Source organism: Notothenia rossii, assembly GCF_949606895.1.
Source record: "Notothenia rossii genome assembly, chromosome: 4".
Taxonomy (NCBI): domain Eukaryota; kingdom Metazoa; phylum Chordata; class Actinopteri; order Perciformes; family Nototheniidae; genus Notothenia; species Notothenia rossii.
The window spans coordinates 8272471-8394366 of NC_136902.1; the positions used below are offsets into that span (position 1 = coordinate 8272471).

At 40.5% G+C, this 121896-nt stretch overlaps 11 protein-coding genes across 20 annotated transcripts in view; 9 read left to right on the forward strand and 2 right to left on the reverse strand.

The window, feature by feature from the left end:
- The window catches only part of LOC307036224 (uncharacterized protein), a 4156-nt gene extending 2700 nt beyond the window's left edge, over nt 1-1456 (forward strand). For all 3 annotated transcript variants that reach the window (XM_079676328.1, XM_079676329.1, XM_079676327.1), the window contains exon 4: nt 1-1456. This exon is cut by the window's left edge and continues 21 nt beyond it. In XM_079676328.1, coding sequence (XP_079532454.1) covers nt 1-150 — 150 coding nt within the window. In that variant the 3' untranslated portion in view covers nt 151-1456.
- Nucleotides 1457-8193: 6737 nt separating this feature from the next.
- Nucleotides 8194-38215, forward strand: LOC307036220 (epidermal retinol dehydrogenase 2-like). Its single transcript, XM_079676319.1, has 8 exons — nt 8194-8351; nt 9886-10213; nt 17879-18010; nt 18549-18648; nt 25612-25756; nt 27183-27308; nt 35189-35461; nt 36916-38215. Exons 2-7 carry the CDS (start codon nt 9893-9895, stop codon nt 35286-35288), a joined length of 924 nt encoding a protein of 307 aa, XP_079532445.1. The 5' UTR covers nt 8194-8351; nt 9886-9892; the 3' UTR covers nt 35289-35461; nt 36916-38215.
- A 3850-nt stretch (nt 38216-42065) lies between these two features.
- Nucleotides 42066-60201, forward strand: LOC307036215 (polymeric immunoglobulin receptor-like). Of its 4 annotated transcripts, none has more exons than XM_079676309.1 (8): nt 42066-42158; nt 43258-43587; nt 44169-44478; nt 57167-57189; nt 57355-57480; nt 57753-57863; nt 58376-58401; nt 58842-60201. In XM_079676309.1, exons 1-8 carry the CDS (start codon nt 42116-42118, stop codon nt 58965-58967), a joined length of 1095 nt encoding a protein of 364 aa, XP_079532435.1. In that variant the 5' UTR covers nt 42066-42115; the 3' UTR covers nt 58968-60201. The 4 variants fall into 4 exon arrangements, with proteins under 4 accessions (XP_079532435.1, XP_079532437.1, XP_079532436.1 ...); XM_079676311.1 differs by having other exon boundaries at nt 57753-57851; XM_079676310.1 differs by lacking the exons at nt 57167-57189; nt 57355-57480; nt 57753-57863 and adding exons at nt 44672-44803; nt 45156-45254 and having other exon boundaries at nt 44169-44501.
- A 4320-nt stretch (nt 60202-64521) lies between these two features.
- On the forward strand, nt 64522-69686 carry LOC307036213 (polymeric immunoglobulin receptor-like). Of its 3 annotated transcripts, XM_079676307.1 has the most exons (8): nt 64522-64591; nt 65364-65696; nt 66278-66601; nt 66780-66911; nt 67264-67374; nt 68032-68069; nt 68243-68331; nt 69626-69686. In XM_079676307.1, exons 1-8 carry the CDS (start codon nt 64549-64551, stop codon nt 69639-69641), a joined length of 1086 nt encoding a protein of 361 aa, XP_079532433.1. In that variant the 5' UTR covers nt 64522-64548; the 3' UTR covers nt 69642-69686. The 3 variants fall into 3 exon arrangements, with proteins under 3 accessions (XP_079532433.1, XP_079532431.1, XP_079532432.1); XM_079676305.1 differs by lacking the exon at nt 69626-69686 and having other exon boundaries at nt 68243-69101; XM_079676306.1 differs by lacking the exon at nt 69626-69686 and having other exon boundaries at nt 67264-67362; nt 68243-69101.
- Nucleotides 69687-73744: 4058 nt separating this feature from the next.
- LOC307036175 (uncharacterized protein) lies at nt 73745-74882 on the forward strand (the record flags this gene model as incomplete). Its single annotated transcript, XM_079676253.1, has 2 exons — nt 73745-73874; nt 74192-74882. The coding sequence occupies 2 exons, from the start codon at nt 73745-73747 to the stop codon at nt 74782-74784; spliced, it is 723 nt and encodes a 240-aa protein (XP_079532379.1). The 3' UTR covers nt 74785-74882.
- A 137-nt stretch (nt 74883-75019) lies between these two features.
- On the reverse strand, nt 75020-76893 carry LOC307036174 (uncharacterized protein). The gene is made up of 2 exons (XM_079676252.1): nt 76445-76893; nt 75020-76135 (listed from the first exon to the last, which is right to left on the reverse strand). The coding sequence occupies exons 1-2, from the start codon at nt 76738-76740 to the stop codon at nt 75220-75222; spliced, it is 1212 nt and encodes a 403-aa protein (XP_079532378.1). The 5' UTR covers nt 76741-76893; the 3' UTR covers nt 75020-75219.
- An 8880-nt stretch (nt 76894-85773) lies between these two features.
- On the forward strand, nt 85774-88400 carry LOC307036226 (uncharacterized protein). The gene is made up of 3 exons (XM_079676331.1): nt 85774-86021; nt 86766-86803; nt 86977-88400. Exons 1-3 carry the CDS (start codon nt 85847-85849, stop codon nt 87145-87147), a joined length of 384 nt encoding a protein of 127 aa, XP_079532457.1. The 5' UTR covers nt 85774-85846; the 3' UTR covers nt 87148-88400.
- Nucleotides 88401-92571: 4171 nt separating this feature from the next.
- Nucleotides 92572-97343, forward strand: LOC307036209 (polymeric immunoglobulin receptor-like). The gene is made up of 7 exons (XM_079676298.1): nt 92572-92765; nt 93109-93432; nt 94087-94410; nt 94573-94698; nt 94922-95032; nt 95522-95547; nt 95991-97343. Exons 1-7 carry the CDS (start codon nt 92723-92725, stop codon nt 96159-96161), a joined length of 1125 nt encoding a protein of 374 aa, XP_079532424.1. The 5' UTR covers nt 92572-92722; the 3' UTR covers nt 96162-97343.
- Nucleotides 97344-101577: 4234 nt separating this feature from the next.
- Nucleotides 101578-106288, forward strand: LOC307038050 (polymeric immunoglobulin receptor-like). Its single transcript, XM_079679350.1, has 7 exons — nt 101578-101724; nt 102068-102391; nt 103011-103334; nt 103496-103621; nt 103902-104012; nt 104539-104564; nt 105008-106288. The coding sequence occupies exons 1-7, from the start codon at nt 101682-101684 to the stop codon at nt 105176-105178; spliced, it is 1125 nt and encodes a 374-aa protein (XP_079535476.1). The 5' UTR covers nt 101578-101681; the 3' UTR covers nt 105179-106288.
- Nucleotides 106289-109237: 2949 nt separating this feature from the next.
- LOC307036855 (zinc finger MYM-type protein 1-like) lies at nt 109238-113164 on the reverse strand. Of its 3 annotated transcripts, XR_013807491.1 has the most exons (3): nt 112452-113164; nt 109442-109573; nt 109238-109355 (listed from the first exon to the last, which is right to left on the reverse strand). XR_013807491.1 is itself a non-coding variant. In XM_079677475.1 (2 exons), exons 1-2 carry the CDS (start codon nt 112668-112670, stop codon nt 111409-111411), a joined length of 489 nt encoding a protein of 162 aa, XP_079533601.1. In that variant the 5' UTR covers nt 112671-113164; the 3' UTR covers nt 109859-111408. The 3 variants fall into 3 exon arrangements, 2 of the variants coding, with proteins under 2 accessions (XP_079533601.1, XP_079533600.1); XM_079677475.1 differs by lacking the exons at nt 109238-109355; nt 109442-109573 and adding an exon at nt 109859-111678; XM_079677474.1 differs by lacking the exons at nt 109238-109355; nt 109442-109573 and adding an exon at nt 109864-111678.
- Nucleotides 113165-115800: 2636 nt separating this feature from the next.
- Nucleotides 115801-121417, forward strand: LOC307036211 (polymeric immunoglobulin receptor-like). Its single transcript, XM_079676302.1, has 7 exons — nt 115801-115905; nt 116249-116572; nt 117227-117550; nt 117711-117836; nt 118109-118219; nt 119533-119558; nt 120002-121417. Exons 1-7 carry the CDS (start codon nt 115863-115865, stop codon nt 120167-120169), a joined length of 1122 nt encoding a protein of 373 aa, XP_079532428.1. The 5' UTR covers nt 115801-115862; the 3' UTR covers nt 120170-121417.
- The last annotated feature ends 479 nt before the right edge of the window (nt 121418-121896 follow it).

Below are 121896 nucleotides of genomic sequence, written 5' to 3' on the forward strand. Positions count from 1 at the left end.
CCCTCCTACTCTGAGATCAAATTTGTCAGCGTTGGCTCGTCCCACAACGGTTTCCACGGTGACGCCGAGCGTGTTATCTACTCTGTTCCTCGGGTGGAAGCTAGCTCTGATGAGCCCCCTCTGTACTCTACTGTTAACAACCCCCAATAACTCTCACAGTCTGGCAGAAGAAGCTGGTGTGAATTAAGCAGCCGCGTAAATATTCTGAAACAGAGAGATGTTTGTGGGAATATGTACGATTATTTAACCATTTACTTATTTCACAATTGCTCTGAATGACCTGCTCATGTGATGATCAGTCCAGCTCTGCTCTAGTTCACAAACGTGCTGCTTCAGTTTGCTTCAGGTCAAAGCTGGTTGCACTTATTGTAAGTCACTTTGGATAAAAGCGTCAGCTAAATTATATTTAATGTAAAAAGCTATTTTATGGCTTCAATTTATTTATAAAGTTCATTTTATTAAACTTGATATTGTTACGGTTGAGTTAAGGAAGCAGGACCCAAATGCAGATAACTCTGATTAACCTTTATTTCAAGGATAATGAAAATAACTCGGACAAAACAGAACACTCACCGGTGAACTCAGTCACCAACAAAAGACGAACCAGCACTGAACACAGGAAGAGACAAGACTAAATACAGGGAGGGGTAACCACGAGACGAGAAACAACCGGGCAGGGGAGGAAAAACACAAGGGCAACAGGTGAACACAATCAGACAATTAGACACACCAGGGAAACTAAAAACAGGGAGGAAAAACACAGAGAGAGGGACCAGACGATACACAAGGGAGAAAGGGAGAACCGAACAGCAAAATAAACCCAAACCTAGACATACAAAACTAAAAACGTGACATAACATGAGAATCGTGACAGATATGGTATTAGTTATCTCTGTAAGGTAAACTGTTCTAGTCAAGTTAGCAGATTAGCATAAGATATGTTGCTTCCAATTAGCTTTGACTATTAAATTGACTATTTTGGTTAAACGCTTAATTTACAGAAATGTTTAATTATAGCAGAATATAAATAAATAGTTATGAAACTATAGATGTGGTCAGTACGGGTTACAAAATGCCACTCCTCATACTGTTACGTAATGTGTCAGACTTTTAACCTGTTAGTATTGTTTTTATGTATATAATTAATGATATAATTGGATTTGAACTTTTTTTTTATAGTTTTATATTTTATATTGTATTTTATATTAACACTCTTCCTGCTCTGTACTGTATCTGCTGCACAACACACTTCCTCGGGATGAAAATAAAAGTTTTCTTAAATGATTTATGAAATGTGTTCGACAATAATATGTATTTTCGACTTAAAACAAAGTACACTTTTCCACAGACTTAACATTAAATAATGTAAATGTTAAAAGTCAAAGATATTATTTTGCTGCATTAAGTTGCAGAGTTTTAAAGTGAAACCATACGTGATACACATGCAGGTGTTAGAGGAGAGTCAAGCTGTGAGTGTTTTATTGGGACTCCATGGTTTAGAGAAGTGAAAACATGTTGGTTTGCCGGTGAAGAAGAAAGACCATCAGAGACTGGAACATGGACGTCTGCCACAGTTTGATCTTCTTCGTCCTCAGTGAGTACACTTTGTAGTTCTGTCATTTCTCTATAACGTCATCTTCCTTTCTGTATTTAATGTTAAACTCCCCCAGCTGTGTGACCATCAGGTGTTTGTTTGTTTGTGTGGGTAAAGGTGTGACCAGCCCTGAGTATAGAAAAACAAGAGCATATTCCTAATGTATTTTTAATCCACAAATTTGTTTTATATTTTACCTTCATCCAAAGGTTTTTACAATATAATTGGAATCAACCATGAGGATACAAATTCAGCAACAATCCTGCAAACACATAAGCTTTCAAATACATTTCTAATAGCCAGGTTAGTTTTTATAGTCTCACTTTGTAGTATTCACATTGGTGCTGCTGACACTTCACACAGGAAACTACCTCTATAACACAATTAGCAAAAAGCATTCACGGAGAAACCTGCTCGAGGCTCACAAAATAAATCTTTCTCAGGAAGTCTCTGCAAATGCATGCTTTTGTTGACTTCAGGGTTGATTAATCGGTCAATATGCCCTCTTAGATTTAGAACTCCAGGGTTCATTCACTTGCTTTTTCTGGAGATTTCAACATTTAACCATTTTATGGTTTGTTTGGTTGTAATGGAGAAAGGGGGTTTAAAATTAATCCAGCAAATGTAACTGCATTGACTTAAAAATGTGATCAACTAATACTTGTGTTTATTTTACGACAGAAAACTCAAATCTAACACCTGTAACAGCTTCTAGTTTGACTGAATGTATGAACAGTTCAACTCTCTGTTCTACTTAATATATTCGTATACTTAACAGTGTACACACATTGACTGTTTATGGGTACATATGTAGGCCTAAGTGTATTTATAATCTCTGAAATACAACTTTGCCGTGGCTGATGTTTTATTTTAATGTCATATTAACTTTATATATTACAGAAAACGTTTTAATGCGTAATGGAGCTGCTATGTTGTATGCCATTCAATAGGTTTATTGCGTCTTATATGTAAAAAACAAAGTTAAAGAGGATTTTCCAATAATGTCATACTTGCTTTTGTGAAACTGTTTCATGTGATGACAATATACACAGATACAGATCCAATGCCTATTATCCAAATACTCAAGCATCTCGCGGTCACGCGACAGCGGGGGCAGGGGCCTTCTCCGCTCTGCCCAGCCGGCTGCCTGCGGAAGCAGATGGGCCGCTAGGCTTTCATCCAGTGGGTGCACACCGGGACACTCCGTGTCCGAGTGGCCCTGCATTCTGAGGATTCCAGCCCATGTCGCCTTGCCACCGGAGCCTTCGTTCTCAGAGGCTGTCGCCACGTGGCCTCCACACACCGCCAGATGTCTGGCAGGGGGGGTGAAGTCTAGTAGTTAATAAAAAACAATATCAAAACAAATTATTACAACTAACTTTATTGTGAAATTAAAACAGAACGGTAAAAGAATAGTCTATTCTGAGGCCCGATTTCTGTATATAAATAAAGAACTACGACAGATGTAATATTTAATGCAGCCAAACCATTTATTACAATGCATTCATGTGATGACTTTCAAAGAGTAAAGCAAGCATTGCTGAATAAAGTATGATTTTATCTTTTACGAAACGTTTTTTTTCATACAGTATGGAATGCAGTTGGAGGTCAACCAATCACAGAGCTTGAAGACTAATCACGGGAGTTTGTTGAGCAAAACCGGAATGATAGCTGAGGATTCTGGGTAGTGTTGTGTCTTCTGCCATCCTAAACTCTGAACAAATATTTGTTTCTCCTTATCGAAGGGGAAAAATACAAAAGCATTGTACTGTGGTGACCACTGTATTACATAATTCAATCTAGGAAGTATAGGCTGGGGGTATTGTTCTGCACGGACACTATTGCTTACTGTACCTCCGGGGTATATACTGCGTCCTCCTTCCTTTAGCTTTCTCTTGTCTTCCGGGGCTGCGACCAGACAACATGCCCTTTTCTGCTCTTGAATAAAGACAACTTTGCACCTTCGATGCACCGCCTCCGACTCCTGTCTCTCTGCACTACATTGGTGACCCTGACATAGTCTCACGAAGTATCAGAGACTGTACCGAACACGGCAAAAAAACTCAGTTTTTTCTCGAAATGCCGGGGATCTTTGGAGACGTCCGTGGCTGCCACCGACACACGGACTGAGGCTCGGTGCGCCCCCCGCAGAATGGCTGAGGACATCGCTCGCCATTCCCACATCGTCTCGGCACTGGAAGACAGCAGGCCTTCCGACTACACAGAGACACGACCTGCTAGGTATGGGAGAACCCGACTTCTACCTGATGGGGCTGTTTCTTCAGGACGTGCGGCTGCGGACGGCGCCCCGTCTGACCCCGTCTGGTCTCTCCCCTGTCCACGGCTCCTTCCTCCCGGGGATGCTGCTCCTGCCCCCCGGGGACACGGCTCCTTCCTCCCGAGGACTTCGTGCCCCCCGCCGCTGTGCCCTCGCCTGCGGCCGGGCAGCTCTCCTTCCTGCTGGGGACCACCGGGATGTTTACGCCCATCCCCACGTCGCAGCACAGCGACCCTGCTTTCTACGTCTGGCGGATGTTGTCTTCATTCTGCGGCCCCCTTACGACGGCCCGTTCCGGCCCGCCCCCGGGGGGGATGCCCTCGCCCTCGTTAGGGCCCCTACCCTTCCCTGCGGCCCCCTTCCGACGGCCAGTTCCATGGCCTGGCCCTCATATGCGACCCCGCCCTCCTCTGCCCCTGTGGTGCTTCCTCCCGGACACGGGGGTTGTGTCCATGGTTGAATTGGGGGGGCTTGTGTGGTGACCACTGTATTACATAATTCAATCTAGGAACTACAGGCTGGGGATATTGTTCTGCACGGACACTATTGCTTACTGTACCTCCGGGGTATATACTGTGTCCTCCTTCCTTTCGCTTTCTCTTGTCGTCCCGGGCTGCGACCCGACAACATCTGCATTTTTTGCTGCTCATTAAAGCCAGCTTTGTACCTCCATTGCACCGCCTCCGACTCCCTATCTCTCGGCGCTACAGTACACAATTTAAACCAATCAATGTTGTGTAATTAACAAGGATAATCTGGTGTTTTTGAGTTGATGAGTAGTGCAGATATCACTGTAAAATCAATCGTCAGTAAGGAGAATACTTACTTCCGGGTGTAAAATCCTCCATTATCCAATGGGAATGGACGCTCACATTGCCTTTAACTGCCGCCGACATGGACCGATGCGGTGCTTCCCTGAGCGTCAAATGATGGGAATACATTGCAATCCGTTTATGAAGCTGAAGGAGACTCGGCGCGTCACAACTACGCCAAAGGACCCTGACCAAGCGTAGCTCCTGGACGTGCAGGGAGTGAGACAGCTGTGACAAAAATTCTCCTGGGTTCCAATAAAGTTTGATCTTATCCAAAGTTTTTGGGACATGTTGTAAAGAATGTATTTTTGGGTCGCAGTTTACCACGGTTTGATCTTCTTGGTTTTTTAGTGAGTACACCTTTATTTCTGTCATTTTCTATATAACGTAATTTCCCTTTTTATATTTACAGATATACTCCCGCAGATGTGTGCTCATCAGATGTTGCCTATTTTAAAATGAGTCTGTCTTTTTTGTTCCTGTGGTTAGAAGTGTGATCAGCTAGTATGAGTCACTTCTATTTTATTATTAGATTTCCTGAATTGTTGTACCTTTTTCTAATGTGTCTCCGATCAACATTGGCTTTTCTGTACTTTTTAAGGTCTTATAATATATATAATACATCTGTAGTCTTTAGAGTGGTTCAGCCAGACTGTAGCTGAGCACGTTGTTCCTTCACAACACAGGAAACTACCTCTAACGCAATTTGAAAAAAGTTGTCTTCCTTACAGAGAGATCTGTATCCCAAAATAAATGCTTCCCAGGAAGTCCCTGCAAATGCATGCTTTTGTTCACTTGCTAAGAGCTCAATAAGTCCATTAACATCTTACAATATAAGAGAGAAACAATTCGTTTTTCAGAGGAAATACAACAGAGCAGGAGTAAAATGCTTCTAGCTGTGTAGTGAAGTACAATGTATAATATAGCAGTAAGGGATTTTATATGCTTTAGATCCTCTGGAGCAGAGAGAGGAGCTGTGAATTATTGTTATTGATTAATGCATCAGTGTTTCTTAGGGTCAAAAACACTAAACTCACAACTTAAAATGAAAGTGTTTAGTTTATTCAATAAAAGAGCACATGTTCAATGTGAAAAGTGACAGTAGATATAGATTAGTTGCAATTTGGTGCTATATATACAACCTGGTATCACGGCAAGACGTGAACATGTGACGATTTCATCCCTTCAAACGTGACAGTTACACGGTATTGTTAACATGACCCAACCAGTGGAGAAATACCCGGAAATGCCAAGCAAATGCTACCCCGACGGTCGGTTGTTATTGTCAATATTAATCTAATAATGATTTATTTTTTAATAGTTACTCGATTTTGCCGATGTTCTTGTTGCCCCAGCTGGTCGACACCTCTTTTAGCAGAAACAAAGGCTACATGAATGTATAAATTCAATGTTAATCCATGTGTGTGTTTGTGGAATTAACGGACGTGACGTTGTGCAATTGCGTTGCCATGCAACAGCTTCGGTTCATGTTAATTTACAAACTCTTCATCTAGAACCGTAGTTATATTTAAAAACATTTTTAGAAGGCCTCACGAAATACTTTAATGTAAATAAAAAATGTAACGTGAGTGCGAGTCACAATAGTCTGATATATAAGCATGAAGAACAAACAAACACGGCCGGGGTCAAGTTGTGTTCCCTGGATGAACTAAGCAGGCAGAGTGCCTGTAGCTTCACGGAGCAGCTAGCAGAGAGGTAAGAAGGTAACAGCAGCAGTCACTTGACAGAGCCGTCACTCAATGCGACCACGCCCTAATATATACAAAATATTTAAGACCTAATATAAATAAAAGGGCAGTGTTAAAAAAACAATTCACTCACAGATCCATAATCATGAAGGTGGAATCTAACTATATTCATAATAATATTTATTGCATCCATGGGTAGAAACATGTTTTTTTCTGCTGTAAATTTGGCATTTTAACATGGGGGTATATGGAAATTGCTCCTTTCTGCAGTCAGTCCCTATCGGCCAAGATATGAACTGCAGTGTGTGGCACTTCCGTATTGGCGTCCCGGCTCTTCCCCAGAGTTTGCCGCTTGGTTGGGACATGTTGGGCTGTCGGGTGCTGACCAATCACGAAGCGTCATTTCTTGACTGGCAGCAAAAACAACTAATCACAGCAGTGCTTCTCTGGCTGGCTCTGTCCAATCACAAACAAGAAGTGTTCTCCCTGAAGGTATAGAGAACCGCAGCCCTAAAACCTGGAAGTAAAGTTAGCATTTTTACCAAGTCTGGTTCCTTCGATAAAAAGCAATGCAATTTCTCCATAGGATCTTGGAAAATAGCTCCAAATAAGGTCTGTGTTTGACACAAATTGAAGAGACAGATCATATTTTGTTCTACGACATTAAATACATCAGCAGTGACCCCGCTGGTGATTTCTGAAGAGTTTACGTGTCTGAAAAACGATGGTTGTTAATGTGGCTGAATCGGACTACAGAAGTTGTCCAGGCCGTTTTACATCATTACACCGAACACGTAAAACACTCCCGCTAAGTTTGTTTGCTTGAAAGCAAGTTCCTGCCTCCTGCAAACTGTTCAAACAAACACTTCAACTTGTACCATTTACAATCTGTATGTTTGAATATGGATCCACTTTGAAGCAGCAACCCTGCTGTAGTTCGTTTATAGCGTAACGTTAGCATTTTGCTTCTGGCGACTAGATTATTATTATTATAAAGTAGGGTAGACATGTGGATATTATCCGGTGATCCGTCTCTTAAATGACCTTATTTCGAGCTATTTTCTAAAATCCTATGGAGAAATTGCTTTGCGTTTTTGACGAAGGAACCGGAAGGAGTTTACTTCCGGGTTTTAGGGCGCGTCACTGCGGTTGTCTATACCCTTTCCGTCCATTGTGAAATGATGTGGTGTTTTCTGAAATGCTGTAGTGTTTTGTGAAATGCTGTGGTGTTTTCTGAAATGCTGTAGTGTTTTGTGAAATGCTGTGGTGTTTTCTGAAATGCTGTAGTGTTTTCTGAAATGCTGTGGCGTTTTGTGAAATGCTGCGGCGTTTTCTGAAATGCTGTTGTGTCTTGCACTTCAGGGCCACCGTATAAAGATGATGCTTATAAACTACTTTGGTTGACTGCAAACGTGGAGACTTCTGCTGAATATAATGTCTCAAGCAACAATGGGAAAGCTGATACACCAGCAAGGTCTCATGATGTTATAGCTGGTGAAGAACACAATTAAAGATGTTTTTGGAGTTTTATTTTTTTAGTCATTGATTTAATTTTTTTGTCAAAGAGATGCTGATTTGAAACCGTTGTTACATACAATTACGGCATTTCCTGTTTCTGCCGGAGAGAGGGGAGTTTGTCCCAAAGCTTGCCGCTGTATTTACTCCCTGCATCTGACAGGAGGGAGCCTCATGTGTCACTCCCATAGACTGTATATTATATAAAGGTCACTCCACGGAGTTCACTCCGTCACGGAGAGGGAGTGTATAGGGGTAGGGTGTAGGGCGTGGTTTGGGATTGGGCATTGGGATTGGACTGTGACAGACAGAGAGGGCGGGACAAGGAGGAACTGTGAGACAGCAGTGGTTGTGTAACGGACGCCTGTGTGGTGAGAAAAGTCGCTCTTACTTACCTCCCGTGGAGCCCTGCACAACTCTCGTTGGGACCTCACAGCATAACGGTAAATGAGACGCTCCTGTCGATTACATGCTTTATCAAGCTCTGTCCTATCTGCTCTTTTCCGCTTTCTTTACAAAAACTCGCTTTTTGTCTTTAGTGTATTGCTCAGTGATAACTATGTATTTGAAAGGAAACGGTACTATCCGGGTTAGGCAACCCTTCAGAACACACAGCGCATGATGTTGACAATCCAGCGTCTTAATTCGCACGCGATATTATTCCACAAAAAACCACAACATGCAAATAGCTAAAGCTTGTGCTGAAGTCATTTATTGATAACCAGGTTGCACTTTACTCGAGTATTTCAAATATTTGCTACTTTGTACTTTTACTCCACTACATTTATTTGATACCTTTAGTTACTTTTCAGATTTGGATTAATGATGTGAAATATAATCAAGTGTTAAATCAGACTTTAGTTCCACCTGGAGTAAATTCACAAACTACCCTGCAGCATACACAGTCATTCAAACTAGCTGCACCTTTACCAGCTTTGATAACTCTTTAATGATACATAATTATAAAACATATCATGTATTCATCTGAAATGGACCAATCTGCACAATCAATGCTTTTACTTTTGGTACTTTAACTATATTTTGATCCTAATACTTTTGTACTTTTACTTGAGTAACATTTTGAATACAGGACTTTTACTTGTAGGCGAGTATTCCTACACTTTGGTACTTCTACTTGTACTCAAGTTCAAGATCTGAGTACTTCTTCCACCGCTGAAAGTTACAATACTTAATTATAAAGTAAATGTCATTTTAAATAATAGCTGTCCTCATTGACCATTAGAGACACACATAGACCCTTTTTTGTACCTTACATTCGACAGTTTAAAGTGTATAAGTGCTTAAAACAGGATGGTTATAAATGAGGGCCATTCCCAGGCTCTATTTTGTGTCATTCCGATTGATATTTAAGTGAAAAACATGCCGGTTTCTAGTGTTTCTCTTCATCTACAGTATGTAAATATGGGTTCAGGTAATCATAATCAACAGCAATGTTTGGATTTTTTTTCAGATTTGGTGCCACATTTAAGCATTGTTGAATTCATTTAAATTGTAAAAAATCCCTCCAAAATGCCCCTTTAGGACACACAAGGACACAGTTTCCCATGTGAGACCCACATGTGGCCGATCTATTGATCCATTCAGGGTGAGCGCACTCACAGGTTCTGGCAAGTGGGGTAAAATATGTGGGCTCGTGTTTCTACAATGCTCAGATAATGTCAGCTTTTGGAAACTAACCGTTTTAATTATTCTAATTTTACTTGAAATGTTGCCAAATTTGGTGTAGTTCACACACGCTTGCCTACCTCAAACTTCCTGTGAAAACCACACAGACCAGAGATCTTTGTCTATATGTGCCATAACTCACAACAGGGCCGTTTCTCTGCTGCAAAACAGTCGAAAAGAAACCCTTTGACATATTGATCTCTAACAAAAAAGCAAATATCTAAACCTTGGACTTGGGTTTAGCCTGCTATCTCATTATGTAATTTATGTTCTCTGTATTTTCCTTCTTAGATCCATCATGAATTTCCTCGTGGAAACCCTCCAAGTCCTCCTGATGTCCATCTGGTACAATCTGGAGTCCTTCGTCCACCTGTTTGTGCCCAGGAAGAGGAAGAACATAGAAGGAGAGGTGGTCCTGATCTCTGGGGCGGGCAGTGGGATCGGTCGCCTCATGGCTCAGGAGTTTGCGGCTCTCAACACTGTGCTAGTGTTGTGGGATATTAACCAGGAGGGGATGAAGGAAACGGCAAGACTGGCTAAAGAGAGCGGGGCCAGCAGAGTGCACTACTATCTGTGTGACTGCAGCGACAAGAGCGAGGTTTACAGAGTGGCAGACCAGGTAAGGTTCCTGAAACCTATTGCATGTACACTGGAAGTCGGGGTCGGAACTGGGAATAAGTCACACCCTAGTTCCAGTAGCGGTCATATCGGGTTACCCATTGTTAGCAATACCGGTTGATAACTACTTTATTTTGTGAATACAAACGTATAGCAACATATCCTCGGATAAAAGATGAGCAGAACCATTATGTACAGTTGATTTCATGTGAAACAAATAACACAGAAGAGCTATACATGGCATATCATCAAAGGGTTCTCTTCGTGTTCATACAGTATGCAAAGAATCAATTTTAAATAATGATCTCGGGTAAGGCGAGCTATCTCCAGGTTTCCAAGTTGGAGTCCCACCTCAGAGGGCGTGGCAGTTGGCATTTCTGACTGGGAACTCGGATACTCCCACTTCCCAGTACAACTGGAACACAGCATATCTCCATTGTACAATCTGACCAAGCTGGCTAGTTACAGCCTGTTAGCCTTTTAGCTTATTGTAGCCTGTTTGGGTATGCTAGCTGACAGAAACATTTATAGACCAATATTTAGTATCAGTTACAAAAACAGTTGTACTCACATCAAGTCTGATGCTGCAAAAAAAACATTGAAATCAGAAGATCAAGTTAGCTAGATTACCTAAACAGCTTTTAGGGATACTGACATTGATATTATGGATACTGAAATCTAGGGTTTTGTTTTTTTAGGCTAAATGGCGATATGATTTCAAATTTAAAAAGAATCCCTGTGAATGCTCCTTCAGTTGTTTTCAACTCATGCTAAACTAAATACACCAATATGCAAAAGTAAGAACTGGCTGAGCTGGTTTGAAAATAAACAGCCGCAGATTATCTCAACATGGAAATGAACATAACTAGCTTGAAACCCAACAGGTGTCTGGTCTGAGGGGATCCATTTTCACACAGCTACGCTCACTAGAAGCTTAAGGGATACTGATTTTAAAGAGGAAATATTCTGCTCATTTTCAAATTCTTTGCAGATCATTTACATGCAAACAAATCTACCGAACACACAAAGGAAAGGGGAAACCCCCACGAGCAGAATGGGGCCTCTTTTAATTAGACGACAAGTTGTTAAAAAGGGAGGACATACTAGGTAACAATAAATATTCTAATGATGAAGCAGAAAGTATACTCTGCTAAATACAGATATGAACCTGAAAATAGGCTTAATCGGTCCTCTTTAAGTAACTTAACATGAATACAGTGACATAACCTTTCTTTCCTAATCTTTCAATCTGTCATGACAACATAAATATTAAACAGAGCTCTTTCACTTGCATCAGAAGGAGGTTTACCACACACACACACACACACACACACACACACACACACACACACACACACACACACACACACACACACACACACACACACACACACACACACACACACACACACACACACACACACACACACACACACACACACACACACACACACACATACACACACACACACACACACACACACACACACACACACACACACACACACAAACTAGCTTTGCAGCTGCGTTACACAGTTTCTGCCCTAGTTGTCAAAAAATGTATTGTAAGCACATGTATGTATGTATGTATGTATGTATGTATGTATGTATGTATGTATGTATGTATGTATGTATGTATGTATGTATGTATGTATGTATGTATGTACTGTATGTACTGTATGTATGTATTGTTTTTGTGACGTCCATGCTGGTAGCTTTTGTAAAACCTGGCTAGACAAGTAGACAGGGGAATATTCGCTTATTACATGCTAACCACTGCAGTGGGTTTAAATGTGGGAATGTGTCTGGGAGTAATCCTGCAGCTCAACTGCAATGTTGACGCATCTCTCTTATTTAATGATTTCGTAATGATTTCCAAGCAGCTGTTCGAAGTGACTCTGTAGTCTGGCATTCTCACCATTATTTATTATTAAACCTTTATTCAACCAGGTGGTCCCATTGAGATCATCGATCTATTTTTCAAGGGAGACCTGTCCAACATGGCAGCAAGTAGGTTACAACATGAACATGCACTCCGCTCTGCATCAGCCAAACAGCTCGCTGCACCCGCACTGCGAGGGGGACCCAAGTTCCCGTCAGCAAAAACACGTGGGTTTGCTATCCTGGCTCCAAAATGGTGGAATGAGCTCCCCATTGAAATCAGGACAGCAGAAAGCTTACACATCTTCCGGCGACGACTGAACACTCATATCTTTAGACTCCACTTCGAGCGATTGAATTACTAACAAAGCACTTATAATAAAGGACTGGCTTATCTAAAGCCAGTTGAGTAGCACTTGAAATGTTTGGCTCTATGAAACCTGATGTACTTATATGATTCTGTTTTCTTCAAGGTTGTATCTTCCTGGTCGAATGCACTTATTGTAAGTCGCTTTGGATAGAAGCGTCAGCTAAATGCAATGTAATGTAACATAAAACAATAGATAACACAAAAGAGTATCAAGTATCATTGCACCTATCCGAGCTTTGAAAACAGGCAGTGGAACCAATTTGCTCATTTTCAAATATTTTTGAAGACTGTTCCATGTAAGAGGAGCTGCACACATAGAAGCTGTCTTACCTAAGTCAGTCCTTGCACTTGGCACATGTAACAAAACCACATCATGTGATCTCAGGCAATAGCTACCTGCAACTCTCTGTGTGATCAGAGAGCAGATGTAAGATGGGAGTTTACCCAACATGGCTTTATAAATGAACATGTACCAATGACTGAGCCTCCGTAAAGTTAGTGAAGGCCAACCTGCCTTGCCATACAGGGTACAGTGATGAGTAAGTGCTTTACAATTTGTAACAAATCTCAGAGCACTGTGATAGGCGGCATCTAACTTGTGCAGGTAATGGGCAGGTGCATTCATATAAAGCAGATCACCATAGTCCAGCACAGGTAAAAAGGTCACAGAGCCTTTTCCTGGCCTCAAGTGAGAAACAGGACTTGTTTTTGAAAAAGAAACCTAGCTTCAACCTCAGCTTTTTACGCAGATTATCAACCTGAAGTTTAAAAGAGAGGCAATCGTCAAGGTACCAGGTACCAAGGTATTTATAACAGGAAACCACTTCAACTACTTTTCCTTGCGCAGTAACAATATCCAAAGTGGTCTCTGGTGTCTTTTTAGATTTTGAAAATAGCACTACCTTAGTTTATCAACATTTAAAATAAGCTTTAGTTCAGAGAGCTGCGTCTGGATAATATTAAAACAGCTTGCAATTTCACAACAGCCTCCTTAGTAGGGATGGGTATTGTTAAGGTTTTAACGGTACTACTACTTTTATCGATACCGCTTATCGGTCCGGTCTTTTAACGGTACTTTTATCGGTTTTTAACTAAACAAATTGTGAACAAAACTAACATTGCTTTTTATTTAAATTAAATACATAATATTTCACATCAAAAGAAACAACAACGTTTTAACAAATCGTATTAAATAATCTGATGACAGAACTGTAAACAGAATAGCTGAAACTTTAACAAAATTAATAACTCAAGTTAGATTAGCTACCTCTAATCATTAACCCATGTTTGTACAATGTGTGTTGCTGATAGCACACATAATACCTGACGTGGAAACGTTACTCGTGGATGGGGCTACAGAGCTGCTAGAAAGACAGTCAAAAACGGTGCATTTCTCCGTCTGGATGTGGTGCACTTTTGCAAGATGTATAGACAAATTGTTCGTGTTACCGCCCTTACATGCTAAACTCTTATTGCACTTTAGGCAACGAGCATCGAGACGGGTAAAGTTTAACCATTCCTCGGAGCGCGTTCTCTCCGCCATCTTCTCCTCCGTGTGTGTGTGTGTGTGTGTGTGTGTGTGTGTGTGTGTGTGTGTGTGTGTGCGTGTGCGTGTGCGTGTGCGTGTGCGTGTGCGTGTGCGTGTGTGTGTGTGTTGCTGCATCTAGCAGCTGCCTTTGTGTACCTGCCCCGCCCCCTCGCAAGCAGGCGGGGGAGGGAGATCGAAAATACAAAAAATAATCATGGACGCATTTTGCAGTCTTTTTGCATGTTAGAAACGGAGTTGGCGACACTAAAACTGCAAAATAATATTTGTGTAGCAATAATACACGTGACATATCTTTTTTACATGTCTCCAGTACCGATAAAAAGACCGCTAACGTCGGAGCTTAACGGTACCATGCACGGTCTTTAATAATTTAAGTTTAATACCGGGGCTCGGTACCTATTCCTACTCGTCTCCTTATTGGAGGGACCTGCACAATACATCACGGTACCGTCCGCATACAAATTTAAAATGGCTCCATCCACATTTTGACCTAAGCTGTTGATGTAGATGGAGAATAATAGTGGACCTAAAACAGAACCTTGTGGTACACCATTTGTAATGTTTAACCACTCAGAAGTGAGCCCATCAAATTGAACACATTGGGACCTTTCAGAGAGTAGTTCACAAACCACCCCACTCTGCATGGTTGGATATGATAGTGACTAGCCTCTGCTTCAGGATATGATGGTTGACGCCTTGGAAAGATCAATAAACAGAGCTGCACAACTCTGCTTATTGTCTAAGTGTGTCTATACCCGCAATATCATTCACCACTTTCATTGTCGCAGTGATGGTGCTATGTTGCTTTCTGAAACCTGACTGATGTATATAAAAACCCCTTTACCTGTTCACTCACCAGGCTTTCAAGAACCTTAACCAGAACTGACAATTTAGAGATGGGCCTATACTTATTTAATAAAGTAGCCTCCCCTCCTTTTAGTAAAGGCAGGACATAAGCTGACTTTCATACTTTTGTCTTCGTGCTGAGGGAGAGGTTAAAAAGAGTAGTGAGAGGTGGAGCAATACAATCTGCAGCTATCTTTAAAAAGAAAGGTTCTACGTTGTCTGGACCAGCCAGTTTCTTAGGATCTAACTTGGTTAAGGCTTCATGAACAACATCAACAGTAAAAGGAGAAAAACTTAAGGGGTTTTCCAAACCACATTGTTCAGAGTCACAGACTGTGGTGTTCACAGAAACAGAGTTCGAAACAGAATCAAACAGAGAGCCACATATCAATTTAATGGCTTTCCAAAATTTTCTAGGATTGTTCAAGTTTTTAGTAGTAACTAACAGATACTATTTAGACTTAGCTATTTTGATTTTACCCTTTTGGACCTTTGTGTCCCTAATTGTTGCAACTACACAGTGGTCACTCACATCATTAGCAAATACTCCCACAGATGAGGATTTATGGGGAACATTAGTTAAAATTAGATAAATTAAGGAGGATTGACTAGGGGACTTAATATTAGGACGAGTAGGACTGTCTACAATCTGAGTAACATTTAATTAAATAGACAGAGACTCCTTAACTGCTGAGGGAGGTCTCTAATAGCCCACCACCATGACCTGTTGGCCCTTTGCCACTTCAATATTCAAGGCTAAAACTTATTTTTCACATAAATGGCAACGCCACCACCTTTCGTAGGTCGGTCGGTACGATATACATTGTAACCATTTAAGGAGATGTCAGAGGCCGAAATAGATTTTTTTTATCCACGTCTCTGATAAAACAATGACATCAGTGTCAGTCGAGTTTGCCAGGATGCGGACAAAATCTAGTTTAGATTTAGATAAAAGACTGCGCACATTCAAATGGATGAAACCAAACCCAGACCTAGATTTAAAATCAGCAGGAGTAGCGATCTGACTACCTCTACTGGGAAGTCCAGGGTTTGGTTGGACATTTCCTGATAGCAATAATAACAAGAAAACCAGGCATCTTTTCCTCTTAATCGACACACATACATTGTCACCTACTTTAAAATCACCAGCAAAGTCTGCGAAAGTGTGGTTAGAGCTCAAGAAGCAATCCTGAAGAACCATCATGGAAGACAAGCTAAAAAGACAATCATAGTTTGCCGAACTGATGGGCTGAGACAAGGCGACTAGAAATCGTTCGCGAAACACACCCGATCCTTTGCAGGGGATGCCCACTGCGGGCGGCAGAACAGACCGGAATCCAATCGACTTCTCAGGATGACGAGAGAACTTCTCACTGTCCAAGACAGCCAACAGGCACAGCAGAATCACGACAGAGGCCATTTTCCCACGCCAGCACAGCAGCGCAGGGCAGATGGAAGCAGGTCACCCCTGAAAACGAGATCTTTTGATCTCAAGGGGCTTTCACCTGTTTAAATAGAGGCCACAAACAAACAAGGTCTATTCATTTATCAGTTATTCCCCACATGCTGCTTTCTCTCTGAGACCGGACCGACCGTTTCTTTGTTTCCTCGTCACCGACGCGCATATGCCATATGGCCCCTCCACCTCATCATTGTCCTCCACTATGCTTTCCACATCATGTTACCTAGATGAATGGCAAAAACTGAGATTAACTACTTGGCTACTATTAGCAACCCAATCCAATTAGCAACAAGGCTATGGAATATTCATTTTTGTTGTTGCTCCAAGTTAGCTAAAACCTGTTAGTTATAATAAACCCATGTTAACCTCTGGCGTCAGGCTCCCCTGTTGTTTTCTCACATGTGTGTGAGTGTGTGTGTCTTTAAAGCAGGGCAGGGATGAGTGTTGTGTAAACATTCAGTGTTTTCACTAAATGCAGGGAGTGGTGAGTCATGTACATGATTATTTAGCGTAAATGTAAAATGAATATGTCTTATATGGAAACGCTGTAAAAAAAAAAAATCCAACTCCACAAACCTCCTTCTGATGCAAGTGAAAGAGCTCTGTTTAATATGTATGTTGTCATGACAGATTGAAAGATTAGGAAAGAAAGGTTATGTCACTGTTTACTATTCTTTGTATTCATGTTAAGTTATTTAAAGAGTCCTCTCCTGCTGATGTTCAGGTGTATATCAGTATGTTGTGTCTCTACTGGAACGTGTCTCCATGCTTTAATGTTCAAAAAGCTCTTTATTGTTCTCATACTGCCTGTGCTGCAGCACCTCTTTTCACCCTCTGTCTGAAACCAGAGCCCAGTCTGCTCTTATTGGTTAGCTGGCCGGCTCTGTTGTGATTGGTCAACCGCTTAGAGATGACCCGCCCCTTAGCCTATCACGTACAATGTGTTGGAGCGCTAGCCAATAGAAGTGCAAGTGTTCCTTAGGGATGTCATTTACGGAAGTAAACAAAGAAGTCCAATGGACGCTTTCAGGCATTACATGCACATAAACCTATTCAGGTGCATCTCAATACATTTGAATATTGTGGAAAAGTTAATTTACTGTTACTCATATATTATATGGATTCATTACACACAAAGTGAAATATTTCAAGCCTTTATTTGTTTTAATCTTGATGATTACAGCTAATAAAAACCCAAACCCAGTATCTCAGAAAATTTGAATATTACATAAGACCAAGAAACTTTTCCACGATATTCTAATTTATTGAGATGCACCTAGTAGTATAACACCCTACATAGGAAAGGAAAACACAAAGAGCATAATAGGGCTCTTTAAAGTATTGTTGTAACATAGTAACTTGGTAATGGACCTGGAAATATGTATTTGGAAGGAAATATCTACTAAGTAGCCCAGGAAATTCATATCTGGAATTTCTTCATGCATGGAACTGAATTTCCCCTCTGGGATTAATACAAATGAATTATATTTTTAATCCTAATCTTGAAAGTATATTTGTACAAAATTGGATCACTGACCTTTTTCTGTGCTGAATGCAGGTGAAGCGGGAGGTGGGAGACGTCAGCATTCTGGTGAACAATGCTGGTATTGTGACGGGGAAGAAGTTCATGGAGGCTCCTGATTCCCTGATTGAGAAGACGATGGAGGTCAACACCATGGCTCACTTCTGGGTCAGTCAGACACAACATACCCACACACCTTACCTCTGGGTCCAAATGATTTCTTACAGAGACTTAACCTGATTGATGATGAAGAGACAGATCAGCAATATTGTAGAGATATGTTCATTTTTTTAATCATTTAGCATTTCTTTCTAATAAAGTTCAAAATGTAGGCAGGGCAAGGAACTCCAACATAATTTACTATACAATTACATTTGATTGAATCATCAATACATTCCAGAAAGATTCAATCCAGTTAAGCGTTAAAGTTTGGTCCACTAATTTGTTTCTTCCACGACTGCATATCAGATAACTTAAATTCGGTCATGTGACTTCTATAAGCACATTTCCTCTCTTCATGAAGAACCAAAGATCTAGTTAAAAGTTCAACGTTGAAGCCTTGAATTTAATTTTGATTTATCAAAGAATAATCCTGTATTTAAGTGATGTACTGTGAAAGTCAATTGTCCTCTGAGCTCTACAATTAAATCCCTGTTCAGGTCCCTATATTAAATATCATGCTTAATTTGTGTGTCTCTCTACTCAGACCTACAAGGCCTTCCTTCCCGCCATGATTGCCAACAATCACGGCCATCTTGTCAGCATTGCTAGTTCTGCTGGACTCATATCCTGCAATGGATTGGCAGGTATGGATGTTTCTGATTTCCCCATTGTTACATTTAAATGATCCATCCTTAACATTTTCCAGTTCCACTCTTTCTTTGTCTAGTGGGCGGGGTGTTTTGGCTCGACCCTTTTCAACTCAAATGTTCTCATTTTACAACTCAAAGGTTTATTAGAAACATTTTCTGACAAAATGTGACGGCTTAAAAGTTCACAGTATTTGATCAGTGCTGATCAAATACGAATCAAGTGAACTTTTTAGTGCTGAAACAATCTCACTATTTGATGGGACTTGAGAATAGTTGTATCTAGAACAGTGCCCCCTAGTGGTCCATGAGTATATTGGTAAAATGTCACCTTTGAAATAAGTTTTCCTCACTCTCGCGGGAATATCTCTGCAATGGAGCGAGCTTAAGTTTCGATTGCATGATGTAGCCCAGCGCAACACCTTCGTCACACATCTTGCCACTTGTTTGAACCATTTTCAGGCGATTTGTAATCCTTCTAGAAAAACGATGTGTATTTATTTTTATTTCAAGAAGCGTATAAAACAAACGATGGATGTCTTTTATGAACATTTATCCATGCTGGAAGTAGATTAAATGTGTCAGACAGAGATTATTATCTAATATATGCATCCAATGAAGCATTGCATGAAGTCTGTTGATGATCAGAGGCTGTTTTTTTATTTTTATTTTGTAGGCAGTCCATGCAGGCCAGCCCAATGGTCACCAAGGTTCATGTTTTAATAGCATTTTTACAAAAAAAGCCCACGCGAGCCTAAGATGTGAAAAAATGGCTTAGACCTCAGAGACTTAAACTTGGGCCTGCGACCATAGTTTTACTGTATTTTGTTTTGAAAATCCACAGCGGGGGTTTGTGTCAAACTATATGCGGTGTATTTTGCATATCTCTCAGGAGCCAACGATCTGTGAGTCTGTCGGCTCGGAAATAAACTCCGTAATAAATGTAGTCTAAATTTCATAAGAGGTGTAAAACCTGAACATTTTAAATCGCATTTGAACAAAATGCTTATATAATCCGTAGTTGTATTTGTATTTTTGATTTAATGTGTGAACGAGCAGACACAGAGAAGGTTAAGCTGTCATTATTAGGCTGTCATTTGTTATATACTGTTGGAGTGGTAAGCAGGCCTATTGTTTTGGGATATTTGTGAAGTTAGGTGGTCCGCGAGTGTTTTTTTAGTGGTTAAGTGGTCCTTGGTATGAACAAGTTTGAGAAACACTGATCTAAAACCAGATAAATACTTGGGACTGGGTGAGAAAGCTTCAGATGTGGCCAGGCAGGAGCTGTGTCACTTTTGTTGCTGCGACGAATGTCCAATAAATATTCAGTGTCTGACTTCCAGTTGCCTCTCAATGAAACGTCAAACCTATTTACCTATTTTGTGCTGCATCCTGTAATTAAAGTGTAGACAGTATGATGTTTTTAAGTTAATGTTCCAGATCTGTACAAATGTTACTCCTAGAGTGAACCGTCCATCCACATCTTTTCAATGACTTTACATGTAAAGCGACGAGCGAAAAATTGCATCACGTCCAGTAGTGGTTTTAACAAGCACACATTTCATCTGTTATCTTTTTATTATAGTTCTAGTACTAGTCACCATGAACTTTGTCTGAGTCTAAATAGATAAATAGGTGATTGTCCAAACTCCAGGGCTGTGTTGGAAGTAATACAATTATCATAAATGATAAAACAGTAATTAAGTTCCATTCAGGTTACTCAATCTGCTCATAGTTTAAAAAGGTTATTCACAGTGTGTCATGAAGTCAATGTGAACATATTACGACATGAATATTGTTCTGGGCCCTAGCAGTGCTTAACTCCCGTTTTTTTCTTCTTCACGAAACTGTGTCTCAGGGCTTCTTAACATTTAACAACCTATTAATGTGTCATACCCACTTAACGGGAAGAAACTCAGCTAACTGACGATTTGAACAATTTTTATCGAAACAAAACACAAGTCTCACAAGAATCGTCTAATGGCGCATTTCCAATGAAGCGCGTAGCATGGTTTAAGCGTGCCGTGCCAAACCCGGCCCGTTTTTTGTTGCGTTTCCACTAGGGATAGTTCCGGCTAACGGGTACTGTTTCATAGTTTTTCTGGCCCTCCAAAATCCAGTTTCTTTCCGGGCCAACAACCAGGCTGAGTCGGGCTGAGTATGCTAAACTAGAGAGAGAATCACTGGCAAGGGGGCTACAACTACAACACAATGAACATATTTGACCGTGATTTAATTGTAATACACGTTTCAAAATGATGCCGAAGTAACAACATATTGATATCGGATAGTAAAAACCATGAATTAATGCTTTGACAAGTCTGCAGACAGACGGCAGGCGAAACACCTTTTAAAATGCGTGTTTTCTAATGGAGATTTGCTAAGCTAACGCAGTATATGCTCCGACCTTCCATACTCACAACAGCGGCCTATAGACATAAATAAACCAGCGACTGTACTCACCATGACACAGACAGTCTGTGGTTTGTACTTGTTTAACTGTTGTCTAGTTTCTGAACAGATATGAGGAGCTGTGAGCTCTGAGGGCTAACAGATAACGGCTGATGTTGGTTTTCTGTGTTTCACATTGAAGATGACGTCACGGCTCCGCCTACACTGCGTTACTATAGTTACTGCCCCAGTTCCTAAACAGTAATGGAAACGCAGCATAAAGTGATCCTGGCCTACCAAGGCCTAACTATAGGCCTACCGTACTAAGCCGTGCGAGGCCCTGCAGTGGAAATGCGCCATTAATGAGCCCGGTAAAATAAAAATAAATCTATATTTATTCTGACTTTTCTACATCCATTGCTTTGGGAACAAAGATTATTAATTTACCCCTTTTAGAAGTGAAGTTATAGTCATTTGTTCTGGGCATGTCATTTCCGAGGCTGAGACCTGAAAAACAGGCTCAGGGCTTAACAGGTTAAGTCTTTTTTTAAATGTATTTTCTTTAAGCCAGAATAACTGTTATAGAAGAAACGACCACACGATAGAGTGTGCGACAACTCTTTTATAAAATAACTGAGTGTATATTTGTATTGCATGGACTGGGTCAAATTCTGCCCCTTATATTTGTATCATGTGGCCATGTGTCACACATTGCACCTTTTATTTTAATCATGGCTGCGTGAAAGTGTCACATTTTCTTTTAATTACCGATAATCTGTGATATTTTGTATAAATTCAACATCAGGGAGTTTATATCTAAATGCTCAGAACAGACCCCGAGCATTGGTGGTGTTTAAACACATTTGATTATCAGATTAGTTTCAGTGCAGCTGTATGGCCATGTTAAGGCTGAACTAATCACAAATCACAGTAGAACATTGGAAACCAATTCCGATTGTCGTTCGCAATTTTAGTAATTCTTTTCTTGAAATGGACCCAAAATGTTTCAATCAGTAACTTTTTTATGAAAGGTTGATTTTACAATAGTCATCTGCAAACCTAGCTATTTTAGTAATTGTGGAAGTGGAGACATGCAACTACATATTTTTGTTTTGTTTTCAGTACAGATCAGTCCTAGTCTTGTTTCCTCTTTTTTTCTTTGAGGATATGGGTTTTGGTTGAACTTTGTTTGTGGCTGCCATCTGCTGACTTCATTAAGCGACCAGATAAAAATTCCTTTAATAATACTTCTCTAAGATAATCACTCGTTGCCCTCTCACCCATATTCAGCAGAAAGATTAGAGTGCCTTATCAATATTGACTCAGCCTGGGTTATATAAATCAAAAGATGTAGCCGTGGCACAAGATAATAACTGGTGTTGCAAACAATGTCACATGACTGCTTTGAATGTGCTTGATTTACTGTGCTCACTTCCTCTGAATGAAACCAGAGACACTGAGAGGATGTGGTGTGAAGATACGCTGCACTGATTTTCAGATACATTGTATTCTAAATGTTGAACAGCCTTAGGCCTGAAATCAACCATTTGTCCATCTCCTCTACAATCTGACTGCTATCAGCTCAGTAAAACATGACTTGTGGATATTCTGCATATTCGAACACTTGCGACACAATTCTGCCTGTGTGAAAATGAGGACCTTTAAGTCACCGCTTTGAAATGGAGTTGAAAGCAACACAAAGGAGTTGGCTTTAGTCTTAGAAAAGTTGTTGGAAGTATTCACCGTCAAATGAAATGCACACACACACCAGATTGTTCACAGATTAAACAGTTCTACTTTTTTCATACTGTCAATCACACACAAACAAACACTCGCAAACACACTCCTTTCCTATCTCCATGTCAACTGCACTTGGTGGGGTTACATCAAGCTCCCAGGAAGTGGGCCAAGCAAGCAAATTATCAACAGTGGCCAAACGGTGGTACTATTGGTCCCTTAAAGACTTTTCCCATTTGCTTGCATCGGGAGAAAGACATCTGTAAATCAGTGTCATGGTTTTGTTTGGTAAGCCAACTTCACAGTCTTGCATTTGAATAGCCTTTTAACATTTTAATAATTATAAAATACTCTGATAGCAGATTCCAGGGATATTTTGCCTCTCACTAAGCCGAGCCCAGACATGACATATACCTCATTCACACTGTGAGACTGACCGTTGAGCGGCCCGACCAAGCAAGGAGGCGGAGGTAGCACGTCCCAAATATAACCCGGTGTGGGCATTTATTACGGCATGAACACAATACACACAGCCTCAATCTTGCTGCTGCTGTTCACGTGGGCACAGCCTGGAGCCACCAGGATCTCACACACACTCCCAGCCTCTACACAGACAGGGAAAACAGAGCCTAAATACCTACACACTAATTAGTACAACAAGACACAGGTGGGGGGGGGGGAGCAATTAGACACAGGTGAGGGGGGAGGAGACAACACAGGGCACCAGGTGCACACAATCAGCAACAACATACATGGGGAACAGGGAAGTTGTCGTCAAACACAGTACAATGACTACATAAACAAGTTAGCAAGAGCTCCAGTAACGGCGTCTCGTTACATTCCCCCCCTTTTCTCCTAAAGCGTACAGTACCTCAATTTTCATGTACCGGGATAGACAGTCTGCCCCCAAGTTGGCTTTCTTCAAGTCCTTGAGTGTCTAGAACGGACATAATATACCCTCCCCTGAGGCTATGGACACACTAGATCCCTCCCCTGAGGCTATGGACAGAATAGATCCCTCCCCTGAGGCTATGGACAGAATAGATCCCTCCCCTGAGGCTATGGACAGAATAGATCCCTCCCCTGAGGCTATGGACAGAATAGATCCCTCCCCTGAGGCTATGGACACACTAAATCCCTCCCCTGAGGCTATGGACACATTTTCAAACATTGTCATAAAGTTCTCTTCCTCCAATTGCTGATCTCTGGATGTATTGAAACAGACAAGAGACTTCACCATGTTTGTCAATTCCTCCCGTTGCTCAGGAGTTTTGTCTGCCGTCGCCCCCTGCTGGACAGCCGGTGCACTGTCATCTGGCTCCATCTGTTGCGCTGGCTTCTTTGTTCCTCCTCAAAGTGTTTGTTAGGCCTTTACTTCTGAAACCACTTGTGAAGCTGTTTTGGCCTGTTGTAAGGCGTTGGTCTGCCTCTAGCATGACCCAGGTGCTGTAGACTCCTCGTGGGTCCGGGTGCGCCTCCTCGGCCTGCAAACGCTGCTCCTCCTGCTTGTGTCTCGTCTCCTCCTGCTTGTGTCTCGTCTCCTGCTGCTTGTGTCTCGTCTCCTGCTGCTTGTGTCTCGTCTCCTCCTGCTTGTGTCTCGTCTCCTGCTGCTTCAGCAGCCGTGGCCCCCTGGTCAGTTACAGGCATTATCCAGTTTGTACACAACGATGGAGAAACTTAACAAGCATCAGTGGTCCACTGAAGAGACCAGCTACCTACTGGGAATCTGGTCTTCCGAAGAGGTACAGAGGAAGCTGGAGCACAATCGGCCATTGTTGTGGTTGTCGGTGTCAGCTGTGAGGGGTTTCCGAGCGGTTTGGCTTTATGAAGCAGGCACGCAAACGGTTACGTCATGACGCAAACGATGACGCAATGACGCAACACCAGTCGGACTCTGTGCAGTGTGAAAAGAGCCGGAGATAAACCGAAGAACCGGTTCTGAACCTGAAAAGCTCTAGCACGGAGCTTGAACCGGAGTTGCGTTGGTGTGAATGTGGTAATAGTGGATTGGAGGCGGGGCTTAGGGAGAACACTAGTGTGTGCATGCTCTATGGCCCAATGGATGCGTTAGTTCGCTGGAAGAACCAGGTGCCATTTGTTCTGGAGTTAGACCACTTTGGCTTCATTCTCCACTGAGCAACTTAGGACTGAACGGGGACCCGCCTCCAATGCTGTATCTAGTTCTTTTTATACCTCCATGGGTTACACACACATAACCTGTTCATAAAGTCTTAAGAGGTTTGCTACTTGTAAAACACAGTACTGTTGTGCACCAAGGTGCAGAGCCTCACACACATGGAGAGGTGACTCATTTGATGTCATTCAGAGCCTTCAGGCTATTCAAAACAGTGAGAATATTTCTCCATAATCGAAACAGGCTGGCTTAATGTGGTGTGTTTGTCAAAGTTGATGACACATGACGTCATCTGGATTTGTTCACTGTTATATTGAATTGGCATGGAGAATTGTGAGATTTCACTAAACATTGACTACTACATTTCTACAAGAAAAATGACTAAACTACTTTTCATTTCTACATTTAATTTGTGAAGATATTCTACCTCAGTGTGCTTTTTATTTAAACCAAAGAAAGAATATTCCGGTCACCCATTCCCCTATGTTCTGAGGGTTCAGTGTGGAAGATCTTTATGAGTATGATATAAAACATTAGTATAAATGCACAGTGTTCTTACATTTTTACCTGAGCTTGTTTTTTTTCTTAATGACTTTAAAGGGAACATGCGATTGGGTTGAGTGAGTGTGAATTAGCAGACTTCTGGGTTTTACGGTTGCTTTTAAAATGCTCATGCTTTCCTCCTCTTCTCTCTGCAGACTACTGTGCCAGTAAGTTTGCAGCAGTAGGTTTTGCGGAGTCCGTGGGTCTGGAGCTGTTGGCCACTGGGAAAGATGGCGTGAAGACAACCATTGTGTGCCCATACTTCATCAACACAGGAATGTTCGATGGATGTCAAACTAAGTAGGTCTCTTTACAGGATTTCTTTTTTTGTCTGTTCATTTAATGTCTACAGACCTGCAAGGGGTGTATAACAGACAGCAAGGACTTTGGCCATATTAGCTATTATTTGTTCAGGTTGCCCGGGAGGAGCCTACATCAATTTGTTAGTGTTAGTGAGTAGATACTATGCTTGCTCTCGCCTCCGCTTACTTTCTTCTGCTGATTTTCCTATTGTTCTTATTTACAAAACTTTGAGCAGCGGCTCCGGGACATTTATTAATCACTGGGACTGTTATTCTATGTAGATGGACAGAGGACTCTTGTCATATTTTAAAATGTTAACAACAACCTCAGTCCTGCAGTAGCATGGCCTACCTACAGCTAAAGCCTAGACTGCATGCTACTTAGCTAAAGCTAGTTAGCAACAAAAGGCCTCTTCATCTCTACTGATGACCTCCATAAATTTCTTCTGAAGATTGCTGTGTTGGAAACTAAAATGGACCGGTTGGAAGTTAAATGTCCCATGTTTTGGCCATTTCTACTGATCATAATTCCATTGTTGAGTTCTACTAGAATAGATTTACATTGTTCAATATTCCAAAATCAAATTGGTTTCTCATACAGCGTCTCTGTATAGTATGTGTATTCACTCTCTGTCCTACACACCTTGTTTGAGCTCCTGCCCCCCCTCCCTATGAGCCCAGTGTGCTCTGATACACACACACACACACACACACACACACACGCACACACACACACACACACACACACACACACACACACACACACACACACACACACACACACACACTCTTAGAAGTCCTGGGGTCAGGTTTTGAATGTGCTTGTGTAACCGGTGTGGTTAAGCGGTCTCTGCGTTGTGTTGTTAATGGACGAGACCTGAGCCAGCGTAGAGTTGAGACGATCTCTGTTTAATTACTGACAACAGATACACACATGAACACATGAATTTCCCTCACAGTGACTCCTCTCACGTGGAACGTTTACAAAAAGGGCAGAGTAAACGTGAGGGACACGATATATAGAGGGGAAAGTCCTCACAACAATAAACTCCTGAGCACAGCGACCACACTTCAGAGGTTCCGCCCACTGATCTCCGACCTTGCCAGGTAACACAGAATAAAATAATATAAAACACAGAATTTGTGTGATTATACAAAGTTAAATTAAATAAACCCCACTGCATATTTACATCTGTTACACTTGCAGACTAGTGTCCATCTGTATTTCTGTCTCTCTGCATTCACCCATCGAACAGCCCCTGAAGGCACAAGGACACATGCTTCACGCCTGACCTGTCACTTCCTACTTCTCACACACTTTTAAAACAGCATCTAAAAAAGGACCTGCTCAAAGGACTAACATTTTGTGGTATCCATTAATTGCTTTATTATTTTGTCTAAATCCTTTTTCTTGTTTTCACCAGGTGGCCAACACTGCTGCCAATCCTGGATCCAAACTATGTAGCCAAGAAGATCATCACGGCTGTGCTCACAGACCAGGTGTTCCTGCTCATGCCCAGGACCATGTACCTCATCACTGCTTTCAAGACGTGAGTGTCTACCTTTTTATTTCCCTTCACTGAAACCCTTTCTCCATACACCTTTCACTATACACATCTACAGAGTCAATAGCGGACCTAAAGTCAACTCAAGGCCCGGGGGCCAAATCCGGCCCGCAACTTCCTTTTATGTTGTCCGCAAGAGCTTGCAAAGAATATAATACGTTTATTATACGGTTACATATACTTTACAGTATATCTATATGTGTTCATTTTAATTAATTTCTTATTTTATAGTTATTTATCTTTTTTTTTTTATCTTTGATTTATCCTTAATTTTATTAATCTGTATGAATCTGTGCTGTCCTGTTTTTCAATCTTACCGTGTTACTGTTAAACTACTGCATTTCCCCACGGGGATTAATAAAGGTCCATCTTAGCTTATCTTATTTTGCAGAAGCATGTTGCCCATAAACTACATGTCCCACAATGCATCTCATTTTGTGACATGCCGCTGAAGAGACTTGCAATTATTTGCCCTAGACTTCTTCTTTCAGACGTAGTTTATTATAAAGTTATTACCCTATCCAATAAAAATCCAATGCAGAGGCAATAATATAATATAATACATTATTTCATACATGTATATATGTATATGTATATAGTTACAACCGGCCCTTTGAGTGCAACCATAATGCTAATGTGGCCCCCGATGAAATTGAGTTTGACACCCCTGTGCTAAGCCTTGAAGTGAACCGCCTGTTATTTTCACTAGGCCATGCTCATACAAATGTAGATTTATTCAGAAAGGATGCTAACATGTCTAACGTGGCTGCACCACATTACTGTTGTCAGATTCTAAAAGCTTAAAGAGGCCCTATTATACTTTGTGGGTGTTTTCCCTTCCCTGTAGTTTGTTCTATAGGTTTTAGTGTATGTAAATGGTCTGCAGAGGCTATAATCACTTTGTTCTCTCCAGAAGGAATTTCTCTCCTACGCTCCCCCCCTTGCCTAAAACGCCTCCATTGGACTCCTTTGTTTACTTCCCGAACATAATGACATCACCATGTCACACTTGTGCTCCTATTGGTTGGCGCTCCTAAACATTGTATGTGATAGGCTATGGGGTGGGACATCTCTAAGCAGTTGACTAATCACAACAGAGCTGGCGAGCTAACCAATCAAAGCAGACTGGGCTCTGGTTTCAGACAGAGGGTGAAAAGAGGCGCTGCAATCTCAAGGGCCACGCTCTATGGTTCCAGATAAGGGTACTTTTGCTCTCGAGAGGCTGGCCATTTTTGCTTCATGCTCCACTGAGAAACGTTCATAGGAATGTATAAGGTCCCGCCTCCAATGCTGTATCCAGTTCTCTTTATACATCCAATCTGTAGCACAGGTTGTATGAGAAAAATAGATAATGTCACAGGAGAAGCAAAATACAATAGGAAACTGAATCCCCTGACTGATCTCAGCCTGCTTATAATTGCTCTTTCAAAAATAGTCAGAAATACAATACAGTTGATGTCACTGACTCATCAGTTTTTGTTTCAGACTAGAGACAATAGTTTGTGGATTGAAGGTCATAATTGCTACCTGTCATCCAAAGGTATCAGTGTTCACTGAGCTGGCAGTCAAATCACTCTGTACCACAAAAATGATTAGGGGTGTCACGATTTCAATTTAAATAAAAACATTAGATCAAATGAACTCTCCATTTCACGCATTTCATTCTGCCGTCTGGTTGCTCTTTTGTTTTGTGTTGGTCACTATTTGTTATCTGTTGAAAAAACACATGTTATTACTTTTTAAAGAAGTATTTTTAATTTGACCATATCTCCTTGGTGTGGTACATTTCCCCAAAAACATACAGCGGATATATCAATCAATCTTCCCATCTTGGCTTTGCTTAAGAATATATTAGACACTAATGCTATTGGCTATAAATCCTTTTGGCTTTGGAGTCTGTCATGAGAACAATAGTGTGTTAGGTGTTGCCAGCACATCTGACAGTCTGACGTGTTAGTCTGTGGAGCATGTAGATGTTGGCATCATCTACACTGGTGATAATGTGTGAATGCAAACTGCAGGGGGTCCAGGGAGTTGCACACAAGGGGCTTGAGATGCTGCAGGATGAGTCTTACAGACCCCCTTTTCCACAGAAGCATGTCCAGGGCCGGTTCAGAGTTTGGGGCAGAGGCATGCTTAAAACGTTAAAGATACAAATAGAAATTACATAAATTACAATTTGCAAAAATACACAGCATTTGAAAAAGCAAATGATGCATGTATAAAGTAGTGGCAACATCCTGAGTATATATTGCACAGTTATTTACAGATTTATTACAGTAGTTGAATTGTCAACTAAGAGATAGCAGCCAGTAATAATTAAGCAATAGCTCACGACAGGCCGTGGTATATGCTCATTATATCACAGCTAAGGGGCGTGGTTCGGCCCGACGCGAAGCGGAGGGTCGACAACCCCCTTAGCTGTGATATAATGAGCATATATCACGGCCTGAAGTGAGCTATTGCTTTTATAAAACGGTTACCAAGTGTGGCAATATGAAATAAAAATACACACTCTAATTTAAATAGTTTTTATTTGTAAATAATGATGTTCAAAATAAAATAGTCCCTCCGTTGCCTTCTGCACAAAACATAGTGCAAGGTGGTTGCTATGCAACAACACTAACAGCAAGCGAACATATTAGACAGAGAGCGTTGATCCATTATTTGGCTGTTTATTTACATTAATGTGTATGTTGCTGTTTATTGTGCATCCACTGAAAAACTGTCCAGCATCAGTAGCATGGCTTACGTGGTCACTTGTATAGGTTGAGGTTGTTCGAGGCTGTTGCTTGGCGTGGCGAGAATATTACTCCACTTTCTCAGGTCCCCGAGATTGGGCTTCCAGTAGCTCTGGAGAGAGCTTTCGCACCTGTGGCCACTAACGGTCATAATCTCTCTGCTTTGTTTCAAGACCCGCATCAGAAAGCTTTTGAATGGTGGTACTTTTCCAGTTGGTCTACCTGCTCTTCACGTAGCTCTGCATGTCGTAGTTTAGGTGCTTTTTTTCTGGAGATAGGCACTGCTCAATCCACTCCTCAATACTATAGTAAGACCCCCCCGGAGGTCGAAGTTAATCTTAAATGTTTCCATTTTATGCTTTGTAAGTTTGTTTCGTAACGGAAGAAATTTTAATATATTTATAAAACTGACAAGTCAAATCAAGCAATCTGATTGGTCGATAGCGTTTTTGCGGACCTCTTTGATTACAGATTTGAAAACATCGTTGCTTGCTTTAAAAGTAGCACAATTCATTATGTTAAACCTTCAAAAGTATCTAGATATCCCTGCCCTAATGCCAAAGGAACTGCACACTGAATATGTTTCGGCGTTTGATGTCTATGTCTGGACCGCTGCGTCAAAAAGGAGGGCTTCTGCCCCGTTGCTTCTTCGCTGCTTTCTTGTTCCAGTATGAAAAGTTTGCTTTTCAGCCCAACGGTATACTGTTTTTCTCAGACGCGGAGGGATACTGACTTGTTGTGAAAAGTAACTTACAATTCTACCCGTGGTATACGCTCAGTATATCACGGCTAAGAACCAATCAGATTGCTTGATTTGACTTGTCCGTTTTATAATTATAATTATACAGCGGTATATTTATATACGTATATTGCACATAAGGTGCAACAGAGGTGTTATAGTCTTGGTTGATGCTACAATGACAGCAAACAAGTCCTACTCATTCACAATATTTGGAGTGAATATTTAATATTCCAATACGTATGTCTGGTTAATGTTCCACGACGTGTAGTTTACATGATGTGTGATCACATCCCAGAAATAATAGAAGTGCTTATAATGACAATAATTAGCTTTGGTGGCAAGGTTAATGTATTCCATGTAATTCAAGATAAACACATCCTTTTAATTACTGCGCTATATTTGTACACACACACACACACACACACACACACACACACACACACACACACACACACACACACACACACACACACACATACACACACACACACACTTGGGAGGGCAGCTGCTTTCTCTCAACAGAGAAACACAATGCAAATATCAAAACACAAATGTGCCAAAACATGCAAATGAAGAAACATCTTCACCAACTTAAAGGTGACCTATCATCCAAAATTCACTTTTGTACGTCTTTTATACATGAATATGTGTCCCCGGTGTTCCAGGGAACTCACCAAGTGTCAGAAAACACAACCCTCTCTATTTTCCTCCATACCCAAATCTCTTAAAAAGGGGCTGCAACGGATCTGATACAGACTGATCCAGATTTGAACACTTCTATGACGTCACAGAAGTGGCGCTACGGCTATTGGGCCAACTCCACCAATCAGGAGGAGACAGCCACGGACATTGCCGTTGGAAAGCGCTGGAGACGCTGTAGTACATATGCCAGGCCTGTAGATGGTGCTGTTCTCACAGAATCAGCCCATGGAAAGACAGTGTTAAATTGAGCGAAATGAGGAATGGCTTAAATGCATGATCTGTTTGGTATTTTGAAAAATAAAAAGTACAAATATACCTTATATAGGTATGGTCCTACACTATATTATTCAAATATAGCATGATAGGTCCACTTTAATGAAACATGCACAGCGTTTACTAAAAGCGCTGCATACACAAAGCGCCATTGTTTCTCCTTGCCTTGTTGAGGAAACAGAGATCAATCCATAGTCCCAGGTTTTGTGACATTTGCCAGGGTTTTCGTTTTTTTAATCGCTCCCAGAAGTGAATAGGATTTGAAGCTACGCTAGACTCATAAGAAACCCCTGACTCATAAAGAAAAACCAAAAGAGGATATCCAAACACACAAGGTAACCGCAGTGAAATAATGAACGTACACTGTGCAGGTCAGCAGTTTGTGGTAGTAAGCTACCTGTGGTCAAATATATTTAAGTTCTTAACTTGCATAGTTTGTGCAAACAAATCAACTTATAGAAAAGCCTAGTATTCATATTTACAAGCTAATAATTTCAATAGAAAAGTTGATATTTTGTTTAGGGTTAAATGAACATTATGGAAATATAAACTACTTCTAAGCATCGCTGTAAGTGTCCCAGGTTGTCCCTCACAAACCTACTCTTCGCCAAACATGTGACTTGGCCACTGGTCACCCTCTCTGGGAACCCGGGGCATTTCCCTGACTGCTTATCCAGCCTTGGATGTGAAGAAATACAGCAGTGTATATATTAAATGAAAGGATATATAAAAGGAAATCTTTCAGGGGTGGGTGAAAGAATCAAGGATCGTGTCCTCTTCTGTTCTCCAGTGATTCACACATCACAGAATTGGTTCTTTGGCATCATCAAAGAGAGAGAGGGTGAGTCAGCGAGGTGTCACCTTGCAGCTGCAGAGACACGTTTCACTCTGGCTGCAATATTTATAATGGTTAATGCAAATCTGGCCAAAGAAACGGAAATGACCAAGGTACAGGTTTAAATTGTTTTATTGATGTTTTAAATACATAATCAAATGTTCTTAACACATATCCAAAATAATCTGAATAAATGAACATTTTTGAAATTTGGAAAATGGGATTTGTCCTTTACAGCTTAAATGTCATTTGTGTTCAGTTCATGGCTCACTCAGTCCTACTCATACAACTTGCTGCAAGGTCAAGAAAAAGTGTTTTTGGAGTAAAACAAAATATGAACTCCCACACTGCAGTACAACACTTCTGCAGAACTCAGATTAGTTTAAGAAAAACCAATTGGAGTTTGTTGGACAGAGGATTCTGGCGGGGCTGGGCTCGTAAGGTTGGTAACAGCTCAAAGCTTTCTGGAAGCAATTCTGTAGATTTCTCCCCAGTCCCAAGTACTGAGCTAGTTCTGAGCAAAAAATCAACATTCTGCATGAGAAGACGTAACAAACAAAGCACTATGACTCCTTGCTAAGACAATATGTGCCAAAGGGGAACACGTCCCCGATAAGATGCACTACCAGATGTCCCTAGTAGTGGCAGAATGTCCTGACCCATAACAGGCACTAATAAGGAGACTGTGGCACTCCAAGGTCTCATGTCTGTGCTCTGAGAGAGGGGAGTAGTAAGTGACATCACTATGTAACATGCTTAGTGCTGCTATTGGCTAGCGCTCTAACACATTGTACCTGATAGGCTAAGAGGCGGGACATCTCTAAGCGATTGACCAATCACAACAGAGCCGTCTAGCTAACCAATCAGAGCAGACTGGGCTCTGGTTTCAGACAGAGGGTGAGAATAGGTGCTGCAGCACAGGCAGTATGAGAGAAATAAAGGGCTTTTTGAATATTAAAGCATGGAGACATGTCACAGTAGAGGCCCTTAATACAAATATGAACCTGAAAAGGAGCATAATAGGGCCCTTTTTAGGATTGTGAAGTCTTAATAACACGAATAGGTTTGGTGCCTACATTTCCCATAATGCAGCAGTAGTGTGAATGACACCCATCACTTGACCCAGGTGATAAAAGATGAGCATCGTCTTGATCCCTCACTGGTCTTTCTGCAGTCTTCTGTCCTTTCTCTGGTCCATTTGTCTCAGAACGGAGCTATTATTTAATATTTATAAATGATTCTCATTAGAAAGATGTTCCTCTCTGGAACTCGGCTCACACAAATGGAGATAGCGCTTCTCCTGTCCCCTCTGCTGGTTTTACATAAAAGTCTTTGTATTCCGTCTTTAATAGCGCGTTGTTGTATTGTCCAGCCTTGTCTCTGCTCCGTCTTCGGAAATAAAAGAGTAATTGTTAGTCATCGAGAAGCTGCTAACACAAATATTTTTGTACAAGGGATGCAACGCCAAACTTACTTGCCGACCCCTGCCCTTACCCTCTGCACAAAAATGTGTCTGCAGCCCATAGAAAGTCTGGGCACATATCATACTTGTAGGGAGTGTGTCACTTTATTGTTGGAATAATTACATGAAATGGAACCACATTAAATATAAATGCCTATGGATTGAGGTCAATACAGAACATTCCCCACTACTGTACATGATTAATATATTTAACAAACTAGACTTGATCTTCTTTTAGGTATTTCTTACGTTGGTTTAAGGCCCCGGCCACACGAGGACGATAACGGTCGTATTTGCTACAGTTCACTATCAGATAGACGGTTTCGGCCACACGAGGCCGACATGGAAACGCAGAAAACGATAACAATAACGGGTCTCAAGGTGGGTAGATCTAGAAACGAAACGCTCTGGGGGGGGGGGGGGGGACATTTCCTCATAACGTTCCTAATAACGTCCCCACCTCTCCTGCTCAGAGATCAGCTGCTGGGCTGTCAGAAGAGGGGGAGGAAAAGAGAGGCTCCGTTTTTTATTCTTATATAGTCGTTATCAATTTGTTTTAAAGCTCAATAAATAACAAGGAAGACCTTTGACCGGCACTTTTCTAATTTTATACGGAAGATTTAAACTTTAACAGACATGCTGACTGGCGAAAAAAAATGAAACTGAAACTCTGTCGCACGGTCCCCTCGTCCCTTGGAAGAGGCGGAGAGGTGGGTGTTTGTCATCTGCTGGTGGACTACCGGAGAGAATTACAGCAGGAGAACACGCTTGCCTCGGGGAGGGAGAAAAAGAGCGTCCACAATGGAGAATAAATAGAAGGGCAACCATGGCAACCATGCGCGGGAAGTCTTCTTCGTTGCTTTTGTGGCAGGAGTACAGCGCCACTTACAGGCCTGGCATATGTACTACAGTGCCTCCAGCGCTTTCGAGCGGTCTCGTGTGAACGGACACGTTTCTGGTGCCTGTCGCGTGTGGACGGAAGACTTTTTTGATATTGATTGTGGTCCGTTTGCGTTATCGTCCTCGTGTGGCTCCAGCGTAATATCCATACCCCACTCCTCATCTGAACTAAAGTGAGAGCTAACAGACATTCCCTTTGTTTCTCCGCAGCCTCCTCCCTGTGAAGCAGGGCCTCATGCTGGGCCAATACCTGGGAGCCTTCAGCCTCATGGACAACTTCAAGGGACGTGCCATCAAAAAGCAGGAGTGACCGAGGGCTGAGGACAATATGAGGCTAAGAGACACGGAAACATTACAGGCATCAAAGCCAATTTAATCTTAATGGTCCCAGTGTATGAGGTAATAGAGGTGAGGGCAGAACATAATGCTGGTCCTCTCATTTCAATCAAACAGTATATCTCACTGGACAATCCAGTGTTTAAAGTCCTTATCTTGCGTAATTTACTGTAGCTGAAAGATCATAGAACTGTTTCAAAATGCATTAACTTGTTGGGTCTTATTCCAGTAACACGTGATATAGATCGAATATCGTTTCCTATTTGCTGTAAATCACTTGTTAATATCGGGAAAATGGGTCAAATTCAGAGGTATCCAGAAAAGTCTGGATTCAAACTTGCCGCTGCTTGGTGCTGTGTCGTGACGTCACGTGTGGTTCCGCGAATCCTGGTGAGTTCAGCCCGTCCCAGCATCACACAGTGTAGCATTGCTGGTATAGCCGCATGTCAACTTTGTGTATCAGTGTTTATCTCCGAGTTTGTCTTGTTTTTTCCGGATCATGGTGAAGAGGTGTGTCGTTGGCGGGTGTAGCAACACCAATCGGGATGGTTTTACCGTTCATTTGTTCCCGAAAGAGAAGGTTTTAAGGGAGAAATGGGAGCGATTTGTGCGGAACACAAGAAAAAATTGGCAGTGCGCCAGTGAAACCAGCGTTATTTGTGGGGCACATTTTGTTGTCCCTGATGATTTTGAAGGCTACCAACAATGGAAGATGGGTTTCAAAAAACAGTTGGACATAAGAAAGGGTGCAATTCCATCAATTAGGACAGGTGATTCAACCCCAATGACTTCCTCGCGTTCCGAGGCTGAGCCCCAGGCATCGTTGATATTTCGCGGCCAACGGGAGACAACGCTGTCCGATAGTAAACAGGGTGAAACACAAGTGATGTCAGACTCCTTGGCGGAACCCCTACAAAAGAAACACAGGTCCGATAAAGCTTGGGTTGGCCTTTGAAGGTCATTTCTAGCTATTTCTCAATAGTTGGCACATGGTCTATAGTGCTAGAAGATGTAAACAAAATTCATTATTGATTGATATTATAACATATGAATAGCTCTACCAATCTGTGTTGCCGACTCGAGCTGGTGCTGGCGAGGGCGGAGTGACTTCCATGTTTTCAGCTGAGGCCGGTGGTGCACATTCGCGTTTTGCTGGCTCGAACCTATACGGTTCTAGGCCTCTTATTTCTGGTGTAAAAGGCGGCAGAGATCATTCAGATTCATCGTCACTGCTCGCATCGTCCACACCAAATAATTGTTCTGTCAAATTGTGCCAAATACCCGCGCTATTAGCTTTTTCTGATGCGTAAACATCAACAATATTTGACGCCATTTTTCGTTGTGAACTCTCGCTGGCTGCGCGCATTGGCTGTCGATCCGGACGGCAGCAGGGAGCCAGACAGCGGCAGCCGGGAACCACACGTGACGTCACGAAATGGCCTGCTTCCAGAAGCAAAGTTTTTTTATTGGACCTAATATTTTTCCTTTTTTTACATATTATTCAGTATGAAATAAAGAAACATACATTGACTATCTGTTGCATACACCCCCCAGAAATCAACTGCCAAAAAAAGTTTTTAATGTAAGATAAGGACTTTAAGCTCTCATATCCTTAACGTACGTTTTATATGTATATATCATTTGTGAAATTAAAATGTAATCTTATTAACAGTTTGTATTTGATTAGTCCTCAGAAGTTTCAGGCAGCCAGTGTCCTTGTACAACTCCTAGACATGTAACAGCAAGTCATAAAGACAGGAAACATGGGTCCAAAGTCAAGTGTGATGTTTTCTAAAATTCCCTTACCTGCTATGTACGTGGTGCTAAAGTTCAGCTACAGCTCAGATGGAAACAACACAGATTGTTTCTTCTTCTGCTGTCAGAGAAGCAAGTCAGTGTACTCATGACTACAAAGTACACTGCTCTAATAATTGTAGACAGGGCTCATTATCTCTTACAATTCTAAGAAATACGCATAAATACAAAATTCATTAAAGGCAACCTCTATCACTATGTGTTCAGAAGAAGTGACATCTAAAGTTTAAGTGTATAAATATCAATATACACTTATTACGCGGGCATTTCATCTGGTATAATGCCATTAGAGCGCATTTGTGAAAGTTTAGAGTTTAAATGTTAATCTGGCTCAGCATTTGCAGTCTAAATTATTTCACCTTAAAAAGCAATTGCTCTTATTCAGGAACAGCGGACCCTGCCTCAGGGTTTAAAAGTGATACCCTTGATATATCTTCACCTTGTAAAAAGGGGACACATCTTCAACTCCTTTATTCCTTTATTCGCAAACAGCAAATGTACTGACTGTTCAAGCGTTAGCTGCAATTAGCTAGCAGCGCATTAGCATGCTACAGCTAGCTGCAGAGTTCAAGCCCGCTCTGCTTTTCTTCTTCTTTCCATTTATTCATGAAAGCCTGGTGAGCACAGAATGTGAACAGACTGTCAAACCACTAACCTTGCTAGTCCTTCATATACATATATAACTATATACAGTATGTGACATGGTGTGTGTGTGTGTGTGTGTGGTCAGGAAGTGTGTGTTGCCTTGCCTTATTGCCACAAGAATGGTCTTATCATTTCAAGTATATTGTAAAGATTATAATACTTATATGTATCATGAATCAACCGTTGAATTAATCAAACAATGTGTCATATTTAATATGTAACAGTAGTTGATGCTTTTATATTGAACAACCTGTGTAAAGTCATCCTAGCTGCTGATGATATTGAAGTTATTTAAATGAAGAATGCACCTGTTAGCTTAATCATGCTAACAGTGAAGGACATGTCAGGAAGCCAAAGAGATGCGTTAAAAAGGTTTGAAATCAGAACCATCTCTCAGTTTGAGTGTTTTGTGAATTATTATCAATAAATAACTACGTTTTATTTCTGTTTCGAGTCTCCTGTTCAGCATTATACCTCCCACAGTTCCAGCACATTACACATGACACACGTTAACAGAATGCTTCTGTGATTGTTATTGATTAGTCATTGAATTTTACCATTTCATAGCCCTAGGCTTAAGCCCATGAAATATAACATTTTACACAAATCTTAAGTGTATTTGAACTTGTTAATCCCAATGGGAATATATTAAAGTCTGAGAAACATCTCTGAGTCTATGGTAATGCCACAAAAAACAAAACAAAAAATTGTATATAAATCCTGAAATCCAGTATTATTTGTCAAACCTTTGTTAGTTTCAAAATGAACTATTACCAGAACATTATCATGATGGTTTTTATTATATTATGATAAGTTAGAGTGTCCGGAGACGCACAGATGAACTTGTGCTGTAGATAAACTCAAAACGACATTAAAAAAACTAAAAACCTATAGCAGTCTGAGTTATTTGTAAAAGATATGTTGTTTCAGTTCTGCTGGAGGCCACAAACTGATCATGACAAATATAACTTCCTCTGTAACTGGAAAGTTCTTTAATGTTCATCAGGTGAACTTCAAGACTGCATTCAAATGTCAAATGAAGACATTATTGTGTCCTGCTTGAATATTAAACAAGCAATACCATAGTTGTCTTTTCATGTTACACAATAAACACAAAAACAGGATGTATCTGCCAATCCCAAAATGGTGTCAGACCAAGGATTCATACATGGATAACCCATGATTATCCAGCATTACAATTATAAGAGGAAGATAAACACATACTACTTAAGGGCAGATTTATAGTCTGAAAATGTCTCTCTACCTCTGTCCATTGTATGTCTGTAGTATTATAAAAGTATCTAATATCATCAATAAAAATAGCTTAATAAATGTTCTGTTTGGTTTTAAAATGTTGCCTTATTTTTTTAGTTTTTTCTGTTTATTATGATTATTTTTTATGAATTAAGATTCAGAGCGGGGATATAGAAAGGTGCTTTGTCTACAGAGAGGCCCATGTAGGAAAATCCCATTAGACGCTATGAAAACCAACAAATGTACCAATAGAAAGGTGTGAAGCCTAGAAATATGAAGCATCGAGTAGTTTGTATTTCAGTATGGATCAAAGTGAACGACAGATGTTGAGCTGTGCTAAAGTATGGTGGACACTTCCATTCAAGAAGCCAGAGAATCAGGGAATTCTCCTCCACTCACTGCAAACATTCACTTATCTTTGCTGCCCCCATGTGTAGTGTCAGTAAATGACATGACTATTTGAAGCACAGAAGCAATCTAGACAAGGCAAGTTTATTTATATAGCACCTTTCAACACAAGGCAATTCAAGGTGCTTTACAAAAATGAAAGACATTCAGACAAAGGTCCCATTTAAAAACAGTCATTAAAAAGAAAAGATAATAAAAGAAACATTAAAAGAAGAAGAAAAAGTACATGAATAAAAGGTTACAGTGCATTTTAAGATATGAATAGTTCACACAGAAGTTCCATTTTACTGATGCCTTTCTTTAAGGTTTCTCCGAACATGAGCTGTGTACGCTTGTATGGCACATACGTCCCGAGCAGCATACACAGAGAAAATCAGCCAGGACAAAGACCCCAGACACTGATTCCCTGGGGTTACTAGCCCCAAATGTTCATTAACCAAAAACAAAACACAACCGCTCAGTTTAAATCAAAAGCAGCGGCAAAAAGAAAAGTCTTCAGCCTGGATTTAAAAGTAGTCAGAGTTGCAGCGGACCGGCAGGTTTCTGGGAGTTTGTTCCAGATATTTGGAGCATAATAACTGAACGCTGCTTCTCCATGTTTAGTTCTGACTCTGGGGACAGAAAGCTGACCCGTCCCTGAAGACCTGAGAGATCTGGATGGTTCATAATTTAGCAGGAGGTCAGAAATGTATTTTGGGCCTAAACCATTCAAAGCTTTATAAACAGCAGCAGTATTTTGAAATCTATTCTTTGACACACAGGAAGCCAGTGTAAAGACTTCAGAACAGGAGTGATGTGATCCCCTTTCTTAGTGTCAGTGAGGACTCGAGCAGCGGCGTTCTGAATCAGCTGCAGCTTTCTAATAGATTTTTTAGTGAGACCTGTGAAGACACCATTACAGTAGTCCAGTCTACTGAAGATAAAAGCATGGACAAGTTTTTCCAAATCCTGCTGTGACATTAGTCTTTTAATCGTAGATATGCTCTTTAGGTGATAGTAATAATAATAATAATAATAATAATACATTTTATTTGTATTGCACTTTACATTTGAAACAAACCTCAAAGTGCTACAGTACATAATAAAAAAAGATAAAGAAAACCATTTGCAAGAGTCAACAAATGTATAAACAGGTTAAAAAACAAGTTTAAAAACAAGTTTTAAAAAGGAGAGGCAGGGTTATTAAAACCGGCTTAAAAAGCTAACCAAATGCTTTGTTAAAATGGTAGGTTTTTAGTGCTCTCTTAAAAGTGTTCACAGGTTGAGGAGCTCTGAGATGGTCTGGGAGTGAGTTCCACAGCCGGGGGGCAGCTGCACAGAAAGCTCGATCTCCCATAGTGCGGAGGTTGGTGTGCCGTTCCTTCAGCTTGTTAGTATTTCCCGAGCGGAGGCTGCGGGTGGCGGTTTGTGGTTCAATCAATTCCTTGAGGTAGGGGGGGGCATTTCCGTGGATACACTGGTGTGTTAACAGGGTGATTTTGAATTCTGTCCGGGAGGTGATGGGAAGCCAGTGCAGTGATTTGAGAATGGGGGTGATGTGCTCGTATTTGCGCACTCTCGTCAGGATCCTAGCAGCGCTGTTCTGTACGTATTGGAGCTTTTGAAGGCTCTTGCTAGGGATCCCGACGAGAAGTGCATTACAGTAGTCCAACCTGGAGGAGACAAAGGCGTGGACCAACTTTTTGGCGTCAGGAAGAGTGAGGGTGGGGCGGAGTTTAGCTATTTCTAAGGTGGAAGAAGGATGTTTTGCAAAGGTGTTTGATGTGGGTCTCATAGTTGAGGCAGGGGTCCATTTTGTAGTAGGCTGATTTAGTAACTGTTTTAATGTGACTGTTGAAACTCAGGTCAGAGTCCATGACTACACCTAGATTTCTGGCTTTATCTGTTGTTTTGAACATTGCAGACTGAAGCTCAGCGCTAACTTTTATACGTTCTGCCTTGGCTCCAGAAACCATTACCTCAGTTTGATCTTTGTTTAGAAACTGAAAAATCTACAGTTTAGTGAGAGCGACACCTAGCGTTCGCAGAACAAACTGCACTTCAATGTAAATAGCACATTAACAGAGACGGAGAAGACACCAGGCAGAGGTCACATTTGAACTCAATATCCGAAGTGCAATGATGACATACCTTACTTATACTCTACCTATGTATTCAAATGTAATACTAATACATTTTATATTTCCAATCAACTTGATTTAAAAGAAAATATTTAACTTTTTGATTGACTACATTTATTTAACAGATGAAGTGAGGATTTGACACTGAGGCTACATACGTGTTGATCTACAAAACATGATGATCTGATGCAGAAAGCTGTTGTATGAGTATATAACCAGCAGCATTCAAAGCATCTAAAATTGGCTCTATATAAACTACAACAAAAAATGAAATGATCATTAAACCAAATATTCTATGATAACACTTTGAAATTTGCTTTTATGCATAGTGATTATTTTATAGATGTTTCTATACTCGATACTTTTGTGCTTTTACCCAAGTAACATTTTGAATTCAGTTCTTTCAATAGAGTATCTTTAGACCAAAGTGTTTCTGCGTTGGGGAGGACAGGAGAGCTGTGCTGTGTTTGGAGGAGGGACTTCATCATTTAAAGAAGTAACAAGTTCCTGGTTAGCCAGTAAAGAAAGAGAGTCAGTGTTAAACCATCAGAGTCTCAGCATGGAAGTCTCTCACACTTTGATCTGCTTCTTCCTCCTCTTCTGTGAGTACTTCATTTTATTTTCATGTCAGTTATTGAATCATTTTCCTTTGAAGTATGTATTGAGTTAATGCAAGGCTCCAGCAGTACGAGTTATTCAAATATTTCAAAGTTAGGCTTTTTAGTAGCTATGCAACCAATGACCTACGCTTCAAAAGTAATGTTCACTTCCTCAAACTAACTGTAAATTCAACATCATTAAACTCAGTTATTATCGTTACATTACATTACATTACATTACATTACATTACATTACATTGCATTTAGCTGACGCTTTTATCCAAAGCGACTTACAATAAGTGCATTCGACCAGGAAGATACAACCTTTAAGAAAACAGAATCATATAAGTACATCAGGTTTCATAGAGCCAAACATTTCAAGTGCTACTCAACTGGCATTTAGAAAGCCAGCCCTTTATTAGTATATAAGTGCTTTGTTAGTAATTCTATCGCTCGAAGTGGAGTCTAAAGAGATGAGTTTTCAGTTTGCGTCGGAAGAAATTGACTAATTCAGAAAATTGAAATAATACTACAGGAAAAAATCGTCTTACTGAATTAGTCAAACTAGAAGTCATAACGACTGAATATTTGGTAAATTAATGTACATGCTTGTTTTTACTGCTACTGATTGTGTTCATAATCATTTAATCTGCTAAATATTTTCTTGATTAATTTATTAATCTTTAGATTTTTATTCTATAAATGCCGCTAATGTTCATTTTTACTTTTTATGATATTTGTACCTAATATATTTTAACTTTGGGATGGATAAAGTATATATCTATCTAATTGTTTTTGCTAAAGCGGTGTGGACATAACAAAAAAAGATGATGTACCACAGTATAAGGATTTGCGTTAATGTAACTCTTAAAGTAAGAGATGAAGACTTCATGTAGTCTTTGTGTCTAAAGGATAAAGGTCTCAGACCAAACGGTCACATTAACCTGCAGTGCTGATGGTGATCTTCAGTCACAGGCTGTGGTTTAACTCTGAGGATCTGTGTTCATGTGAAACAGGAAGTGTTGTGATCAGACTGTAGCATCTTACAGGAAGTACTGCCCACTACTAACGATGGTTAATCTTGTGTTCATCTTTTGTTCAGCTCTGCAGGATGGAAACACCGGTCTCGTCAGTGCCCAACTCACTGTCTATTCAGGAACTGAAAGAGAAGATGTCAGAGTTAAATGCTCCTTTCCTTACTATAGAACCAGGAAGGTCTTCTGTAAGGAAGCATGTAAACAAAAAGACATTCTCATTGAAACAACTGATGCCACAGCTCAGAGAGGCAGATACAGCATTGATTATAAAGATGGAGATTTTTTTGTGACCATCACTCAGCTGACCAAGTCTGACTCAGGACGCTACAGGTGTGGTGCGGATACATCTTATTCATGGGCTTCATACAAGTATATTGAGATCATCGTTGTTGATGGTGAGCTTCTCCTAAAAACTGAATCTTCTTCCTTGTCTTAATAATAGTTTTACCTTTTCACCTTTACCTCATCTAAATCCAACATGTCTTCTGAAAGTAACTCATAAACCGAAACTGACACAAGTGTATTTGAATATTATTGTTTAGATTTAGTTTTTAGATAAGTCATGTTTTACTAAGTTATGAGCAAATGAATTCAAGGTAACTCAGGGTATGTCATATTATCAAATCTACTTTCAAAATAAATGTCAACAGTTCTCTTGCCTGAAGTTCACATATTTAATTATCAGTTAACCTCAATCAGATACTACGAATTACAAAGCCAAGGATTTTATTAAAGCATTCAAATCTAATATTAATCCAAAATATGTTGATACCAAATCCTATTTCGAGCACAGTATAAAATAATGATTTGCTAAATCTCCTTGAATAATATTTAGTTAAAAAGCTGTTTCATGAAATCGTCACACCTCATCCCTCAGGGACTGGATCACGTTTGAAAAAATACAAAGTTATAAATATTGAAACTACGATTTGTAATCTACAAATAGTAACTATTGATTGTTTTTGTTTTTCAACAGCAAAACTTGATGGTGGTCCTTCTGCAGAAAAAACAATCAATGCTAGAACTGGAGGAAATATTGTAGTTGAATGCTCCTTTAGTCGCTCTGGGACCAAGATGTACTTCTGCAAGGAAGAATGTGAAGGAGGAGACAATCTTGTTGAAACAACTGATTACATATTTACTAACAACAAACACAGCCTCAAATATGTTAAAGGAACTCCAACAGGAGGATTTGTGTATGTGAGCATCGAACAGCTGACCCAGTCTGACTCAGGATGGTACAGGTGTGGTCTGGACAGACCTGACTCTTGGAAACAATACCAGAGGTTTAGGCTCAACGTCACTGATGGTGAGTTTCTGCTTGATAATGAAAATGATTGTTCTTGTCTCTGAAGACAGTTTTCACTGACAGCTGCTGATGTTTTAGACTCAATTTAAAAGAGTTCAGCTGACACACACAGACACTCAGGAGGATCTAATTTCTCTCATCAGGACTTCCTTGCTTGTTTTTGTTCACAGCTCTGACCACTTCTACACCTTCATCATCCGTCCCATCAGCCTCTACAGAAACATCAAACCAAAGTGAAAGCATCACATCTACACCAGCTTCCTCTAAAACCACAGAGCAACCTGAATCAACAACTACTACAGGTACATCCACACACTGTGTTTACTAAATAAAGTTTCAACAACTTATTAAACATAAAGGAGTATGAGAAAGGCCATCACATTCTTCCATCATAATGTTCTATGCTTTTTCTACAATCACAATCTGTACATTTCTGTTGGCATCAAGTACACAAATTACAAATCAGATTTGAAAATGCTTCACCTTAAATCATATTCCCAGCTTTTAAAAGATGTACTCTATTTCAACAGTAGGTATATGGCAAATACTGTTGACCTGTTGTCTTCCCCTAAAGATAACCTAATAAACAAATGGATTATGGGTCTCTTGGTGTTAGATGTTATAGTTTACTAATAACTGTAACTTGTACCACAGGTGTGATCCTGTATGTGTCTCTGACTCTGGTCGTCCTGGTCATCGTGTCATCACTGTCTGTGCTGGTATTCTGCAGGAAGAGGACTTGTAAAGCCAAAAGTGAGGAACCAGGTAACACACACACACACACACACACACACACACACACACACACACACACACACACACACACACACACACACACACACAAAATATTGTAGCAGCTGTTTTCTCTCGACTTGTTGTATTAACTTTAAACACAGACGCAGGATTCTATTTGTTTCTCACACAAAAAAAGTCCATCCATGACACCAGATACAAATATCCCAACTGCTGAAAAACATAAGAATTGCAGTGGTTCATTGTCTTACTGTGTGTGTGTGTGTGTGTGTGTGTGTGTGTGTGTGTGTGTGTGTGTGTGTGTGTGTGTGTGTGTGTGTGTGTGTGTGTGTGTGTGTGTGTGTGTGTGTGTGTGTGGGCAGCTGTGATATAGATTTAAATGTGTTTTATTGTATAATGGTGTAGTTGTATAGATACAAGACTATATGTTCTATGTTCGTGATGTTGCGACTTACAAAGCATAATTGTAGCACCTGTTTCCTCAACAACGGAAGGATTTTCACATCTATTTATCTTGTTGTTTAATGGTTGGCCCAACTACTGTTTCAAATGGGGAATGTGTTTTTCAGAACCTCGTGTGGAAACACAAAATGCTTCTGCACCAGAGGTGAGTTTGAGAAAAGTTATACAATTTAAACGTTTGGATCACAACACGTTAGCTCGGTTGCTGCTTCCTATCCATATTTACTGAAATGCCAGATTTGGCTTTGACTCATTAAAGCTGCTTGTTTTGTTCTGTTTTTAAAGACACATTTAATCAAGCAATGGTTTTTCCCCCAGGCTGAAGACGACCCGAGTCAACTCATCTACTCTGAGATCAAATTTGTCAGCGTGGGCTCGTCCCACAGAGGTTTCCACGGTGACGCTGAGTGTGTTATCTACTCTGTTCCTCGGGTGGAAGCTAGCTCTGATGAGCCCACTCTGTACTCTACTGTACTCTACTGTTAACAACCCCCAATAACTCTCACAGTCTGGCAGAAGAAGCTGGTGTGAATTAAGCAGCCGTGTGAATATTCTGACACAGAGAGATGTTTGTGGGAATATGTACGATTATTTAACCATTTACTTATTTCAAACCTGCTCTGAATGACCTGCTCATGTGATGATAAGTCCAGCTCTGCTCTAGTTCACAAACGTGCCGCTTCAACAGTTTGCTTCAGGTCAAAGCTGGTTGCACTTATTGTAAGTCCCTTTGAATAAAAGCCTCAGCTAAATGATCTGTAGTTTAATATAAAAAGCTCTTTTATGGCTTCAATTTATTTATAACGTCAATTTTATTACACTTGATATGGTATTAAAGTTATCTCTGTAAGATAGAGTGTTCTAGTCAAGTTAGCAGATTAGCATAAGATATGTTGCTTTGAATTAGCTTTCGCTATTAAATTGACTATTTTGGTTGAAGGCTTAATTTACAGAAATGTTTAATTATAGCGGAATATAAATAAATAGATATGAAACTATAGATGTGGTCAGTACGGGATAAAAGATGCCACTCCTCATACTGTTGCATAATGTCTCAGACTTTTAACCTGTTAGTATTGTTTATATATATATATTTGGATTTGCACAATGTTTTTATCGAGTTTTATTTTTTATATTGTTTTTTATATTAGCACTCTTCCTGCTCTGTACTGCGTCTGCTGCACAAAACAATTTCTTTGGGATGAAAATAAAAGTTATCTTAAACCACATGTATCAAACTCAAGGCCCGGGGGCCAAATCAGGTCCGTGGTTGGTTTAATTTCGGCCCGCAGGATAATTTGTAATTACTATTAGATCTGGCCCGCCGGTATATTGCACGCACACCTTCACTCAATCCTGAGGGTCTCCTCAGCTCAGAGCCTGACCCCAAACATTGATGAACTTGCACCCAAGATGAGATGCCAAGTATCTGAACTAGCATCACAGAGCAGCACACTGAGTTTACATGGATGTTTCCTTCTGCACTTTGTTTCTTGAGACAACAGGACATGTTTGGTTTGTTCTTTGAGGGAAATAGTTTTGTTGAAGCTGTTGTTGGCCTGTGGAAAAATGTAATCATAAGAAATGACTCTGCAGATAGAGCCATAAGAAATGAATGCAACTGATTATTTAATATTTAATGTTGTTTTTATTGGCAATCATTTAAGCTTTGTTAGTTCAAGGTTTAATATGTGCAATAAGTTCATTTCAATACGTTCTGCAATAAACATTGAACCAGTCCGGCCCTCGACTAGTACCCACTTTTTTATTTTGGACCACCGTGTATTTGAGTTTGATACCCCTGTCTTAAACAAATCATTTCTGAAATGTGTTTCACAATCATTTAATAATGTAAATGTTAAAAGCAAAATATATTATTTGCTGCATTAAGTTACAAAGTGTTAAAGTGAAACCATACGTGATACACATGCAGGTGTTAGAAGTCAAGCTGTTTATTGTATTTTAAGCAGGGACTCCATTGTTTAGAGAAGTGAAAACGTGTTGGTTTGCCAGTGAAGAAGAAAGAGAGGCAGCGTTCAACCATCAGAGACTGGAACATGGACGTCTGCCACAGTTTGTTCTTCTTCGTCCTCAGTGAGTACACTTTGTAGTTCTGTCATTTCTCTATAACGTCATCTTCCTTTCTGTATTTCATGTTAATCTCCCCCAGCTGTGACCATCAGCTGTTTGTTTGTTTGTTTGTTTGTGTGGGTAAAGCTGTGACCAGCCATGAGTATGAGTCACATTATTTGTATTTAATATAAAAAAACGTATGAGCATATTCCTAATGTATCTGTAATCAACAACTTTTTTTTACATTTTACCTTCATCCAAAGGTTTTACAATATAATTGCAATCAACCATGAGGATACAAATTCAGCAACAATCCTGCAATCACATACGCTTTCAAATACATTTCTCATAGCCAGGTTAGTTTTTATAGTCTCACTTTGTAGTATTCACATTGGTGCTGCTGAGACTTCACACAGGAAACTACCTCTCTAACACAATAAGCAAAAAGCGTTTAAGTGCAAATAAGTAGGCTAGAAGTACATTCGGAAAATGTCCACATGTAATGAGTGAATGAATGCAAAACGTTATGAACAAACTGAAATGTACTGTATTAAGACAAACAAGTGCAATTTCAAGTGCTACACACATGTTCTTTAGAACAGATCACAGTTTCCACCTGAACTGACTCACCACAAAATACAAATAAAAACGTGGGAGCTATTAAGTGAGGAGTTGGAGTTACCTCCCTTGCCTTGAAAATATATAATTTTTATATTGGCAGTGCAGCCACTGTGTCACATCAAATCAAACTATTTTTTGCCTAATGAAGCTGCTGATTGACATAATACACAATGTTCAGTGACAGAATAATATAACATTTTCAAATATTTCAGTAGGTTCTTATTTTTACAGAACTTAGGTCACAGAACTGATTAATTTGCTCCTGAAACTTGACATATTTTAGCCCTCACAAGGGCATCAATATCAGGCTTAAAATCCTGACTAGCAGCCAATTTAATTATTTCACTCAGGCACTTGTGTGTGAGTCTTGAGCGCAGCTTTGTTTTAGTAATGTTCATTACAGAGAAAACCTGTTCACAAAGGTAGGTGGTCCCAAACATGCTCAAAACCTTTGCTGCCAGGGCTGTCAATTTGGGGTATCCTGGCAAAAGATACCGATAAAATGTGCCCAAGTACGACGAGGCAAATTTGTCCTTTAAATCCTGATCACATTGTAAGTCGATTATCTCAACCTGTATGTCGACGGGCAGATCCGCAGCCTTGACTGCAAATGGCGAGCGAAAAACTGCAAACTCTGTCTCAAGCTCACCAAAGACCTGAAACCGCCGCTCAAACTCCCGCAGCAATTCCGTAATTTTGTCTTTGTACCGTCTCATGTCAGCAGTAACTCCGGTCATATGCACATTTCTGAAATGAGCAGGGTCACCACTTGACAGCTGTGTCTCCCACAAAGCCAGCTTCAATTTAAATGCGCGTATGCTGTCATAATATTCTGTGACAACTTTTTTGCGACCTTGCATCGTTATGTTCAGATTATTCAAGTGCTCTGAAATATCCACCATAAATGCAAGGTCCTGCAGCCATTCTGGGTTTTTTAATTCATGCACTGGCTTACCCTTTTTCTCCATGAACTGTCCAATTTCCTCGCGTAGATCAGAAAAACGCTTCAGCACGGCACCTCGGCTCAACCACCTTACTTCAGTGTGATATGGTAGGCTACAGGTGATGTCTTTATCACTGAGGAGGCTGTCGAACTGACGGTGATTCAGCCCTCTGGCTCGGATGAATTTAACCGTTTGGACAACCGCTTTCATGACGTGATCCTTTTTTAACGACTTGCAACACAATGCCTCCTGGTGCAAAATACAGTGGAATGTCCAAAAACGATCTCCTCCATTTGCTGCTTGTACTTTCTCCCTGAATTTCGTGGCAACACCTGCTTTTTTCCTGATCATTGATGGTGCGCCGTCTGTAGCCAGACTGACAGCACGGGTCCAGTCCAGAGGCGTCAATTGGGTATGGCAAGGTATGGCAGCTTCCACACCTTGGCTCCAGGGGAAAATGTAAATGTTCGTTTTAAAAAAATAAATTTATGGAATTACTCTGTGTCAATTTGTATTGATTATTCTATTATTTAATACATATAAATTAAATACAAATGAAAATCAGAACAACACAATCGATTTCTCTAGTCTAGATATTATCTTTCCCAATACTTATCGTAACGTATCCCCCCTCCCTATCTTGAAATGTGGTATCTCCTGACGAGAAGCCGCCGGAGGTCAGAGCGGGTCATGTTATCGCGGTTTTTTTTATTTTTCGGCTAAGCTAATTAACTAAAATGAAAAGAAAGCAAAGAACTTTAGAATCTTTTTTTATCAAAAAAAAGGCAGGTGAAGGTGATGGCTCCAATGTTGCCCCAGCAGCAGAGGGAGAAGGACCAGGTAGTGAAGGTGGGATTCAAGCTGTTAACGAGGCTGTTAGCCACTCCAGCACCTGCGCCGGGGATGCAGATGCTAACAGGGAGACGGAGACTACATGCATGGAGGCTGAGAACTCGTCCACACCGACTTCTCGAATTGAATCCGAGTCTGAGTCCCCACCAATTTCTCAGATTGAAAGAGCTGGATCAGACGTGGACAGCGATAAGGAAGGTCAAGGCCCGGGTGCAGCAGCAGTAGCAGCCTCTGGGTCAACTGGAGCAGAGAAGAAGGATATTAGTGGATGTAAAACAGACGGACTCAGGCGTCCTCGTTTGACCCACTTCCCAACTAGAAATGGAAGACGCTTTAATGTCAGTGTGTATCAGGAATATGACTGGGTTGAATATTCTGCGCAAGAAGATGCAGTTTATTGCTTTGCATGCCGTCATTTTGGAGGAGCCTCAACTTTAACAGGTGACAGGCATGGACTGCGTGTGTTCATAGACACTGGATACACATGTTGGAAGAACATGAAAAAAAATCTCCGGGATCATCAAGGGAGCAGTAGACACAATTGTGCTGCATTAGCGTGGTCTAACTTTAAGGCTGTGATCAGCGGACATAAGGAATCCATCGCAAGTCGGATTGACGCAAACAGGACAGATGAGGTGCAGGAGCACCGGGCTCACGTCAAATCCTTGTTCAAAATCACGTCATTTCTGGGAAGACAGGCCCTCCCTCTCCGTGGCCACAACGAGAGAGATGAGGATGAAAATAAAGGAAATTTCCTTGAACTTTTGGACGTTATTGCAACAGATGACAGGAACGTGAAAAGCAAACAGGAACGCAGGTATGCGCACTATTCTTCCCCAGAAGCCCAGAATGATATGGTGAGAGTTATTGGGGAAAATATCAGAAGTATAATCATAAATGAAGTAGGAGAAGCACGGTACTTTTCAGTGTTAGTGGATGAAACGAAAGACCTGTCTAAGAAGGAGCAGCTGGCCATTTTGATCCGTTATGTACATGACGGGATTATAAAGGAAAGAGCCATTGGAACCTATCACATGAAGGACCTGACAGCTGAATCCCTGGCCCAGAAAATAATAAAGGAATTATCGAGTTTAGATATTCAGCTGTGTGTTGCACAATGCTACGATGGTGCAAGTGTTATGCGGGGTAATGTGCGTGGAGTGCAGGCTTTAATACGTGAAAAAGTGCCGCATGCAGCGTATATACACTGTCATGCACATAGACTAAATCTTGTGCTTGTGAGCTCGATAACTGAAATACCAGAGATGGCAGAGTTTTTTGGTGTTGTTCAAACACTATACACTTGTATTGCAAATAGCAATACCAGACACATGCTTTTCATTGAGGCTCAAAAGAAGTTGGGACACAACAAAATACTGCACTTGGAGCGCACCTGTCCCACTCGGTGGCTGTATTGGTATAGGGCTCTACAGAAGATAAAACTGCGCTACGAGGCTATACTAGCTGTGTTAGATGCCACTATTGACGCTCATGCAGAGGGTTCAACTGAAGCTGCTGGACTTCGGACAAATATGCTGACAGTCACTTTTGTTGTGCGTCTTCATGTCCTAGAAAAAATCTTAAATCTCACTTATGGACTGTCTGAACAGCTTCAGACAAAAGACATTGCAATCACGATGGCTTCCAACCTCATACGGAGTACTAAGGCCCAGCTGGAAAAGATGAGGTCAGATAAAGAGTACCAGGACACACTGAGCAGAGCCAAGGCATTTTCCACAGAGCTCGGCCTCCCAAGCAGCGACACTGCCCCTCTGCGACCAGCAAGAGCACGGAGTGTGTCCAAAGCCTTGGCAGGGTTTATTGTCGGATCATCCAGTGGCCAGAGACAAACAGGAGATGACCAAGAAAAAAGACTATACTTTGAAACACTGGACCGCTTCATCTCTGAGTTAGATCGCCGATTTACAGATAATGATGAGCTACTTAATGCTATCCAGGCATTTGATTGTTCATCTCCCCATTTCATGGATGTAGTTAAAATGGAACAGTTTGCACAACTCTATGATGAACTGATCGACACCACCCTTCTCAGTTCCCAGTGTCACACAGCAAAAGCTTTCCTTGAACTTGAGATGAAGGAGGACGTGGAGGAGGAGAAAAACATAATGCTGGCTTTGACACGACTGAAGACCATGTCTGTCGCTTTTTCAGAGGTCATCAAGCTATTCAAGATCGCAGCAACAATTCCTGTCTCCACTGCATCCAACGAAAGATTCTTTTCCGTTTTAAAAAGAGTCAAGACTTACCTGCGGACCACCATGAGCGATGACAGGCTCACAAACCTCATGTTGATGGCTGTTGAGCCTGCTGTCGTAAAATCCCTGGATGCAGATGAACTCGTCAATAACTTTGCTGCTTTGAGGACCCGCCGTTATCCACTTGTGGAATAATTAATAAAGTTCATCTCAAAGTAAGATACCCAAACATCTTATTAATATGATTTCTCTTTCTCTTTTCTTCTCCCTCCCTCCCTCTCCTCTCTCCCTCCCTCCCTCCCTCCCTCTCCTCTTTATATTTGGACTTTAACAGTTTACAGCAGTTTACCTGGTATGTTCACGTGATATTGTTGCAATTACATAGTGAATGAAGTGAACAGAAAGAGTGAAATTGTGTCAGAAAGGCTATTACTGCTGTCTAACCCTGCCGCTTGCTATCCATGGTGCTGAAAACGGATGCGTAACGGCGCATTTGACTGAATTGATTGATTGACGTGCGTAGTTAAGTGTTTGTGTCCATAGTTACTTGCGCTAGCGGGATGTGAGTGAGGCTGCATTTGAAAAAGTTCAAATTTTCCTAACCACACAGAAAAGCTACATAGCAGACTTGTCACTTTTGTTATGATTATTTGCTGGGCATGTATATTGATTGATACTGTAGTTAAGTCATGTGACTAGTAACCTTGCCATACCTTAGCTTTGGCTGAATTGACGCCACTGGTCCAGTCCACTCCAACCCTGTCCAGTGCTTCAACGAGAGCTCTAAAAATGTCATCTGCTTTAGTGGTGTCTGTCATAGGAACCAACTCAAGGAACTCTTCGGTGACCGTCAAAGTCTCATCAACACCACGAATGAATATGGCCAGTTGAGCAACATCTGTAATGTCAGTGCTCTCATCGATTGCAACTGAAAATGCTACGAATGACTTGACTTTTGTTTTTTTCTGGCTATCCAAATCTGCTGAAAGATCGGCAATCCTATCCTTCACTCTATTCCTCGTTAGACTAATGTTGGCAAAAATCCTGTCGCTTCTCAGGGCACATAATTTCTGCAGCCTTCAGCATGCATGTTTTCACAAACTCACCATCAGAGTATGGCTTTGAGGCTGATGCTATTTCGTTAGCGATGAGATAGCTGGCTTTCACTGCTGCGTCACTTATATCTCGGCTCCGGTTAAAAACGGCCTGTTGTTTCTTTAGACCTGATAGCATCATTTATCTTTTCTTTTCTCCGTTGTCCTTTCAAGCAGTCGTATTTCTCTCCATGGTGAGTCTCATAATGGCGGCGAATATTATATTCTTTGGGCACAGCAACTTGCTGCGAACACACCAAGCATACAGGTTTTCCATTTACCTCTTTAAAAAAATAGGACCGGTGCGGTAGTGCGCCTACTAGTGGAAGGATTCAAAATAGCAGTTTTTTTTTCCTCCTCTCATAGCCTACTTAGCAAAGTCCTTCAGCTCCGTGGGCCAAGCTGAAATGCCTCCAGGGCCGGATCCGGCCCGCGGGCCGTATGTTTGCCATCCCTGAGTTAGAGTGTCCGGAGACGCACAGATGAACTTTTGCTGTAGGTAAGCTCACAACGACATTAAAAAAACTAAAAACCTATAGCAGTCTGAGTTATTTGTCAAAAATATGTTGTTTCAGTTCTGCTGGAGACCACAAACTGATCATGACAAATACAACTTCCTCTGTAACTGGAAAGTTACCTTTAATGTTCATCAGGTGAACTTCAAGACTGCATTCAAATGTAAAATGAAGACATTATTGTGTCCTGCTTGAATATTAAACAAGCAATATCATAGTTGTCTTTTCATGTTACACAATAAACACAAAAACAGGATGTATCTGCCAATCCCAAAATGGTGTCAGACCAAGGATTCATACATGGATAGTTACAACAACCCATGATTATCCAGCCTTACAATTATAAGAGGAAGATAAACACATGTAGTGAGAGCGACACCTAGCGTTCGCAGAACAAACTGCACTTCAATGTAAACAGCACATTAACATTACCGGAGAGTCGGAGACGGAGAAGACACCAGGCAGAGGTCACATTTGAACTCAATATCCGAAGTGCAATGATGACATACCTTACTTATACTCTACTTATGTATTCAAATGTAATACTAATACATTTTATATTTCTAATCAACTTGATTTACAAGAAAATATTTAACTTTTTGATCGACTACATTTATTTAACAGGTGAAGTGAGGATTTGACACTGAGGCTACATACGTGTTGATCTACAAAACATGATGATCTGTCGCAGAAAGCTATTTTACGAGTATATAACCAGCAGCATTCAAAGCATCTAATTGGCTCTATATAAACTACAACAAAAAATTAAATGATCATTAAACCAAATATTCTATGATAACACTTTGAAATGTGCTTTTATGCATAGTGATTATTTTATAGATGTTTCTATACTCGATACTTTTGTGCTTTTACCCAAGTGACATTTTGAATTCAGTTCTTTCAGTATCTTTAGACCAAAGTGTTTCTGCGTTGGGGAGGACAGGAGAGCTGTGCTGTGTTTGGAGGAGGGACTTCATCATTTAAGGAAGTAACAAGTTCCTGGTTAGCCAGTAAAGAAAGAGAGTCAGTGTTAAACCATAAGAGTCTCAGCATGGAAGTCTCTCACACTTTGATCTGCTTCTTCCTCCTCTTCTGTGAGTACATCACTTTATTTTCATGTCAGTTATTGAATCATTTTCCTTTGAAGTATGTATTGAGTTAATGCAAGGCTCCAGCAGTACGAGTTATTCAAATATTCCAAAGTTTGGCTTTTTAGTAGCTATGCAACCAATGACCTAAGCTTCAAAAGTAATGTTCACTTCCTCAAACTAACTGTAAATTCAACATCATTAAACTCAGTTATTATCGTCTTACTGAATTAGTCAAACTAGAAGTCATAACGACTGAATATTTGGTAAATTAATGTACATGCTTGTTTTTACTGCTACTGATTGTTTTCATAATCATTTAATCTGCTAAATATTTTCTTGATTAATTTATTAATCTTTAGATTTTTATTCTATAAATGCCGCTAATGTTCATTTTAACTTTTTATTATATTTGTACCTAATATATTTTAACTTTGGGATGGATAAAGTATATATCTATCTAATTGTTTTTGCTTAAGCGGTGTGGACATAACAAAAACAGATGATGTACTACAGTATAAGGATTAATGTAACTCTTAAAGTTACAGATGGAGACTTCATGTAGTCTTTGTGTCTAAAGGATAAAGGTCTCAGACCAAACGGTCACATTAACCTGCAGTGCTGATGGTGATCTTCAGTCACAGGCTGTGGTTTAACTGTGAGGATCTGTGTACATGTGAAACAGGAAGTGTTGTCATCAGACTGCAGCACCTTACAGGAAGTAGGGACCACTACTAATGATGGCTCATCTTTTGTTCATCTTTTGTTCAGCTCTGCAGGATGGAAACACCGGTCTCGTCAGTGCCCAACTCTTTGTCTATTCAGTAACTGAAGGAGCAGAGGTCAGAGTTGAATGCTTCACTCCTTATAGAAGCAGGGAGTTCTTCTGTAAGGAACCATGTAGACAAGAAGACATTCTCATTGAAAACACTGATCCCCCAGCTCAGAGAGGCAGATACAGGATTGATTATGAAGGTGGATATTCCTTTGTGACCATCACTCAGCTGACCAAGTCTGACTCAGGACGCTACAGGTGTGCTTCGGTTACACAAGAGGTTTCATACAAGTTTATTGAAATCATCGTTGTTGATGGTGAGTTTCTACTAAAAATGTAATCTTCTCCCTTGTCTAAATAACAGTTTTAAAGTAAGAAGACGTTTTCTAGCGTGACTCCACCGTGAACAAAGAATCCCAAAATGGAGAAAAGTCTTAATGAATGTGAAATATATTATGAACTGGAGGCCATATTTAACAACAGCCAAAATATATTACAAACATCTGTTAACTAACTCTATCACAACTAATGTAGTATAATCCAAATGTCATTTACTGTATGCTCAGTACTTCCCTAAAACATGCATTCTGCTTAAACCTCACCATTTAAAACACTTCTGCATAAAGAGACGAGCTCCTCTTTTCTCAAGAACAGTTAATGCAGAAGTGTTTAGATAAGTCATGTTTTAGGGAAGTTATGAGCAAATGAACTCAGGGTAACTCAGGGTAAGTCATAATAATAAATTATACTTTCAAAATAAATGTCAAAAGATCTCCTGCCTAAAGTTCACATATTGAATTATCAGTTAACCTTATTGCTAAAATCTCCTTGGAAAATGTTCAGTTAAAAAGCTGTTTCATTAAATCGTCCAGTGACTGGACTTGAAAATATACAAAGTTACAGTATAAATAATGAAACTACGATTTGTAAACTACACATAGTAACTATTGATTTTTTGTTTTTTTCAACAGCAAAACTTGATGGTGCAGAAAAAACAATCGATGCTAGAACTGGAGGAAATATTGTAGTTGAATGCTACTTAACTCTCTCTGGGACCAGGATATACCTATGCAAGGAAGAATGTGAAGGAAAACACAATCTTGTTGAAACAACTAGTAGTGCAGATGAGGAAAATGGCAGATACAGGATCAGATATACTCATAGATTTTCAACTTCTTTTCTGTTTGTGAGCATTGAACAGCTGACCCAGTCTGACTCAGGATGGTACAGGTGTGGTCTGGACAGACCTGACTCTCAAGATCCATACCAGAGGTTTAGGCTCATCGTCACTGATGGTGAGTTTCTGCTTGATAATGAAAATGTTTGTTCTTGTCTCTGAAGACAGTTTTCACTGAAAGCTGCTGATGTTTTAAACTCTCAATTCAGTTCAGCTGACACACACAGACACTCAGGAGGATCTAATTCTCTCATCAGGACTTCTCGCTTGTTTTTGTTCACAGCTCTTACCACTTCTACTCCTCCATCATCCGTCCCATCAGCCTCTACAGAAACAACAAACCAAAGTGAAAGCTCCACATCTACACCAGCTTCCCCTAAAACCACCAAGCACTCTGAAACAATTAAAGGTACATCCACACACTGTGTTTCCTAGATAGCGTTTAAACAACTTATAAAGAGCATCAGCATGTCCAAAAGTTTACAAAAGTATATGTTTAAATGCAGAACCTCCAAATCAGGTTCCCAGCGTTCAAAATATTTTGACAGTATATGGCAAATACTTTTGACCTTTTGTCTTCACCTAAAGATAACCTGTCCCCCCCTTGAATAACAAAATGGATTATGGGTACTCTTAGTGTGAGATGTCATGGTTTACATTTAACTCTTCTTAAAACCACAGGTGTGATCCTGTATGTGTCTCTGACTCTGGTCGTCCTGGTCATCGTGTCATCACTGTCTGTGCTGGTATTCTGCAGGAAGAGGATTTGTAAAGACAAAAGTGAGGAACCAGGTAACACACACACACACACACACACACACACACACACACACACACACACACACACACACACACACACACACACACACACACACACACACACACACACACACACACACACACACACACACACACACACACACACACACACACACACAAAATGATGTCCTTCCCCCAACACCAAATTGGGTGTACGGATATTCATTTACAGCATTAAGAATAAGTGGCTTTTTAAAAAAAGTGAATATGCATTTTAGAAACATGTAAAGCCATAGCTTGTTATTTTTTCATTTCAACTTTATTTTATTTACTTTTTCAATGTTCTTTAGTAATTTAAATTTGGCAGGGTGGTTAATGATTAAATATACTACTCTATATTCTGTTGTTTACGAACTCAAAACACATCCATTCATCTTGTTTTACTGATATCTTAACGGTTGGCCTAAATATTGTTTCAAATGGGGAATGTGTGATGTCATGTTTGAAAAACTGTCTTTTTCTCAAAGTACTGTTGTGTTTTTCAGAACCTCGTGAGGAAACACAACAGGAGGTGAGTTTGAGAAAATCTGAGCATCATATTAATTCAGTTTTCTGTAGACCAACAAAGTGTACAAGCATCTACAGTATGTGAAATCTCCAAATAAACACAAATTGAGCCAAAACCAATGATTACTAAAACAATTTAGCTGCAGCTAGTTTACAAAATACACCGATAAAAGTTATGCAATTCTAACTTTGGGATCACAAAACCTTCGCTCGGTAGGGCTTCATTTTTGCACCTGTTGCTGGGTTCTATTCATGTTTACTGAGATGCCAGATTTGATTAATTTCGGACAATGTCTGCAGTAATATAATATGTGTAAATATGATAAAATACCTAAACAAACACAACTTTCTTTGTTTTGATGACATTACTTCACACCAAGTCCAGTTGCTTGTTTTGTTCTGTTGTTAAAGACACATTTAATAAAGCAATGTTTTTTTCTCCAGGCTGAAGACGACCCGAGTCAACACGCCTACTCTGAGATCAAATTTGTCAGCGTGGGCTCGTCCCACAGAGGTTTCCACGGTGACGCTGAGTGTGTTATCTACTCAACTGTTAACAACCCCCAATAACTCTCACAGTCTGGCAGAAGAAGCTGCTGTGAATTAAGCAGCCGCGTAAATAATCTGAAACAGAGAGATGTTTGTGGGAATATGTACGATTATTTAACCATTTACTTATTTCAAACCTGCTCTGAATGACCTGCTCATGTGATGATCAGTCCAGCTCTGCTCTAGTTCACAAACGTGCCGCTTCAACAGTTTGCTTCAGGTCAAAGCTGGTTGCACTTATTGTACGTCCCTTTGGATAAAAGCCTCAGCTAAATGATCTGTAGTTTCATGTAAAAAGCTCTTTTATGGCTTCAATTTATTTATAAAGTACATTTTATTACACTTGATATGGTATTAAAGTTATCTCTGTAAGATAGACTGTTCTAGTCAAGTTATCAGATTAGAATAAGATATGTTGCTTTGAATTAGCTTTCACTATTAAATTAACTATTTTGGTTAAAGGCTTAATTTACAGAAATGTTTAATTATAGCGGAATATAAATAAATAGATATGAAACTATAGATGTGGTCAGTACGGGATACAATATGCCACTCCTCATACTGTTGTATAATGTGTCAGACTTTTAACCTGTTTGTATTGTTTATGTATATATATATATATATTTTATAGAGTTTTATTTTTTATATTGTTTTTTATATTAGCACTCTTCCTGCTCTGTACTGCGTCTGCTGCACAAAACAATTTCTTTGGGATGAAAATAAAAGTTATCTTAAACCACATGTGTCAAACTCAAGGCCCGGGGGCCAAATCAGGCCCGTGGTGGATTTAATTTCGGCTCGCAGGATAATTTCTAATTACTATTAGATCTGGCCCGCCGGTATATTGCACGCACACCTTCACTCTGTCCTGAGGATCTCCTCAGCTCAGAGCCTGACCCCAAACATTGATGAACTTGCACCCAAGATGAGATGCCAAGTATCTGAACTAGCATCTCAGAGCAGCACACTGAGTTTAATGGATGTTTCCTTCTGCACTTTGTTTCTCACGACAACAGGACATGTTTGGTTTGTTCTTTGAGGGAAATAGTTTTGTTGAAGCTGTTGTTGGCCTCTGGGAAAATGTAATAATAAGTAATGACTCTGCAGATAGAGCCATAAGAAATGAATGCAACTGATTATTTAATATTTAATGTTGTTTTTATTGGCAATCATTTAAGCTTTGTTAGTTCCAGGTTTAATATGTGCAATAAGTTCATTTCAATACGTTCTGCAATAAACATTGAACCAGTCCGGCCCTCGACTAGTACCCACTTTTTTATTTTGGACCACTGTGTATTTGAGTTTGATACCCCTGTCTTAAACAAATTATTTCTGAAATGTGTTTCACAATAATTTAATAACGTAAATGTTAAAAGCAAAATATATTATTTGCTGCATTAAGTTACAAAGTGTTAAAGTGAAACCATACGTGATACACATGCAGGTGTTAGAGGAGATTCAAGCTGTGAGTGTTTTATTTTAAGCAGGGACTCCATTGTTTAGAGAAGTGAAAACGTGTTGGTTTGCCAGTGAAGAAGAAAAAGAGAGGCAGCGTTCAACCATCAGAGACTCGAACATGGACGTCTGCCACAGTTTGTTCTTCTTCGTCCTCAGTGAGTATACTTTGTAGTTCTGTCATTTCTCTATAACGTCATCTTCCTTTCTGTATTTCATGTTAAACTCCCCCAGCTGTGTGACCATCAGCTGTTTGTTTGTTTGTTTGTTTGTGTGGGTAAAGGTGTGACCAGCCATGAGTATGAGTCACATTATTTGTATTTCATATAAAAAACCTATGAGCATATTCCTAATGTATCTGCAACCTTTTTTTACATTTGACCTTCATCCAAAGGTTTTTACAATATAATTGCAATCAACCATGAGGATACAAATTCAGCAACAATCCTGCAAACACATACGCTTTCAAATACATTTCTAATAGCCAGGTTAGTTTTTATAGTCTCACTTTGTAGTATTCACATTGGTGCTGCTGAGACTTCACACAGGAAACTACCTAACACAATAAGCAAAAAGCGTTTAAGTGCAAATAAGTAGGCTACAAGTCCATTCGGAAAATGTCCACATGTAATGAGTGAATGAATGCAAAACGTTATGAACAAACTGAAATGTACTGTATTAAGACAAACAAGTGCAATTTCAAGTGCTACACACATGTTCTTTACAACAGATCACAGTTTCCACCTGAACTGACTCACCACAAAATACAAATAAAAACGTGGGAGCTATTAAGTGAGGAGTTGGAGTTACCTCCCTTGCCTTGAAAATATATAATTTTTATTTTGGCAGTGCAGCCACTGTGTCACATCAAATCAAACTATTTTTTGCCTAATGAAGCTGCTGATTGACATAATACACAATGTTCAGTGACAGAATAATATAACATTTTCAAATATTTCAGTAGGTTCTTATTTTTACAGAACTGAGGTCACAGAACTGATTAATTTGCTCCTGAAACTTGACATCTTTTAGCCCTCACAAGGGCATCAATATCAGGCTTAAAATCCTGACTAGCAGCCAATTTAATTATTTCACTCAGGCACTTGTGTGTGAGTCTTGAGCGCAGCTTTGTTTTAGTAATGTTCATTACAGAGAAAACCTGTTCACAAAGGTAGGTGGTCCCAAACATGCTCAAAACCTTTGCTGCCAGGGCTGTCAATGTGGGGTATCCTGGCAAAAGATACCGATAAAATGTGCCCAAGTCCGACGAGGCAAATTTGTCCTTTAAATCCTGATCACATTGTAAGTCGATTATCTCAAGTTGTATGTCGACGGGCAGATCCGCAGCCTTAACTGCAAATGGCGAGCGAAAAACTGCAAACTCTGTCTCAAGCTCACCAAAGACCTGAAACCGCCGCTCAAACTCCCGCAGCAATTCCGTAATTTTGTCTTTGTACCGTCTCATGTCAGCAGTAACTCCGGTCATATGCACATTTCTGAAATGAGCAGGGTCACCACTTGACAGCTGTGTCTCCCACAAAGCCAGCTTCAATTTAAATGCGCGTATGCTGTCATAATATTCTGTGACAACTTTTTTGCGACCTTGCATCGTTATGTTCAGATTATTCAAGTGCTCTGAAATATCCACCATAAATGCAAGGTCCTGCAGCCATTCTGGGTTTTTTTAATTCATGCACTGGCTTACCCTTTTTCTCCATGAACTGTCCAATTTCCTCGCGTAGATCAGAAAAAAGCTTCAGCACGGCACCTCGGCTCAACGACCTTACTTCAGTGTGATATGGTAGGCTACAGGTGATGTCTTTATCACTGAGGAGGCTGTCGAACTGACGGTGATTCAGCCCTCTGGCTCGGATGAATTTAACCGTTTGGACAACCACTTTCATGACGTGATCCATTTTTAACGACTTGCAACACAATGCCTCCTGGTGCAAAATACAGTGGAATGTCCAAAAACGATCTCCTCCATTTGCTGCTTGTACTTTCTCCCTGAATTTCGTGGCAACACCTGCTTTTTTCCTGATCATTGATGGTGCGCCGTCTGTAGCCAGACTGACAGCACGGGTCCAGTCCACTCCAACCCTGTCCAGTGCTTCAACGGGAGCTCTAAAAATGTCATCCGCTTTAGTGGTGTCTGTCATAGGAACCAACTCAAGGAACTCTTCGGTGACCGTTAAAGTCTCATCAACACCACGAATGAATATGGCCAGTTGAGCAACATCTGTAATGTCAGTGCTCTCATCGATTGCAACTGAAAATGCTACGAATGACTTGACTTTTGTTTTTTTCTGGCTATCCAAATCTGCTGAAAGATCGGCAATCCTATCCTTCACTCTATTCCTCGTTAGACTAATGTTGGCAAAATCCTGTCGCTTCTCAGGGCATATAATTTCTGCAGCCTTCAGCATGCATGTTTTCACAAACTCACCCTCAGAGTATGGCTTTGAGGCTGATGCTATTTCGTTAGCGATGAGATAGCTGGCCTTCACTGCTGCGTCCCTTATATCTCGGCTCCGGGTAAAAACGGCCTGTTGTTTCTTTAGACCTGATAGCATCATTTATCTTTTCTTTTCTCCGTTGTCCTTGCAAGCAGTCGTCTTTCTCTCCATGGTGAGTCTCATAATGGCGGCGAATATTATATTCTTTGGGCACAGCAACTTGCTGCGAACACACCAAGCATACAGGTTTTCCTTTTACCTCTTTAAAAAAATAGGATGCAGTCCATTTTTCTTGGAAAACTCGGCACTCCGTGTCCACTTTTCTCTTTTTTGACAGAGACATTTGGGGATGAGGGTGTCAGAGGTTATTGACTGCAATCACTACTCTTACTCATCACTTGTTTTACAGTCTGGCTGCGCTCTCACTGGTACCGGTGCGGTAGTGCGCCCACTAGTGGAAGGATTCAAAATAGCAGGGTTTTTTTCCTCCTCTCATAGCCTACTTAGCAAAGTCCTTCAGCTCCGTGGGCCAAGCTGAAATGCCTCCCGGGCCGGATCCGGCCCGCGGGCCGTATGTTTGGCATCCCTGAGTTAGAGTGCCCGGAGACGCACAGATGAACTTGTGCTGTAGATAAGCTCACAACGACATTAAAAAAACAAAAAACCTATAGCAGTCTGAGTTATTTGTCAAAAATATGTTGTTTCAGTTCTGCTGGAGACCACAAACTGATCATGACAAATACAACTTCCTCTGTAACTGGAAAGTTACCTTTAATGTTCATCAGGTGAACTTCAAGACTGCATTCAAATGTAAAATGAAGATATTATTGTGTCCTGCTTGAATATTAAACAAGCAATACCATAGTTGTCTTTTCATGTTCCACAATAAACACAAAAACAGGATTTATCTGCCAATCCCAAAATGGTGTCAGACCAAGGATTCATACATGGATAGTTACAACAACCCATGATTATCCAGCAGTACAATTATAAGAGGAAGATAAACACATGTAGTGAGAGCGACACCTAGCGTTCGCAGAACAAACTGCACTTCAATGTAAACAGCACATTAACAGAGACGGAGAAGACACCAGGCAGAGGTCACATTTGAACTCAATATCCTAAGTGCAATGATGACATACCTTATTTATACTCTACTTATGTATTCAAATGTAATACTAATACATTTTATATTTCCAATCAACTTGATTTACAAGAAAATATTTAACTTTTTGATCGACTACATTTATTTAACAGGTGAAGTGAGGATTTGACACTGAGGCTACATACGTGTTGATCTACAAAACATGATGATCTGATGCAGTAAGCTGTTGTACGAGTATATAACCAGCAGCATTCAAAGTATCTAAAATTGGCTCTATATAAACTACAACAAAAAATTAAATGATCATTAAACCAAATATTCTCTGATAACACTTTGAAATGTGCTTTTATGCATAGTGATTATTTTATAGATGTTTCTATACTTGATACTTTTGTGCTTTTACCCAAGTGACATTTTGAATTCAGTTCTTTCAATAGAGTATCTTTAGACCATAGTGTTTCTGCGTTGGGGAGGACAGGAGAGCTGTGTTGTGTTTGGAGGAGGGACTTCATCATTTAAAGAAGTTACAAGTTCCTGGTTAGCCAGTAAAGAAAGAGAGTCAGTGTTAAACCATCAGAGTCTCAGCATGGAAGTCTCTCACACTTTGATCTGCTTCTTCCTCCTCTTCTGTGAGTACATCACTTTATTTTCATGTCAGTTATTGAATCATTTTCCTTTGAAGTATGTATTGAGTTAATGCAAGGCTCCAGCAGTACGAGTTATTCAAATATTTCAAAGTTAGGCTTTTTAGTAGCTATGCAACCAATGACCTAAGCTTCAAAAGTAATGTTCACTTCCTCAAACTAACTGTAAATTCAACATCATTAAACTCAGTTATTATCGTCTTACTGAATTAGTCAAACTAGAAGTCATAACGACTGAATATTTGGTAAATTAATGTACATGCTTGTTTTTACTGCTACTGATTGTGTTCATAATCATTTAATCTGCTAAATATTTTCTTGATGAATTTATTAATCTTTAGATTTTTATTCTATAAATGCCGCTAATGTTCATTTTTACTTTTTATTATATTTGTATCTAATATATGTTAACTTTTGGGATGGATAAAGTATATATCTATCTAATTGTTTTTGCTAAAGCGGTGTGGACATAACAAAAAAAGATGATGTACTACAGTATAAGGATTTGCGTTAATGTAACTCTTAAAGTTACAGATGGAGACTTCATGTAGTCTTTGTGTCTAAAGGATAAAGGTCTCAGACCAAACGGTCACATTAACCTGCAGTGCTGATGGTGATCTTCAGTCACAGGCTGTAGTTTAACTCTGAGGATCTGTGTTCATGTGAAACAGGAAGTGTTGTGATCAGACTGTAGCATCTTACAGGAAGTACTGACCACTACTAACGATGGTTCATCCTTTGTTCATCCTTTGTTCAGCTCTGCAGGATGGAAACACCGGTCTCGTCAGTGCCCAACTCTCTGTCTATTCAGTAACTGAAGGAGAAGATGTCAGATTTAAATGCTCCTCTACTTACTATAGAACCAGGAAGGTCTTCTGTAAGAAACCATGTAAACAAAAAGAAGACATTCTTATTGAAACATCTGATCCCCCAGCTCAGAGAGGCAGATACAGGATTGATGATAAAGATGGAGATTTTTTTGTGACCATCTCTCAGCTGACCAAGTCTGACTCAGGAGGGTACAGGTGTGGTGTGGTTACATCTTCTTCATGGGCTTCATACAAGTATATTGAGATCATCGTTGTTGATGGTGAGTTTCTACTAAAAACTGAATCTTCTTCCTTGTCTTAATAATAGTTTTACCTTTTCACCTTTACCTCATCTAAATCCAACATGTCTTCTGAAAGTAACTCATAAACCGAAACTGACACAAGTGTATTTGAATATTATTGTTTAGATTTAGTTTTTAGATAAGTCATGTTTTACTAAGTTATGAGCATATGAATTCAAGGTAACTCAGGGTATGTCATATTATCAAATCTACTTTCAAAATAAATGTCAACAGTTCTCTTGCCTGAAGTTCACATATTTAATTATCAGTTAACCTCAATCAGATACTACGAATTACAAAGCCAAGGATTTTATTAAAGCATTCAAATCTAATATTAATCCAAAATATATTGATACCAAATCCTGTTTCGAGCACAGTATAAAATAATGATTTGCTAAATCTCCTTGAATAATATTTAGTTAAAAAGCCGTTTCATGAAATCGTCACACCTCATCCCTCAGTGACTGTATCACGTTTGAAAAAATACAAAGTTATAAATAGTGAAACTACGATTTGTAAACTTCAAATAGTAACTATTGATTGTTTTTGTTTTTCAACAGCAAAACTTGATGGTGATCCTTCTGCAGAAAAAACAATCGATGCTAGAACTGGAGGAAATATTGTAGTTGAATGCTCCTTTACTCAATATGGGACCAAGAGGTACTTCTGCAAGGAAGAATGTGAAAGAGAAGACAATCTTCTTGAAACGACTAGTAACAAATATACTAAAAAAGGCAGATACAGCATCAGATATGTTAAAGGAGGATTTGTGTTTGTGAGCATCAAACAGCTGACCCAGTCTGACTCAGGATGGTACAGGTGTGGTCTGGGCAGACCTGACTCTAAAGATCCATACCAGAGGTTTAGGCTCATCGTCACTGATGGTGAGTTTCTGCTTGATAATGAAAATGTTTGTTCTTGTCTCTGAAGACAGTTTTCACTGACAGCTGCTGATGTTTTAAACTCAATTTAAAAGAGTTCAAATAGTTTAGCTGACACACACAGACACTCGGGAGGATCTCATTTCTCTCATCAGGAATTCTTGCTTGTTTTTGTTCACAGCTCTGACCTCTTCTACTCCTTCATCATCCGTCCTATCAGTCTCTACAGAAACAACAAATCAAAGTGAAAGCTCCACATCTTCACCAACCTCCCCTAAAACCACAGAGCAACGTGAAACATCAACTACTACAGGTACATCCACACACTGTGTTTACTAAATAAAGTTTCAACAACTTATTAAACATAAAGGAGCATGAGAAAGGCCATCACATTCTTCCATCATAATGTTCTATGCTTTTTCTACAATCACAATCTGTACATTTCTGTTGGCATCAAGTACACAAATTACAAATCAGATTTGAAAATGCTTCACCTTAAATCATATTCCCAGCTTTTAAAATATGTACTCTATTTCAACAGTAGGTATATGGCAAATACTGTTGTCCTGTTGTCTTCCCCTAAAGATAACCTAATAACCAAATGGATTATGGGTCTCTTGGTGTTAGATGTTATAGTTTACAAGTAACTGTAACTTGTACCACAGGTGTGGTCCTGTATGTGCGTCTGACTCAGGTCGTCCTGGTCATCGTGTCATCACTGTCTGTGCTGGTATTCTGCAGGAAGAGGATTTGTAAAGCCAAAAGTGAGGAACCAGGTAACACATACACAGACACACACTCTCTCTCTCTCTCTCTCTCTCTCTCTCTCTCTCTCTCTCTCTCTCTCTCTCTCTCTCTCTCTCTCTCTCTCTCTCTCTCTCTCTCTCTCTCTCTCTCTCTCTCTCTCTCTCTCTCTCTCTCTCTCTCTCTCTCTCTCTCACACACACACACACACTCACTCACTCACTCACTCACTCACTCACTCACTCACTCACTCACTCACTCACTCACTCACTCACTCACACACACACAGCTAAAAAACATAAGGATTGTAGGCAGCCTGATTTACAGTCGTTAACTGTGTGTGTGTGTGTGTGTGTGTGTGTGTGTGTGTGTGTGTGTGTGTGTGTGTGTGTGTGTGTGTGTGTGTGTGTGTGTGCGTGCAGCTGTGATATAGATTTAAATGTATTTTATTGTATAATGGTGTCGTTGCATAGATACTAGACTATACAGTATGTTCTATGTTCGTGATGTTGCGACTTACAAAGCATAATTGTAGCACCTGTTTCCTCTGCAACAACGGAAGGATTTTCACATCTATTTATCTTGTTGTTTAATGGTTGGCCCAACTACTGTTTCAAATGGGGAATGTGTGATATCATGTGTGAAAATCTGTGAGAGTCTTTTTCTCAAAGTACTGTTGTGTCTTTCAGAACCTCGTGTGGAAACACAAAATGCTTCTGCACCGGAGGTGAGTTTGAGAAAAGTTATACAATTTAAACGTTTGGATCACAACACATTAGCTCGGTTGCTGCTTCCTATCCATATTTAGTGAAATGCCAGATTTGGCTTTGATTCATTGAAGCTGCTTGTTTTGTTCTGTTTTTAAAGACACATTTAATCAAGCAATGGTTTTTCCCCCAGGCTGAAGACGACCCGAGTCAACTCATCTACTCTGAGATCAAATTTGTCAGCGTGGGCTCGTCCCACAGAGGTTTACACGGTGACGCTGAGTGTGTTATCTACTCAACTGTTAACAACCCCCAATAACTCTCACAGTCTGGCAGAAGAAGCTGGTGTGAATTAAGCAGCCGCATAAATATTCTGAAACTAAGAGATGTTTGTGGGAATATGTACGATTATTTAACCATTTACTTATTTCAAACCTGCTCTGAATGACCTGCTCATGTGATGATAAGTCCAGCTCTGCTCTAGTTCACAAACGTGCCGCTTCAACAGTTTGCTTCAGGTCAAAGCTGGTTGCACTTATTGTACGTCCCTTTGGATAAAAGCCTCAGCTAAATGATCTGTAGTTTAATGTAAAAAGCTCTTTTATGGCTTCAATTTATTTATAAAGTTCATTTTATTACACTTGATATGGTATTAAAGTTATCTCTGTAAGATAGACTGTTCTAGTCAAGTTATCAGATTAGCATAAGATATGTTGCTTTGAATTAGCTTTCGCTATTAAATTGACTATTTTGGTTGAAGGCTTAATTTACAGAAATGTTTAATTATAGCGGAATATAAATAAATAGATATGAAACTATAGATGTGGTCAGTACGGGATACAAGATGCCACTCCTCATACTGTTGCATAATGTCTCAGACTTTTAACCTGTTAGTATTGTTTATATATATATATATTTGGGTTTGCACAATTTTTTTATAGAGTTTTATTTTTTTATATTGTTTTTTATATTAGCACTCTTCCTGCTCTGTACTGCGTCTGCTGCACAAAACAATTTCTTTGGGATGAAAATAAAAGTTATCTTAAACCACATGTATCAAACTCAAGGCCTGGGGGCCAAATCAGGTCCTTGGTTGGTTTAATTTCGGCCCGCAGGATAATTTGTAATTACTATTAGATCTGGCCCGCTGGTATATTGCACGCACACCTTCACTCCGTCCTGAGGGTCTCCTCAGCTCAGAGCCTGAGCCCAAACATTGATGACCTTGCATCAATGTTGTTTTTATTGGCAATCATTTAAGCTTTGTTAGTTCCAGGTTTAATATGTGCAATAAGTTCATTTCAATAAGTTTTGCAATAAACATTGACCCAGTCCGGCCCTCGACTAGTACACACTTTTTTATTTTGGACCACTGTGTATTTGAGTTTGACAAATTAAATTGTCTTAAACAAATTATTTCTGAAATGTGTTTCACAATAATTTAATAACGTAAATGTTCAAAGCAAAATATATTATTCGCTGCATTAAGTTACAAAGTCTTCAAGTGAAACCATACGTGATACACATGCAGATGTTAGAGAGGAGATTCAAGCTGTGAGTGTTTTATTTTAAGCAGGGACTCCATGGTTTAGTGAAGTGAAAACGTGTTGGTTTGCCAGTGAAGAAGAAAAAGAGAGGCAGCGCTCAACCATCAGAGACTGGAACAAGGACGTCTGCCACAGTTTGATCTTCTTCGTTCTCAGTGAGTACACTTTGTAGTTCTGTCATTTCTCTATAACGTCATCTTCCTTTCTGTATTTAATGTTAGACTCCCCCAGCTGTGTGACCATCAGGTGTTTGTTTGTTTGTTTGTTTGTTTGTTTGTTTGTTTGTTTGTGTGGGTAAAGCTGTGACCAGCCATGAATATGAGTCACATTATTTGTATTTAATATAAAAAAACGTATGAGCATATTCCTAATGTATCTGTAATCAACAACTTTTTTTAACATTTAACCTTCATCCAAAGGTTTTTACAATATATATAATTGCAATTCAGCAACAATCCTGCAAACACATACGCTTTCAAATACATTTCTCATAGCCAGGTTAGTTTTTAGTTTCACTTTGTAGTATTCACATTGGTGCTGCTGAGACTTCACACAGGAAACTTCCTCTCTAACACTATAAGCAAAAAGCGTTCTCTGAGAAACCTGCTAGAGGCTCACAAAATAAATCTTTCTCAGGAAGTCTCTGCAAATGCATGCTTTTGTTGACTTCTTTTGATTGATTGATTGATTGATTGATTGAAAAGTTTATTAACAGCTTGTATATTGGGTACAGTACAGTACAGCTCAAAACATACAATTGTTGAGGGGATGCAGACCAGAGAAAGACGTTCGTCTTGTTTACATCAGGGTCCCCCATTTCCAATTCATCATAAAAAAAAATTCAGGGTTGATTAATCCGTCAATATGCCCTCTTAGATTTAGAACTCCAGGGTTCATTCACTTGCTTTTTCTGGAGATTTCAACATGTAACCATCTTATGGTTTGTTTGGTTGTCATGGAGAAAGGGGGGTTTAAAAATTAATTCAGCAAATTGAATTGCATTGACTTAAAAAATGTGATCAACTAATGTAAATACTAATGTTTATTTTACGACAGAAAACTCAAATGTAACACCTGTAACAGCTTCTAGTTTGACTGAATGTATGAACAGTTCAACTCTCTGTAGATCTACTTAATATATTCGTATACTTAACAGTGTACACACATTGACTGTTTATGGGTACATATGTAAGTGTGTTTATAAAGTCTGAAATAAAACTTTGCAGTGGTTGATGTTTTATTTTAATGTCATATATTTTTCGGCGCCTCCCGCTCTTTTAACGCTGATTTGGGTGACTTGTGTAATTCGTGGGGAACCGAAGAGTTTTCGTTTTGGGGGTGGGGGAGTCCGTCCGTCAGTCCGACTGACGGAAAACTTCTCACTTAAAAAAAGAAGAAGAAATCTAGACCGCAAACATAATTAAACAAGCGAGTACCTGTTTTTCCTGGCCAAGGACAGGTTACTTGAACACAACACGAGCGTAAAGTGTCTTCACGTGGTTATGTCTCGTCTGAAATGAGTGCTGACCTTTATATATACAGTTCACTATAAAAACACTTGGTGGAGGTGTTGGGTCATAAACCATGAACAGTTTTAAGAAAGGAAAAAAAGAAAGACCAGTTCTGAGAATACAAATTCCTCGTACAGTGGTAGATATTCAGGTTGATAAATAATATTTTCCACACTGAAGATTATGGAGGTATTGATCAGTCTTCTCATATTTTTAAGCCTCAATTTCTCCTTCCCCCTCGTTAGGACTGGCTCACTTTATGGCGCATTTCCATTACAGTTTAGGAACTGGGGTAGTATCTTCTATAGCAGGGGTGGGGAACCTTTTTCCTCTCAAGGGCCATTTCAATTTTTTCAACATCCTCCGAGGGCCGTACAAATGATTGACCTCTGCTTAAAAATACTAAAATCACAGCCCATTCATTTGGCCTTTCTTTCATGCTGTGCAAAGAAAAAGCAAGAACTTAATCCAGATATTTGACCATGACTCACGCATGCACGGTGTGGCATGACCACCAAAACAGAAAGATATGGACACAAGATGTGTGCAAATGTATTTAGTTTCCTATCCATGTGAACATGATTTAAGTGTGGGGGGGGGGACCCAACCTCCTCTAGGGGGGTCCAGGGGCATGCTTCCCCGGGAAGATTTTTTTTAAAATGTTGAAGTTAAAAGCATCAATCTGGTGCACTTTGAGAGCAACATTAGGAGATCTATGGATACACCTCTCAACACCCAAACAGAACTGGAAGCAGATTTTCTTTTTCTTTATGGATATTTTACAAATCACTCCCCTTTCAAACTGTATTCTTGTTTATTAATAACAACTTTTTTTTACTGTCATATAGTATTTTATACCTGTTTACTTTATTCTCTTGTTTTTCTATAACTATATTGATCATATAAAGATGTGCCTTTACCTCACTGGTTGTAGAAAAAGCTTCTTATATTCGTTAGCATAGCTAGCTAACCAGATGGCAATAACAACAAAGTTATTGACTGTATGATCAGTATGGCATGAACAGGTCGCCACTGGGCTTTCAACTAAAGACACAGCCACGCAAAAACGGCGGCATGTGTACGGCTCCTTATCTGAAGTGCCGGAGCCGCGTTCTGGTGCTCTCCGTCAGAACTGCACCCCTGTCAGACGAGACATATACCACGTGATGACACGTTAGGCTCGTGTTGTGTTCAAGGACCCTGACCTTGGCCAGGAAAAACAGGCACTCGCTTGTTTAATTATTTTGCGGTCTAGATTTCTTTAATCTTTTTTTTGTGTGTATTTATAAATTACCTCGAGGGCCGCACCAAATGGTCTCGCGGGCCGTATACGGCCCGGGGGCCGGAGGTTCCGCACCCCTGTTCTATAGTAACGCAGTGTAGGCGGAGCCGTGACGTCATCTTCAATGAGCTCCCCAGAAAAACAACACAGTCGTTAGCTCTTAGCACTCAGAGCTCAGAGCTCTTCATATCTGTTCAGAAACTAGACAAAAGTTAAACAAGTACAAACCACATACTGTCTGTGTCATGGCGAATACAGTCGCTGGTTTATTTATGTCTGTATAGGCCGTTGTTGTGAGTGTGGACGGTCGGAGCATTTACAACGTTAGCTTAGCCAAATCTCCATTAGAAAACACGCATTTTAAAAGGTTTTTCGCCTGCCGTCTGTCTGCAGACTTGTCAAAGCCTTAATTCATGGTTTTTACTATCCGGTATCAGTATGTTGTTACTTCGGCATCATTTTGAAACGTGTATTACAATTAAATCACGGTCAAATATGTTCATCTTGTTGTAGTTGTAGCCCCCTTGACAGCGATTCTCTCTAGTTTAGCATACTCAGCCCGACTCAGCCTGGTTGTTCCTGGCCCTAGAACCACGTTTTTATGGGGCCATTACATCACCAGAAGTCCCAATTTAAGGGGTAATTTCTCCCCAAAAATATTTTTTTACTCACTATATCAACAGCCCCACCAAAAATATTTTCAACCAGCCGCCATTGGTACTACCTCTCAACCATACTATGTGAGCATTCATCAACTGAGATATCTATAAACGTAGCCGGCCCCTTGGGGCGGGCCTACCTGAATACACGCGCTAGCTCACTGTATAAAAGGCGGCCTCGCCTCCTGACTGTCATCCTACACCCTCTTCAGCGAGTGGCATAGGACAGACAGGGCCCCAAGTAGAGGGCTCCACCTGTGCTTATATAACTAGGGTTACAATACCTAACCTCCCCGCCTGGGAGAGTTTTCCAGCCCTGCAAGTTTCCCCCACAACAACTGAGGTTACCTACTGTAACCCCAGCTTCTATGAGTAAATGGCGCAGCCCTCAACGGTACATCTACACTACAGGCATCAAAAAATGCTTTCAACGCTTCGCCCATTCACTTGAATGGGGTGACGTAGGAGATTTTGAATCTTCGCCGAACTGCATTGTGGGGAGCATGGCATGGCTTTGCAAGCATCACGAGCATCTATCGGCATCAAAAGTTGAACATTGTTCAACTTTTGAGGCTTGATGCTTGGCATCAGCCAATCAAATCCCGTTTATGCAATTCCCGCCAGTACAAGCGCAAGCCAATCAAACCGCGTGTATGCTGATACCGCAGGTCTTGACTATTTTCCATATGTCATAAAATGGAGGATAAATTAATCATTGCCGTGGCAAGTGTCCCAGTACTGTATGACTGTACTCTGTTCACATACCGGGACCTAAACCGGAGGAACCAGGCATGGCGGGAGGTGGCAGAGACAGTTGGTGAAACTGGTAGGTTTTCAACTCTTTGGGGAGTTTATATCCAGTTTACTTCTTTTTAACATTGAATGGACAGCTAGTAATGTAGCATAACATATAATATATATTAATATAATAATAAAATAATAATATATATAATATATATATAATATAATAAGTATAAGCAAAATATATAACATAACGTATAATACATGCACAGCTATCAAGCATAGACAGTATATTTAGCCAGCATGTAGCATAAAAATAGCATTCATTATTGGAGGAATAATTTAGTAAATTCAAGAAATTAACTTATTTATTAACTTTATTATTTTATTTCATTTTATTAGAGGATGTGTGCAAAAAGAGATGGAAGACTCTGAGGGACAGGTTCCGCAAGGAGAAGAATATGGAGAAGGAGGCAAAAAGAAGCGGGGCAGGGTCTGCAGGGTGGTACAAACCCTGGCGTTTCATGGCAGTGATGGGGTTTTTAACCCCATTCATCATAGACCGTGCGACGTCCAGCAATGTCCCCCGGCAGACCCTGCCTCCATCCACCCTGGTGGAAGAGGAAGAGAGCCAGGTAGAGAGTGAGCCAGCCAGCCAGTCCACCAGCCAGTCCACCAGCCAGTCCACCAGCCAGTCCACCAGTCAGCCCACCAGTCAGCCAGCAGCAGCCAGCCAGGAGGAGAATGCTGAGGTCCGGGGCAAAAAACGGGGGAGGGAGAGGGAGATGTCCTCGTTTGAACGAAGTCTGCTGTCTGCTGTCAGCAATTACCCAGCAATTGCCCAGCCAACCCCACCAGTGGTGGAGGAGGACGAGGACTTGCAGTTCTTTAAGAGCCTCTTGCCCACCATGAGGCTGATGACAAGGGGACAGAGGGCAAGAGTCCGCCTCGGGATACACCAGCTAATTTTTGAGGTGGATCAGGACAATTTATAATTAAAAATTTTTTTCACACATACTGATCCACATTACATTTTTTTACACTCATCACACACACTTCACTCACAACATTACCAAATAAAACATTAAAGTATGTTATGACTATACTGTTTCTTCACTTGTTCATGTGGTTTGTCAGTTGCAACATACCAGAAGCTTCATGTATGTCGGTATATATATGTATATATATATATATGTGCTTTCTTCTGTAATTTTTCTTGTGAAAACCTATTGAAATTATGAGTGGTTTATCAGTAAAAACAGGGCTGAAAGAAAAAGGTTGTTAGTCATCTCATAATATAATAATATCAATTCAAGAAACATGTTTATTAGGAATGTTTGATTTTAAAATGGCTCATTTGGAATATTTGCTCTTTAAAGAAAATGGGTAGCTCTTAAAAGAGCTTTTGGTTTGGAGGAGCCATGGTGACCCTACACAACTTTATGCTGCCATGACACTACACCCTCCTCATTCAAATAGGAGCAGAAGGTCTCCCGCAGTTGGATGGATCGGCGTGTGGCGTTGTTTGAGCCCATCCTAGGTGCATCGCGCAGGGTTGGAGCGTCATCACTCGACTCTGCGACTACAGGGACGACAGGTGTGCGTGATGGCTTTCCTATTGTCTTCCTGCGGAGGAAGTTGTGCAACACACAGGTGGCCTTCACACACAACTCTGTTACCTCCGGGCTGGTGTTGATGACACGCCGGAACATTCTCCACTGTGATGCAAGGACGCCAAACGCACATTCAACAACCAACCTGGCCCGGCTGAGGCGGTAATTGAACAGCCTCCTTTCACGCGTGAGCTGACGTCCAGGGAATGGACGCAGCAGGTTGTCCAGCAGCGGAAAAGCCTCATCCCCAACAAACACATGGGGAAGAAGGCCCAGCCGCTCTGCTCCTGGGATGACGCTGTCAGCTGGTAGCTGCAGACTGCCATCTCGGAGGCCCTCTCCAAAAGCGGAATTTCGCAGGCTCCCACCGTCGCTGCTCCTTCCAAAACCTCCGACATCCACTACCGTGAAGAGGTACTGGGCATCCACGACAGCCAGCAGTACCAAGGAGTGGGAGGACTTGTAGTTGAAGTAGAGGGACCCAGAATTTGCCGGAGCCTGGATCACCACGTGCTTCCCATCAATGGCACCAACGCAATTCGGAAAGTTCCAGCGCTCCTGGAACCCAGCAGCGATGGCTCTCCAGTCCTCCGTCTGTGGTACTGGCATGGTCTCCTCAACCAGCGCGGTCCAGATGGCACTCGCAACCTCCTTCACGATGACAGCCACTGTTGCATGCCCGACCCGATAGCTGAATGCTATGGTCCTGTACGAGTCACCGGTTGCCAGGTACCTGAGAAAAAAGTAATATACATGATTAAAAAAAAAAAATGTCACACACACACACACACACACACACACACACACACACACACACACACACACACACACACACACACACACACACACACACACACACACACACACACACACACACACACACACACACACACACACACAATACTGTGTTTACCTAGCTATCTTAATTAATGTCATTCATCTGAACTAAATCACAGACTTCATTCATAATTCATCCATTGCATGCATTCTCTCTCTTTATATACAGAGTCATATTAAAGAAGTAGAAATACACAAAACGTACCGTAGGCAGATGGCGAGTCGCTCGGCGGGTCGGATTGACAAACGCATACGGGTGTCTGCCTTTGCAATCAGTGGACCCACTTTCCCGAGCAACTCGTTGAACACGTCTTTGCTCATCCTGAAGTACTGCTGAAACAGTACACCATCCAGGCGGAGCTCTTGGACAAGAACGTGGTATTCCCCCCGTTGCAGACGTTTTCTGAGTATCGGATGTACCCAACAGCGACGCACAATACGTGGCCTCCTGCGAGACATTGCATAAACCAACGCTACCCTTCCTACAAAACCGGCATCCATTTTGGCAATAGTGGAGAAGAAGAGGGCTTTTTTTTCGCTTTGTATGCCGGGGGCGGGCGGGAGATTCCTGATTGGCTGTTGGTCGCTTTGGGCGCGAGAAATCGCCAAGCTTCAGACACGCCCAGCTTCAAGATTTTTTGATGCCTGTAGTGTAGACGTAGCGTAAGACTATCGCTATTGGGTAATCCCCCTGCGCCCCCGCGCAGCACTGAAACACTTTTAGTCCACGCCCACCCGCAAGGTGGGCCCCACCCTCGGGCCTCCTTCCGGTATAAATAGGAAGGAGGCCCGGCAATCTGCTCCCATACGAAATAACTTTTTCTTCAGCTATTCGTAGAGCCAGTGGCCCAGCGCTTAGAGGGATGCGCCATTTACTCATAGAAGCTGGGGTTACAGTAGGTAACCTCAGTTCTATTTCGTATAGGCTTCGCCCTCTAAGGCTATCGCTATTAGGTTTAGGGCGAAGCATGATGTAGTCTGCGCCCCACTGGGTCCGCCCGGCACTAGAAGCACAGACACACCTGCTCAATAACACCCCATGCCTGTTGTGCCATGCGTAATGGCCCATCACCGTCCCTGGAACATAGCAAAACATGCCTATCTTCCCGACGGGGTGAAGGCTGGGAACAATACATACCGGCCGCTGTGAGAAAGTAGAGACGAAGGTCCCACCTTGCCCAGCGATCATAGAGGGGGAACAGCAGCTCTCTGCGTGTCAGACAGGTAGGAGAGCGCCCAGCTGGATCCCTGACGTCACTCACTCTGACCAGGCACTCCGTACAAAGTGTGTCAGAGGAAAAAGGAACATCCCTCCTATAAGAGGGAAAAAGGGCCGCTCTCCGCGTGCCGAGAGGCAGGAGAGAGGCGCACCGCTGGCTCCCTGGCGTCACTCACTCCGACAGGACACCCAGTACAGGGTGTGTCAGAGAGGAATGGGAGACATCCCTCAAATAAAAATGAATAAACGAACAGGGGGAAGACCAAGATGCAGCAGTGCAAATATCTTCCACTCCACATTCCTCCGTGCAAAGCCGTGGAGGAGGAAATTCCTCTGGTGGAGTGCGCATTGATGTTCTACGGGGGCTCCACCCCAGAGGAGACATGCCTGTGACACAGCCTCACACAACCTGTGTGACAGCCGCTGTGCAGACAGAGGTTGCCCGATCGAGCGCTCTCTATCGTGCACAAACAGGCGCTGAGAATGGCGCAAGGCAGCCGTGTGCGCCACTAGCAGGACAGCGCGCGCACAGGACAGAGGAGATGAGACGTGGCTTCTTCCTACGACCTGTAAGGAGGGGGAAAGAAGCCATCCAAGGTGATCACTCTAGACTCTAAAGAGCTTGTGATGACCTGTGGCATAAAAGCAGGGTTAGGGCGTAAAACAGCCGAACTGCCATCTCCTTGGATCCGGAGGCATGACGGAGCCACAGAGAGAGCAGACAAATCACTCACCCTTTTCGCTGATAGAGCCAAGAGTAATACTACTTTGGCTGATAACAGTTTAAGGGGAACCTGGTCTAAAGGTTCAAATGGGGCTTTGCTTAGTGCGCGTAACACCAAAGCCAAATCCCACTGATGCGCCAGTGCGCGTGACACAGGTCTGAGTCTCCGTACTCCTCGCATAACACGGCTGCTGTGCTCTGCGAGCCCCTCGGTTCAATTCGCCGGGAATATACATTGCTCTGATAAGAGCAACATGTGTGCGCGCCCAGAACAGCAGCCGCCTGGCTGCATTCAGAAGCTGCGCAGATCGTACTCCTCCCTGCCGATTGAGGTAGGCTGCTTCCATAGCCGTGGCCTGTTGTCTGTGCAAATCAACACATGTTTGATTGTACAACGGGGCGACTCCCCCGTTCTTTTCCCAGATTTAGAAAAATAGCGGGGGTAAAAACCGCGCAAGACACTGTTCCTGGGATGACAGGAGTGTTTCTTGTATCCCATGGAACTGCTGGGGGGAGAGGCTTCTCTGTGAAGTGCCGTAATGGTCGTCATGGTGACGAGCCACGCCATCGCCGCCGCTGCCCGTGAGGCAAAAGGGCTGCCAGGGAGTTTCCACACGCTGCATTTCACTCCGTCTCTCATCATGAGGCACGTACACGCCCAGGGGATGAGAGGTGTGTGCATGCTGTCCACACGAGGCGTTATAACGGTGCTCGTGGTTATTATGACCGTGTGTAGGAGGCATATCTGGGACAGAGGAATGCCGCGAGCTCTGCAGTTTATAAACCAATAGGTTAAAACAGCAGGCTTCTGCAGCGAATGAACCACCTCTGGAGTCCCCCTGTTGGAAGAGACCTAAGGGGATCATCACGTGACCAGCTGATGCCAACGCCGAGCAGCTGCGTCACGGAGAAGGCTGTGTGGGTTGTGACACGCCGGAGGAGAGCTGTCAGTTCCTCCCCTCGCTGCCGCGAGAGTCGCGCTCTCATGCTGGCTGAGTTTAACTTCACTCCCAGATAAACGATTGTCTGAGAGGGAAGAGGACAGCTCTTCTTCAAATGTATTATGAAACCCAGGCTTTGACAGATGCGATACAAGATGCACCGTCTGTAAAGCGACTTCTTCCCTGGGGCGAGCCAGCAAATAGCAGGTCGTCCAGAGAAACCCACACTCTCATCCCTCCTCTGTGTAGTGGCTCCAGCCTTCTCTACACAAAATGCGAGGAGCCAGGAAATATCCGAACGGCAGACGATTGTCTGGTCTGATATTCCCTGAATGGAAAACGCAGGAATTTCCTGTGTTTCGGGATGATGGGTACGTGGAGGTATGCATCCTTCAGTTGGTCAGTTCTGGTGAACACATTCCAGCTCCTCTTTGATCGTCAGCATGTGGAATACTGACAGATCGAGGATGTCTCATTCCCCCAGTCTTTTTCGGGATTAGAAAAATAACGGGAGTGAAAACCCCTGATTTTCCTCCCTTTGAGGAGCCCTGGAAATATCCTCTTTCAACAGGAGTTCCAGCAGCTCGGATTGGAGCGCAAGACATAGCTTCTGGGAGGACAGGAGTGTTTCCTGTATCCCATTGAACTGTGTGTGGGGGGGGGAGAGAGGCGAACTGCAGGACGTATCCTCTGCTGATCAGCCTGCTCATCCATCTGTCCATCAGACACGCGCGCTGCAACTCTGAGAAACACTCTAAGAGTGGGCGCACATGCTCGAGATGTTCTGTGGTCGTCATGGCAACGAGCCACGCCAGGGAGCCTCCACACGCTGCGTTTCACTCCGGCTCTCATCATGAGGCGTGTTCATGCTCAGGGGATGAATGGAGGTGTGTGCAGTGCTGTCCACACGAGGCGTTATAACAGCGCTCATGGGTTTATTATGACCGTGTGTAGGAGGCGTATCTCGGACAGAGGAATGCCGCGAGCTCTGCAGGTTATTAACCGAGGTTAAAACCGGCAGGTTTCTGTTGCAAGCCCTGGCACCGTGGCGCTGCGGGCGCTGCCGCTGGGGGCACTCAGCCTGGAATACTGCTCATTCCCCCGTTCTGGCTTCTCTGTGATGCCATTGCCCTCGCCGCCGCTGCCCGTGAGGCGAAAGGGCTGCATCACTCCGGCTGTCATCATGAGGCGTGTAGGCTACACGCTCAGGGGATGAGTGGAGGTGTGTGCAGTGCTGTCCACATGAGGCGTTATACCGGCGCTCATGGGTTATTATGACCGTGTGTAGGAGGCGTATATCTCGGACAGAGGAATGCCGCGAGCTCTGTAGGCTTCTGCAGGGAGCCCTGCTGTCTACCTAATCAACAGATTAGTGGCAGCCGGCTTAATTACCAGCTCCGCTTCCTTGGAGGCTCTCGCGGAGCAGACCAGGAGCGGGGGAGCCTCACTCCCCTTTGAATCGCCGCCGGGAGACCCTGTCTCTGGGGTGGCGGGGGAGTGGAGACGTGGGACGGAGCCCCTGCAGCCGCCGAGGCGGTTGCTGTGGGCGTCTCTCCGCTTGCGGCCTCCTGTAGCCGTTGTGGACGTCGCGGCTGCTGCGGGCGTTGGTGCCGCTGTGGCAGCTCAGCCGACTGGAGCCAGCTGTACATGCTGGCGAATGCCGTCCACCTGTTCCGCGGCCGTCTTCATGGACTCCACCATGGCGTGGAACTGGGGTCCGAACAGCCCGTCCGGGCTGATTGGAGCGTCCAGTAGCACTTTTCTGGCCGTCTCCGTAACAGACGCCGCCGCGCTGTGGTGACGGAGAGGGGGAAAGCATAAAGCATAAATTCTCAATTGCTGTGCTTCAGTAACTGTGCTGGTTTGCTGAAAAAAAAGAGGGAGCAGATTGCCGGGCCTCCTTCCTTTATGTAGATGTCTTCACGGCTGGACTGTTAGCACACATGTGAAGTTTGAGCACTTTGTGAACATTTTCATAGGAGTTATACATTACATTAGGAGGTTACATTACTCTCTCTCTTCTCTCTCTCTTCTCTTGATCATTCATCATCATCTGTGTGTGTGTGTGTGTGTGTGTGTGTGTGTGTGTGTGTGTGTGTGTGTGTGTGTGTGTGTGTGTGTGTGTGTGTGTGTGTGTGTGTGTGTGTGTGTGTGTGTGTGTGTGTGTGTGTGTGTGTGTGTGTGTGTGTGTGTGTGTGTGTGTGTGTGTGTGTGTGTGTGTGTGTGGCTCGCTCCAATCTGCCCGGCAACACCATGACAACCAACTGCAGCACTGAGTCCCGTAAGAATGCATTGAGGATTATATCTGACAATTTTGCCCCCTGTTCAGAAACTATGGCTCCTATCAAAAAAAATACCAGACCGTGAGCACCAGGGAACCCCAATGAACTGATATATGTTGTTTTTTTGGGTTTTGTGTGGTAAATGTGAAGATGAGAGCAGTTTGTCGAAAGTGCACTTCAATCTGTTCTGAAGAAAGATCTGGATGTTTTTAACATGGGAATCAATTGGGAGCTAGCTGGACTTTTTGTCTCTTCGTGCCCTCAAGAGGCATTTTGTTTAATTTTTTTTCTTAATCTTTTTTTATATTCCAACCTAGGAGAGGTTTTCCTACGTTTTTCATGAAAAAATGTGTCTGAGGAGTGTAGGGTTTGGGAATTATGGCAAGTTTAAAACATTTTTTGGGGAGAATTTCAAGCACTGCTCCACTCTGTTTTGAGATCAAAGCACTCCAGAGTTAACGAGCTGCTCCCATCCACTCTAATGTTTAAATCTGAAAAAGGCCTCTCTGCTAAGCTCCAAACTAAGTTCAATATCTCAAAAAGTTTAAAAGATATCAAAAATCTTTTATACAAGTTTTATAGCTGAAGGTATTGTGATCATTTGAAAGTTGGAATGAAGTGTCTGGCTGAAATTATGTGGAAGGAGAAGCATTTGGCGCAAAGTGTAGGAAAAGTGGATTTGAAGGCATCTCCCATTGACTTCAATGTTAAAAAAAAGAGTTTAAAAAGCTGAATATTTCAAAAAGTATGAAATATTTTGAAAGAGTTGAAGGTTTCCCATCGATTCCTGAGCAGGCTGAATAGTTTAATATTTGAATGGTTTCTGTAGTTGAAAATAGGCTGAAGTTATGGAGAGCCAAATTATTGGCTGAAATAAGTTTAAGGGGAAGAATAAAGATTTGAAGTACTATAGTGGAATGCTGTAAACAGCATTCGCACTAATAAGAACGAGGGACTACTGTAAACTCATCTAGAGACTCTGCACCGTGCTCTGATGCTGTTGTTTTATGCTTTATGAACGTGGACAACAGAGAAACATACATTCTTCATGACCAAAGTTGTAATTCAAATAAAAAAGGAAAGTGAAATTTATGCTCGTCACCCTCTCCCTCCGGGCCACATTAATACATTGATCCCAATACGTATGACATTTTGCTGATAATTACTAACATTTTGAATTCAGTTCATTCAATAGAGTATTTTTAGACCATAGTGTTTCTGCGTTGGGGAGGAGAGTAGAGCTGTGTTGTGTTTGGAGGAGGGACTTCATCATTTAAAGAAGTAAAAAGTTCCTGGTTAGCCAGTAAAGAAAGACAGTCAGCGGTAAACCATCAGTCTCAGCATGAAAGTCTGTCACACTTTGATCTGCTTCTTCTTCCTCTTCTGTGAGTACATCACTTTATTTTCATGTTAGCAATTTAATAATGTTCCAACTGATTATTTTATAAAATAATGGACATGCTTGTTTTTACTGCTAATGATTATTTTCATAATCATTTAATCTGCAAATAATTTTCTTGATTCATTTATAAATCTTTTGATTTGTATTCTTACTATACACATGCCGCTAATGTTAATTTTAACTTTTGATTATATTTGTATCTTATTGTATCTTTTAAACATTTACAACTCGCGTAGGGCTTGACACTGCTGCTGGAACAAAAACAATTTCCCAATTTCGGATAAATAAAATGTATATCTATCCATCTATGTTTGTCCACACATTTAAAAAAAGTGGTGTTGACATAAAACACTTTTTAGATTATGTACCATTAGGATTTGCATTAATGTAACGCTTAAAGTTACAGATGGAGACTTCATGTAGTCTTTGTGTCTAAAGGATAAAGGTCTCAGACCAAACGGTCACATTAACCTGCAGTGCTGATGGTGATCTTCAGTCACAGGCTGTGGTTTAACTCTGAGGATCTGTGTTCATGTGAAACAGGAAGTGTTGTGATCAAACTGCAACATCTTACAGGAAGTACTGCCCACTACTAATGATGGCTCACCTTTTGTTCATCTTTTGTTCAGCTCTGCAGGATGGAAGCACCTTTCTTGTTTATTCAGGAATTGAAGGAGAAGATGTCAGAGTTCAATGCTCCTTTCCTTCTTCTTTCATCAGGAGGTTCTTCTGTAAGGAAGCATGTACACAAAAAGAAGACATTCTCATTGAAACAACTAATTCCACAGCTCAGAGAGGCAGATACAGGATTGATGATAAAGATGGACATCATTTTGTGACCATCACTCAGCTGACCAAGTCCGACTCAGGACGCTACAAGTGTGGTGTGGATGCGGGTATATTATTTACAACGTCTTCATACGAGGATATTGAAATCATCGTTGTTGACGGTGAGTTTCTACTAAAAACTGAATCTTCTTTCTTGTCCAGAAATAGTTTTATCTTCTCACCTTTACTTCATTTAAATCCAACATGTCTTCTGAAAGTAACCAATAAACTGAAATAGACACGACTACACAAGTGTATTTCAATACTATTGTAAAACACACACTTAGTGTTGTTTCAAGAGATATTTTAGTGATGAAGAATTTAACACCAGGGGCACGAGCATCTGTTGTGTGTTTTCCTTCGCTGAATGAAGTAGAGTCCATGAGACCGCTCTCTGTTCTGTTGAAAAGTAAAACAATGAAGGAATTCAAGGAATACATTACCCCCAAATTACAATTTATGGTTTAGTTAATAACTTATCCTGTGTTACCTTCAATTTGTGAAGAAAACTTTTTCTAGCATGACTCCACGGTGATGGAGAAAAAGTCTTGGTCAATTAAAACATCCGTTAACTAACTTTCACACAACCTGTTGCAGTATAATCCTAATGTCATTTACTGTATGCTCAGTACTTCCCTAAAACATGCATTCTGCTTAAACCTCACCGTTTAAAACACTTCTGCAGAAAGAGATGAGCTCCTCTTTTCTCAAAGACAGTTAATACAGAAGTGTTTAGTTCAGTAATGTTTTAGGGAAGTTATGAGCATATGAATTCAGGGTAACTCAGGGTAAGTCATAATATAACAATGATCATTTCAAGGGGTAAAGACATCCTTTCAAAAATAAATGTCAACAGATCTCCTGCCTAAAGTTCACATATTTAATTATCAGTTAAGCTCAACGAGGCACTATTTTTAATTAAAAATACAAAGCCTGCGATTTTATTAAAGCATTCCAATCTAATATAAATCCAAAGTATAATGATACCAAATCAAACTGAAATAAAATAATAAAGAATTTCAGTCAAAAAGCTGTTTCATTAAATCGCCACACCTCATCCCTCAGTGACTGGATCACGTCTGAAAATATACAAAGTTTAAAATATTGAAACTACGATTTGTAAACTACAAATAGTAACTATTGATTGTTTGGTTTTTTTCAACAGCAAAACTCGATGGTCGTCTTTCTGCAGAAAAAACAATCGATGCTAGAACTGGGGAGAATATTGTAGTTGAATGCTCCTTTAGTCGCTCTGGGACCCAAATGTACTTCTGCAAGGAGGAATGTGAAGGAGACGTTCTTGTTGAAACAAATCGTGAAACATCTTGGAAAGGCAGATACAGCATCAGATATATTAAAGGATATCAAACAGGAGGATTTGTGGATGTGAGCATCGAACAGCTGACCCAGTCTGACTCAGGACGGTACAGGTGTGGTCTGGACAGAACTAAATCTGGAGATCGAAACCAGAGGTTTAGGCTCATCGTCACTGATGGTGAGTTTCTGCTTCATAATGAAAATGTTTGTTCATGTCTCTGAAGACAGTTTTCAATCAAACTAAATTCAATAGCTTTATAAGTATGACCATAGTTACATAAAGTATTTCCAAAGCTCTGTATAGATGCAACATCTATACACAAATAAATACATATAAACAAACTGCTGCCTTTTTCACTGAAAGCTGCTAATATTTTAAATCCAATTTAAAATAATTAAGCTGACAGACGGACACAAAGGAGGATCTAATTCCTCTCATCAGGACTTCTTTGTGTCTGCTTGTTTTTGTTCAAAGCTCTTACCACTTCTACACCTTCATCATCCATCATATCAGTCTCTACAGAAAAAACAAACCAAAGTGAAAGCTCCACATCTACACCAGCTTCCCCTAAAACCACAGAGCAACCTGAATCAACAACTACTACAGGTACATCCACACACTGTGTTTACTAAATAACGTTTAAACAACTTATTAAACATAAAGGAGCATGAGAAAGGCCATCACATTCTTCCAAATAATGTTCTATGCTTTTTCTACAATCACAATCTGTTGATTTCTGTTGGCATCGAGTACACAAATTACAAATCAGATTTGAAAATGCTTCACCTTAAATCATATTCCCAGCTTTTAAAAGATGTACTCTATTTCAACAGTAGGTATATGGCAAATACTGTTGTCCTGTTGTCTTCCCCTAAAGATAACCTAATAACCAAATGGATTATGGGTCTCTTGGTGTTAGATGTTATAGTTTACTAGTAACTGTAACTTGTACCACAGGTGTGATCCTGTATGTGCGTCTGACTCTGGTCGTCCTGGTCATCGTGTCATCACTGTCTGTGCTGGTATTCTGCAGGAAGAGGACTTGTAAAGCCAAAAGTGAGGAACCAGGTAACACACACACACACACACACACACACACACACACACACACACACACACACACACACACACACACACACACACACACACACACACACACACACACACACACACACACACACACACACACACACACACACACACACACAGTAAACGACTGTAAATCAGGCTGCCTACAATTCTTATGTTTTTTAGCTGTGTGTGTGTGTGTGTGTGTGTGTGTGTGTGTGTGTGTGTGTGTGTGTGTGTGTGTGTGTGTGTGTGTGTGTGTGTGTGTGTGTGTGTGTGTGTGTGTGTGTGGGTGTGTGTAACTGTGATATAGATTTAAATGTGTTTTATTGTATAATGGTGTAGTTCCATAGATACTAGACTATGTTCTATGTTCGTGATGTTGCGACTTACAAAGCATAATTGTAGCACCTGTTTCCTCAACAACTGAAGGATTGTCGCTCTGCCAGTTCCAGTTATAACAAAACATTTGTTCATTTATAAAAACACACATACAAAAATAGAGGTAGCTAAGAGGATAGCTTCCTCTATTTTGGAGTGAAGTCAGCTCATGGGCTTTTACATTTTATTAAGTAATTTTAAATTTGACAGGTTGCTAAATGACAAAATATGTTCTGTTTTTTACAAACTCAAAACACATCTATTTATCTTGTTGGTTAATGGTTGGCCCGACTACTGTTTCAAATGGGGAATGTGTGAAAATCTGTGAGAGTCTCTTTCTCAAAGTACTGTTGTGTCTTTCAGAACCTCGTGTGGAAACACAAAATGCTTCTGCACCGGAGGTGAGTTTGAGGAAAGTTATACAATTTAAACGTTTGGATCACAACACATTAGCTCGGTTGCTGCTTCCTATCCATATTTACTGAAATGCCAGATTTGGCTTTGATTCATTGAAGCTGCTTGTTTTGTTCTGTTTCTAAAGACAGATTTAATAAAGCAATGTTTTTTTCTCCAGGCTGAAGACGACCCGAGTCGACTCACCTACTCTGAGGTCAAATTTGTCAGCGTCGGCTCGTCCCACAGAGGTTTCCACGGTGACGCTGAGTGTGTTATCTACTCTGTTCCTCGGGTGGAAGCTAGCTCTGATGAGCCCCCTCTGTACTCTACTGTTAACAACCCCCAATAACTCTCACAGTCTGGCAGAAGAAGCTGGTGTGAATTAAGCAGCCGCGTAAATATTCTGAAACAGAGAGATGTTTGTGGGAATATGTACGATTATTTAACCATTTACTTATTTCAAACCTGCTCTGAATGACCTGCTCATGTGATGATAAGTCCAGCTCTGCTCTAGTTCACAAACGTGCCGCTTCAACAGTTTGCTTCAGGTCAAAGCTGGTTGCACTTATTGTACGTCCCTTTGGATAAAAGCCTCAGCTAAATGATCTGTAGTTTAATGTAAAAATCTCTTTTATGGCTTCAATTTATTTATAAAGTTCATTTTATTACACTTGATATGGTATTAAAGTTATCTCTGTAAGATAGACTGTTCTAGTCAAGTTATCAGATTAGCATAAGATATGTTGCTACGAATTAGCTTTGACTATTAAATTAACTATTTTGGTTAAAGGCTTAATTTACAGAAATGTTTAATTATAGCGGAATATAAATAAATAGATATGAAACTATAGATGTGTTCAGTACGGGATACAAGATGCCACTCCTCATACTTTTGTATAATGTGTCAGACTTTTAACCTGTTAGTATTGTTTATATATATATATTATATATATATATATATATATATATTTTTTATAGAGTTTTATTTTTTATATTGTTTTTTATATTAGCACTCTTCCTGCTCTGTACTGCGTCTGCTGCACAAAACAATTTCTTTGGGATGAAAATAAAAGTTATCTTAAACCACATGTGTCAAACTCAAGGCCCGGGGGCCAAATCAGGCCCGTGGTTGGTTTAATTTCGGCCCGCAGGATAATTTCTAATTACTATTAGATCTGGCCCGCCGGTATATTGCACGCACACCTTCACTCTGTCCTGAGGGTTTCCTCAGCTCAGAGCCTGACCCCAAACATTGATGAACTTGCACCCAAGATGAGACGCCAAGTATCTGCTTGAACTAGCATCACAGAGCAGCAAACTGAGTTTACATGGATGTTTCCTTCTGCACTTTGTTTCTCACGACAACAGGACATGTTTGGTTTGTTCTTTGAGGGAAATAGTTTTGTTGAAGCTGTTGTTGGCCTGTGGAAAAATGTAATCATAAGTAATGACTCTGCAGATAGAGCCATAAGAAATGAATGCAACTGATTATTTAATATTTAATGTTGTTTTTATTGGCAATCATTTAAGCTTTGTTAGTTCCAGGTTTAATATGTGCAATAAGTTCATTTCAATACGTTCTGCAATAAACATTGAACCAGTCCGGCCCTCGACTAGTACCCACTTTTTTATTTTGGACCATTGTGTATTTGAGTTTGATATCCCCGTCTTAAACAAATTATTTCTGAAATGTGTTTCACAATCATTTAATAACGTAAATGTTAAAAGCAAAATATATTATTTGCTGCATTAAGTTACAAAGTGTTAAAGTGAAACCATACGTGATACACATGCAGGTGTTAGAAGTCAAGCTGTTTATTGTATTTTAAGCAGGGACTCCATTGTTTAGAGAAGTGAAAACGTGTTGGTTTGCCAGTGAAGAAGAAAGAGAGACAGCGTTCAACCATCAGAGACTGGAACATGGACGTCTGCCACAGTTTGTTCTTCTTCGTCCTCAGTGAGTACACTTTGTATTTCTGTCATTTCTCTATAACGTCATCTTCCTTTCGGTATTTCATGTTAAACTCCCCCAGCTGTGACCATCAGCTGTTTGTTTGTTTGTTTGTTTGTGTGGGTAAAGGTGTGACCAGCCATGAGTATGAGTCACATTATTTGTATTTCATATAAAAAACGTATGAGCATATTCCCAATGTATCTGTAATCAACAACTTTGTTTTACATTTAACCTTCATCCAAAGGTTTTTACAATATAATTGCAATCAACCATGAGGATACAAATTCAGCAACAATCCTGCAAACACATACGCTTTCAAATACATTTCTAATAGCCAGGTTAGTTTTTATAGTCTCACTTTGTAGTATTCACATTGGTGCTGCTGAGACTTCACACAGGAAACTACCTAACACAATAAGCAAAAAGCGTTTAAGTGCAAATAAGTAGGCTACAAGTCCATTCGGAAAATGTCCACATGTAATGAGACGCAAAACGTTATGAACAAACTGAAATGTACTGTATTAAGACAAACAAGTGCAATTTAAGTGCTACACACATGTTCTTTACAACAGATCACAGTTTCCACCTGAACTGACTCACCACAAAATACAAATAAAAACGTGGGAGCTATTAAGTGAGGAGTTGGAGTTACCTCCCTTGCCTTGAAAATATATTTTTTTTATTTTGGCAGAACAGCCACAGTGTCACATCAAATCAAACTATTTTTTGCCTAATGAAGCTGCTGATTGATATTATGTTACACAATGTTCAGTGAAAGAATAATATAACATTTTCAAATATTTCAGTAGGTTCTTATTTTTACAGAACTGATTAATTTGCTCTTGAAACTTGACATCTTTTAGCCCTCACAAGGGCATCAATATCAGGCTTAAAATCCTGACTAGCAGCCAATTTAATTATTTCACTCAGGCACTTGTGTGTGAGTCTTGAGCGCAGCTTTGTTTTAGTAATGTTCATTACAGAGAAAACCTGTTCACAAAGGTAGGTGGTCCCAAACATGCTCAAAACCTTTGCTGCCAGGGCTGTCAATTTGGGGTATCCTGGCAAAAGATACCGATAAAATGTGCCCAAGTCCGACGAGGCAAATTTGTCCTTTAAATCCTGATCACATTGTAAGTCGATTATCTCAAGTTGTATGTCGACGGGCAGATCCGCAGCCTTAACTGCAAATGACGAGCGAAAAACTGCAAACTCTGTCTCAAGCTCACCAAAGACCTGAAACCGCCGCTCAAACTCCCGCAGCAATTCCGTAATTTTGTCTTTGTACCGTCTCATGTCAGCAGTAACTCCGGTCATATGCACATTTCTGAAATGAGCAGGGTCACCACTTGACAGCTGTGTCTCCCACAAAGCCAGCTTCAATTTAAATGCGCGTATGCTGTCATAATATTCTGTGACAACTTTTTTGCGACCTTGCATCGTTATGTTCAGATTATTCAAGTGCTCTGAAATATCCACCATAAATGCAAGGTCCTGCAGCCATTCTGGGTTTTTTAATTCATGCACTGGCTTACCCTTTTTCTCCATGAACTGTCCAATTTCCTCGCGTAGATCAGAAAAAAGCTTCAGCACCTCGGCTCAACGACCTTACTTCAGTGTGATATGGTAGGCTACAGGTGATGTCTTTATCACTGAGGAGGAGGCTGTCGAACTGACGGTGATTCAGCCCTCTGGCTCGGATGAATTTAACCGTTTGGACAACCACTTTCATGACGTGATCCTTTTTTAACGACTTGCAACACAATGCCTCCTGGTGCAAAATACAGTGGAATGTCCAAAAACGATCTCCTCCATTTGCTGCTTGTACTTTCTCCCTGAATTTCGTGGCAACACCTGCTTTTTTCCTGATCATTGATGGTGCGCCGTCTGTAGCCAGACTGACAGCACGGGTCCAGTCCACTCCAACCCTGTCCAGTGCTTCAACGAGAGCTCTAAAAATGTCATCTGCTTTAGTGGTGTCTGTCATAGGAACCAACTCAAGGAACTCTTCGGTGACCGTCAAAGTCTCATCAACACCACGAATGAATATGGCCAGTTGAGCAACATCTGTAATGTCAGTGCTCTCATCGATTGCAACTGAAAATGCTACGAATGACTTGACTTTTGTTTTTTTCTGGCTATCCAAATCTGCTGAAAGATCGGCAATCCTATCCTTCACTCTATTCCTCGTTAGACTAATGTTGGCAAAATCCTGTCGCTTCTCAGGGCACATAATTTCTGCAGCCTTCAGCATGCATGTTTTCACAAACTCACCCTCAGAGTATGGCTTTGAGGCTGATGCTATTTCGTTAGCGATGAGATAGCTGGCTTTCACTGCTGCGTCACTTATATCTCGGCTCCGGGTAAAAACGGCCTGTTGTTTCTTTAGACCTGATTGCAGGTCATTTATCTTTTCTTTTCTCCGTTGTCCTTGCAAGCAGTCGTCTTTCTCTCCATGGTGAGTCTCATAATGGCGGCGAATATTATATTCTTTGGGCACAGCAACTTGCTGCGAACACACCAAGCATAGGCCTACAGGTTTTCCATTTACCTCTTTAAAAAAATAGGATGCAGTCCATTTTTCTTGGAAAACTCGGCACTCCGTGTCCACTTTTCTCTTTTTTGACAGAGACATTTGGGGATGAGGGTGTCAGAGGTTATTGACTGCAATCACTACTCTTACTCATCACTTGTTTTACAGTCTGGCTGCGCTCTCACTGGTACCGGTGCGGTAGTGCGCCTACTAGTGGAAGGATTCAAAATAGCAGTTTTTTTTTCCTCCTCTCATAGCCTACTTAGCAAAGTCCTTCAGCTCCGTGGGCCAAGCTGAAATGCCTCCCGGGCCGGATCCGGCCCGCGGGCCGTATGTTTGCCATCCCTGAGTTAGAGTGTCCGGAGACGCACAGATGAACTTGTGCTGTAGATAAGCTCACAACGACATTAAAAAAACAAAAAACCTAGTTATTTGTAAAAAATATGTTGTTTCAGTTCTGCTGGAGGCCACAAACTGATCATGACAAATACAACTTCCTCTGTAACTGGAAAGTTACCTTTAATGTTCATCAGGTGAACTTCAAGACTGCATTCAAATGTAAAATGAAGATATTATTGTGTCCTGCTTGAATATTAAACAAGCAATACCATAGTTGTCTTTTCATGTTACACAATAAACACAAAAACAGGATTTATCTGCCAATCCCAAAATGGTGTCAGACCAAGGATTCATACATGGATAGTTACAACAACCCATGATTATCCAGCAGTACAATTATAAGAGGAAGATAAACACATGTAGTGAGAGCGACACCTAGCGTTCGCAGAACAAACTGCACTTCAATGTAAACAGCACATTAACAGAGACGGAGAAGACACCAGGCAGAGGTCACATTTGAACTCAATATCCGAAGTGCAATGATGACATACCTTATTTATACTCTACTTATGTATTCAAATGTAACACTAATACATTTTATATTTCCAATCAACTTGATGTACAAGAAAATATTTAACTTTTTGATCGACTACATTTATTTAACAGGTGAAGTGAGGATTTGACACTGAGGCTACATACGTGTTGATCTACAAAACATGATGATCTGATGCAGTAAGCTGTTGTACGAGTATATAACCAGCAGCATTCAAAGCATCTAATTGGCTCTATATAAACTACAACAAAAAATTAAATGATCATTAAACCAAATATTCTCTGATAACACTTTGAAATGTGCTTTCATGCATAGTGATTATTTTATACATTTTTCTATACTTGATACTTTTGTGCTTTTACCCAAGTGACATTTTGAATTCAGTTCATTCAATAGAGTATTTTTAGACCATAGTGTTTCTGCGTTGGGGAGGAGAGTAGAGCTGTGTTGTGTTTGGAGGAGGGACTTCATAATTTAAAGAAGTAACAAGTTCCTGGTTAGCCAGTAAAGAAAGAGAGTCAGTGGTAAACCATCAGAGTCTCAGCATGGAAGTCTCTCACACTTTGATCTGCTTCTTCCTCCTCTTCTGTGAGTACTTCACTTTATTTTCATGTTAGTAATTTAATAATTGTTGAAGTGGTGTGGACATAAGAAATAAAAGATGATGTACTATTAGGATTTGTGTTAATGTAACTCTTAAAGTTACAGATGGAGACTTCATGTAGTCTTTGTGTCTAAAGGATAAAGGTCTCAGACCAAACGGTCACATTAACCTGCAGGGCTGATGGTGATCTTCAGTCACAGGCTGTGGTTTAACTCTGAGGATCTGTGTTCATGTGAAACAGGAAGTGTTGTGATCAGACTGCAGCATCTTACAGGAAGTGCTGAACACTACTAATGATGGCTCATCTTTTGTTCATCTTTTGTTCAGCTCTGCAGGATGGAAACACCGGTCTCGTCAGTGCCCAACTCTTTGTCTATTCAGCAACTGAAGGAGAAGATGTCAGAGTTGAATGCTTCACTCCTTCTTATAGAAGCAGGGAGTTCTTCTGTAAGGAACCATGTGAACAAAAAGACATTCTCATTGAAACAACTGATCCCCCAGCTCAGAGAGGCAGATACAGCATTGATTATGTAGGTGGATATTCTTTTGTGACCATCACTCAGCTGACCAAGTCTGACTCAGGACGCTACTGGTGTGCTGCGGTTACACAAGAGGTTTCATACAAGTATATTGAAATCATCATTGTTGATGGTGAGTTTCTACTAAAAATGTAATCTTCTCCCTTGTCTAAATAACAGTTTTAAAGTAAGAAGACGTTTTCTAGCGTGACTCCACCGTGAACAAAGAATCCCAAAATGGAGAAAAGTCTTAATGAATGTGAAATATATTATGAACTGGAGGCCATATTTAACAACAGCCAAAATATATTACAAACATCTGTTAACTAACTCTATCACAACTAATGTAGTATAATCCAAATGTCATTTACTGCATGCTCAGTACTTCCCTAAAACATGCATTCTGCTTAAATCTCACCATTTAAAACACTTCTGCACAAAGAGACGAGCTCCTCTTTTCTCAAGAACAGTTTATGCAGAAGTGTTTAGATAAGTTATGTTTTAGGGAAGTTATGAGCAAATGAACTCAGGGTAACTCAGGGTAAGTCATAATAATAAATTATACTTTCAAAATAAATGTCAAAAGATCTCCTGCCTAAAGTTCACATATTGAATTATCAGTTAACCTTATTGCTAAAATCTCCTTGGAAAATGTTCAGTTAAAAAGCTGTTTCATTAAATCGTCCAGTGACTGGACTTGAAAATATACAAAGTTACAATATAAATAATGAAACTACGATTTGTAAACTACAAATAGTAACTATTGATTTTTTGTTTTTTTCAACAGCAAAACTTGATGGTGCAGAAAAAACAATCGATGCTAGAACTGGAGGAAATATTGTAGTTGAATGCTACTTAACTCACTCTGGGACCAAGATATACTTCTGCAAGGAAGAATGTGAAGGAAAACACAATCTTGTTGAAACAACTAGTAGTGCAGATAAGGAAAATGGCAGATACAGGATCAGATATACTCATAGATTTTCAACTTCTTTTCTGTTTGTGAGCATCGAACAGCTGACCCAGTCTGACTCAGGATGGTACAGGTGTGGTCTGGGTAGACCTGACTCTCAAGATCCATACCAGAGGTTTAGGCTCATCGTCACTGATGGTGAGTTTCTGCTTGATAATGAAAATGTTTGTTCTTGTCTCTGAAGTTTTCACTGACAGCTGCTGATGTTTTAAACTCTCAATTCAGTTCAGCCGACACACACAGACACTCGGGAGGATCTAATTTCTCTCATCAGGACTTCTCGCTTGTTTTTGTTCACAGCTCTGACCACTTCTACTCCTCCATCATCCGTCCCATCCGCCTCTACAGAAACAACAAACCAAAGTGAAAGCTCCACATCTTCACCAGCTTTCCCTAAAACCACCAAGCACTCTGAAACAATTAAAGGTACATCCACACACTGTGTTTCCTAGATAGCGTTTAAACAACTTATGAGACCTCCAAATCAGGTTCCCAGCGTTCAAAATATTTTGACAGTATATGGCAAATACTTTTGACCTTTTGTCTTCACCTAAAGATAACCTGTCCCCCCCTTGAATAACAAAATGGATTATGGGTACTCTAAGTGTGAGATGTCATGGTTTACATTTAACTCTTCTTAAAACCACAGGTGTGATCCTGTTTGTGCGTCTGACTCTGGTCGTCGTGGTCATCGTGTCATCACTGTCTGTGCTGGTATTCTGCAGGAAGAGGATTTGTAAAGACAAAAGTGAGGAACCAGGTAACACACACACACACACACACACACACACACACACACACACACACACACACACACACACACACACACACACACACACACACACACACACACACACACACACACACACACACACACACACACAAAAATGTCCTTCCCCCAACACCAAATTGGGTGTGCGGATATTCATTTACAGCATTAAGAATAAGTGGCTTTTTAAAAAAAGTGAATATGCATTTTTAGAAACATGTAAAGCCATAGCTTGTTATTTTTTCATTTAAACTTTATTTTATTTACTTTTTCAATGTTCTTTAGTAATTTAAATTTGGCAGGGTGGTTAATGATTAAATATACTACTCTATATTCTGTTGTTTACGAACTCAAAACACATCCATTCATCTTGTTTTACTGATATCTTAACGGTTGGCCTAAATATTGTTTCAAATGGGCAATGTGTGATGTCATGTTTGAAAAACTGTCTTTTTCTCAAAGTACTGTTTTGTTTTTCAGAACCTCGTGAGGAAACACAACAGGAGGTGAGTTTGTGAAAATCTGAGCATCATATTAATTCAGTTTTCTGTAGACCAACAAAGTGTACAAGCATCTACAGTATGTGAAATCTCCAAATAAACACAAATTGAGCCAAAACCAATGATTACTACAACAATTTAGCTGCAGCTAGTTTACAAAATACACCGATAAAAGTTATGCAATTCTAACTTTGGGATCACAAAACCTTCGCTCGGTAGGGCTTCATTTTTGCACCTGTTGCTGCGTTCTATTCATCTTTACCTAGATGCCAGATTTGATTAATTTCGGACAATGTCTGCAGTAATATAATATGTGTAAATATGGAAAAAAGACCTAAACAAACACAACTTTTTTTTGTTTTGATGACGTAACTTCACAACTAAGTCCAGTTGCTTGTTTTGTTCTGTTGTTAAAGACACATTTAATAAAGCAATGTTTTTTCCTCCAGGCTGAAGACGACCCGAGTCGACTCACCTACTCTGAGATCAAATTTGTCAGCGTCGGCTCGTCCCACAGCGGTTTCCACGGTGACGCTGAGTGTGTTATCTACTCTGTTCCTCGGGTGGAAGCTAGCTCTGATGAGCCCGCTCTGTACTCTACTGTTAACAACCCCCAATAACTGTCACAGTCTGGCAGAAGAAGCTGGTGTGAATTAAGCAGCCGTGTGAATATTCTGAAAATAAGAGATGTTTGTGGGAATATGTACGATTATTTAACCATTTACTTATTTCAAACCTGCTCTGAATGACCTGCTCATGTGATGATCAGTCCAGCTCTGCTCTAGTTCACAAACGTGCTGCTTCAACAGTTTGCTTCAGGTCAAAGCTGGTTGAGCTTATTGTACGTACCTTTGAATAAAAGCCTCAGCTAAATGATCTGTAATTTAATGTAAAAAGCTATTTTATGGCTTCAATTTATTTATAAAGTTCATTTTATTACACTTGATATGGTATTAAAGTTATCTCATGTAAGATAGACTGTTCTAGTCAAGTTATCAGATTAGCATAAGATATGTTGCTACGAATTAGCTTTGACTATTAAATTAACTATTTTGGTTGAAGGCTTAATTTACAGAAATGTTTAATTATAGCGGAATATAAATAAATAGATATGAAACTATAGATGTGGTCAGTACGGGATACAAGATGCCACTCCTCATACTTTTGTATAATGTGTCAGACTTTTAATCTGTATATTGTTTTTTATATTAGCACTCTTCCTGCTTTGTACTGCGTCTGCTGCACAAAACAATTTCTTTGGGATGAAAATAAAAGTTATCTTAAACCACATGTGTCAAACTCAAGGCCCGGGGGCCAAATCAGGTCCGTGGTTGGTTTAATTTCGGCCCGCAGGATAATTTCTAATTACTATTAGATCTGGCCCGCCGGTATATTGCACGCACACCTTCACTCAATCCTGAGGGTCTCCTCAGCTCAGAGCCTGAGCCCAAACATTGATGACCTTGCACCCAAGATGAGACGCCAAGTATCTGAACTAGCATCACAGAGCAGCACACTGAGTTTAATGGATGTTTCCTTCTGCACTTTGTTTCTCACGACAACAGGGCATGTTTGGTTTGTTCTTTGAGGGAAATAGTTTTGTTGAAGCTGTTGTTGGCCTGTGGAGAAATGTAATCATAAGAAATGACTCTGCAGATAGAGCCATAAGAAATGAATGCAACTGATTATTTAATGTTTAATGTTGTTTTTATTGGCAATCATTTAAGCTTTGTTAGTTCCAGGTTTAATATGTGCAATAAGTTCATTTCAATACGTTCTGCAATAAACATTGAACCAGTCCGGCCCTCGACTAGTACCCACTTTTTTATTTTGGACCACCGTGTATTTGAGTTTGATACCCCTGTCTTAAACAAATCATTTCTGAAATGTGTTTCACAATCATTTAATAATGTAAATGTTAAAAGCAAAATATATTATTTGCTGCATTAAGTTACAAAGTGTTAAAGTGAAACCATACGTGATACACATGCAGGTGTTAGAAGTCAAGCTGTTTATTGTATTTTAAGCAGGGACTCCATTGTTTAGAGAAGTGAAAACGTGTTGGTTTGCCAGTGAAGAAGAAAGAGAGGCAGCGTTCAACCATCAGAGACTGGAACATGGACGTCTGCCACAGTTTGTTCTTCTTCGTCCTCAGTGAGTACACTTTGTAGTTCTGTCATTTCTCTATAACGTCATCTTCCTTTCTGTATTTCATGTTAATCTCCCCCAGCTGTGACCATCAGCTGTTTGTTTGTTTGTTTGTTTGTGTGGGTAAAGCTGTGACCAGCCATGAGTATGAGTCACATTATTTGTATTTAATATAAAAAAACGTATGAGCATATTCCTAATGTATCTGTAATCAACAACTTTTTTTTACATTTTACCTTCATCCAAAGGTTTTACAATATAATTGCAATCAACCATGAGGATACAAATTCAGCAACAATCCTGCAATCACATACGCTTTCAAATACATTTCTCATAGCCAGGTTAGTTTTTATAGTCTCACTTTGTAGTATTCACATTGGTGCTGCTGAGACTTCACACAGGAAACTACCTCTCTAACACAATAAGCAAAAAGCGTTTAAGTGCAAATAAGTAGGCTAGAAGTACATTCGGAAAATGTCCACATGTAATGAGTGAATGAATGCAAAACGTTATGAACAAACTGAAATGTACTGTATTAAGACAAACAAGTGCAATTTCAAGTGCTACACACATGTTCTTTAGAACAGATCACAGTTTCCACCTGAACTGACTCACCACAAAATACAAATAAAAACGTGGGAGCTATTAAGTGAGGAGTTGGAGTTACCTCCCTTGCCTTGAAAATATATAATTTTTGTATTGGCAGTGCAGCCACTGTGTCACATCAAATCAAACTATTTTTTGCCTAATGAAGCTGCTGATTGACATAATACACAATGTTCAGTGACAGAATAATATAACATTTTCAAATATTTCAGTAGGTTCTTATTTTTACAGAACTTAGGTCACAGAACTGATTAATTTGCTCCTGAAACTTGACATATTTTAGCCCTCACAAGGGCATCAATATCAGGCTTAAAATCCTGACTAGCAGCCAATTTAATTATTTCACTCAGGCACTTGTGTGTGAGTCTTGAGCGCAGCTTTGTTTTAGTAATGTTCATTACAGAGAAAACCTGTTCACAAAGGTAGGTGGTCCCAAACATGCTCAAAACCTTTGCTGCCAGGGCTGTCAATTTGGGGTATCCTGGCAAAAGATACCGATAAAATGTGCCCAAGTCCGACGAGGCAAATTTGTCCTTTAAATCCTGATCACATTGTAAGTCGATTATCTCAAGTTGTATGTCGACGGGCAGATCCGCAGCCTTAACTGCAAATGGCGAGCGAAAAACTGCAAACTCTGTCTCAAGCTCACCAAAGACCTGAAACCGCCGCTCAAACTCCCGCAGCAATTCCGTAATTTTGTCTTTGTACCGTCTCATGTCAGTAGTAACTCCGGTCATATGCACATTTCTGAAATGAGCAGGGTCACCACTTGACAGCTGTGTCTCCCACAAAGCCAGCTTCAATTTAAATGCGCGTATGCTGTCATAATATTCTGTGACAACTTTTTTGCGACCTTGCATCGTTATGTTCAGATTATTCAAGTGCTCTGAAATATCCACCATAAATGCAAGGTCCTGCAGCCATTCTGGGTTTTTTAATTCATGCACTGGCTTACCCTTTTTCTCCATGAACTGTCCAATTTCCTCGCGTAGATCAGAAAAAAGCTTCAGCACGGCACCTCGGCTCAACCACCTTACGTCAGTGTGATATGGTAGGCTACAGGTGATGTCTTTATCACTGAGGAGGCTGTCGAACTGACGGTGATTCAGCCCTCTGGCTCGGATGAATTTAACCGTTTGGACAACCACTTTCATGACGTGATCCTTTTTTAACGACTTGCAACACAATGCCTCCTGGTGCAAAATACAATGGAATGTCCAAAAACTATCTCCTCCATTTGCTGCTTGTACTTTCTCCCTGAATTTCGTGGCAACACCTGCTTTTTTCCTGATCATTGATGGTGCGCCGTCTGTAGCCAGACTGACAGCACGGGTCCAGTCCACTCCAACCCTGTCCAGTGCTTCAACGAGAGCTCTAAAAATGTCATCTGCTTTAGTGGTGTCTGTCATAGGAACCAACTCAAGGAACTCTTCGGTGACCGTCAAAGTCTCATCAACACCACGAATGAATATGGCCAGTTGAGTAATGTCAGTGCTCTCATCGATTGCAACTGAAATGCTACGAATGACTTGACTTTTGTTTTTTTCTGGCTATCCAAATCTGCTGAAAGATCGGCAATCCTATCCTTCACTCTATTCCTCGTTCGACTAATGTTGGCAAAATCCTGTCGCTTCTCAGGGCACATAATTTCTGCAGCCTTCAGCATGCATGTTTTCACAAACTCACCCTCAGAGTATGGCTTTGAGGCTGATGCTATTTCGTTAGCGATGAGATAGCTGGCCTTCACTGCTGCGTCCCTTATATCTCGGCTCCGGGTAAAAGCGGCCTGTTGTTTCTTTAGACCTGATAGCAGGTAATTTATCTTTTCTTTTCTCCGTTGTCCTTGCAAGCAGTCGTCTTTCTCTCCATGGTGAGTCTCATAATGGCGGCGAATATTATATTCTTTGGGCACAGCAACTTGCTGCGAACACACCAAGCATACAGGTTTTCCATTTACCTCTTTAAAAAAATAGGATGCAGTCCATTTTTCTTGGAAAACTCGGCACTCCGTGTCCACTTTTCTCTTTTTTGACAGAGACATTTGGGGATGAGGGTGTCAGAGGTTATTGACTGCAATCACTACTCTTACTCATCACTTGTTTTACAGTCTGGCTGTGCTCTCACTGGTACCGGTGCGGTAGTGCGCCCACTAGTGGAAGGATTCAAAATAGCAGTTTTTTTTCCTCCTCTCATAGCCTACTTAGCAAAGTCCTTCAGCTCCGTGGGCCAAGCTGAAATGCCTCCCGGACCGGATCCGGCCCGCGGGCCGTATGTTTGCCATCCCTGAGTTAGTGTCCGGAGAAGCACAGATGAACTTGTGCTGTAGGTAAGCTCACAACGACATTAAAAAAACAAAAAACCTATTGCAGTCTGAGTTATTTGTCAAAAATATGTTGTTTCAGTTCTGCTGGAGACCACAAACTGATCATGACAAATACAACTTCCTCTGTAACTGGAAAGTTACCTTTAATGTTCATCAGGTGAACTTCAAGACTGCATTCAAATGTAAAATGAAGACATTATTTTGTCCTGCTTGAATATTAAACAAGCAATACCATAGTTGTCTTTTCATGTTACACAATAAACACAAAAACAGGATTTATCTGCCAATCCCAAAATGGTGTCAGACCAAGGATTCATACATGGATAGTTACAACAACCCATGATTATCCAGCCTTACAATTATAAGAGGAAGATAAACACATGTAGTGAGAGCGACACCTAGCGTTCGCAGAACAAACTGCACTTCAATGTAAACAGCACATTAACAGAGACGGAGAAGACACCAGGCAGAGGTCACATTTGAACTCAATATCCGAAGTGCAATGATGACATACCTTACTTCTACTCTACTTATGTATTCAAATGTAATACTAATACATTTTATATTTCCAATCAACTTGATTTACAAGAAAATATTTAACTTTTTGATCGACTACATTTATTTAACAGGTGAAGTGAGGGTTTGACACTGAGGCTACATACGTGTGGATCTACAAAACATGATGATCTGTCGCAGAAAGCTATTTTACGAGTATATAACCAGCAGCATTCAAAGTATCTAAAATTGGCTCTATATAAACTACAACAAAAAATTAAATGATCATTAAACCAAATATTCTATGATAACACTTTGAAATGTGCTTTTATGCATAGTGATTATTTTATACATTTTTCTATACTCGATACTTTTGTGCTTTTACCCAAGTGACATTTTGAATTCATTATTTTCAATGGAGTATTTTTAGACCATAGTGTTTCTGCGTTGGGGAGGACAGGAGAGCTGTGTTGTGTTTGGAGGAGGGACTTCATCATTTAAAGAAGTAACAAGTTCCTGGTTAGCCAGTAAAGAAAGACAGTCAGTGGTAAACCATCAGAGTCTCAGCATGGAAGTCTCTCACACTTTGATCTGCTTCTTCCTCCTCTTCTGTGAGTACATCATTTTATTTTCATGTTAGTAATTGAATAATTGTTGAAGTGGTGTGGACATAAGAAATAAAACATTATGTACTATTAGGATTTGCGTTAATGTAACTCTTAAAGTAAGAGATGAAGACTTCATGTAGTCTTTGTGTCTAAAGGATAAAGGTCTCAGACCAAACGGTCACATTAACCTGCAGTGCTGATGGTGATCTTCAGTCACAGACTGTGGTTTAACTCTGAGGACCTGTGTTCATGTGAAACAGGAAGTGTTGTGACCAGACTGTAGCATCTTACAGGAAGTACTGACCACTACTAACGATGGTTAATCTTTTGTTCATCTTTTGTTCAGCTCTGCAGGATGGAAACACCGGTCTCGTCAGTGCCCAACACTCTGTCTATTCAGTAACTGAAGGAGCAGAGGTCAGAGTTGAATGCTTCACTCCTTCTTATAGAAGCAGGGAGTTCTTCTGTAAGGAACCATGTAGACAAAAAGACATTCTCATTGAAACAACTGATGCCCCAGCTCAGAGAGGCAGATACAGGATTGATTATGTAGATGGATATTCCTTTGTGACCATCACTCAGCTGACCAAGTCTGACTCAGGACGCTACAGGTGTGCTGCGGTTACACAAGAGGTTTCATACAAGTATATTGAAATCATCGTTGTTGATGGTGAGTTTCTACTAAAAATGTAATCTTCTCCCTTGTCTAAATAACAGTTTTAAAGTAAGAAGACGTTTTCTAGCGTGACTCCACCGTGAACAAAGAATCCCAAAATGGAGAAAAGTCTTAATGAATGTGAAATATATTATGAACTGGAGGCCATATTTAACAATAGCCAAAATATATTACAAACATCTGTTAACTAACTCTCTCACAACTAATGCTGTATAATCCAAATGTCATTTACTGTATGCTCAGTACTTCCCTAAAACATGCATTCTGCTTAAACCTCACCATTTAAAACACTTCTGCACAAAGAGACGAGCTCCTCTTTTCTCAAGAACAGTTAATGCAGAAGTGTTTAGATAAGTCATGTTTTAGGGAAGTTATGAGCAAATGAACTCAGGGTAACTCAGGGTAAGTCATAATAATAAATTATACTTTCAAAATAAATGTCAAAAGATCTCCTGCCTAAAGTTCACATATTGAATTATCAGTTAACCTTATTGCTAAAATCTCCTTGGAAAATGTATGGACTTGAAAATATACAAAGTTACAGTATAAATAATGAAACTACGATTTGTAAACTACACATAGTAACTATTGATTTTTTGTTTTTTTTCAACAGCAAAACTTGTTGGTGCAGAAAAAACAATCGATGCTAGAACTGGAGGAAATATTGTAGTTGAATGCTACTTAACTCACTCTGGGACCAAGATATACTTCTGCAAGGAAGAATGTGAAGGAAAACACAATCTTGTTGAAACAACTAGTAGTGCAGATAAGGAAAATGGCAGATACAGGATCAGATATACTCATAGATTTTCAACTTCTTTTCTGTTTGTGAGCATTGAACAGCTGACCCAGTCTGACTCAGGATGGTACAGGTGTGGTCTGGGTAGACCTGACTCTCAAGATCCATACCAGAGGTTTAGGCTCATCGTCACTGATGGTGAGTTTCTGCTTGATAATGAAAATGTTTGTTCTTGTCTCTGAAGTTTTCACTGACAGCTGCTGATGTTTTAAACTCTCAATTCAGTTCAGCTGACACACACAGACACTCAGGAGGATCTAATTCTCTCATCAGGACTTCTCGCTTGTTTTTTTTCACAGCTCTGACCACTTCTACTCCTCCATCATCCGTCCCATCAGCCTCTACAGAAACAACAAACCAAAGTGAAAGCTCCACATCTTCACCAGCTTTCCCTAAAACCACCAAGCACTCTGAAATAATTAAAGGTACATCCACACACTGTGTTTCCTAGATAGCGTTTAAACAACTTATGAGACATAAAAGAGCATCAGCATGTCCAAAAGTTTACAAAAGTATATGTTTAAATGCAGAACCTCCAAATCAGGTTCCCAGCGTTCAAAATATTTTGACAGTATATGGCAAATACTTTTGACCTTTTGTCTTCACCTAAAGATAACCTGTCCCCCCCTTGAATAACAAAATGGATTATGGGTACTCTTAGTGTGAGATGTCATGGTTTACATTTAACTCTTCTTAAAACCACAGGTGTGATCCTGTTTGTGCGTCTGACTCTGGTCGTCGTGGTCATCGTGTCATCACTGTCTGTGCTGGTATTCTGCAGGAAGAGGATTTGTAAAGCCAAAAGTGAGGAACCAGGTAACACACACACACACACACACACACACACACACACACACACACACACACACACACACACACACACACACACACACACACACACACACACACACACACACACACACACACACACACACACACACACACACACACACACACACACACACACACACACACACAAAAATGTCCTTCCCCCAACACCAAATTGGGTGTGCGGATATTCATTTACAGCATTAAGAATACGTGGCTTTTTAAAAAAAGGTAATATGCATTTTAGAAACATGTAAAGCCATAGCTTGTTATTTTTTCATTTAAACTTTATTTTATTTACTTTTTCAATGTTCTTTAGTAATTTAAAATTGGCAGGGTGGTTAATGATTAAATATACTACTCTATATTCTGTTGTTTACGAACTCAAAACACATCCATTCATCTTGTTTTACTGATATCTTAACGGTTGGCCTAAATATTGTTTCAAATGGGCAATGTGTGATGTCATGTTTGAAAAACTGTCTTTTTCTCAAAGTACTGTTTTGTTTTTCAGAACCTCGTGAGGAAACACAACAGGAGGTGAGTTTGTGAAAATCTGAGCATCATATTAATTCAGTTTTCTGTAGACCAACAAAGTGTACAAGCATCTACAGTATGTGAAATCTCCAAATAAACACAAATTGAGCCAAAACCAATGATTACTACAACAATTTAGCTGCAGCTAGTTTACAAAATACACCGATAAAAGTTATGCAATTCTAACTTTGGGATCACAAAACCTTCGCTCGGTAGGGCTTCATTTTTGCACCTGTTGCTGCGTTCTATTCATCTTTACCTAGATGCCAGATTTGATTAATTTCGGACAATGTCTGCAGTAATATAATATGTGTAAATATGGAAAAAAGACCTAAACAAACACAACTTTTTTTTGTTTTGATGACGTAACTTCACAACTAAGTCCAGTTGCTTGTTTTGTTCTGTTGTTAAAGACACATTTAATAAAGCAATGTTTTTTCCTCCAGGCTGAAGACGACCCGAGTCGACTCACCTACTCTGAGATCAAATTTGTCAGCGTCGGCTCGTCCCACAGCGGTTTCCACGGTGACGCTGAGTGTGTTATCTACTCTGTTCCTCGGGTGGAAGCTAGCTCTGATGAGCCCCCTCTGTACTCTACTGTTAACAACCCCCAATAACTGTCACAGTCTGGCAGAAGAAGCTGGTGTGAATTAAGCAGCCGCGTAAATAATCTGAAACAGAGAGATGTTTGTGGGAATATGTACGATTATTTAACCATTTACTTATTTCAAACCTGCTCTGAATGACCTGCTCATGTGATGATCAGTCCAGCTCTGCTCTAGTTCACAAACGTGCCGCTTCAACAGTTTGCTTCAGGTCAAAGCTGGTTGCACTTATTGTACGTACCTTTGAATAAAAGCCTCAGCTAAATGATCTGTAGTTTAATGTAAAAAGCTCTTTTATGGCTTCAATTTATTTATAAAGTTCATTTTATTACACTTGATATGGTATTAAAGTTATCTCTGTAAGATAGACTGTTCTAGTCAAGTTAGCAGATTAGCATAAGATATGTTGCTTTGAATTAGCTTTGACTATTAAATTAACTATTTTGGTTTAAGACTTCATTTACAGAAATGTTTAATTAAAGCGGAATATAAATAAATAGATATGAAACTATAGATGTGGTCAGTACGGGATACAATATGCCACTCCTCATACTTTTGTATAATGTGCCAGACTTTTAACCTGTTAGTATTGTTTATATATATATATATATATATATATTTTATAGAGTTTTATTTTTTATATTGTTTTTTATATTAGCACTCTTCCTGCTCTGTACTGCGTCTGCTGCACAAAACAATTTCTTTGGGATGAAAATAAAAGTTATCTTAAACCACATGTGTCAAACTCAAGGCCCGGGGGCCAAATCAGGCCCTTGGTTGGTTTAATTTCGGCCCGCAGGATAATTTCTAATTACTATTAGATCTGGCCCGCCGGTATATTGCACGCACACCTTCACTCCGTCCTGAGGGTCTCCTCAGCTCAGAGCCTGAGCCCAAACATTGATGACCTTGCACCCAAGATGAGATGCCAAGTATCTGAGCTAGCATCTCAGAGCAGCACACTGAGTTTACATGGATGTTTCCTTCTGCACTTTGTTTCTTGAGACAACAGGACATGTTTGGTTTGTTCTTTGAGGGAAATAGTTTTTTTGAAGCTGTTGTTGGCCTCTGGGAAAATGTAATCATAAGAAATGACTCTGCAGATAGAGCCATAAGAAATTAATGCAACTGATTATTTAATATTTAATGTTGTTTTTATTGGCAATCATTTAAGCTTTGTTAGTTCCAGGTTTAATATGGGCAATAAGTTCATTTCAATACGTTCTGCAATAAACATTGAACCTCGACTAGTACCCATTTTTTTATTTTGGCCCACTGTGTATTTGAGTTTGATACCCCTGTCTTAAACAAATTATTTCTGAAATGTGTTTCACAATAATTTAATAACGTAAATGTTAAAAGCAAAATATATTATTTGCTGCATTAAGTTACAAAGTGTTAAAGTGAAACCATACGTGATACACATGCAGGTGTTGGAGAGGAGATTCAAGCTGTGAGTGTTTTATTTTAAGCAGGGACTCCATTGTTTAGAGAAGTGAAAACATGTTGGTTTGCCAGTGAAGAAGAAAGAGAGACAGCGTTCAACCATCAGAGACTGGAACATGGACGTCTGCCACAGTTTGTTCTTCTTCGTCCTCAGTGAGTACACTTTGTATTTCTGTCATTTCTCTATAACGTCATCTTCCTTTCTGTATTTAATGTTAGACTCCCCCAGCTGTGTGACCATCAGCTGTTTGTTTGTTTGTTTGTTTGTTTGTTTGTTTGTGTGGGTAAAGGTGTGACCAGCCATGAGTATGAGTCACATTATTTGTATTTAATATAAAAAAACTTATGAGCATATTCCTAATGTATCTGTAATCAACAACTTTTTTTTACATTTTACCTTCATCCAAAGGTTTTACAATATAATTGCAATCAACCATGAGGATACAAATTCAGCAACAATCCTGCAAACACATACGCTTTCAAATACATTTCTAATAGCCAGGTTAGTTTTTATAGTCTCACTTTGTAGTATTCACATTGGTGCTGCTGAGACTTCACACAGGAAACTACCTCTCTAACACAATAAGCAAAAAGCGTTTAAGTGCAAATAAGTAGGCTAGAAGTCCATTCGGAAAATGTCCACATGTAATGAGTGAATGAATGCAAAACGTTATGAACAAACTGAAATGTACTGTATTAAGACAAACAAGTGCAATTTCAAGTGCTACACACATGTTCTTTACAACAGATCACAGTTTCCACCTGAACTGACTCACCACAAAATACAAATAAAAACGTGGGAGCTATTAAGTGAGGAGTTGGAGTTACCTCCCTTGCCTTGAAAATATATAATTTTTATATTGGCAGTGCAGCCACTGTGTCACATCAAATCAAACTATTTTTTGCCTAATGAAGCTGCTGATTGACATAATACACAATGTTCAGTGACAGAATAATATAACATTTTCAAATATTTCAGTAGGTTCTTATTTTTACAGAACTGAGGTCACAGAACTGATTAATTTGCTCCTGAAACTTGACATCTTTTAGCCCTCACAAGGGCATCAATATCAGGCTTAAAATCCTGACTAGCAGCCAATTTAATAATTTCATTCAGGCACTTGTGTGTGAGTCTTGAGCGCAGCTTTGTTTTAGTAATGTTCATTACAGAGAAAACCTGTTCACAAAGGTAGGTGGTCCCAAACATGCTCAAAACCTTTGCTGCCAGGGCTGTCAATTTGGGGTATCCTGGCAAAAGATACCGATAAAATGTGCCCAGGGGTGGACTGGGACAAAAATTCAGCCCTGGCATTTTCTGTCCAGACCAGCCCACTACATTATCAGCGGACACTACATAGAAGTCCACTAAACTTGCGGCATCTTCTCTCATGCATACTACAAAGGAGAGTCATATTCCTTGATAGCAGTTAACAAATAAAGCACTTAACTATGAACTAAAGGACTAAAATTGACAGCTATATCAATCAATCTTTATTCATTATAGTGTCAAATCACAACAGAAGTTATGTCATGACTGGGGGTGGGACGAGACTAACGGGAAGAACCCTTATGCTACCCTTTCAGTTTTTAGTCTGTGACTGTGAAAATCTTTTGGTGTAAGCCCAGTATTAGTTAAAACCAGACTCGGACAATAATAACAAAAAAATATCCTGACAAATAATCTAAATAGAAACATATTACAGCATTAGAGCTGAAACTCACTCACTCATTATGAAACCATAAATAGAGAATTGGAAAAAAAAATATATATATATATATAGCTGTGTGAAAAGTCTAAGACATGGGTTACAGGTCTAAATAGATATGCATTCTCATATACGTCTATGTGCACAAGTATGTATTGCTCTATACTTCCTCGTCCGCAGCCAGCCAGCTCCACTCCTCACCAAATTCGTGACCTGCAAGAAACAGCAAACAGAACTTGTACTCAGTATCTGTGTACTGACAAATATATGTAGCCATGTAGCCTTTTTGTGACGTAGTGACACTTAGTGAACAAATGTATCCGTCATGAAGGATGACTTAAGTCTCAAAAGAGCCCTAAGGCCTACCTGCATAACTGTTAATTGAACTTAAAAGATATGCAGATGTTTGAAATTAAAACCATCAATATGAAAATCTTCAGCCAGGAAATAATCATAATCAAACCTTTTGTTTCAATCTGAGACAAAACAAGTTGCATAATAAACTCACAAAGTCAAGACGAAGCTCTCAGATATGATCTATGACTCAAGCATCAAGAAGAACTTCTAGCAGGTCAGGAAAACCTGTTTGACAGGAGATAATGGTAGCAGAGAATATAAAGAGACATTTATGAATTACCAATTGTCATTTTATAACACATATAGTATGTTTCTTCACATAAACCTTTAAACATAACCTTTAAACATACAAATATTGCATTCCTCTCACCACATGAAATAAGCTCAGGAACCTAAAAGTGTCCCAGTGAATGATGGAGGAGACAAAGCAGGTCCTCAAAAGGGGACAGAGGGAAAACAACTTCTTAGGCTGTCCACCTAAAAGAGACATGGAAACATTATTAAGTCTCTCATCATCACAAATCAAGTATGAATTCATATAACATAATAAGACACATGACATACTCAAAAAATCATAGACTTCTCAAAAAGTGGTGAAGTGGAGGCAGTAAGGGAGCAAATCCTTGAAAATGGACGGAGGGGGAACAACTCCTCAAGCTCTCACATGTCAAGTGGTCAACCTGAGAGGGAATCGGATACATTATTAAGTCTCTAATCATCACAAATTAAGTATGATTTCATAAAACATAAAAAATGATAAACTCACCATACTAGAGGAGACTCAACAGCCAAACTTTGGTGCAGTGAAGGTAGAGAGTGGAGGCAGAGAGAGAGCAAGTCCTCGAACATGGACGAAGGGGGAACAACTCCTCAAGCTCTCACATGTCAAGTGGTCAACCTGAGAGGGAATCGGATACATTATTAAGTCTGAAAAATAAATAAAATGTTTTCCTCTGTCCTGCACCTAGAGTTGAAAACTTTTGGGATGTGCGTTTCTTTCAAAACTTTTTTAAAATGATGAAGTATGAATTTATACAACATTAAAAAATACATGATAAACTTACCAAATTCTAACAATGGTCCCAAATGAGAGTAAAGTAAAATGAGAAATCCTCCTCCTCTTTTGTGGCAGTGTGGCCTCCACTTCAATGTCCGTGTCATCTCTCTCTTGGATTTCTGTGTTTGTCCAGTTGACAAATGTGTCTGCTGCTTTTTTTTACAGATTCAAAATCTCTTCCCAAGCTTTTCAGCGTATCCTGTGTCGATGCCACCATTCTGTGAGCAGAGAGGATGTCCAATCCTGCCGTCTGAATGTATTTAGACAATGGAGAGGTATGTTCAAATATGCGGAGGAAGATTTGAGCCGTCAAGATCGTCTCATACTTGAGCAATGACTCTGCATATCCTCTGGCCATGACACGGATACATGGTTTCACTGTTGCCTGTTTCTGTATAGCTGATAATGTCAACAGCACATCAACGTACAGAACCATCTTCCGGTTTTCCAAAGGAGCCAAACACCTTCTTCAGGACCTCATGCTTGGCCCACCAGCGTGTCTCGCCAATAGGAGCAAGGCGTCTACGTCTCTTGTTTCGGCCTGACTCTTCCCACACATTCATCCTTTTATATGACTCTTTGATGAATACCGCAATGCCATTGAGGAGCGCAAACAGGGACCCACTCTCAATAACAATCTGGGTTGTGTTTGCAAGCACCAGATTTAGTACATGTGCGTAGCACCATACATGCACCTGGTTTGGAGATTGTGCAGACAATAGTGAGGAGAATCCTTTGTATTGGCCTTGCATGTTTGATGCCCCATCAGTCGCATTTCCAATGCACATGGTCTTGCTGAGGCCCATTTTGTCCAGAACTTCTGACAGCATGTTGACAAAGGCCTGTCCAGTGGATGAACTGCACTTCAGCACTGCAACAAGCCTCTCATGAACAACATCAGTAACATACCTCATAATTATAGAGCATTGATCCTGAGAGGTGATGTCCTGTGTTGTTTCCAGCTGCACTGAAAACATTCCTGCTTTCTTGATATCACTGGAGATGTTTTTTTTAATCAGATGGTGAATTGCATCTATCACTGAGTTGACTGTGGTTTTGGAGAGTAAAGTTACAAGGGAGCCTCTGCCTCTCGTGCCACCAGACAAATGCAACTTTTTGCTGTTCTCAATGCAGCTGTCCAGGTGCTCTTTTAAACATAAATCATACTTCCCCAGTAGAAGTATGAGTTCCAAGAAATTACCATGATCAAATGTGTGGTCTTCCAGAGTATATGCTGCCTCATTTTCTGACCTCCTGTATGCAAGCCCCTTCTTCCCAAGAACCTTGATGATATCTATGATGCGCTCCAAAACCTGCCGTCTCTTTCTGACCTGCTCTCTGTGCGCCGACATCTGACTGCCACCAAACACACTGCTGATATCAGCACTGGTGGATTTCAAGAGGTAAGCTTCAGCACAGTTTCTGTGTCCACTGCTTCTCTCATGCTCCTCTGTGCGCTGGTGTATATGCCTCCAATCTGACATTCCACTGATGAACAGACTGCTATCAGTTCTCTTACCGAATGCCATGCAGATGAAACAATACAGCATGTGACGCTCTGGACAGTACGTCAGGCACCTTCTACTGGTGCCGTCTCTGCTACAGAACACTTTCTGCACCACTGGATTGCTACTTTTTTGCTGAGGATGGTAATTTAAAAATGACTGGAGATTTCTCTAATCAGGTTGTGAAAACAAATCTGTTATTTGACTGGCACACTCATAGCTCTCAACAGCTGTTTCCCTCTCAGGTGATCCTGTATTTGGGCTGACACACTCCTCACTCTCTCCAGCCTTTTCCCTCTCAGGTGATCCTGTCTTTGGGCTGACATACTCCTCACTCTCTACAGCCTTTTCCCTCTCAGGTGGTGCAGTCTTTGGGCTGCCTGAATTGGTCTGGCTCTCTCCCTGAACTGACCAGCTGGACTTGCCCTGAACCTGTCTGGGCTGGACATAGGGAAAGCATTTATCATTGGATGGGGAAATAACTCAAAACCACAGAATAATGTACAAGATAAAAGATTAGTTCATATTGAACGAAACATTCGCGAGCGTAACAACACTAGTGGCTTTGCCATGTTTTCATTATGACACTTAGTGTTTTCCAATGCAAAAAAGTAAGATCTTTGTGACAAAACCTGAAAATGCTCAAGACAGCACTATACACAGCCATTTGAAAACTACAGTAAAAGTAACACATTTACACAGAAATTAAAGTTAAACACAAATTATGAAATAGTTATCACCTCAGTAAACAATAAATGAATTGAAAGATTACAATACATTTAATGGCAAATATTGCAAATTAATCTAATTATTTCCTATAGGTTTACTTATATTTTGTGCTAAAATTCAAAGTATCTCATCTGTATTTACAATACAGCTTGATTCTGCAGCTTCATCTCTACTTACAGCTCGTTGGTCCATGTGAACGTTTACTGTTGCTATGGCTACAAGAAACCGCTGACGTTAGCAGCTCTTAGCTAGTCTAGCTAAATCATCTGAACAATAAAAACCCATATCACAATTCGGCATATTTAAACAAAATCAACCATAACTACCAACATTCACAGCCCTTCAACTCTGGGCTAATATGTTGTCACAAGTAGGACTATGCAGTTAATTAGGTCACATCACATTCAATGTAAAAACATTTTCTACTTTTTTTTGGACATGTCTAAAAAATGTAGCCTAGCCAGCCCCAGGCTAACGTTACTTACCATGTATGCCTCCACTCGCTCGTCTCCCGGCGCAGCAGCACCTGCTGGGGCGGTGACCACGGCACCAAATAGGTCCGTCAATTTAGAATATTTAGCAGCCTCCACCTCCAGAGACTTCAGCTTTTTAAGTCGCAGTTTTTCAGCGCCACCCGGGCGTTTCTTCTGCTTATCCATTTTCAGCTCAGCAGCAGCCCGTCCCGCGACTCCCACCCATGCCATGAGGTCCCGCCCCACCCTGGTTTGTGTTGTGATTGACAGCACTGTCAGGGCTCTCTGAGCCTGTCAGCCCATGATTGATTGACAATGACAAACAATAGACCAATAATATGTGTCGATGCTGGCAACACACTGCTAGCCCTCTGTAGCCAATTGGCCGGCCCAATTGGAGGGAATTTAGAGGGGAAAAAAAGAAAAGAAAAAAAACATTGCGGACCGGCCCACATTGGGTCAACGGCCCACCGGGACGATGCCCGGTATGCCAGATGGCCAGTCCACCCCTATGTGCCCAAGTCCGACGAGGCAAATTTGTCCTTTAAATCCTGATCACATTGTAAGTCGATTATCTCAAGTTGTATGTCGACGGGCAGATCCGCAGCCTTAACTGCAAATGGCGAGCGAAAAACTGCAAACTCTGTCTCAAGCTCACCAAAGACCTGAAACCGCCGCTCAAACTCCCGCAGCAATTCCGTAATTTTGTCTTTGTACCGTCTCATGTCAGCAGTAACTCCGGTCATATGCACATTTCTGAAATGAGCAGGGTCACCACTTGACAGCTGTGTCTCCTACAAAGCCAGCTTCAATTTAAATGCGCGTATGCTGTCATAATATTCTGTGACAACTTTTTTGCGACCTTGCATCGTTATGTTCAGATTATTCAAGTGCTCTGAAATATCCACCATAAATGCAAGGTCCTGCAGCCATTCTGGGTTTTTTAATTCATGCACTGGCTTACCCTTTTTCTCCATGAACTGTCCAATTTCCTCGCGTAGATCAGAAAAACGCTTCAGCACCTCGGCTCAACGACCTTACTTCAGTGTGATATGGTAGGCTACAGGTGATGTCTTTATCACTGAGGAGGAGGCTGTCGAACTGACGGTGATTCAGCCCTCTGGCTCGGATGAATTTAACCGTTTGGACAACCACTTTCATGACGTGATCCTTTTTTAACGACTTGCAACACAATGCCTCCTGGTGCAAAATACAGTGGAATGTCCAAAAACGATCTCCTCCATTTGCTGCTTGTACTTTCTCCCTGAATTTCGTGGCAACACCTGCTTTTTTCCTGATCATTGATGGTGCGCCGTCTGTAGCCAGACTGACAGCACGGGTCCAGTCCACTCCAACCCTGTCCAGTGCTTCAACGAGAGCTCTAAAAATGTCATCCGCTTTAGTGGTGTCTGTCATAGGAACCAACTCAAGGAACTCTTCGGTGACCGTTAAAGTCTCATCAACACCACGAATGAATATGGCCAGTTGAGCAACATCTGTAATGTCAGTGCTCTCATCGATTGCAACTGAAAATGCTACGAATGACTTGACTTTTGTTTTTTTCTGGCTATCCAAATCTGCTGAAAGATCGGCAATCCTATCCTTCACTCTATTCCTCGTTAGACTAATGTTGTCAAAAATCCTGTCGCTTCTCAGGGCACATAATTTCTGCAGCCTTCAGCATGCATGTTTTCACAAACTCACCATCAGAGTATGGCTTTGAGGCTGATGCTATTTCGTTAGCGATGAGATAGCTGGCTTTCACTGCTGCGTCACTTATATCTCGGCTCCGGTTAAAAACGGCCTGTTGTTTCTTTAGAACCTGATAGCAGGTCATTTATCTTTTCTTTTCTCCGTTGTCCTTGCAAGCAGTCGTATTTCTCTCCATGGTGAGTCTCATAATGGCGGCGAATATTATATTCTTTGGGCACAGCAACTTGCTGCGAACACACCAAGCATACAGGTTTTCCATCTACCTCTTTAAAAAAATAGGATGCAGTCCATTTTTCTTGGAAAACTCGGCACTCCGTGTCCACTTTTCTCTTTTTTGACAGAGACATTTGGGGATGAGGGTGTCAGAGGTTATTGACTGCAATCACTACTCTTACTCATCACTTGTTTTACAGTCTGGCTGCGCTCTCACTGGTACCGGTGCGGTAGTGCGCCTACTAGTGGAAGGATTCAAAATAGCAGTTTTTTTTCCCTCCTCTCATAGCCTACTTAGCAAAGTCCTTCAGCTCCGTGGGCCAAGCTGAAATGCCTCCCGGGCCGGATCCGGCCCGCGGGCCGTATGTTTGCCATCCCTGAGTTAGAGTGTCCGGAGACACACAGATGAACTTGTGCTGTAGATAAGCTCACAACGACATTAAAAAAAACTAAAAACCTATAGCAGTCTGAGTTATTTGTCAAAAATATGTTGTTTCAGTTCTGCTGGAGGCCACAAACTGATCATGACAAATACAACTTCCTCTGTAACTGGAAAGTTACCTTTAATGTTCATCAGGTGAACTTCAAGACTGCATTCAAATGTAAAATGAAGACATTATTTTGTCCTGCTTGAATATTAAACAAGCAATACCATAGTTGTCTTTTCATGTTACACAATAAACACAAAAACAGGATGTATCTGCCAATCCCAAAATGGTGTCAGACCAAGGATTCATACATGGATAGTTACAACAACCCATGATTATCCAGCAGTACAATTATAAGAGGAAGATAGACACATGTAGTGAGAGCGACACCTAGCGTTCGCAGAACAAACTGCACTTCAATGTAAACAGCACATTAACATTACCGGAGAGTCGGAGACGGAGAAGACACCAGGCAGAGGTCACATTTGAACTCAATATCCGAAGTGCAATGATGACATACCTTACTTATACTCTACTTATGTATTCAAATGTAACACTAATACATTTTATATTTCCAATCAACTTGGTTTACAAGAAAATATTTAACTTTTTGATCGACTACATTTATTTAACAGGTGAAGTGAGGATTTGACACTGAGGCTACATACGTGTTGATCTACAAAACATGATGATCTGATGCAGTAAGCTGTTGTACGAGTATATAACCAGCAGCATTCAAAGTACCTAATTGGCTCTATATAAACTACAACAAAAAATGAAATGATCATTAAACCAAATATTCTATGATAACACTTTGAAATGTGCTTTTATGCATAGTGATTATTTTATAGATGTTTCTATACTCGATACTTTTGTGCTTTTACCCAAGTGACATTTTGAATTCAGTTCTTTCAATGGAGTATTTTTAGACCAAAGTGTTTCTGCGTTGGGGAGGACAGGAGAGCTGTGCTGTGTTTGGAGGAGGGACTTCATCATTTAAAGAAGTTACAAGTTCCTGGTTAGCCAGTAAAGAAAGAGAGAGTCAGTGGTAAACCATCAGAGTCTCAGCATGGAAGTCTGTCACACTTTGATCTGCTTCTTCCTCCTCTTCTGTGAGTACATCATTTTATTTTCATTTTAGTAATTGAATAATTGTTGAAGTGGTGTGGACATAAGAAATAAAACATTATGTACTATTAGGATTTGCGTTAATGTAACTCTTAAAGTAAGAGATGGAGACTTCATGTAGTCTTTGTGTCTAAAGGATAAAGGTCTCAGACCAAACGGTCACATTGACCTGCAGGGCTGATGGTGATCTTCAGTCACAGACTGTGGTTTAACTCTGAGGATCTGTGTTCATGTGAAACAGGAAGTGTTGTGATCAGACTGTAGCAACTTACAGGAAGTACTGACCACTACTAACGATGGTTAATCTTTTGTTCATCTTTTGTTCAGCTCTGCAGGATGGAAACACCGGTCTCGTCAGTGCCCAACACTCTGTCTATTCATTAACTGAAGGAGCAGAGGTCAGAGTTGAATGCTTCACTCCTTCTTATAGAAGCAGGGAGTTCTTCTGTAAGGAACCATGTAGACAAAAAGACATTCTCATTGAAACAACTGATGCCCCAGCTCAGAGAGGCAGATACAGGATTGATTATGTAGATGGATATTCCTTTGTGACCATCACTCAGCTGACCAAGTCTGACTCAGGACGCTACAGGTGTGCTGCGGTTACACAACAGGTTTCATACAAGAATATTGAAATCATCGTTGTTGATGGTGAGTTTCTACTAAAAATGTAATCTTCTCCCTTGTCTAAATAACAGTTTTAAAGTAAGAAGACGTTTTCTAGCGTGACTCCACCGTGAACAAAGAATCCCAAAATGGAGAAAAGTCTAAATGAATGTGAAATATATTATGAACTGGAGGCCATATTTAACAACAGCCAAAATATATTACAAACATCTGTTAACTAACTCTATCACAACTAATGCTGTATAGTCCAAATGTAATTTACTGCATGCTCAGTACTTCCCTAAAACATGCATTCTGCTTAAACCTCACCGTTTAAAACACTTCTGCACAAAGAGACGAGCTCCTCTTTTCTCAAGAACAGTTAATGCAGAAGTGTTTAGATAAGTTATGTTTTAGGGAAGTTATGAGCAAATGAACTCAGGGTAACTCAGGGTAAGTCATAATAATAAATTATACTTTCAAAATAAATGTCAAAAGATCTCCTGCCTAAAGTTCACATATTGAATTATCAGTTAACCTTATTGCTAAAATCTCCTAGGAAAATGTTCAGTTAAAAAGCTGTTTCATTAAATCGTCCAGTGACTGGACTTGAAAATATACAAAGTTACAGTATAAATAATGAAACTACGATTTGTAAACTACACATAGTAACTATTGATTTTTGGTTTTTTTCAACAGCAAAACTTGATGGTGCAGAAAAAACAATCGATGCTAGAACTGGAGGAAATATTGTAGTTGAATGCTACTTAACTCTCTCTGGGACCAGGATATACCTATGCAAGGAAGAATGTGAAGGAAAACACAATCTTGTTGAAACAACTAGTAGTGCAGATAAGGAAAATGGCAGATACAGGATCAGATATAGTCATAGATTTTCAACTTCTTTTCTGTTTGTGAGCATCGAACAGCTGACCCAGTCTGACTCAGGATGGTACAGGTGTGGTCTGGGTAGACCTGACTCTCAAGATCCATACCAGAGGTTTAGGCTCATCGTCACTGATGGTGAGTTTCTGCTTGATAATGAAAATGTTTGTTCTTGTCTCTGAAGTTTTCACTGAAAGCTGCTGATGTTTTAAACTCTCAATTCAGTTCAGCTGACACACAGACACTCAGGAGGATCTAATTTCTCTCATCAGGACTTCTCGCTTGTTTTTGTTCACAGCTCTGACCACTTCTACTCCTCCATCATCCGTCCCATCAGCCTCTACAGAAACAACAAACCAAAGTGAAAGCTCCACATCTTCACCAGCTTTCCCTAAAACCACCAAGCACTCTGAAACAATTAAAGGTACATCCACACACTGTGTTTCCTAGATAGCGTTTAAACAACTTATGAGACATAAAAGATCATCAGCATGTCCAAAAGTTTACAAAATTAAATGCAGAACCTCCAAATCAGGTTCCCAGCGTTCAAAATATTTTGACAGTATATGGCAAATACTTTTGACCTTTTGTCTTCACCTAAAGATAACCTGTCCCCCCCTTGAAAAACAAAATGGATTATGGGTACTCTAAGTGTGAGATGTCATTGTTCACATTTAACTCTTCTTAAAACCACAGGTGTGATCCTGTATGTGTCTCTGACTCTGGTCGTCCTGGTCATCGTGTCATCACTGTCTGTGCTGGTATTCTGCAGGAAGAGGATTTGTAAAGACAAAAGTGAGGAACCAGGTAACACACACACACACACACACACACACACACACACACACACACACACACACACACACACACACACACACACACACACACACACACACACACACACACACACACACACACACACACACACACACACACACACACACACACACACACACACACACACACACACACACTCATGGGAGGAGTGGGGCTGTTTTGGCTGCCTGCTCTGTTTGGCAGATAACAAAATGCCACCTATGTGTCTCTGGCCTTGTAGTCCGGATAGGATAGAACCGTATTTCAATTTCATTGAACAAGAGGAGGAAGACGAGGACGAAGAGGAGGTGGAGCTTAGCGGGAAAAGCCTGCAGAGGGAGACGGAGATTGACGTGTGTGAAGATGTTAGCGGCTGCTGTCTGAGTGATGGGACTGAAACCGATCTGAAGTGGCCTCACAGTCGCAGCTCTCAGACTGTGGAGTTCATCTGGCTTTAAACATTGATTTGGTTCGTCTGAGTGTAATATCCGTGTTTCCCAACATGGTCAGAACATTCAAAAGTTGTCAGGAAAATTAGCCATTAAAGATTTCAAAGATATTGAAAAACGTACAAAGAATGATTGCACTAATATCTCCTTTTGTTTAACGGTTGAGTCCCACAGCTCTCATCCACCCTGTTTGCAGCAGCAGCTTTACCTCTAACAAACTAACAAACCCTCCGACAGACAGAATTACTAGCTAATGAATTAAAGTTTGACATTTAGCAACCAAGCGCCTCTTCACACCACCACTTTTGGTCTAGACTTCCTGACCTTTTAGTTTCATTCTTACACACACACACACACACACACACACACACACACACACACACACACACACACACACACACACACACACACACACACACACACACACACACACACACACACACACACACACACACACACACACACACACACACACACACACACACACAAAAAAAATGTCCTTCCCCCAACACCAAATTGGGTGTACGGATATTCATTTACAGCATTAAGAATAAGTGGCTTTTTAAAAAAAGGTAATATGCATTTTAGAAACATGTAAAGCCATAGCTTGTTATTTTTTCATTTAAACTTTATTTTATTTACTTTTTCAATGTTCTTTAGTAATTTAAATTTGGCAGGGTGGTTAATGATTAAATATACTACTCTATATTCTGTTGTTTACGAACTCAAAACACATCCATTCATCTTGTTTTACTGATATCTTAACGGTTGGCCTAAATATTGTTTCAAATGGGCAATGTGTGATGTCATGTTTGAAAAACTGTCTTTTTCTCAAAGTACTGTTGTGTTTTTCAGAACCTCGTGAGGAAACACAACAGGAGGTGAGTTTGTGAAAATCTGAGCATCATATTAAGTCAGTTTTCTGTAGACCAACAAAGTGTACAAGCATCTACAGTATGTGAAATCTCCAAATAAACACAAATTGAGCCAAAACCAATGATTACTACAACAATTTAGCTGCAGCTAGTTTACAAAATACACCGATAAAAGTTATGCAATTCTAACTTTGGGATCACAAAACCTTCGCTCGGTAGGGCTTCATTTTTGCACCTGTTGCTGGGTTCTATTCATGTTTACTGAGATGCCAGATTTGATTAATTTCGGACAATGTCTGCAGTAATATAATATGTGTAAATATGGAAAAAAGACCTAAACAAACACAACTTCTTTTTGTTTTGATGACGTAACTTCACAACTAAGTCCAGTTGCTTGTTTTGTTCTGTTGTTAAAGACACATTTAATCAAGCAATGGTTTTTCCTCCAGGCTGAAGACGACCCGAGTCAACACGCCTACTCTGAGATCAAATTTGTCAGCGTCGGCTCGTCCCACAGCGGTTTCCACGGTGACGCTGAGTGTGTTATCTACTCTGTTCCTCGGGTGGAAGCTAGCTCTGATGAGCCCCCTCTGTACTCTACTGTACTCTACTGTTAACAACCCCCAATAACTCTCACAGTCTGGCAGAAGAAGCTGGTGTGAATTAAGCAGCCGCGTAAATAATCTGAAACTAAGAGATGTTTGTGGGAATATGTACGATTATTTAACCATTTACTTATTTCAAACCTGCTCTGAATGACCTGCTCATGTGATGATCAGTCCAGCTCTGCTCTAGTTCACAAACGTGCCGCTTCAACAGTTTGCTTCAGGTCAAAGCTGGTTGCACTTATTGTACGTCCCTTTGGATAAAAGCCTCAGCTAAATGATCTGTAGTTTAATGTAAAAAGCTCTTTTATGGCTTCAATTTATTTATAAAGTTCATTTTATTACACTTGATATGGTATTAAAGTTATCTCTGTAAGATAGACTGGTCTAGTCAAGTTATCAGATTAGCATAAGATATGTTGCTTTGAATTAGCTTTGACTATTAAATTAACTATTTTGGTTAAAGGCTTAATTTACAGAAATGTTTAATTATAGCGGAATATAAATAAATAGATATGAAACTATAGATGTGGTCAGTACGGGATAAAAGATGCCACTCCTCATACTGTTGTATAATGTGTCAGACTTTTAACCTGTTAGTATTGTTTATATATATATATATATTTTATAGAGTTTTATTTTTTATATTGTTTTTTATATTAGCACTCTTCCTGCTTTGTACTGCGTCTGCTGCAAAAAACAATTTCTTTGGGATGAAAATAAAAGTTATCTTAAACCACATGTGTCAAACTCAAGGCCCGGGGGCCAAATCAGGCCCGTGGTTGGTTTAATTTCGGCCCGCAGGATAATTTCTAATTACTATTAGATCTGGCCCGCCGGTATATTGCACGCACACCTTCACTCAGTCCTGAGGGTCTCCTCAGCTCAGAGCCTGACCCCAAACATTGATGACCTTGCACCCAAGATGAGATGCCAAGTCTCTGCTTGAACTAGCATCACAGAGCAGCACACTGAGTTTACATGGATGTTTCCTTCTGCACTTTGTTTCTTGAGACAACAGGACAGGTTTGGTTTGTTCTTTGAGGGAAATAGTTTTGTTGAAGCTGTTGTTGGCCTGTGGAAAAATGTAATCATAAGAAATGACTCTGCAGATAGAGCCATAAGAAATGAATGCAACTGATTATTTAATATTTAATGTTGTTTTTATTGGCAATCATTTAAGCTTTGTTAGTTCCAGGTTTAATATGTGCAATAAGTTCATTTCAATACGTTCTGCAATAAACATTGAACCAGTCCGGCCCTCGACTAGTACCCACTTTTTTATTTTGGACCACCGTGTATTTGAGTTTGATACCCCTGTCTTAAACAAATTATTTCTGAAATGTGTTTGACAATCATTTAATAACGTAAATGTTAAAAGCAAAATATATTATTTGCTGCATTAAGTTACAAAGTGTTAAAGTGAAACCATACGTGATACACATGCAGGTGTTAGAAGTCAAGCTGTTTATTGTATTTTAAGCAGGGACTCCATTGTTTAGAGAAGTGAAAACGTGTTGGTTTGCCGGTGAAGAAGAAAGACCATCAGAGACTGGAACATGGACGTCTGCCACAGTTTGATCTTCTTCGTCCTCAGTGAGTACACTTTGTAGTTCTGTCATTTCTCTATAACGTCATCTTCCTTTCTGTATTTCATGTTAATCTCCCCCAGCTGTGACCATCAGCTGTTTGTTTGTTTGTTTGTTTGTTTGTGTGGGTAAAGCTGTGACCAGCCATGA

Bases quoted from the DNA above. Each gene is read 5' to 3' on its own strand.
- LOC307036220 (XM_079676319.1), top strand. From the start codon at position 9,893: ATGAATTTCCTCGTGGAAACCCTCCAAGTCCTCCTGATGTCCATCTGG. The intron at 18,649-25,611 runs GTATGGATGTTT...TTCTCTCTGCAG, and splicing joins ATCCTGCAATGGATTGGCAG to ACTACTGTGCCAGTAAGTTT. The intron at 27,309-35,188 runs GTGAGTGTCTAC...GTTTCTCCGCAG, and splicing joins CTCATCACTGCTTTCAAGAC to CCTCCTCCCTGTGAAGCAGG.
- LOC307036215 (XM_079676309.1), top strand. From the start codon at position 42,116: ATGGAAGTCTCTCACACTTTGATCTGCTTCTTCCTCCTCTTCT. The intron at 43,588-44,168 runs GTGAGCTTCTCC...GTTTTTCAACAG, and splicing joins TGAGATCATCGTTGTTGATG to CAAAACTTGATGGTGGTCCT. The intron at 57,481-57,752 runs GTACATCCACAC...TTAAAACCACAG, and splicing joins GCACTCTGAAACAATTAAAG to GTGTGATCCTGTATGTGTCT.
- LOC307036213 (XM_079676305.1), top strand. From the start codon at position 64,549: ATGGAAGTCTCTCACACTTTGATCTGCTTCTTCCTCCTCTTCT. The intron at 65,697-66,277 runs GTGAGTTTCTAC...GTTTTTCAACAG, and splicing joins TGAGATCATCGTTGTTGATG to CAAAACTTGATGGTGATCCT. The intron at 68,070-68,242 runs GTGAGTTTGAGA...TTTTTCCCCCAG, and splicing joins AAAATGCTTCTGCACCGGAG to GCTGAAGACGACCCGAGTCA.
- LOC307036174 (XM_079676252.1), bottom strand. From the start codon at position 76,740: ATGGATGCCGGTTTTGTAGGAAGGGTAGCGTTGGTTTATGCAATGTCT. The intron at 76,136-76,444 runs GTACGTTTTGTG...CTTTTTTCTCAG, and splicing joins CGACTCGCCATCTGCCTACG to GTACCTGGCAACCGGTGACT.
- LOC307036226 (XM_079676331.1), top strand. From the start codon at position 85,847: ATGGATTATGGGTCTCTTGGTGTTAGATGTTATAGTTTACTAGTAACT. The intron at 86,022-86,765 runs GTAACACACACA...TGTGTCTTTCAG, and splicing joins AGCCAAAAGTGAGGAACCAG to AACCTCGTGTGGAAACACAA. The intron at 86,804-86,976 runs GTGAGTTTGAGG...TTTTTTCTCCAG, and splicing joins AAAATGCTTCTGCACCGGAG to GCTGAAGACGACCCGAGTCG.
- LOC307036209 (XM_079676298.1), top strand. From the start codon at position 92,723: ATGGAAGTCTCTCACACTTTGATCTGCTTCTTCCTCCTCTTCT. The intron at 94,699-94,921 runs GTACATCCACAC...TTAAAACCACAG, and splicing joins GCACTCTGAAACAATTAAAG to GTGTGATCCTGTTTGTGCGT. The intron at 95,548-95,990 runs GTGAGTTTGTGA...TTTTTCCTCCAG, and splicing joins GTGAGGAAACACAACAGGAG to GCTGAAGACGACCCGAGTCG.
- LOC307038050 (XM_079679350.1), top strand. From the start codon at position 101,682: ATGGAAGTCTCTCACACTTTGATCTGCTTCTTCCTCCTCTTCT. The intron at 103,622-103,901 runs GTACATCCACAC...TTAAAACCACAG, and splicing joins GCACTCTGAAATAATTAAAG to GTGTGATCCTGTTTGTGCGT. The intron at 104,013-104,538 runs GTAACACACACA...TTTGTTTTTCAG, and splicing joins AGCCAAAAGTGAGGAACCAG to AACCTCGTGAGGAAACACAA.
- LOC307036855 (XM_079677474.1), bottom strand. From the start codon at position 111,282: ATGCTGTATTGTTTCATCTGCATGGCATTCGGTAAGAGAACTGATAGC.
- LOC307036211 (XM_079676302.1), top strand. From the start codon at position 115,863: ATGGAAGTCTGTCACACTTTGATCTGCTTCTTCCTCCTCTTCT. The intron at 116,573-117,226 runs GTGAGTTTCTAC...TTTTTTCAACAG, and splicing joins TGAAATCATCGTTGTTGATG to CAAAACTTGATGGTGCAGAA. The intron at 119,559-120,001 runs GTGAGTTTGTGA...TTTTTCCTCCAG, and splicing joins GTGAGGAAACACAACAGGAG to GCTGAAGACGACCCGAGTCA.